The following is a 127,525-nucleotide window of genomic DNA, read 5'->3' as shown; positions in this document are numbered from 1 at the left end:
GGCCCAGGGCCGGAGCCGAGCGGCCTCCTCCTCCTGGACGCCTGTCCGCGCCACCCCCCAGCTAGGGCAGAGAAGCTTCTGGCAGGAGAGGGGCAAGCATCAGTGACCAGCACAGGGTGTGAAAAACTCCCTCGTCCTCGGGAGCCATTGGCACAGCTGTGGCAGGGCTAACATCTGGTGCGTGGCCGCCGGGTGACCTCCTGGATCCAGGGAGGAGCTGGTGCTTGAATAACTCCAGGGCCCGAGACGGGAGAGAGGCCGCTGCCGACCTTCCCCCCTCCCCGTGCCCGGGCCGGGCGGCAGCGACGGCCCGAGTGGAGGGTAGAATTCAGGGACAGACGCTCCCCGGGCCCCAGCTCGAGCTGGGCCTCCCGCGGCCGCAGAAGTGCGGCGCCGGCCTGCTTTTCTGAACAGTCCTTCCCGCGGGCTCCCTGTCATCCCCGGCCTCGGCCCTCCGTCCCGCCTCCCACCGCCACAGCGCTGACGAGCCACCGAGAAGCAGAGCCCAGGGAAGAGGTGCCAACGAAGTGCCACGAGGGGGAGGGACAGTGCGGGGCCGTCGGCTCTGAAAAGGGTCTTCTAGAAACAGGGCCGCAGGGTGTGCATCTTCCAGGGATGCAGGGACCCAGGAGCCTGAGGGACGAGGGCCTGGCGGCGCGGGGAGCCGCGCACAGCTCTCCAGCCTACGGCGGGGGAGGAGAAACAATCGGGTTTCTTTTGCCCACAACTCCCCAGGGCGCCAGAAAACTAGTGGGCAGCAGCCTAGGAGTCCTGGAGAGGACGGGACAGCCCGCGGAGGTGTGGCCGTGACCGCCCGCGCCTCAGGGCCCTTTCCTTCCCTGCGGGGCCCCCGGTTCTGTCCTCCGGGCGAGAGCGGTGCTGGGAGGGAGACTGGGGGGCTTTCTGCTTCCCTCCGGCTCTTCAGAAACCCCAAGTCCTCACTGTGCGGTGGGAGAGGGGGAGGGGACGGGGGGGGGGGAGGGCTGGAGGGCACGGGGCGGTGGGGACATCAGGCCTGCTCGCCGGGAGGGTATCTGAGGCCAGCGAGACCCAGAGGCAGAGATGCCTGCGAACTCTGGATTCCAGCCGGAGCAGGCGGCCATCAGACCCCAGGCTCCCGACCCCACCTCCTGAGGCCCCCGCAGGAAGCCTGGCACCTTTCCTGGTGCCGGCTGTGCCACTTGCCACCAAGTCTGCACCCAGGAGAGCCCGCAGCCCGTGGGGACTGGATGCGACTCACTCCTTGCTTGCTAATCACTCCCTTCTTCTCTGCCTCGCGTCTCACACAGCCTTCCCTCCCCTGGGGAAAAGCGTGCCCATCTGACACCTCGCCTGCCTGCTCCCGGTGACGCATTCACCTGTCCTTGCCGCTGCCCCTGCTCTGTGCAATCCCCACACGGCACTCCCCAGCCTGCGGCCTCCTGCTGCAACCTCCGCCAGGATGACTGTGTGCCCATCCGTCACTCTGGTAAGTGTCCCTCATGGTGAGCCTCAGGCACCTGGCAGGCAAGCTGTGTCCAGCAGCCGTCCTGTAACCTCTCTGCCCACCTCCACACAGAGGGGCACAGACCCGTAGCCTGGAGGCGTCGGACAAGGGAGCATCAGAGCGCAGTGGCCAAGCTCTTCCTTCTCAGGCCACCACTCAGCCTTTCCGTGACCAGTGGCACCTCCCCCAAAGGGAGCCGAGAACAGGGTGACTTCTGGTTTTGTCTCTTCTTTGACTAGAGGCCCAAAGAAGAGTCTGGACAGAGTAAGCAATGGGAGGTCCCAAGACTGTCCAGGATGCCTGGGACCTGACATCACAGAGCCTGTCTGATGGGGAAAATGACCCCCTCCTGCAGTGCAGCCAGGGCTCCCAGGGGGCACAGTGTAGAGGCCAGACTTCTAGAGTGGACTCTGGTACTAGCACCAAGCCAGACCCTGGACACTCACAGGCCCACTCTGGGCTTCTGGGTCTTCTGTAAAATGAGACAGTCCAGCTGTTTGCTCCCCCAGACCACTTCTATGTTTTCTGAGCCATGGTGAGGAAAAAAAAAAGATCACACCTAAAAGCTGAAGCAGGCTGAAAAGCCAACATTACTTGCCTGTGGGTTTCACGATATGTAACAGCTCCTTTCTTCCTTTTCTTTTTTTTTTCTTTTCTTTTTTTTTTTTTTTTTAAGGCTAAATACAGAAACGGCTTCCCAGGCCTGTGAGCTGGGTAATCACACAGAACCCCACGCTTAGAAGGGCCCTGTGTTGAGTTTAATGCTCTGCTGTGGCTGCCTTAAAAGTCTTGATAATTTTTGCACAAGGGCCCCCACACCTTCATTTTGCACTGGGTCCTGCAGATGTGAAGCTGGTGCCGGCCACAGGTACTTAGGATGTTGGTCAAGGAGAAGCAGCATGGACATGTCTGCAGTGTTTTGCTCTATAGAATTTTGGCATCTGGAATACAGAAATGTTGAACATTTCCTCATTTTCAGTGCCTGGGGAAGGGGGAGAAGGTGAGCCAATTATGGAAGCACTTGGAGAAAGTTAAATTGTTCAAGGGGACTGGGAGTTCTGTATGCACAGTTACTGTTCTTGGAGTCCAGCACATCCAGGGCTCTGCAGATTGATTCAGACATCTCCTGCAGGGAAATACTACTGCTGTTGCCTAATATCCATTCTCTGCTGCTTCTGTAGTACTAGGGTTATTAGCTGGCCATGGCCCCAAAACAACTTTTCCCAGGTTCCTATGCAGCTAGATGTGTCCTTGTGATTAATTGCTGGCCAGTGGGATGTACCTGGAAGTGTCTGCCACCACCCCACTGGTGTGTGCCCTTTCTTCTGAGTTGTATTTTTGATCTATAACATAGCAGAAGAGTTTTAAGCCTTTAGACTAGGATCTGATGGAGTCAGAAAAACATATGCTATTAGTTGTTATCATTTCACAGTAGAAATTTATTTAAGAGTGAATTGACACATAGGTACCCTTTAATGTTTAGTTCTTCAAACAGGAAGATGAGGCTAGCATCCCATCTCTAAAGGGGATGCTGGTGAGGGGAACAGGTAATAAGTAAAATCTCAGGCATGGGCAATGAAGAAGAACTGAGCAGGTGGGGGATGGGGGATGGTGAGTGACAGGGGTGCCATTTTAAGGGTAGCATGAAAGGGTCCAAGGAGGTGATGTTTGAGCAGAGAGCTTGGTGAAGACAGGAAGGACCCGTTGCAGATAGCTGGGGGAAGAACATTCAGGGAAGAGGGATACAGTCAAATTGTTTTGCCAAAAGTGGGGATCTCTTAGACAATTCAGACTTTTATTTCCAACTATCTGTTGTCATCTCCATCTGGATGTCCCAAGAGCAGCTCAAACCTAATGTGTTTAAAATTTCTCTTCTGCTCCAAACCAGTTCCTCTTCCTCTATTTCTGTTACTGCCACTCTCTTCATATAATAATGACCTAAACTGAAACATTGGAGTTGTGTGCACCAAATTACCAAGTTATGACCAGTTTTCTTCTACAAATGCTCTCCAGTCTTTTCTGCCACCTCTGCAGTCCAGGCCCTGGATTACTGCAGCAGCCTTCTCACAGGTCTCCGTGCCTGCAGCTGCTCCAGCTTCTGTCCATCTTCAGGACTGTGGTCGGTCATCTTCCTTAAGTACTGCTTTGACTTCCTCTGCTCAAAAAGCTTCAGAGTCTCTACAAATAAAGTCTGCAGTCCTTAGCCCAGTAACTAAGGTCCACCTTTCCTTCTGGTCCCACCTTCTCATGCTCTTCTAAATACATCTTGGTTTGGATTCTTTGCAGTTTTCCAAAGACAGCTCTTCCTCCTCTGTCTTCATGTCTTGATTCCTGCTGCCTCTCCTCCTACTGAACTTTGATTGCCACCTCTCCCATGAAGTCTCTCCTCAGCTTCTTGCTCAGCAGAGTTTTTGTTTTTTTGTGTTTTTTTTAACATCTTTATTGGAGTATAATTGCTCTACAGTGGTGTGTTAGTTTCTGCTTTATAACAAAGTAAATCAGCTATACACATACATATATCCCCATATCCCCTCCCTCTTGCGTCTCCCTCCCACCCTCCCTATCCCACCCCTCTAGGTGGTCACAAAGCACGGAGCTGATCTCCCTGTGCTATGCGGCTGCTTCCCACTAGCTATCTATTTTACATTTGGCTGTCTATTTTACATTTATATATAAGTCCGCGCCACTCTCTCACTTTGTCCCAGCTTACCCTTCCCCCTCCCCGTGTCCTCAAGTCCATTCTCTACGTCTCAGCAGAGCTTTCTATCCTTTAACCTATAAAATCCTATTTGCATCACTTTTCTTTCTGGACCTTTTCAACTGTAAAAGGAATACAGCATTGAGAAAAGAGTTGAAAATGGAAAAACAATCCATATTCCTATTTCAACAAGTGAGTTCACATTTGATAGTTTTTCTAGTCCTTGGCAATCTTCATGCATATTTTTACATAACTGTTATCACAGTAGACATACAACTTTGATTTGTTTTTACTTCCACCCAACATTTCCCCCATCTTTCCACAGTCTTTTCAAAGTTGTAGGAGTTTTTAAAAGAGGTCAAAATAAGTCTATAAGTGTCTCATTCAAGGATGTATCTCACAGAGTTGATGTACTATAATTTATTAGACCATCTATCACTGAACACTTGATGGGTTTTGTTATAGTCTAGCTATGATAGACTAGAAGGTATTTGAGAGAAAAAAGGATATCTTAAGCCTTCTCTATATTCCTAGCACCTAGCAAACACTTCAATCAATATTTATTGGATGGATGGATACATAAATGAACAAATGCACATAATAAACATCCTTAGACATAATGTTTTTCCTGATGAATATTTTCCTAGCCAAGGAGTATTAAAAGAGCATTAATATTTTATATAAAATATTAATATAAAAATTAACATTTTGGTGGGCTTTTCACATTGTGGCAGATTATATTTTTCAAAAATGCCCACATCAATATATGTCCCATCCTACGTGCTGTGATGTGGGACATCCCTCCATTGAGAGGTGGGGTCTATGTTCTCTCCCTTTGAAACTGGTCAATTCTTTGTAGCTGTCTTGATCAACAGAATGCAGTGGAAAAAACATGGTACTTTCAAGCCCAGGTTATAAAAGGTAATATGCTCTGTCTCCACCTCCCCCTCTTTCTCAAGATACTTGTCCTTGGAATTCAGCCACTATATTATGAGGAAGCCCAGGCCACATGTGGAGGCCAAATGTGGGCCTTCTGCCCACATTCCCAGTTAGGTCCCCAGTCAATAGCCAGCATCAACCACTAGACATGGGAATGAACAGCCTTAAATTTATTCAGCCGTTCAGCCCCACACGTTGTGGAGCAGAGAGAGGTCATCCCCACTGTACCCAACCTGAATTCCTGACCCATGGAGAGAGATACTAAATGATTATTGTTTTGGGGGCAACCTGTGCAGCAGGAGTGACTGAAACACACACGTAGTCAGTCCCATGTTGTGTTCCGAAAGGGCTGTACCAATTTGCACTGCCATCAGCAGTGGAGGACTATGGCAGATTCACCACAACCTCATGAGCCCTGGAGTGTGGCCTCTTTGTGGGCATTTACCCCAAAGTCTTAAAATCTCATCTCTGCTTCTCAACTGTAAGCTCCTTGAGGGGATACATCACTGCATTTTTGTTCACAGTTCTTAGCTGGCACTTGGTAAATGCTTATGCATTTGTACATTTGTTAAAAGTGTGCATAACTAGGGTATACATTGTCCTGGCCAGGAAGCACAGACTCTGACCGCCTAGTAGATTGAAGCTATCTTGGTTTCCTCATCAGAGAAAGCAGATTTCAGAGAAGCAGCTCGGAAAACACATCCTCTAGTCCGATTATACAGAAACTTGGAGGAAACTGTACGGTGTGTTAGGGAACAGGATAATGGTATCCTATAACTGGATCAGAGTGTTCCTAGCCCTCATACCTTGCATCCACCCCCAATACAGCTCCAGCTTTGAGAGATTGCAAAATGCCTCCAATTTTGCATTCTACTGAGAAACTACTGGCAGATATGTATCTAGATGGGGTTTCTCCCCCAGCCATGTACACACTCTTTACTATTGAATCAATTTTCATACAGCCCAACAAAGAGGAATGCATGGAAATGTAGAGCGGGCCCTCTGGCCTTTCCTTCTACAAGTTTAGATCCACTGCCTGTTGCCAGTTCCTTGCTTCTTTTCTTCTCTGCCACGCTTCCACTCACCGGCCAGAGAACTCTCCATGGTCTTCAGCATGGAAAGCACACTCGTCGAAAATTACAGTCCAAAAAAAGAAAAGGATTGCTTTTCAAGTGAATTCTGTCTGCTTAACCCAATTATTAATTTAACAAATATTTACTGAACACCTAACATGCACCTGCTCTCAAGGACCTTAAGGAAGCCGCAGTCTAACAGAAGCTCCATCATTTATAGGAGTTCTGTTCATCTGAGAGGCCTGCAGTTTTCCTTGGGTATTTGTTGTAGCATGGCCCTATTATTATACCTGCCAGGATAGGGTCAGGAGGGCAAGCCAGCCTGGGGGTGGTTGAGTGGAGAGGGGTATGTGTGGTGAAATAGAGTTGTGGTAGGAGAAAGTAGCAACTTACTCAGAGAGATACAGTAGTTTAAATGAAAGATCATTTCTCTGGCTACACAGAAAAAATATCTGTGTTTTATTTAAGAGACACTGTATTCTAGGATATGGACTTTGCCTCCAGGTTCTATCCAAGGCACTTGGTCTAAGTGGAGTCTAACCACCGCTTTAAGGTAGTTAACTCCAGGAATTTTCAAGATGGCATTAAAAAAACTTTAAAGAATGCATGCAGAACATTTAACTGGAAGCAGAGCATTGTACTGAATTTATTCTTAAGGGTGGTTAGCTAACTTGAGATGGAAGCCATATAACACCTTTTCAAACCACCAGGTTTTGGGGCTGATGACTTTAGTTCAGACTTCATTCTGTCAAGTCTCACTTTCACGAGTTAGCAGGACTACTCTTCTCCTCACGCTGTCCAGTGGATGATACCCTTCCCATTAGGAACAAAAGGGGCCTTTCTTTGGAGTTGGAGCTCAGTAAGCTAATGCCTGTATTCTGGGCCAAAACTATCACAGAGTTGCCTGATTCCAGTCTACGTACCATGTGTTTGAGGAAGAATCATGCCTGGCTGCGGCTCCTGAAAAAACAAGTTTTGCCCCCAACAGAGCCGATCACCACCTTCTGACTTTCCTCCTATGGGATGCAATTCATGAAAGCAGTCTGATTCAGGATTGTTATTTTTTTTCCTTCTAGTTTAGAAATGGGAAAGGAAGGAGACAGTGTTTTCTTGGTAGACCAGCAAGCCCAGCCTTCAAGATACAAGGGTGGTACTGTCTCTGATTGGGAAATGGCCAGGTCTGGGGTGGGGGAAGGAAAGAGGGAGCAAGAGGCAGATACAGCTGGGCTAGGACAGTTGGGGTGGGTGTGTGTCAAGGCATGAAGATCTGTATACGTCTCAGCATGATCCAGGAACGACAGAGTTGCTTTACAATGCTAAAAAGGGCCATTTCCTAGTTTTATCCTAATGTTATTCTGAAAGACTTTTTAAAGCCATTTTTTCCTTACCCAAAAGCACTGTCATCCATTATTTTCATTCAGCTTCTCAATGATCTCTGAGGTATGAATAGTATCTTTCTTATGCCCAGAAATCACAGTGTAAAAAGTTAATTGCCCTGCCCCAATAGTGACAGAGCTCAGTCCTCCAAAGTCTCAGCCCATTCAGGCCAGTGGCTCGTCTAGCTAGACTGACTGTGGAATGTTCGTTTTGGGGGCATGAAAGGATTTAGTTATAGTTTACATTTCATCCACAGCAGTGCCTGAGATTGTTTGCATGTGACTTTGCTAGGGAATATCTTTGGGGTCACTGTTGTCCTAGGTGGACAGAATTCTGGGCACCCATGAGGCTGTTCTTCATACCCATCGTGCTCTATTGGACTCTTCTCCCTAACCCTGACTGAGGTGCCACCCTCTGTAGAATCCATAACCTGTCCCCCAGGTCAGTGCAGCTCATTCAGTGTGGAAATGGAATTACGGATGACCACTCAGCGGTCAAATTAGAGATGTGGCTCAGAGCTAATGCCTAACAATCCAGCAGGCTCAGCACAAAGCCACTGGCATACACAATGAGATGTGGCAATGTCACTGGGGCCTAAGAAGCACAGGTGCTGATGTGCAAACCCCTCTCACTCTAAGTGGGCAGATTACCACCCCTCCCACCCCTGCAAGGATCCTTCCCCAAGGCCTTCTTGCCAGAGATTCCAGCCCTCTGTTGCTTATCCTCAGGTATTGTTGGCCCTACCTACAAGCAGGGGAGTGCTGTCACTGAAGCCACCTGGACGGAAGGGTGGGCCAGCTAGCCTCTCCTGGCCCCTCACAGTGGACCCTGCAAGATCTGGGACAATGTGCTGCTGCTAAGTTTAACGGCCTCACCTCAGGTCACTAAGGAAGACCCCCAAGAGTACCGGGAATTGGTTGTGTATTTTCCTAATGCCTACACATTTTAGGCAATGTCCCTGCTGCAGCTCTTCAGGCCTGGGAATGTTTCCTCCTCCTTAGGCCTAGACACAAAAGGAAAGTCAGTGCGCCCGGCTGCTCAAAAGGTGTCCTTTGACAAGAACTCAAGCCTTTCCCAAAAGGTAGCTTTAGCCATCATCAAAGTCTTCCTGAACAGTAGCACAGCTCAGAGTAGTAAAAAACTCATGTCTTTCATGAAGATGAGACAAGCTATGAGTACCCATCCTTAGAGACTAAAAGTCACTTCTGAATTCATTCATATGGCGGCTGAGTGCCAAAAAAGGGGCACAGATCTAATCACCCTGGGGGAGAAATGACTGCCAGCTGCAGTGGTCAGGATCAGCTCCAAAAAATAGCGGGTTTAATTAGAGCAAAGTCTCAAGGGAAGGGTAGACTGTAGAGGGGGAGGGGACATCCCCAGGGAGTGATCAGGATGGGCAGGAGATACATGCAGACAGCCCAGCAAGGAGCAGCCTACAATGGCTGAAGCCAAGGATCCAGGTGGATAAGGCTAGCTTGGGGCCAGATTATGAAGGGTTTTAAATGTCAGGCCAAGGAATTTATCAGGAGAATGAAATGATCAAACAAGTGTTTTAGGAAGATGAATTTCAAGAGTGTGTGCAGGATGAATTGGAAAATCTGGAAGCATGGCAACAATTAGGAAGCTGTGAGATTAATTAGGCTGTTGTAGTCCTGTGTGAGTTGATAAGGGTGTAAATGAGCATAGTGGCAGTAGAAATGGAAAGGGACAGCTGCAAGAGACATTGTTAAGAAAGAATGGATGAGATTGCTGCCTGATTGGATTGGGGACCCAGGGAGCTCAAGGAGTCAAGATGACAGCAGTTTTGAGTGTGGGCGACTGGTAGTACAATGAACAGAAAAAGGGATGTTAGAGAGGGAGCTGTTTCAGCAGATGTGAATTCAGTTCCACACATGGAGAATGTGCATGATATCCAAGTGGAAATGTCTGACAGGTCACAGGAAATTTAACACTAGAGCTCAGGAGAGACAGTATGGTTGGTGATGAACTTGGGAATCAAATGCAGAGGTGATAAATGAAGCCACAGAATGAATGAGATCTCTAAGGAAAAGCATAAGCCGTGAGACAGAGGACCAAAGCATGACCTTTGAGGAATGCCCGCATTCAAAGGATTTATAATCACAAAGCTGAGTTTAGAAGTGCCACCTACATGCTGCATGTCTTCACCACTAAATATCAGTTTAAAGTGTGTATCTGAGAAAGTCAAGCAACACAGCATTTTTATGTTACAGTAGGAACCAAATTACAAACATGCCTCTAAACAAATCTGGCTGAAGAAAAGGCTGATATTCATAGAGAAAAAAAGAATAAGTGATACAGTGAACATCATCTAGAAGATTAGTGGATTTGATCCTACAAGGATGAGTCAAGCAAAGAAAATAAAAACTTGTGAGAAATATTTACTAATTTTAACACAAGGACCAAAAAAGTTACCATGTTTGCAGTGCACTGTCTTCCTGAAGTATGAATTCAAATTCATCAAAGTATTTTTAATAAAAGCTATAGTAAGTATAGGCTGGCTCAAACATTTGTGAAGACAAGTTAATAAATGAAAGCTACCCAGAGTATAGTAACCCACACCACCCTTAGTATGCAAACAAAATATCTTTTCTTTTTAATGTGTACCCCTAGTCTTTTTACGTGAAATATTTACTGTATATTGCATTTCTGACACACAAACTTTTTTAAATATAAGAAATGACACATCAGTTTTTATTCTTTGTAATTGTGAAGTAGACACACCAACTTCTGAAACAGGAGACTTCGATTTTTACATGTTCTTATATTTAACATGTCTAATTGGTATTTTATCATAACAAACAAATTTAACATACATCAAAAGCAGTTAAAAGATAGAAACTTCCTTTCCTTTGGACATCTGACTTTTAAAAAACAGGAACAAGATTTACAAATTATACAAAATGAGCTGCATATGTAATATTGACACGGAGTTATTGAGAAAATACTAGTTTTAGTTGTTTCCAGGTAAAGCAGTCTCTAGTAACATGTCAACCCAAAAAATACATGCAATTGCTAACTAGCCTTAGATATACTACATATACATGTAAGAAAATAAAGATGGAGAGTTAAGCAAAACTTACAAACTTGGTTATTTCATACTTTCCAGATATTTTGAACATATCTAAAAAATTTAAACAGATAAGATATCATATGATTTTAAAGGGAACTCAATACAATATTATGGAACAGTGAAACTGAGTTATTAAAACCAAGGCAGTTGTTTTCTTGATGTCTTCAGCCTCTTAACTAAGACCTAAATAGTTTAATTCTATCAGCTAAATTTAACCCAAGAGTTGACTTTTTATAGTTGTTTATTTCTTAGTTTACAGTCTTTTATTCCTATAAAGTCTTTGAAACCGGTGTGATTTTACACTTATGGCGCATCGCAATTTGGACTAGGCGTGTTTCAAGTGCTTAACAGCCTCAGATAGTTGCTGTATTGAACAGCACAGGTTTAGAGAGACATATAAAGAAATGCACGTGCCTAAGTGATTTCAAACCATGGTCGGTGATATGAAGCAAAGGTGAAAGGTACCAAGAGAGAAAACAGTCAGGGGATCTGTGGGAGGTGGGAATGGAAGGAGTTGGGGGAGGGAGAGCTTCTTTGGGAAAGCAACATTTAGGCAGAGCCTAGAAGGGTGCTGAGGAGGGTTGGCTAGAGTGGGGCTGGAGTGTCTCAGGCAGCGGGAGTGCACGGAGGCCCTGGGATGAGAGCTGAGAGAGGGCCAGTGTGGCTGGGGCATGGAAGGAGAGGGGCAAGGCAAGACTGGAGTGGAGGCAGGGGCAAGGGGGGCAGAGGGAAGATCAGGCAGCATCTTTCAAACCATGTTCAAGACTGTGAACTTCATCAAGAGTTGACTTTTTAAACATTAATACTGTCAAACCTCTTCCAATAATATTTTTTAAATGCACATGAACTATTACTTAAAAGTTTATCTCATTTCTTTAAATATGGGCCTTGGGCTAATTTGTTGAACACTGGGGTAATATAAACACTAAAAAAAATAAGCAATTTGCTTTTTTTAAAAAATTATTTATACTAAATAACTCAACTGAAAAAACAATTTTTGTGGGGAGGAATCAGGCAGATGATTCTTATTTGGGGTGTTACAGTGAAGAAGGACTCAATTAAGGGGGAGCTGCACTGTTTTGGCCAACAAAAATCTGAAGGATTGCAGTTTTTTTCTGAAATGATAAAGTAATGTTTCTTGGTGTAGAAGATATAGGGCATACTTTTACAAAGAAGTTTCATAATAGCTAATTTTTTGTTAAATCTAAAGTCTGTAACATACACATATGTATCTTATTTCAGAAGAGGCAGTGACTCAGAGATACTTAGATTCAACTTCTGATTCAGTCAAATGAAGTCCAAAAGTTTGGGATTAAATGACCCACTACTCGCCAAAAATCCACAAAATATTCACACCGGATAGACCAAGATTAACTCTCCTATAAAGAGAAAAAAAAAAGTTTTAGTGGAATTGACTGCCCAGCATTTAAGGTCTTTTTTCAAATAACTAAAATAGGAGTCTTTACAAGGGATACATGTTTAATTAACATTTAGTGCTTTTCTGAAATAAGTTATGTTACACATGGTTTATCAGGTGAATTCCAGAAACAGTACTTTCTTAACTGTGCTTAAAACCCAAATTTAGAATAAATGGACTTATGAAGTGTTGAAAATTAATTTTTCAGTGGACCTCAAGAATTATTACAACAGATAGAGTTAAACAGGACAATTTTAGCAAGTAGGATTTAAGTAAGTGTCAATTAAATTTTTAAAAATTGAGGAGTTAGAGATGCTAGGCCTCTTAGAGAATTTTACCTGTTCAAAAAAGGTCATTTCATCAACTATATTTTCCCATTTCTCCATACCCTCACCAACACTGCAAATGATAAATTTCAATTTGATAGAAAAAATGTTTTAATTCTGGCTTGATTGTATATGAGACTAAGCATCTTTTCATGTTCATTAACCATCTGCATGACACTCTTCTATGAAAGTCTCTCGTGTCTTTGACCATTTCCTATATTTTTCTTTTCTAATTAACATATATGCTCCTTATACATGATGGATATCAACTTGGCTTTGCTCTAAATGTTGAAATTATAAGTCTTTGTCTCAGTTTGTCATTTAGTTTTAAACTTTATTTATGGTGTCTTTTACTAAACAGGACACAAATTACTGTGCAGTCAATTCTGTCTAGATTTTTTTCCCTTTTGGATGTAAAACTTTCATCTCATTCCACTACCACACAAATATGTGGCATTGAACTGATAATGGATTTGTATTAAACTGCTGTGTTATGGGCATGATTCCAAATGGTCTATATTTGAGCCACTTGCTTATTTCCTTTAAGCAAAGGAAATTTCCTTCCTTTAAGGTATAGGAGAGCAGTTTTTAACATTTGATTGTTCCAAAATGTATTAAAAAGATTAATCATATTTTAAGTTAATTTCAAAGACTTTTCCCTTGGTTAAAAAAAAAAAAATCCCAAATAAATAAAACACAGATTAGTTTTAGTCTAAAATGTTTCATTTTCCACATGTAAGTTCCTCATTCAGAGAAGATAAGCACTTTAAATATTATACCAATTCTTTTGGGCCTCTGTGTAAATTACTGCCCAACTAAGATGTTACAGAAAACCCAAATGAACTTTTTGGCCAATCCAATACTTTTAAAGATTTTACATTTTTATGTACATGACAAACTATATATGGTACTCAACACAAGCTTCATGTTATCATGACAAATCACTTATGTATCAATTTAGATTTTTAGAGAAAAGATAAATTTTCAATTAAAACCAAAAATTCATTATTTATTTAAATACTTCTAAGTTAATTCCTCACTTCAAAATAGTCTTCCAGAAACACTGTTAAGAATTACAAAACAATATATTTATAGCACGTTCCATCTTTCTAATACATGTATATCTTTCTAAATACTGCTAGAAAATTTAGGAAAAAAGTCTGTATTTACTGACATAGAAGAATATCCAAGATATACCATAAGATTAAAAGGCAGGTCACAGAGTAATATGTTTGGGTACAATATATTTTTAAACAAAATGAAAACTAAAAAAAAATCAACTTTCCCCAGAAAGGAGTCTGAAAATGTACACCTGAAACTGTTAACACAACGGATACCTCGAGGGAGAGTTGATCAGAAGAGAGAGTTGATCAGAGGGGAGTTTTCAATGTCTAGTTTATACACTGCTATATTGTTTAAATATTTCTATACTGAGCATGCATTATTTTTGTAATTAAAAAATAAAGAAAAAAGAGCCATGGTAGCATAAATATTCTTTAACTCAGTATATCCAACACATTATTTCAACATGTCATCAATATACAAAATTATTAGAGATATTTTACTTTTTCTTTTTTGGTACTAGGTCTTCAAATTCTAGTCTATGTAGTTTACACTGACAGCCCATCTCAATTTGGACTAATCATGTTTCAAATGCTCAATGCCACATGTGGCTGGCGGCTGCTTTATTGGACAGTGGAGTTCCAGAACCTGTATAAAACAGGGCACCTATAAAACTGAAAAGAAGCATGCATACCAAACTGGAACAGACCCCTGATGTTTTCTACTCAGCCCTTCCCTTTACATTTTTTTAACCTCAAGTTACACAGTGCAGGCAGAGATGGACCCAGAACCCAGATTTTCAGACTTCCAGTCCTTGCATTACCAGATTTACCCAGCATTAGCTGAGGTCCATTTACTTCAAATATTATTTGAAGGACTAAAATTTCAAATCACCTAAATAACAAGACAGCAATTTTGAGTTTATTGTAACAGTATGTGAGCTTCATTACTAAGTATTTAGAATAAACAAAGTAAACAATTTCAACTGACCATTTTTCCATCCCAATTAACAATATTATGGAACTGGTGCTGACTTAGTCTCTCTGAAAGTGTAAACATTTTGCAGAAGGCTTTGTGTCTGAAGTGGGATAGCTTGAATAAATAGGACTCCAGTTTTGTTTTTGTTTTTAAATTTTAAAGTGGCAAGAGCCTGATATATCAGGGTTGTTCCTCTGGGGGACACAGCTGTAAAGCCAATGATGTGGTCAAATTGCCTTTTTATCAATGGGGAAATGGAGGTTCCAAGGAATTACTGTAATGGACTTGCTCAAGATGGCAGAGCTGGTTAGTGACAGGGCTGAGCTAGTACTAGAAGCCATATCTCTTACTGTTCAGTCCACAAATCTTCAGTATATGATGCTGCCTTCTGCAGAATCTGAACATAAGGAAAACAGTATATAAGTTAAGTACTTGTATTTTTAAAGCATAAGTACTTACCCAAGCATTCCTGACTCTTTGGTCTTTATGATATAGAGGAACATTAATAATGTATGAAACATATTATTTCGGCCCTGGAACAAAGACAAAAAAATACAGCAAGTTTTAAACCTAACGAAACCAAACCATTCAGCCTGATAGGTAAATGCGATCCTATCAATTTATATTCTACTAACTCGGAATTCCATGTAATTCAGCCTTTCATTCATTCATTAAACAAAGTGCCCACTTTGTGCTAGGAAGTGGGAATACTGTGGTGAATAAAACAGAGAGGATCCATGTAATTGAGGAGCTTAAGGTCTAGTAGGAAAGGCAGACAGGAAACTCAGAATTACAATAAAGTGTGATGAATGTTATGAGAAAGAAGAAGGTGTAGGGTGCCATGGGAACATATGCATTAAACCCAGAGTGGTGAGGCAAGCAATGCCTCCCTGAGAGAGAAATTTTTAAGTTGAGACCTGAAAGATGAGCAGAAATAAACACATTGGGAAGTTCCCATACACGGGGAGCAGCATTTATGAAGGTCTGGATGGGAGTTATTCTGAAGCTGGTACCCCTGTATCCTACACACAAAAAATACTCTATCCCCCAAATTAACAGCATAAACAACAGTGTTGGAATTAAAAAACCTTTAATCACACTTCAAAATACATTATGATATATGTTAACAGTGTAAGTAACATATTAAATGTAAATTTATTTTGTCTACAAGGGACTATGAGGCAGCATTTTGCCAGCACTAAAATCAAACTATTATATGTAATTTCTGGTCTGTGAAATAGCTCCTGATTTCGATTTTCAATTTACTGATTAACTTATACCTGCTTATTCTGATTTAGTGTTTTTACTAAAAAATCTTAGGATATATGATTTTTAAAGACAAGTGTTTCTTTAAAAAAAAAAAAGGATTTGCATGGAACTTGAATGGCCCAAAATATTTACACTTACAAAGTTGAAATATTAAACTTAAAAAAAAAAAATTCTCTCCTGGGTATCTGATGAAGTGAAGGATACAATTTATGATTATAGTCTATGTAAAATTTCTTAGTATAGATGCTGGTAACAAAAATAACTGCAAAGGTCATCAACAGAACTGATGTTTGTAATCAAAGGTAAAATACCTGGATAGAAGTGTAAACTGGTACAATCATCTTTTTGATAACATATTTTAACAGCCTTGAAAATATTCTATAACCTAGAATTCCATTTTTGGACTTCAGGCTAAAAAACTACCCAAAATGCAGACAGCTATACGCATAAAGGTATTTATGATAATGAAGACTTAGAAACATCCAAAATATCTAACTGTAGGGGAGTGGTTAAATAAATTATGTTATAATTTTATTGTGAAGTTTTAAAATAGCCATTAAAAAGTGTTTTAACGAAGATTCTTAAAGGCATGGAAAATTATAACATTAATTTTAAAAAGGATATAAAACTACATAAATAATATGATTTCAACCCATAAATAAGTACAGAAAAAGACCAAAATGAAATTTACCAAAAAAATTATACCAAATGTTAACAAGAGCTTCCTGTAAATAATGGAATAATGAACTTTTCTTCCTTTTCTGCATAATTCTCCAAATTAAGCACATATTACTTTTAGAGTTTTAAAAAAAGGGATACAAAACTAGCACTTTTTCCCTAATTTAAAAAGTTTACCTATTCCATAAACAAGAGAATCTAATTTTAAAAATATTAACAAAGCAAGTCATCCATGACATTAGTAATAGCAACTGCTACATTTAGAAGTACCTTTGGAAGACTGTAGAAATGACGCTGGTAGATTAGCTCATAATGGGGAGGGTTGATAGCACTCTGATAAATGCAAAAAACATTCTCATTTGTCACGTCTGTAAAGGAAATATGCTACATTAAAAAAACAAAACAAAACCACTAGATGTATTTCATGTGAAAAGCTCAATTCATCCTCTTAGGAGAGGTTGTTTATACCTGGTTTATTTGGTGTCTGAACAAAGTGCTGAGAAGTAAATGTTTTTCCATCAGGGTATTTAGGATGTGGAGGTAGTCTGGAATCAAGGTAGGTGCAAAGCACATGCATGATGATCTGAAGACGAGGAAACAATTTTTCAAAGTCAGCATGAAAATCGATCAAGTATGTATGTGGTACTTTTAAAACATGTTTATAATGACTCCAATTTTTAAGTTTTCTCCAAAGAAAGAATTAGCAAAAATGTTTTCAAGTGGTTATATCTGTAAGATGAAATCTATGAAATGAAAAGATTAGAGCAAGACATTCCTAGTTTTCTGTTAAGGGGATCATTCACACCCATATAGGTAATTAACAGCAAAATCAAAATAAAATACACATACATTCAATTCTGAATTTGAGTATCAGCATTTAAACTTCATTTTCACACATAACAGTCACTATAAAAAACAGAACAAACATAATTTTGAAAAACTCTTAAATGCTCAAAAACTTTATACTCTGATTTCATAAATCTAATTCTAGGAATCTTTCTTAAAATCATAATCCTAAATAAGAAAGAAACATGCATTATGTTACTCCTGGCAGTATTATTTAAGACAGAAAAACAAAAATCCCTCCCTCACTACATGTTTTCCAAACTTTTAGGTCCAATATAGGAGAACAGTTAAATGACAGTGTGTAATAGTGCAAATAACACTGAAAAGTGAAAAAAAGCAGGAGACATAATTTTACATATGGGATTATTATATCTGTGTCGATAAAAACATTAAAAATAGCACAATATAAGTAAAGAAAAAAAAAGAAGAAAATAAACCAAAATATTAACAGTGGTTGGGTTAAGATGCTGGTACAAAAATTTTGTATTTCTACTTAGTTTCTAAGTGCTTTTTATTTATTTTATTTTCATTTTTATTTATTTATTCATTTATTTATTTATTTTATTTTTTGGCTTCACTGTGTGGCTTGCAGGATTTTAGTTCCCTGACTGGGGATTGAACCCGGGCCCACGGCAGTGACAGCCAGTGCTGAGTCCCACCCACTGGACTGCCAGGGAATTCCCTCTAAGTTCTTTTCAATATTCATTTTTATAATGGAAAAATAAACCCAATAACAAAAATGTCAAACTGAAAAAACTGGGGACTTACAGCAGAATCAGTGGGCAGGTCTGTATCCCACTTGCGGCCTTTGAAGTCTCCACCTCTGTTCCATCGAAATGAGCTCATACAGCCTCCTTGGGAAAGTTCTGTAGCAACAAAGGTAAAATAAAATAAGCTAAGAATATACAAGAAGGAAAAAAAAAGGCTAAGGGGGGGCTTCCCTGGTGGCGCAGTGGTTGAGAGTCCACCTGCCGATGCAGGGGACACGGGTTCGTGCCCCGGTCCTGTGCTCTGCAACGGGAGAGGCCACAACAGTGAGAGGCCCGCGTACCGCAAAAAAAAAAAAAAAAAAAAAGGCTAAGGGGTTACAGTAAGGAAAGTATAACATCTAAAAACCTGATCAAAACATGCAGACAAAGAAATACAAGATATAAAAGATTAAATAGCACCATGGGGACTTCCCTGGTGGTACAGTGGTTAAGAATCAACCTGCCAATGCAGGGGACACAGGTTTGAGCCCTGGTCCAGGAAAATCCCACATGCTTTGGAGCAACTAAGCCCGTGCGCCACAACTACTGAGCCTGTGCTCTAGAGCCCACGAGCTACAACTACTGAGCCTGCGTGCCACAACTACTGAAGTCCTTTTGCCTAGACCCCGTGCTCCGCAACAAGAGAAGCCACTGCAATGAGAAGCCCGTGCACTACAACGAAGAGTAGCCCCCACTCGCCACAACTAAAGAAAGCCCACGCGCAGCAAAGAAGACCCAATGCAGCCATAAATAAATAAGTAAGTAAGTACGTAAGTAAGTCATGATAAATGTTTATTCCTAAGTAAGTCATGATAAATGTTTATTCCTAAACCTCAGTCCAAACCTAGACTAGAGAAGGGGCAACATTACATTTTCAAATTAAGATTTATGATAAATCTAGAGTGAAATACTATTTCTAAAACTTGTTTTAGTGATGAGAACATTTTACAGAGTTTATCCAAATAAATGTAGGGAGGCATAAAGAGAGTATGTGGGAGTACCAGGGAGGCTAAATTTCCTGAGTCTCAAGTCAGTCTCCTCAGAAGATCATATTTCCCCCAAATAATCAGAATATAACAGAAATATAAAGAAGCAACATATTACATATGACTTATAAAAATCGAAAGAAATAGGATCGGCATGCTGAAATTATAAAGAATGTCATTGTGGCATCCATTCTTGGTAGCTTAAGAATAGAAAATGAGTGAAATATTCATGTGAGCCCATTTAGCTCATATTTAAGTTTCCCTATTTAGAACAAAGTAATTAATGTATTCAAGGCTAACTACATTATTTTGACCATTTTTAAGCATACAGAATATAAAACTCAAAAGTTGTTCAAGTATAAGCCTTAATAAAACCATTATTAAATACATATTTATAAAATAAGATCATACTTCAGTGATACTTATAATTAAAAAAATTTTTTCCCATGTTACCTGTATAAAATTTCAAACTAGTGAAAAAGCTCTCATTTTTTCCCTCTTCAAATCAATAATTACCTTTGATCCTTTCAAACAAGTATTCCTGATTTGGCGTGAGGTCTAGATACTGCACGATTGTATTTAGAGTTGGAATGAGTGGAGCTTTGACCAGAGCAGCCTGCTTCAAGCTAGTAATACTAGCTTCTGTTAAAATTAAAACACACAGAAAACAGATTATTCCTCATGTGGATCTTTGAAAAAACTTCAAATGCTCTTCCTTCAATAGATGTTGAAAGAATAAAGGAAAGCAACGATAGTTTATCTTAACAAGCTGCATTATCTACTTTACCTACAAAATATTTGATCATTTCTGGCAAGGTGGCCAGATTTAAACAAACACATGCATACTCCAAAAACAGCCAAATCCATTTTGCCAGATCTATAAACAACTAATACACAGAAGATTTTTGTGGGGTATATATAAAAAGACACATGAGAGCTTTCAAAATCAGGTTGAATTAAAAGTTGCCCATTATGCCAGTGACAAGTGAACACTTTATGAGTGATTTCTCTCATCACTTCATGAAAGACAACTATCCAAAGAAATGAATAAACCAACAAAAAGTTTCAAAATGTACAACCATACTAGTAATACCCAATGTTGGGAAAAAGGCTTTCTTATATGTGACATTATTGCTAGAATATAAATTGGTATAAGCTTTTTGAAGGAATAAACCAACAAAAAGTTTCAAAATGTACAACCATACTAGTAATACCCAATGTTGGGAAAAAGGCTTTCTTATATGTGACATTATTGCTAGAATATAAATTGGTATAAGCTTTTAGAAGGGTTATGTATATTAAAAGCCTTAATATATTTATACCTATTGAACTTACAACTTCACTCCTAAGAAATTATCCTAAGGAAATAATTATAAATGTACACAAATATTTAGGTAAAAGGACATTTACTTACAGCATTATTAATAACATCAAAGGGAAAATCTTCTAAATTTTAAATAATAAAGATCAGTTAAATACAATATATTACATACATAAAAAAGAAATACAAACTAGCCATAAAAATAGAACTGGAGAATATTTAACAAAGTAGAAAAAGTGGAGGGAAAAAAGCAGGTAACAAAACAGTATGACCCCAATTTAATTAAAAATATATACATACATATGTACTATTTGCTCAACTCCTAAGTATACACTTTTCATATTTTAATGTTGTTAAATTATGGTATAACTTACCATTGATATATATAGTATCATAGTATTTTTCTCCAAAAGGAATAAGTGATTGTGATTTAAAACTGATTGATTGTGGTTATCTACTGAAGCGCAATCATGGGTAATATTCTTTGTGTATTTCTGTACTTTCCAAATTTTCTACAATGAACATATGCATGTTGCTTTCATAGTGATAAAACAATGTTATTCTTTTTTAAAAAGCACATCACACTGGTAAAAATGTTGTGAAAGGTAACATATTTTTATAGCTTATAAAAAAGCTCAAAAAGGATAAGCATAGGTTCAAATAACATTACCAAGAAAGTAACCCTCTGACTTTGGAGTCAGAAAGCTCTGGCCTCAAATCACTGCTCTGTGACACTGGGCAAGTTACTTAACCTCTCTGAGTCTTAGTAGCCTGATCCATAAAATGTGGCACTAAAAGCTAGCTTTCAAGGTTAATGTGAGTGTTGTATACATTATATACAAAATATACAGATACTCAACACGTGGGTACTTTAGTGATGCACAACACTATACTTATTCCAGAGAATAAAGACTGATTAAAAAGATACCCAAAAGCAAGTGGAAAGTGTTAATGTGCAATCCAAAGCCCTTACATATTTCAAAGAGAAAGAAATTTATTCTCTAGAAAGCTGATTGACTAAAATATTCCTTATTTATTTTGAAACCTAATTATTTAACACTAAATAAGTTATAGTATATATATACTTTAGGCAAATTATATTACACAAAACCTTAACAATTTTATTTTTAGCAGATAAGAAAAATGTATTTTTCTTATATTGAAAATAGGGGACTTTAAATTAGCACTGTACACATTTTTTATGCTTTGTACAATTTTAAATTAATATCTAATAAGAGACTTGTATCTTGAATATATAAAGAACACCTACAACTCAATAATAAAGAGACAAGTAACCCAATTTAAAAATAGGTAAAGGGGAAAAAAAACTGGGTAAAGGATCTGAAAAGATATTTTGCTTATGAAGATATATGAATGGACCAGCACACGAAAAGATGCTCAACATCATTAGCCATCAGGGAAATGCAAACTAAAAACACAATGTGATACCATTTCATATCCATTAGGATAACTGAAAAAGACACATAATAACAAGTATTGGCAAGGATGTGAGAAACTGGAGCCCTTATACACTGTAGGTGGGGATGTAAAATGGTGCAGCTGCTTTAGAAAACAGTCTGGCAATTCCTCAAAAGGTTAAACATGGATTTACCATATGGCTTAGCAATTCCACTTCTAGGTAATACCCAAGAGAAATTAAAATATATTCACACAAACATTTGTATGTATGTGTTCAGAGCAGCATTATTCATAATAACCAAAAAAGTGAAAACAACCCAAATGTCAATCAAATGATGAACAGGTAAACAAAATGTGGTAGATCCAAACAATGGGATATTATTTGGCAATAAAAAGAAATGAAGTACTGATAAACACTACAACATGGATGAACCCTGAAAACATTGTTAAGTGAGAGAAGCCAGTCACAAAGGACAACATATTGTATGATCCCATTTAGATGAAATATCCAAAACAGGCCTATATAATGAGACAGAAAGTAGGCTGGTAGTTGCCTAGGGCTGGAGGATGGGTGGTGGTTGGAAACGGGTCTATGGGGTTTCCTTTTGGGGTGATGAACTATTCAAACTTGACTGTGGGGATGGTTTGCACAACCCAAACCTTTGAATTGTAGACTTTAAATGGGTGAACTGCATATATCTCAATAAAACTGTTATATTTTTAAAAAAGTGATATTATAGACATTTAGTTTTTTTCTTCACCTCAAGATAACAAAAGGTGGTGTTAAATAGCCCATTACAAGAAGAAATTTTCCACTTGGCAGATTCACTGAAGGAACTCAAATGCTGGGCTCTATTTTCACATACCTCCTATTTGCAGCTCTGGACAACCCATTCGCCTCATTTGTGTGCTGACAGACTCAATCTCTTGTACAAGTGGCACTAATATTGTCTCATTGATCCACTAGGAAGAAATGAGGTAATGATTTTACACACGCAATTTTAAAGCATTTCTCAAATAATTATTTTCATGAAACTATTTTTGCTGTCTTGTACTTGAATATTAACAGAGTATAGTGAAAGAGAATGGAAGTAGCAGCTACCTGAAGTCTAGAGAGAGATAAGTAAATATGCTAACAGAGCATAACTTGACTAAGATTTATTCTTAAATCACATATGCCTATTTTTTAAAGATATAAAACTTTCAGCTACATGTTAAGTTTTTCTTAAATTCTTCTTTCTAGGATCATTATACTTAGCTAAAAGGATCATCTTCAGTTTACATTTCTAGGGTAATTATTCACACATTTACACATGTAGCATTTATACTGGTTTGTGGTTAGTAGAATAGTTTTTAAAACTAAACGTAACTTAGATTAACATAACATAACATAGATTAGCTCTCAGCAGGCTCACTCAATCCCCTAACCATGTGGAAAACAGATTTTACTGTATTTGAAACTAGTTTGTGAATATTCACTTTAGGACTAGGAATTTCAAATTCCACTTTGCATGGCTGATATCAAACTCATTCTGGGATGTGAAAAGACTGCCCAAGGAAATACCCCATCTAGTTTTTGTGTTATGTGTTTTGTGTTTGTTCACAGCAACTTCAACCGCTTTTTCTGTTTCCACACTTCTGTTTAACCATAAAGTAGAAGGATGAAAACAAGCTTCAGATCAAATACAAGTCTATACAATTCATTATAAAATTTTTGAATTAAAAAGCCTCTGAAAATGAAGTGTTTTTATAATCTATTTAGCAAGAAAATTTGATATACTGGCAAGACCTGAACTGAATTCATGTGAAGCTATTATTAGACTTTATCCTACCTAGCGTGACAGTTCTTATGCTCTGCTGCAGAAACATTAATGTGGTTGATTACTGAGTACTAACAAGACCCTGCTAGTGTATTACAAAATATATGGTATATGCATATACTGCTTTTTAAAGAAAAACTACAAAAAACCCTAAATTTCAGAACATTGTAGCCTAAGGAATTCAGATAAAGGACTGTGTTTGTATTTCTTCTAAGCTAATACTTCTGACCAAGACTTTATAAATATATTAACATTTTTAGATAAGCCTATGAGTGGAAATAAAAGAAAGTACAGTTCTAGGACATCATTTCACTTGTTCATTCTTCCAACATTTATTAAGTGTATCCTACTTGCCAGCCACTCCTAGGCGGCAACAAAATTATCTACTAGCTCGAGGAGAGAGATCTAGGCCTCATTCCCAGAAAACCTGATTGAGTAGTTCTAGGGCTGGCTCTGGAATTCTTATTCAAAAAAGCCAATCAGGCTTCTGGTTCAAGAAAGTAGGCTACTACTTTCAGCACTCCTTCTTGATACCCTATTTAAATTATAGTAAAAGAATAAAAAAGGGGCTTCCCTGGTGGCACAGTGGTTGAGAGTCTGCCTGCTGATGCAGGGGACAAGGGTTCATGCCCCAGTCTGGGAAGATCCCACATGCCGTGGAGCGGCTGGGCCCGTGAGCCATGGCCGCTGAGCCTGCGTGTCTGGAGCCTGTGCTTCACAACGGGAGAGGCCACAACAGTGAGAGGCCCGTGTACCGCAAAAAAAAAAAAAGAATAAAAAAGAACAAGTGATTTCAACACATTTCTAGAAGCTATACAGTGGGTGGATGAGTGTTGAAGAATCAAACAGTGGAAGAAGCGGCAGCCTCTACAGAATCTAAGTGGAGGGGCTTCCCGCAGTGGAGGAGGGGCCAATTCGCCCCCCTGGAATCGGGACAAATGGGTATTACAGAGAACAACAGAAAGAGGCAGGGTTGAAACCAGGGAACTAACTCACTCTGTATATGCAAGAGCTGGCCTTGCCAACCTCTAGGCCAAAGATTAGAAGGTTCTTTAGAAAAATCGAAGAAATTGATATACTCTGAAGTAGCTTCAAGCATATGTTATGTTCTCTAACTCTGAAGTTTTCTGACATTAAGGACCTCATTTTTGCTCCCCTCACATTTCTAGACACATAACAGACTCTGACAGGAAAGCTCTTTGAAAAGTAAAATTGAGATGTTGGGAAAGGGAAAATCTTAGCAACTAAATACACTGTTCCTTTATCCACTCAAAATACACTGATTTGCTAAATACAGAGGGAAAAAAAATCCCCAAGAATACGGACACTATATGGTAAACGTCATGTTTATTCTTATATATGTGCCACACATATTGTACTTTTAATAATACTTAATTCTGATATTCTAATAATTCACACCTCTAACTGATATTCTAACAACATACTTTGTACATTAAGAGGCACTAATATTGTCCAAAGAGTAATGTCAGAACTTACATTTCTGAACTTGGCTGTCCATGAATCCATATGATCAAGAAGTTGTCTATTCATAGTCACTCTTGCCCAGACCTATTAAAAATGTTTAAAATGAACAATCAAATAAAATGCCAGTTATCAATCATTCCTTCCCCCACCCTCAGAAATATTTGGAATACCTTGGAAAAAACTTCATGAATATCAATACTGATCTAATTAATATGCAGTAGTTACTATTCATGCACACATATATATTTAAAATTCCTTACATTGATATGTTTGAAGAACATTCTTCTTGCTTTTAAGAACAAAATTTAAATCCTTTATTTGCTTTTAAACTGAAGAAGTTACAGAATATCAAATGTTCTAATCTAAATGTATTTCAAGAGCAAGAGTCTTGTATATGCTAATAAGTATAAGTAGATACCTGAGATACCTTTTCAATATAAATGAATGCAGAAAAATGTTTTAGGCAGGAAAGTAATGTTAACTATGTGTCATAAAGAGTAAAACGTACATAATTCAGTTTTGGGTACACAAACTTAAGGAGTCTTTCTACCGTTTAATGTGTGCCAGATTTATGTTTCTAGCCAGTAGAAGTGGAGGTTACAGAAAACAAAGTTCCAGAAGAAGAAAAGACTTTCTACCAATCTGTAAATCATAAATATCAAGTCATTTTTATTTTCCATTTACCTCCTCTGCAGCTTGTTTAGAACTGAGATCAGCTTCATCTTTGTTAGCACATGGGGCCTGAGACCTACAGGCAAGCTGATACTGAAACTTCTTTAAAGTTTGTGCATAATCCCCCATAAAACGACTGTGGTTCCAGAAAGTAGGACTGGTGGAAGGCGAAGTAGAATCTGGGCTTCCTACAATGATTAATTTAAAGATTATCAGTGTGTTGTAGTAATTTTGATATCTGGAGCTGGTATATGAACTCTGGGTATCCAGGAACCTAGGCAATGGCAATCAAAGACAAAGCCTCGGGCTTCCCTGGTGGTGCAGCGGTTGAGAGTCCGCCTACCGATGCAGGGTACACGGGTTCGTGTCCCAGTCCGAGAAGATCCCACATGCCGTGGAGCAGCTGGGCCCGTGAGCCATGGCCGCTGAGCCTGCGTGTCTGGAGCCTGTGCTCCGCAACGGGAGAGACCACAACAGTGAGAGGCCCGTGTACCGCAAAAAAAAAAAAAAAAAAAAAAAAAGACAAAGCCTCCTCTCCTCCCTGCTCCCAACGTTCTCTCTTCTTCAGAGAAATGGAAAATTAAAAAGAACATTTTCTGAGCAGTATCACTTTAAGAGCCATATGCTCTCTAAGTGGCTGAAAGTGTCTGTTTATTTTTGTTGTAAAATTAAGCCTGTTTCATTCTCTAAGACTTTCAAATGATTCAGAGAGAAACAAAAGACAAATTTCTTCAGGAAATAAATAGGCTAAGGAGTTCTTGCTTGAATTTTTGGAAGCTCTTTCTGAATGGGATAATTACAGCCTCTTATTAATAAACTAGTCTTTTGGCTAGCAGCTAAACTCACTCTTCCCTGTACTACACTGTGTTCTATTTATAGTCTGTAGTAATTCCTGCCTTGTATTAAGAGACCATCTGCTGATTACACTTTTAAATTTATAAATTTACTTTTAGGAAATGTAAATACTCAAATTTAGGGACTTAATACTACAGAAGAATCTACCACAGTACTTATCACACTTTAAGGTCTGTTTCTTTTTCCAAATAAAATTTGAGCTCTTTGAGGGCAGGGAGTATTTTTTTCCCGAGCATCTAGCCCAGTACCTGAATAAAGAGCGAATTTTCAACGACAACTATATGATACTTATGAAGAATTAATTTTTTCAGAGTTTACCTGATATCAAAAGTATCAATTAATATTTCATACCCTCACACAAAAGTCACAAATACAAACTAGTTTTTTTTATCTTAGCAGAATTTTTAAAAGGAATGACTGTAAAATAATAAAACTGGTTTTCTAGTGATGTTTACAGGCACAAAAGACAAGAAATCATGAAAGGGATATGCGGCAGTATTTCAAGTCACAGCATCAAAACCTTGAAGGTTAGCCAGTCTTGTGCTAGTAGCACTGGTGAAAGTAGTTTCATGCTGGCATGAAAATAAATAATTACATATAATAAATACCACACTTGGGGTAAAAAAATTTCAAGTAGGACTTCTGGTAACACTGACTTAGAGGAATGAATTAATGTCAAGGAAAAAAGTTTTAAACAAGCACAAATGATTTAATAGGGAATAAAAAAGGAAGGTAAGAGACATGGTCATGATAGAGCACAAAGTTTATCCTATTTTGATTAATTATTTTGACTATTAACTTTGAAAATGATAATCAAGCTTTCTGAGAGAAAACTTGAACTAAAATTTCAATAAAGTGTGGCTTTAGATGACAAAAGAAGTTTTATACAGATGACAGAAATATGTTTTTATATCTGTTGTACATTAGCCAAAGTACAAGGAAAATATATATAGCAAGTGACACAATAGGGCTTCTCTGTAATCACCACCACCACCAAAACAGCACAAAACCTGTAGCTGGAGAACCAAAAAGACCAAAGAATCAAAGCACAAAGAGATTTGGAAGTCTGGCAACATAATAAATCAGGTAACCTGAAACATCTCCATATATATATATGCTTATCAAATAAAATATATAATTTAAATGAATAATGGAGCTTGCAATAATGTAAGAGGAAGAGTCAGCAGCTAAAAATGAAGAGGAAATTGAAAGTCAGAGTGGCCAGTGGCCTGCATGTGAGCTGATGCCGTGGCTGCTCTGGAGCATTTTGTAGGCTTTGGGAAACCTATCAGCTTGGATTTCAGTGCCTGGGAACTGGAAATGTGGATACAGGTCCAGGAGAGGTAGACAGCTGGACTGAGACCTTCTTCCTGTCTCTATTCCCTGCACCCTGCATAGAGCCAGGAACCTCAAAGGGCCACATTCTCAGTGGATAAGGAAAAAACATCTGTCCACCGACACCAGGAAATAACAAGGAAGCTTGTCTCTCTTAGGCTGTTTAAAAAGAAACCCCCAGAGATTTAAAAATTACAGATCTATCTTCACATGGGTTTATAGTGCCCGTTTACACTCCCTGTGAGGTCCAGGAACCTCTAAGCCCCCAAATTACTTAAGTTAGTTCAAGGTCAATGATGTTCCTTAGGCACCTGGTAGAGGCAAATATAAAACTGCTAGCAGGAAACAACGCTTCCATCCAGCCTGCCTAGGACAGAAAAAGCACAGATAAAACTCTTCTGAAGATGAGCTTACCAAAAACAAACAAAAATTACATAAATCACAGGGAAACATGTCTCCAAGCAAATGAGTCAACAAGAAAAAAATGTTAGCATGTAATCTCCAAGAACTTTAGATAACTGAACTACTTGACAGAGACTTTTAAAAAGCATGTTTAAAGTGATTGAGATAGGAAAAAGAATTGAAAATATAAGAACAAAACAAGATACTCTAAATCAGGCATATCTGAAAGAGAACCAAATGAAACTCTGAAAACTGAAAAAAGAAAAAAAGACAAAGAGCTCAATGAGTTAAACAGCAGTTCAGACACCACTGAAGAAAGAACTATCAGTCCAAACTGGCTAAAACAAACTGTGGGGGGGCTTCCCTGGTGGCGCAGTGATTGGGAGTCCGCCTGCCAATGCAGGGGACACGGGTTCGTGCCCCGGTCCAGGAGGATCCCACGTGCTGTGGAGCGGCTGGGCCCGTGAGCCATGGCTGCTGGGCCTGTGCGTCCGGAGCCTGTGCTCCGCAACGGGAGAGGCCACAACAGTGAGAGGCCCATGTACCGAAAAAAAATAAAAATAAAAAAAAATTAAAAAATTAATAGGGTACAGATCAAAATCTCTAGCCAGAGTACAATTAACTTAGGAAAAAACAGATAACAAAGCCTTTCATTTCACATACTTGGAAATTAAAAGCAACACCAATCACCAATAATACTTCCAAACAATATTTCTAAATAACTCCTATATGTCAACGAAGAAATAAAAATGCAAGTCAGAAAATACCTGGATATGACAAAAATATGTAGAGGGTACATAGGGTTCTTTGTATTCCACTCTATAATTTTCGGTATCCTTGAAATATTTCAAAATTTAAAAAGAAAAAAAAGCATGTATCAACAAATAACAAGATAATATTGATTTGTTTCTTTGACATTTGTGGCACTTTCAGGCAAAATTAAATTAAAAATCAATAGAGAGATTTCAAGTGACACAAAGAGCCATGGTCCAATAATTGGCTTCCTCACTGTGGCCATGCTTTAGCACCTAATGTGCTTTCTGTGAAAGTTCCTGAGGGGGAAAAATCATTACTCGGCTCAATAGCCTAACTTGGTTTCAATAATAGACTTTGTAATAATCAAATCCACCCCAAATAGATTAAGATTTGCTAACACTGCTTCCCAAGGCAAACTAGAGACAAGTTAAAAAATGTTCCAAAAACAACAGCACTTCTGGAGTAAATCCATGCTCTCTCCAGCCTCCCTGCCACACCAACCTTCCCAAGGACTACCTGAAAGGAGACAACTATCACTTCACGAAGCTCTGCTGTGGACCGCATCAAAAACAGTTTTATGACCTCAACTTTTAAACAAATTATAACTTACATTATACGAAAAAGCTTTCAATAGTAATGTAGACAAAAGGTTCAAGATTTCTGTTAACTCAGGTATATTTTACATCTTAAATTTTGGTGAACTTAATTCTTCTAACTGAACAAAATACAAAACCAAAATGTATTTCTCTCCTAAGCTACACAAGGTGTATTACTAAAGGACTTAAACATTTATGTATGGGATCAAAGTAAAGGTTGAAGATAATGTAAAATGACACAAAAATACGTACATTAGATCTAAATAAAATATATATGTACCCAGCTTAACTCTATGCTGTTTCTCTTCTTCACTTCTAAGAAAAGTATCCAAGGTTCGTAGGTCTGTCATGTAGTCTTCTTTGTCAGTAGGAGAGTTGTAGACGGTGGGTGAAGAACGGTAGCGAGATCTCAATCCACTGTTCTCCACTGGTCCAACAGTGGTAGGGTATGGAGAAGATGGAGAGGGACTATAGCTGGCCAACTATACAAAATAAAAGAACTTTATTTTATTTTTCTTTAACTGAAATTTCTTTGGTTTTTGACTTTCAAAGAGCACACACCAATTAGAATGGCCAAAATCCAGAGCACTGACAACACCAAATGCTGGCGAGGATGTAGAGTAACAGGAACTTGGATTCATTGCTGGTGAGAATGCAAAACAGTCACTTTGGAAGACAGTTTGGCAGTTTCTTACAAAACTAAACGTACTATTACCATAACAAACATCCTCCTCCTTGGCATTTACCCCCCAAAGCTGAAAATTTATGTCCATACAAAGACCTGCACACAGATGTTTATAAGAAACTTTATCCGTAACTGTCAAAACTTGGAAGCAACCAAGATGTCCTTCAGTAGGTCAGTGGATAAACTGTGGTACATCCAGATGATGGAATGTTATTCAGCACTAAAGGAAATGAGCTAGCAAGCCATGAAAAGACGTGGAGGAAACTTAAATGCATATTACTAAGTGAAAGAAGCCAATCTGAAAAGGCTACATATTGTATGATTGTGGAAAAGGTTGGGGTAGGGGGAGGATGTATAAGCAGAGCACAAAGGATTTTTAGGGCAATGAAATTACTCTGTATGAAACCATAATGGTGGATACATGTCATTTGTTTGTCCAGACACATAGACTGTACACCACCAAGAGTGAATGCTAATGTAAACTACGGATGCTGGGTGATAATGATGTGTCAGCGCAGGCTCTTCTATTCATACAACTCTGCAGCAAGATGTTGATAGCGGGGGAAGCTGTGCCTGTGCCGGGGGCAGGGGTACACAGAAAATCTCTTTTCTATTCCTCTCAATTCTGCTGTGAACGTGAAACTGTTCTAAAAATAGTCTATTTTCCAAAAAAGTAATATATGTATATTTTATTTTTTTGCGGTATGCGGGCCTCTCACTGCCGTGGTCTCTCCCGTTGCGGAGCACAGGCTCCGGACGCGCAGGCCCAGCGGCCATGGCTCACGGGCCCAGCCGCTCTGCGGCACGTGGGATCTTCCCGGACCAGGGGCACGAACCCGTGTCCCCTGCATCGGCAGGCGGACTCTCAACCACTGTGCCACCAGGGAAGCCCTATATGTATATTTTAAAAAATGAAAAGCATGAAGAAAATAAGCCATACTTGTAACTCTACCACCTAGAGATACTATAATCCTTTTTCACATTTCATGTATTTTCAACTCTTTAAATGTACATATATGTTAATATATTTTTGTTTTTATATAATTGAGATAATACCCTTTAGCATTATATTGTTTTTTTAAAGTTAACAAGAATTTTTCTATAAAAATCCTTTGTAAGTATTCTTACTAGCTATATAATACTTCGTAATACAAATCTATCATAATTTATTTTTACATTCTTATATTCTAGACATTTGGATTGTCTAAAATTTTTGGTTACTGTGAATAATGTTATGATCAGCATCTTTGTGCATAAATCTTAGCTGAATTTCTGATGACTTCCTTTAGGAGATCCCTAGAACTGAAATGACTTGACCAAAGCATATGAACATTTTTAATACACATTTCCATTCTATTAAATGAAAATGTTGTACTAAGTTATACTCCTATCAGAAGAGAATAGATAGGAATACCTATTTTGGTATGTGTCCATCAGCATTACTATTTAAAAATATTTACGATATATAAAATTTTTTTAAAATGTATATTTAATTTGCATTTTCCTTATTAAGTTAAACACCTTAAAAATACAATTACTTGTCAGTAGTATTACCTATTAACTACTTACTCCAGTACATTGACAATTTTTTTTCTACTGGGGTTTCATGATCAATTTATATTAGTTTGTAATAAATTAAGGATTAACAAATTTTATAATATTTAATGCTGTTTACAAATAAAAATGTTAATCCTCTTCCACATTGATTTTTCTTTTATTTCAATTAACATGTTAAATCCTTATATATATTGTGACTGTATTTGGGTTACTGTTTCATTAACTGGTTTTATCTTGCTCAAGGGGCACAATATTTTATGATTCATTTACATTACCTTATTTCATCCTCTCACTAAGTGGTAAATATTATTACTGTATTAATTTTAGGTATAAGAGGTTAGGTAACTTCTCAAGATCATACCAGGACACCATTCCAGTTTTCTGACTCTATTCTGTTCGAAGGCAGTGATTTCCACCATTCTGTCTTCCAGGTCACTTATCCATTCTTCTGCCTCAGTTATTCTATTATTCCTTCTAGTGTATTTTTCATTTCAGTTATTGTATTGTTCATCTGTTTGTTCTTTAGTTCTTCTAGGTCTTTGTTAAACATTTCCTGCATCTTAATCTTTGCCTCCATTCTTTTTCCAAGATCCTGGATCATCTTCACTATCATTATTCTGAATTCTTTTTCTGGAGGGTTGCCTGTTTCCACTTCATTTAGTTGTTTTTCTGGGGTTTTATCTGGGACATAATCCTCTGCTTTTTCATTTTGTCTAACTTTCTGTGATTGTGGTTTTCGTTCTGCAGGCTGAAAGACTGTAGCTCTTGCTTCTGCTGTCTGCCCTCTGGTGGATGAGGCTATCTAAGAGGGACTGGGTCTTTCTCTGGTGGGCAGGGCCATGCTCAATAAAACTTGTCTGCTGATGGGTGGGGCTGTGTTCCCTCCCTGTTAGCTGTTTGGCCCAAGGTGACCCAGCACTGGAGCCTGCAGGATATATGGTGGGGCGGCCTCCAGGAGGGCTCACGCCAATGAGTACTTCCCAGAACTGCTGCTGCCAGTGCCCCTGTCCCCACTGTAAGCCTCAGCCACCCCCCACCTCTGCAGGAGACCCTCCAACACTAGTGGGTAGGTGGGTTCAGTCTCCTGCCAAAATTATTATTAGGTAACCAGTAGTATGGAATTTCATTACAAAGAAATATTATGTAAAAGGGTGAGGGTAGACAGTGTGTTGATTTCATTTCCAGATATTTCTCATTTAACTATAGAGATATTAGTCTAACTAGTGTCAGCATCTGAATATGTTACCATCCCAGGAATTCCCTGGCGGTCCAGTGGTTAGGACTCCATGCTTCCACTGCAGGGAACACGGGTTCAATCCCTGGTCAGGGAAGTAAGATCCTGCAAGCCACGTGGTGTGGCCAAAAAAAGGACTTGAAAATGTGACCATCCCTCTTTTAACGCCTATTTTATAGCCTTATGCATCAGGCAGGAGTCACAATTTCAAATTTGTCAATTTTGTTTCTATCAAGCCTAAAAATTAAAACTAAAGTCCACTTTACTGTGGGAGATGGTATGAAGGTTTCTAATCATCCTATGGAGAGTATTCATACTCAAGAGTCAAGTTACATGACAATCCCAGTTTCTAGCTTAGAAGATACTCCAGTATGATGAAAAGCATTAATATTCTATAAGGATATATAAAAGTTTCACATAAAGAAGCAAAGAAAGGGGGAAAACATGAGTAAAGGAAACTAAAGTAGAAAATCATCATAATTTCAACTTGTTTTAAAGACTGCAGAAAGATCCTAGATGGTGAACCTCAGTTCGTTATCTTTTCAAAAGCTAAATCTTCTCTTTTGTTTTAAGATGTGATATAAAGAACTTCTAACTGCTGTCAGGAAATCTGGCTTCTATTCTTAGCTCTTAAATGGGCAATTTGGGCAAGTCAATTATCCACTGGTCCTGGGTTTCTTCATTGATAAAAGAAGGAGTTTCGACTCACCAGATGATTTTCAATTCAAACCTCCCAATTCTAAAATGGTAATGCGATTGGCCAAGAGAAAAGAGTCATTACCTTGTTATAACCACTGATGGGTGAGTAGGTCACTCCAGGGCTATAAGAACCACTGCCACCTGATGACAGACCTTGTAGCTGAGGGCTGTATCCAGTTATACAGCTGGTGGTGAACTTGGGGCTGGTACTGGGTGAGCGAGATGGGCTATAACTTAATACACTCTGACCCTGAATTGAAGGAGAAGGTGGAGAGGGAGGGATTTGGGGTGCTGCCAGATCACGTGGAGGAGTAGTCTGTACAACTAGAAGGAACAAACAAATAATTATGTGTAAGTATAAATAAAATTTCTATGAAAACAGATTTAATGAACTGAATCTTTTCCTTCAGGAAAAGGGCAAGTAAGAGTGACCTGGTTGTTAAATTACATAAAGTATTACTACCAAAGGACACAAATGGTTGTTTACCATTTCCACAGAGTTCAAAATAAGAAAGTGGCTTTAATGTAGCAAAAGTTAGTCATTTAATTTTAACAGTAATTAAACAATGGAACAAACTTCCATGAGACTGTGAATGTTACTCAATTTATATAAATAGGAAAGATAATCATTGATCTTAAGACCATTTATTGTAGAACTGTTTAATACAGTTGAACCAGATGGCCTTAGAAGTCCCTTCTAGCTGAGTCTATGAGAAGAGAAAATTAAATTGAGAAAGATTTATTGCCAACCTTTCACCCACCTTTGCAAAAGATATGAAACACTTACCAGCTGTTTTCAACCCTAAAAGTGTTTGCTGTCCAGGGCTAACAACCAGACTTGTTGGTGCCACAGTGTACTTGAAATATCTCCAAAAATCAAATAAAGCATTTAGGCTGAAGAGAAATCCAAGGGCAAGCTCTGGAAGAGAACAATTTATTTATTTTTTAAAAGGGGGGTGGAACATTTAAAGGGGGGAAACAAAACCATGCATACTTTAGCAGATTAACAACAAAATTGAAAACTATCTTCTTATTCCTAAGAGTTACCACTTCACTTAATGAATGTCTATTATGTGTAGGGCATTTACCAGTGAGTTTCAAAATATTATCACTAATCCTTACAAGCTTTTACAGTAAACATTTTCACCTTTGTTTTAGAGATCAACCACCAGTTGTAAAGAAGTCAAGTGACTTTTGCAGTAGCTCACAGCTAGTTATTGAAGCCATGATTCTAACTCAGGTATGCAGATTCCAAAACTCTTGCTCTTCCACTTGCCACACCACTTCCCTATCAGACTTTAGCTTAATGTATGTATTAGACTTTGGAATTTACTTCAATGGCCATAAGGACCCTTTATACCCAAGGACTACTGAAGAGCAGACAGAGAGGAAGGATGAGGAAACTGAGGAAGCCATCAATGGAGTAGAAATCGGGTTGATCTTGAAAGGTGAAAAAGTAGAGAAGTAGGGAAGGCAATTCAGGGAGACAAATACAAACACAAATCTTACCAGCTCCAAACTTTATTTTTCATGATTATCCGGAATCGTATTATTAATTTGATTGTCTCTTCTACTAGAATATTCCTTGTTCCCTTCCTGGTGTATTCCCAGTTTTGGGAACACAGGAGGCACTCAAATATTTGTTGAATAAAGGAATGAATACTAAGCTGAATTAAACTGGAACACAGTTTTTCACTGGGAGTAACTACATTGCAGTGAAAATTAATTACTTACCTATATACCAGAGGGGCCAGTATCTCACATTATAATATAAACTATACATTCTTCCAGTCCTGAAAAAATTAAAAAGGCTTTTTAATAGTAACAAAACAAAACAAAACCACACCAAAAATCAAAACAAACACAAAACCCGTGGAACCAACCATTGGCCTCTTAAATTTTCACTTTTCCCTCCCTTTTTGGCTAATTAACTTACATTTCAGTATATATCATTCCAGCCATAGATACATTTAGGAGTCCCCAGGCTAAAACCACTTTCCTAGCTTCTGTTTCTTTTCTCATCTTGATGGTTCTGTCAATAAGGGAAGCACTAGGGTTTGGCTCCCCTTGCATCTGTTCAAAATCAAAAAGCAGAATTAATTAAAATAAACTACTTCTCCATTTAAGAAATCAAACTTGTTATAAGGTAACTAAAAGTTGCATCTACTTTTCCTCATCTTCAAATGTCTTTCCTAACTTTTTCTAATTTTAATATTAGTATATGAAAAGGGAACCCTAAATTACAGCTTCATTGGCACCACACTGTAATCAACAGAGAACTGGCTGTTTCCTTCAGAGAATAATTTAACACTTCCAATAAAGAAAAATATCTTATTTTGTAATTTAAGGGTTAGTGGTTATGTTTCCAATTACGCCCTGTTGTGTTTTTGGAATATGTCACAAGGACTAGGCCAAGGGCTATAAGAAATTCAAAATACCAAGTTTTGGGAGAAAGTATTCCAAATAAGATATGTCATTACTCTCCTCCCACATGCTCGTGCGTAAGTCATTAACTGCCTATGACCTTTATTTAACAACTCTGCACACGACCGACACACGCCAGAGATCTCTGATTCGTGTTGCTGATAAAACACAGGGATTTAAGTTTGAGAAGGGCGAGTACTCATGGTGTGAAGGAGATACGGGTGAGTTGGGGAGAGTGCGCAGTTTTGGTCCACATTAGGATTTATTTCCTCTGTTTTCCTAGGCCTCATCTCTTGCAGACAAGTGTTAAGACTTGTTCCAGATATATGGAGTCGTCTCCCACAGAGTAAGAGCAGTACCCTTCCCGCCACCCTGCCCCCGAGTCAACACTACCCAATACGGAGAGCTTCCCTCCCTGGCTCTCGCAGCACAAACTTTACGGCTTCTTTCCTCCCTTCCACCACGGGTAGTGGAAGGTCTGGCCACACTCCCCTTTGGCTGAACCCTCGGCAGGTCCACACGCACGTTAACTCCCACGGCCCGCGTGGACTCAAGAGTCCAAACACCACAAAGATAATTCCGAAAACGCACCGCGTTCTTCGCCCGGAAACGGCTGGCTCGCGCCACTCTCCACTGCACATGCGCGAAGCCAAGTATTAACGCGAAAGCGACCGGCTTGTGGAGCTACAGTTACAGGAAGTACGAGACTCTCTCTTCTCGCGAGAAGAGGGGAGTGGGGGAGGGACAGGGGCTAGGAGCGTTACCAGGGAAACAGCCGTTGGATTTGTGGCGCCAGCTCAGGTGAGGGGAGAAAGCTGAGCCGGAAAAATTCAGACCAGTTTCTGAGCCCGCAGTAAAAAGTAATAACTATAAGAAGCTGAATTTCTATATATTAATATAACTTTAGCTTCCTTAGGGCGCTTATGGACGCATTTTTTTTTGTTTTCGGTACGCGGGCCTCTCCCGTTGCGGAGCACAGGCTCGGGACGCGCAGGCTCAGCGGCCATGGCTCACGGGCCCAGCCGCTCCCATGTGGTATCTTCCCGGACCGGGGCACGAACCCGCGTACCCTGCATCGGCAGGCGGACTCTCAACTACTGCGCCACCAGGGAAGCCCTATGGGCACATTTTAAAGCAGATTTTATTAAGCAGGGTGGCCAAGTGTAGGATACAGTGTACTTGATGATGGGTCCAGACACCATCAGCAATGACAAAGCATTTCTCATACCTCTGTGTTTAAAAAAAAAAAAAAAAAATTAAGTGTTCTGACCCGATGTAAATTCTAAAATATCCGTGTAACGAGGGTGCAGCAGTAACAAGAAAAACCAAATTGTTTTGTTAAAGTTGTTAGTGGTTTTGAGGGTTTTTTTCCTAAAAAAAACCACTCTTTACTTTTCCTGCATATTCTTTGGAAGAATTTCTAATCCTGAGGAAAAGGTTCATCAGGGAGTTCAGTTTGCTTTTTTTTTAAACATCTTTATTGGGGTATAATTGCTTTACAATGGTGTGTTAGTTTCTGCTTTATAACAAAGTGAATCAGCTATACATATACATGTTCCCATATGTCTTCCCTCTTGCGTCTCCCTCCCTCCCACCCTCCCTATCCCACCCCTCCAGGCTGTCACAAAGCACCGAGCCGATATCCCTGTGCCATGCGGCTGCTTCCCACTAGCTATCTACCTTACTACGTTTGTTAGTGTGTATATGTCCATGACTCTCTCTCACCCTGTCACAGCTCACCCTTCCCCCTCCCCATATCCTCAAGTCCGTTCTCCAGTAGGTCTGCGTCTTTATTCCTGTCTTACAGTTTGCTTTTATCTAACAAATACAAACGCCCACAATGTGCCGCTGAGCCGCGCGAGGATGTGAAAATAAAATCTTCCCTGGTTACCACTTGGAGGAGCTTAACCCGGGGGAGGCCGGTAGGTTCTCTAGAAAGGCAGGTGAGGTGGGGCGCAGTGAGCCCCGAGGAGTCGCGGCGGGCCCAGCCCTGGATCCCCGCGAGCTTCCTGGAGGAGGCGAGGCGACGAGGGCCTAAAGCAGACCGGCATGGTCCAGGATGCGTGCGCAGGGTCTAGAGACTTGCTCGTGGGGATGCAAAGTGTGCCTCTAATAAAAACATCATGCCGTGTCATAATAAGCTAACGGATTGTTACATCTTGTACGTCCCAGTGACCAAAATTTTTTCCTAAAATGCTCCTAAGGTCCAATAGAAGAAAATGAAGTTTCCTCGTGGTATTGCATGTTAATGAAAATCTGGTATGCTGTGCTCTTAAAGATCTAACCAATTTTTTTGAAGTGGAGTTTTATATTTTTTAGATTGCCTTAGCAGCAATGGTGTTTTGCTCTAGTTTTAGATATAGAGATGAACTAACTTGAAAATTGTGCAAATGTACAGTCAAAATTAGAATACGAGTTTCGTCCCCAACCCATGTCTGACTCTTTCATAAGAAGAAATTGTGCATGTTTGATGTAATTCACAACAGGTACATCTATGTTTTCCCTCTTAATGTAATCTATGAATTACTGTGCATTTATTCAAGGCTTAAAAAGGAACACGACTACTACCTAAATTAGATGTATTGTTGGCATTATGTATTAGTTTGCTAGTGTTGCCATGGCAAAATACCACAGACTGCGTGGCTTAAACCACAGAAATTAATTTTTTCACAGTTGTAGAGGTGGAAAATCTGAGATCAAGGTGCCAGCAGGATTGGTTTCTCCTGAGCCTTGTGTCCTTTGGCTTGCAGATGGCCCCTTTCTCTCTGTGTCCTCACATGGCCTTTTTTTCCTGTGCTTGCACATCCCTTATGTCTCTTCCTTTTCTCATAAGAACAAGAGTCATTTTGGATTAGGTCCCCATCCTTATGACTTCATTTAACCTTAATTACCTCTTTAAAGTCCCTATCTCCAGTTATAGCCAAATTGGGGCTTGGGGCTTCAACATAGGCATTTTGGGGAACACAATTCAGTCAATAATACATTAGGACTCTGTATGTTAATTTACAATGATATGATATATATCAAAGAGACTGAAAAAAATGAATGGATACCTCAGAGACTTAGATTTTAAAGACATTAAAGTACTTCCCTGGTGGTCCCTGGTGGTCTGCGCTTCCAATGCAGGGGGCATGGGTTCGATCCCTGGTCGGGCAAGTTCTGCATGCCATGTGGTACAGCCAAAAAAAAAAAAAAAAGACATTAAAATACTGTATTTAAAGAAAATACTGTATATACAAGTTTCAGGACAAAAAAAAAGAAAAAGATTATGGCAGAATGCACCGTATTGAGATATGGGGCATATACCTTAAACTTTCATAGAAGTGATTTAGACAGATCTTCCAAAAACTTAGTAATCCAAGAAATGTTTGTCAGTTCCTGTCATAGTTACTGAAGAATATGTCATAATAGGTTGCCAAGGAAGTTGTCGTACACATGGAGTGAAGTACTTCCCAGTCTTCTTCATCCCTTTGAGGGGAATATGTTCAAGAAGCCATCATGGGAGACCTTTTTTCTTTATTTTGGGAGGTGGATCCTCCCCCCATACCTACAAGTTTTACCATTCCAAATCAAGATTATGAATGCCAGAAGGGTGACTCTTGTGAGACAATAGGGAACTTCCTGCTTTGGTATTTTGTCATTATATTGGTCTTCTCCCAACCATTATATTGGTTCTTCTCTCGGGCTTCTGTCTGGGTAGGATATCCTTTTTCATTTTAAATAATATATTTACTGTATACTAGGGGATTTTCCATAAAATAAATTTATTTTACATTGGTGAAACTACTTTTTAAAAGTTTGTCTTCTAGTTTTAAAAATAATGCAGTATCATTCTAGAGAACCCAAGAATATAGAAAAGGATGAAGAAGAAAATTTAAACTACTGTAATCCTATTTCCTAGATATAACCACTGTTAACATTTTGGAGTATGTTCTTCTAGTTTTTTTCTTTTTCTGCATCACAGTATATCTCTCTTCATCTGTCTGTCTTTGATCTTAGATGGTTGGCATTATATTTTATATATTTTTATAACCTGCTTTTTTAAACTTAATATTATATTGTAATCATTCCTCAAATTATATTTACATAGCAGCACTCTTAACGACTACATAATTTTGTCTTATGGTTGCACCGTAACAAATCTGCAATTTTGAGATATTTAGGTTGTTCTCAGTTTGTCCAAATGCTAAGTAATACTGGGATAAACTTCCCTACTGGTTAATGACCTCCAAATTCCTTTTGTAGCTGTGTAATTCTAATCAAAGATACAGAATTTGTCATATATATAGGATACATGTTGTAGGATTTTGGGTTTTTAGAATGAGGCATTACATTCTCCACATAGAAAAAGATACAGAACTAAACTAAACAGAGCTAAAGTCACCACTCTAGACCACCTGCTGGGGAAAAAATGCCATCCTAAGGAGTGAGATAGCCCACTTAATCAGGGCTGTGATGCTCCCACATATTAGGAGTAACTGAGGTCTTATAAATTGCTGATGTGGAATCCTTGCTGACCATTAATACCAGGCTGATGATTAATAAAACCACCACTGGGTTTCCCTGGTGGCGCAGTGGTTGAGAGTCCGCATGCTGATGCAGGGGACACGGGTTCGTGCCCTGGTCAGGGAAGATCCCACATGCCGCGGAGCGGCTGGGCCTGTGAGCCATGGCCGCTGAGCCTGCGCTTCCCGAGCCTGTGCTCCGCAACGGAAGAGGCTGCAACAGTGAGAGGCCCGCGTACCGCAAAAAAAAACTCAAAAAATAAAACCACCACCATTTAGCATTACAGCCAGAGCACTAGGCTGGCAATGGTCAGCTAGGCTGAATGCTGTTATTAACTCTAGATGGAGAGGAGGAGGTTTGTTATGTCTATGCCAGCTGGATTCCATTGTAATAATCAAAGACTCTTCCCCTCATCACCTCCTCCCCCTAAAAAGAAGTTTCATCTAAAGTCTAAATGCTTAAGATAGATACTTTGCCAAAAGAATATTTAGAATAGTGATAGCTTATACATGTCTTAGACTCCCTAGCTAAGTACATTGAATTTGTCTAGCCTGGCAAGAAAAGCTACTTTAGAAAATTAACAAAAAATTGAAATTGATTCTTGGCAATTTCATCATGAAGACCCCCTTGAGAGGTCTAAGTTCTTTCTCTGCTCCCTTGCTTGCATCAGCTTTTGGAGTCATAGAGCCCTGAGCTTCAAGGACCTCAAGAGAGCTTATGGTCCAGCCTCCTGCTTGTAGGCAAGTAAGATATCAGTATCTATCCTTTGTATTTTTATTGATAAAGCCCAAAGAAATTAAGTGACTTGTCCAATGACACATGAGTGGTTATGACAGAGAGGAGAATAGACCCAGGTTTCCTGTCATATCATTTGTTTGTTTCATAGCATAGTTGAAATGTTGAATTATATCTATTCAGTGCTGATTAAAACCTTAATTATCTTAGAGGTTTTGTCTTTCACTTTGTACCCTTATGGCAACTATAATCCACTCAACTGCTTCTTCTAAAGGGTCCCAGATTTGAAATCTGAGAACCACATGAGAGCTAGTCAAAAAGGATGGAATTTTTCCTTCACTTTGAACTTCATTTTCTCTGCTAAATTATGAACATTTATTTACAAACCTTGAAGTAATGGTAAAAGCGTGATGGAAATGTGGTGGTAATTATCCTCAAACATGAAGCACACTGATTTCCTCTGGATTTGCCACTATCTAAGATGCATGTACCCTTTTGCTCTCAGAGATTATATATACTATATTTAGTTTATATATATTTTTAGTGTTTATTCAGACAGCTAGTGCTGGAATTTTTCCAAACAAAACCAGTCCAGGCTCTTCTTTTTGCATATGTTAAGTGGCTTGGTAAAATCACAATGGAAGAAAGGCAGAGCCATAGCCCAGATCTCACCACTGTCCTACCCTACACTTCAGGGCAGGCACTTCTGCTGTTTTCACTCAGCTGAGTCACACACAAAGACACTTAATAAAATGCTTTTGGTAACCACAGTTCATATGATTCCACTTAGCTTGATGTAAAATCTTTCTTTTGATTCTGTGATTACATTTTGATTTGACATCAAGTCAAATATGGAAGCTTTCCATGAAAAAGATATAAACCTAATAAGTGTTTTAAAACACTTTCCCCCCTGAATTACAAAAGTACCCATTATAGAAAATGTGGACATTATAGGAAAGTAGAAAAAATGAAATAAAAACCACTCCAGATTATATAGAAATAATCAACTACTGTTAACTTTTTAAGATTCATAAACTTCTAATATTTTAATAATCATCTCTATACATTTTAAATTTAAAATAAGGCCACCCAAAAACATTTTTAAAAAACAGGTATCTTAAAAGAGGATTTCACTGAAAGCTTTCAGAGAATGATTTCAGTAACCCAAAAAGCAAAGAGGTACCTCGTTAGAGAAACTTGCCTGCCATTGTGGAGATCAGGTATTAAGAAAGGAGTGGACCAAAGATCTTAGATTGCAGTTATGAATAACCAAGTGTGGTACTTTTCAACCCAGAGGCAGTATGACTTTCTACATAAATTCATTTTTTCCCTAATTGTAGACAATTTGAAGAATTAGAAGGAAAACAAATCAGTTTCAACACTCAAAGCCACTATTGCTAACACTTGCGTACATCCCTTAGTCTTTTTTCTTTTCATATTTTTAGCTAACTTGTGATCATACGGCATATATAAATTTGCATCTTGATTTTTAACTTAATATTATAACATTTATTTCCTCATGTTAGAACATACTTTTATTATAATTTTTACAACTATATATTGTATGATTACATCATAATTTATTTAACTATTGCCTCCTTTTTTAAAAATTTATTTTTGGATGCATTGTGTCTTCGTTGCTGCTTGTAGGCTTTCTCTAGTTGCGGTGAGTGGGGGCTACTCTTTGTTGCGGTGCGTGGGCTTCTCATCGCAGTGGCTTCTCTTGTTGTGGAGCACAGACTCTAGGCATGAAAGCTTCAGTAGTTGTGGCACGTGGGCTCAGTAGTTGTGGCTTGGGGGCTCTAGGGCGCAGGCTCAATAGTTGTGGCACGTAGGCTTTGTTGCTCCACAGCATGTGGGATCTTCCCAGACCAGGGATCGAACCCTTGTCCTCTGTATTGGCAGGCGGATTCTTAACCACTGCGCCACCTGGGAAGTCTGAGCCTACTTTTGAATTTTGTATTTATATTACCCTAATTACATTGGGATAAATATTTCTGTACATAAATCTTTCTCTCTTTTGGAGTTTATTTCCCAGTGATAGATTCCCAGAATTATTATGTGCCAAAAGTGTTATGAGTATTTCTAACATACTTGATATATTTTGAAAGAGTTGCTTTGTATGCGTATCTTTTAGCAAAACCATTTTCAGCATCAAAAAGTGGGACACGTGAAAAATGGGACAAATATATTTATGGAATATTGGGGCAGAATATTTGAAATTAGAACTATTCAAAGAAATCAATTTCTTCTAGTTGCCATATTCACAGGTAATATATTATGGTTGCATTGTGGAGGAAAGTTTCGGAAGGATTTAGGAGATATAAGTCTATGAATTCATATAAAGATCTTAAAGAATTATCATAACATGACCTGATAAAATGTCCTTTAAAAAGTAATTTAAAACTGGGACTTCCCTGGCGGTCCAGTGGTTAAGACTCCGTGCTTCCACTGCAGGGGGCGTGGGTTTGATCCCTGGTCGGGGAATTAAGATCCCACAAGCTGTACATTATGGCCAAAAATATTAAAAAAAGTAATTTAAAACTAATCCTAGTACTATCATATCTGTTTTTAAATGACATTTAAACGATATTTCTCTATAAAATCAGTGAGTATAAGAAAACTTTGTAACTAATAGCTTCTCATCAGTATTATTTTCTCTCAATCTTTGTTCCATTTTGCTGGGTTCAAAACATTTTGGTAGATCCTGCTATCAAAGCATGGTCTTCTTAATGGGCAGCAGAAGTAGGATCACAATAATAGGAACTCAGTAAGTATTTATTGAACTGCACTGTTTAAAATTAGACATTGTCAAAGGGCCCAAGGCAATAGTGTTTCTTAACAAGTAAATACGAGGGAAAAACAACCAACTGAGATCACTATTACTAATCGATATTTCTGAAACAGATGTCTGAGAAGAAAGAGAATGAAGACAATGGAACAAGCAGTTCGCTAAGTAAAGGTGAGAGCCAGTGCATATTTGATATTGGACTATGATGAGAGAAATATGTGTTGTGTGTGGAAAGCGAACAACACAGGTAAATAGCGAAGAGTGTTATAGAGCCTCCCCAGACCTGTGGTGGCCCACTGGATGAACACCTTGCTTTGGTGCAGAAGGACTGCTTAGCTACTTCAGCAAAGCTGCTAGAGGCTATAAATTACTGGTAGGTAGAGTTCAAGCTGTCTTTTCATTCCTCAGCATTCTCCCGTCACACAGCTTGCCTTTCACACACATTTATTGCTAGTGTTACCACAGAACTATGAGCTATATATGACATCTTTTTCAATAACCTATAAATAGTGGTGTGCTGATAAATGTCTAACAACTGGCTCTCCAAAAATGTGTGTATATATCATTTAAATACATACATACATGATATACATAAAGGATGTATATCAGACAATTTACAAATAATAAAACATATAATACACTTTATGGTAAATTCCATATAGGCCACTGATTCTCACAAAATACTTTCTTTGATTATAGCCTTAGCCAACCTATAGCTGCAATAGATGAACGAGTGTAGTTCTAATATGCATGTTATTGATACTTTCATTTAAGTTAAGGAGTAAGATGAAAGAAACAGAAAGATGTACGTTGGAACTGAACTTGGTTGTTAATGATGTGTATGACATCTTTGTTGAGCTGGATAATAGTTTTAGAATACTCTGGAAGAATATTTCCTCATTTTTGGGTGCTATTCACAATATAGCGGCTATAGGCATGACACCTTTAAATGTAATCTATGTCAGTAACATGTTCTCCATTACTTTAAGTCTAGACAATCAAGAAAACCATAAGTGAAGACCTGATTCTTAGTGCTTGTTGATTTTTATTCCCACCAAAACTAATTTCACGTTACCAACATGATGTCACTGAACATAGGAGTTAGGAAGAGATGCACAGTAGCACATCATTGCATAGTATTTCTGATATCCAGAGACAACAGACATAAATAGTAGCTTCAAGAGCAAACCTCACAATAAAATCTAGTAAAATAATTTAGGAAGTGATGAGTTTTGAGTATTTATTACATTTATTTGTAACAAATTGATTTAGTGGTAAGTTTATACAATTTAATTTTTACCAATAACTGTGTTTAACAGCCATCTTGCAAAATTCCTGAAAGTTTATCAGTTCTTGTGAACTGGCTGGTGTGAGCCAACTCCAGCACACTAGTGTATAAAGAGAAGATCCTTTTTAGTTTTCTGCTACCCAAATCATATTCATATACACGCTTGCATCTTTAAGCCGTCAAGGCAAAGGTAAAAAGGTCCTTCTCTGGAAAAGTTTGGAGACCTTTCCCTTGATATTATATCAAGGGTCCATGAAACTTCAAAAGTAATATGTCAAGCATCTATCTGACCCTTTTGGTTTTTAGGAGTTTTGGTATGGTACTGGAAAATGAAGTCAGCTGCCAACACTTGCAAATGAGTGGGGAAAAGTGGTGGCTTGGCAAATGGCAGCAAAGAGTGAGCCCACGCGATAGGCTTCCTTTTTAGGTAAGATGAGATTATAGTAACCAGCAATGTGCCTAACTTGTTGATTTGTTTCATTGTTGTTAGCAAGCAAAGATACTTCCTATAAGCGGCAAAACAAAGATGGTGCCAGGGATTCTTTGCAAATGATGACAAAACCAAAGCAGAACCAACTTCCTCTTGTAACTGACTCAGAAGTGGCTTTGGTCAATGCATATCTTGAACAAAGACGAGCGAGGCACCATTCTGAATTCAGCCGGGTGAATCAGACACAACCTGACAGTGATACTACTGAGTGTGAGAGTGAAGTATCTAACTCGGGAGCCTCCTCTTGGAAGGAGAGTGAAAGTGAACACCACCAATCACCAGCCAGTATTAAGAAGAGAAAAATAGCTCAGAGGCAAAGGAATGTGGGAGGTTGCCAAATCAGGGAAAGGCCCTGCCTCCACTGCAAAGCCATGAGAACCAATGAATGGCTGACCCGCCATTTCCTTAAAAAACGCTAACAACCCCAATGCAGGGAGGTATTCAAGAATGAAATTCTGGACCTGGTATTAACATAAAATTCAGTAAATTTTGAATTTTATCTAGTCCTTACCTTACTTGAAGCCAAATGAAAGAGATGAATGAAACACAAAAAATGACCAGAGCTCTAGGTGAGGAGGCTTTTACAATAAAGTCTCTCTACTAACAACAAAAACATTCTTGGAATGCAAGAGATAAAATTTCAGATAGGGCTTCCCTGGTGGCGCAGTGGTTGAGAGTCCGCCTGCCAATGCAGGGGATACGGTTCGTGCCTCGGTCTGGGAGGATCCCACGTGCCGCGGAGCTGCTGGGCCTGTGAGCCATGGCCGCTGGGCCTGCGCGTCCGGAGCCTGTGCTCTGCAGCGGGAGAGGCTGCGGCAGTGAGAGGCCCGCGTACCGCAAAAAAAAAAAAAAAAAAAAAAATTTCAGGTAATTCTTTGTCCAAAAACAGACCAGTGAATTTGTTTATGGCACCATTGGAGTATCAAAGATATGTATCCACTGTGGTTTTTTTATTCAAAAGAGCACAAGACAGATACTTTATGCCTTGAGTGTATGTATTTTGTTTATATCTGTAATACAAGTAAGGAACCTCTTTGAAAATATATTTATGTTTAGAAACTATTTAAATTTATTCATATGTTTTGATTGTCTGATTGACTGAATGAATTAGGTAATGTTGGTTGGAATAGAATTGGCTCATATTCTCCAGATCCATATTTAGAGGTGACTCTACCTGAGCTGTATTGTTTTTTTTTTTTTTTTGGCTGCGAGGCTGTGGGATCTTAGTTCTGCCATCAGGGATTGAACCCAGGCCCTCGGCAGTGAGAGCGTGGAGTCCTAACCACTGGACCGCCAGGGAATTCCCTACCTAAGCTGTATTGATGCACATGTGTCAGCTTGGGGCTGGTGAGGAGGAGCTGGAATGAGACCGGATTCCTAGAGTAGACCAGAAGGACAGCTGGGCCATGGGCTGTCCGTGGTTATTGTCCAAAGGGCATGAGAAGTATTAAAGAAAAAATTATTCTGACATGTGTTAAAATGATAAGGAAGACTTTATTCAAGACTATTTATAATAGGGGTCCAGTCTATTGCAACTGGGGAGAGAAATCAAGCTCAACTCCAAATACAGCAAGTTCAAGTGGGGATTTATAACCAAGGAGCAGGGTAAGGGTGTCAGTGGATGGAAAATTACTAAGAGGAGCCATCAAGGGTAGGGGGATTTCTACTAAATTGACCTGGCATGCTTCTTGCTAAAGGCAGACCAAGGGCTTATACAGCAAAGGTAGAGGATGAGGAACTTGATCAGATGTCAAGGGTGCTCAGCTATCAAGGGTGGGGGACTGTCACTAAACTTACTTAGCAGAATTCTTGCTAAAACTGGACTGGGCAGCCAAAGACAGGATGGGCACCAAGGTTGAGATCTGGATGAGAAGAGGGCTCAGAGGAGCCTAACTCAAATTTGTCAAAGAAAGAGTCTTTATTGAAAGTTAGCCGCAATCCAGACATAGTTGGGGCTGAGTTTTCCAGTTAGGCGGGGACCCCAGTGGTGGGGAATTCAAGCAGGCCTAGTAGATGGGTGGCTATTCTGGAGGATGGCAGAACCCCAAGTGGGATATCAAACAAGACCCAGATCCCAGAGAAGAGGGCTGACAAGGACAAGATAAGCAGCAGGGGCTCTGTGCTGGAGTTCAAAGAAGGGTTTAAGTGTTAGGGACGAATTTGGATACTACATTAATAAAGACTGCAGCTTAATACTAAGAACTGAGCCTTTTATGGGGTATTGGGAGAAATACTACAGAGCTATGACTGTGGGCTTGGGAGTTACTCCTGATAATTTCAAGTTCCTTAACTAACGGCAACAAAGAGACCCGGGAGGCAATGTGGAAGTCCCAGCCATTGGAACTAGGCCGCTAGAATCCAGGACATGGGGTGACATTTCTGAGCTTATTTGTGGAGACTGTCTTATTCAGATTTCCTCAGGATTGGAACAGGTCTGAGGCTGCAAGTGAAAAGAGGACAACTTCAGGTTTCGACTTCAAGCATCAACCTTTTCCACAAAGACTTCCTTTACTTCTTGATTTTACCCTCCTCCACTTTGTCCCCTCAGGCAGAACTCACTGTGCCCTCCCTTATGCTCCAATGTACCTTGAAAAGTTCTCTATCTCAGCACCCTTAACATTTTAATGCATGTATTTGTGTATATATATATATATATATCTATCTCCACCCTTAGAGTCCATGACTTATCTGTATCTCTGTGACCCAGCACAGGGCCAGAAAACATGGCAGATAAATAATGCAGTTGAATCAATATGCAGAGGGGTTCATGAATGCAAAAGGGAGGAGCTGAGGAAAGCAGAGGCAGAGAAAGCAGGGCAGGGGCCAATATCTAAAATTTAGTGAATGATTCTGATACTTCTAACTTTATATGATCAAGGTGCTTGTTATCTTGTTTATTTAAATAGCACCAAAACAAAACCCAAATACCAAAAGCCAAAAACACAAACTCAAAATATAGTAGTAAGTTGCAGGGGCAGGATTTAGACCCAAGTCATCTGACTTCAGAGTTTGGGCTCTTAATTACTGTAATCTTAGCCATTATTCTCTGAAGATGGAAAAATCCTGATTTCAAGGTAAGTCAGTTGCCACCTCCCACACAGCCATAAGTGATATCCAAGCTGATATAATCTCATCAGGAAGAGGAGGACAATGACTGTATTCTAGATAACAGAGTACGATGGGTCCATGCCCCAAATGTGTTGCTTGTGGATCTAAAATATAAGCAATGAACTGTTATCCGAAAAGTCATGTATGTCAAAGACTACTACTTTTCATGGTCTCATCTATGGGGCTAGCACAGGTCAGAGTTGGGGGGTGGGAGATAGCTGTCCACTGGAAGAAGGAATCATGGATGAGTTAAACCAGGGGCTATAAATATGAAGGGATTAATTAGGGTAATTTGTAAGTACGTTAATCGAAAAACAGACCAAACACAGCTGGGAGGACAGCCAAAGCCAAAGAAAGAAATACACTGAATCAGAGGAATAAGGCAAGGGCATTGTAAGATGAGGAGCAAAAGCATGGCCAGGCTCATTGGAACTGAATGAATGAGCAAGGTACAGAACACGTGAAGTGGAAGATAGTTCGTGAAACTAGGGCTGCAAACATCAGTTGTGTCTTGGTGTTCATTGTATTCAGAGCCTGTGTGAGCTGTCAAGGTGGGGCCCCTGGGCTTCATAACAGTCCCTTCTTCAGTCTGTCCTTGCTGAATGGGAAAAACTTGGGCACCTGTGGTTTTTATGGTAGAAGGTTGTAACCTGTTTGGGTAGCTTGCTTGTGGGGAGGCATGGAATTCTTGGGCTTGCTTCCTATCTGTGGTCCATCCATGCAACTAAATGGTCAGAACTGACCTGTGTAGCAATGTCCACCTACATCAAGCCTCACAACTCTTGTCAGGAACTGTGAGGGTGGGAACTATGGGATGCAGGGAAGTTTTTTTTTTTTTAAAACAATATATTCTTTTCTCTTTAAAATTTATTTAATTTATTTATTTTTGGCTGTGTTGGGTCTTCATTGCTGCACGGGCTTTGTCTAGTTGCGGCGAGTGGGGGCTACTCTGTGTTGTGGTGTGCGGGTGTCTCATTGCAGTGGCTTCTCTTGTTGCAGAGCATGGGCTCTAGGCGCGCGGGCCTCAGTAGTTGTGGCTCATGGGCTCTAGAGCGCAGGCTCAGTAGTTGTGGCACACGGGCTTAGTTGCTCTGCGGCATGTGGGAGCTTCCTTGACCAGGGCTCGAACCTGTGTCCCCTGCGTTGGCAGGTGGATTCTTAACCACTGCACCACCAGGGAAGCCCAGGGAAGTTTTTAACTGAGATGGATGTGGCAAAAAATGAGAGTATACACATAGGTGTTTGGAGAGGGGTTGGGGAATAGGGGAACTGGAAACTATAGCTACACGGTAGATAGTCTCAAACTCTGAACCTCTGCCCTCCAAGATTGGGTGGTGTGGTTTTGGTGGAAGGAGAGGCAAGCCAGTAGCAATAACAGCAACAATAATAATACTGATAATAGATGACATTTAGAGAGTGCTTGCTATATGCCAGACACCAAAGTAAGCATTTTATAAGGATTAATTTACCCTTTACAAGCTTGCATCCAATTTTATGGATGATGAAACTGAGGCTCAGGGAAATTAAATGATATACCCAAGGTCATAGAGCTGGTGAGTTGGGGAGTTGGGTCTTGGGTTTTGTCTGATCACAAAGATTTTGTTTTTACCGTGATGATAACACATTATCCATGTTCTTAATGAACAGTGATTAGATAAGAACTTGAGAGACCAGACCCCAAATACCAAACCGAGTCCAGAGGCTAGAGAAGGACTGTTCATGGAGAATGGAGCCAAGGGTCAGAAGCTGAGCAGAGATGGGAGCAGTTAAGTAAAGCAGGGGAGGGCTGACACTGTTCAGTGGAGAGGCCTTATAGCATCATCTTACCTCATTTGCAGTGAGTAAGGCTGGACAACTATCAGTAGATCAGGCAGAAACTCAGGGTGGGCTTTTGAAAAAAGAAGGGAAATGGAAACTTAGCTGAAAGGGTTGGTGAAGGTAAGAATGAGCTTTGTACTGAATGTTGAGGAATAGGAGGCAGTAGTGACTAGAGCAGTGAGGTTGATGGCCAAAGTTTTGAGAGAATTGGGGGAGGACACTATCAAGAAAACCACATAGCTACAGCTCCTTCCACTGTTACTGACCCTCCTGCCTAGGGCCCCCAAAAGGGTCCTCCTTCCTGGTGTCATTGGAGCCAACAGAATGAGACTGAGTTTGGTTCAAAAGGAAAGGAAAGCTTTATTCTTTGATCAAAGAATGGGGAGGTGTGACCTCTCGCTCTAGAGTCCACACTCTTCCCAACAGGCTCTGGGCAGGGCTGCTGTATAGGGATCTTGTCAGCAGGGAGGGAGGGAGAGATCTTGCAGGGTGGGCACAGCTGCTCTGCTCAAGGCTCCAGATTGCAGTGCTGGGCGCAGTGCCTCTGCACACGGCCTGCCGCCGCCGCCATCTTGAATTGCAGTGCCGTTTGCAGAGCTGCTGCACACGGCCCACTGAGCTGAGGTGTCCAAGCGGCCATTTTGCACTAGCAGCTCTGGGCTGCAGTGCCGCGTGCGAGGCCTCTGAGCGCAGTACGCCATGAGCAACTGAAACTAGGTGAAGCACAAAGGAAAAGAAAAAAAAAGGTTAGACTTTATTACCCAGATTCTATTTTTATTTCCTGGGAATTTTTAATGGGCTTTGCTGGTGACACCACCACCATCCCTTTCTCTCACAAAAGAATACTATCTCCCAACAGATTCCAGGGTAGTGTTTTCAAAACAGTGACCCATTAATAGACTGTGCAATCAATTTAGTGGGTGACTAGCATTTAGTAACAAATGAATAGAAAATAACAGTGTTGCACATAATAAAGGTAAGTATTGTTTTTGTTTTAGTGTGTGTGTACTGAGTTGCAATCAATGCAAAATGTGTTTCTTACTACGGTAGGATAGAAAATAGGAGCCACCGCTCTGGAGGAGTTTTCTTTGTCGATTTTCTGTTTTCGCCAGCTATTCCACCACGTTAGTGAAGGCAGGTGTCACTCTATGCATTCGTGATTGTTGTATGCTAGTAATTAGTAAATCGTCACTCAGAGACTAAAGGATGGACCAACTGTCTAGATTTGTGAAAAGCTTGAATTAAATTATACAACTTTAAAAGAACTTTAGATTTATTATTTTCAAATAGAGTAAGTGAAAGCAAGCTAACCAACTGTTGCCTGGTACACAGGGGTGGGTTTTGCCTTGGTGAATAAACAAGAGTAATTTGTAATTGACATTTCAAAGAAGACTTAGAAACAGGCCAGCCTTTGTTTAAATCATAATTACCCTGTTTGTATGTAAAAGGATACTTCTAAAGCTTTTCAAAACAACTGGTTCTTTTAAGTAGATAATTATTCCCTTTCCAATCTTGTTTACACTATTCAGAACTGCAGTGAATTCTTTTTTTTTTTTCCATAGATAGTACAAAGGTTAACTTCAGCCAGCCCTTCCTCAAATTATCACAAATTCCCAATTAGTGAATTCTAAACAGGGTTTCCCTGTAACAATATACCAAAGACTTGTATGATGTGTTCTTTATTGCTTTGAATAACATCTGACAAGTTTCCAAGTACCAGGCCACCTGGATATTCTCTATCTGTCAGGAACATATGGCCACAGAGGTGCATTGGAGGGTAAGAGGAAATACAAATCAGGCACAAACATGCAGGGGTAGTGAAGGAGACAAAAGGGAGAAAATGTCCCTCCTCTTTTTTTTAGTATCTAATACCAACTGAAGTGTACATTTATAGGCACTTTTTACTGTAAAGAAGAGTTGCACTTTAAATTTCACAAAGCTACAGATGGAAATAGAAAACCGAACTTTTTTGTATGAGACTGCAAGTTATTAGAGAGGCCCAGAGAAGCTGACAAAAAAAAGACGTATTCCAAAAAAAAAATTATACTTGTCCTCTTTTGCATAACATTTCTCACTGCAGATCTCTACTCAGTGAACAAAAGGAAGTGCATGAAATACTTAAAAACAAAAACAAAAATGTTATAATCTCAGACAGTACTGTTTTCTAGTTCTTATCTTTTATCTTCTGAGCTTGGCCTCTATCACAGGCAGACCCTCAAGCTGCCTGATTACAGGGGCCTGTAGTCTATAATTGTCTTTGTTTATTAGGGCTGTCTGTCACTATGAAGTTTCATGTGTTCAAAATCTTGCTTTAGCAGTGAGAATATCAGGCAGGGAGCCAACTCTGCTACTAATTAGTGTAAACCAAAAGAGGGAAGCAGGGAGATAAAAACCAGGTCCCAGTGGAAGGGTCTGCAGCCAGGGTTAGTAAAAGTGACGTGGCAGGTCAGAGAGTTGAATGAGACAAAAGCGCTTGGAGAAATGCAACTTAGGGCCAGAGTCTTTTTGTCTCTTTTCTTTGATTGCACCCCTTCAGATGCAGCAAGCGTCTGTGGTAGCCTCCATCAATTGTTTTCCTTCTGTTCCAGCTCCCCATTTTGTTCCACTGTTCTCCTTCCCTTATAGGAATTAGGTCCCAGTCAGTCTAAGGCAACCAGGGTGGTGCCATTCCCCTTGTCAGTGAGTGGTTCATGCATGGGCATGTAATCTAATTCTGGAAAGGGAAGTTTGCTGGTGGGGGCATTCTGAGAAAAGTCTCTTCAGTCTTAAAAAAGACCTGCACTGGGACGAAATTGTCCCTTTTCATTTGGCGGGTGATGTTGATGACTTCAACTGTGACAGGTACCTGTGTCCATAGAACATTAGTCTAAACATATCAAAGTGAAAATATGGAAACGTCTGGGTCCTGAGCTGCTAAATTAAGAAATTCTGGAATCATCCTACTTTTGGACTTTTTGTTAGGCAAGAAAATTTCCCTTATTAATCATTTTAAGTTGGCTTTTCTTTTACTTGCAGCCGTTATGGAGTCTTAATCATCTTTTATCCTCTATAATTTCTAGAGCAGCTCCTTTTGCCTATTATAAGGTGCTCAGACGTTAAATAAATACTAAGTAAGTACATGTACTCCTTTGATGGAGCCTGTGGTGGTGATGGTGAGAGCTGTTAATAGCTGAGAAAAGGTCTTTATAAATGTCGTGGACTTTTTGGGTTGACTGCCTCATCTCTTTTCTTTTCTAGGAGCCTCTTTTTTTCCCTGATTCTCATGCATGTTGTTACAGTGTGATCCCGCCTGTTTCCATCCCTTCACCCTGTCCAGTCATTGATTTCAGTAAGACTTTCTTCCAATCAAAGTTCCTTCCTGAGAATTTGGAATTGGGACCAGGAAAGAGATCAGTCTCCTGAGGTGACTGGACTTAGAGCAGAGTAGGTTTTCACGTTTCCCTTCATATAGATTTGGAAACCAGGGAAAGCAAGTTGTAACAAGAACAAAAGAATGAAGCAAAGAAGGGCAGAGAGATGCAATGGAAAGTTCTGATGGTTTTCAAGTCCCTCGTTCCAGTTAATTCCTAAGGCCAATCTGTTTACCCTCTCATAGGCGTCATGACACTTCACTCGCTGGCTCTTATAGTAAGTTCCCCTTTTTGCTTATGCTAACTCAAGTGAATATCTATTACTGGAAACCAAAAGAATCCTTAAAACAGTGGTGTGCTGGTAAATGTTTAACAATCGGCTCTGATTGTTAAAAGCCCTGATTTTGTAGCACTTGCTGATTTCTGTGATATAAATACTCCCACTGTTGCTTATTTCACATTAACAAAGTGACATCACTGAACGTTGAGTTGGGAAGAAATGAGCATAGTGGCTCTGGTGAGCTGGTCTGTGACAGCTCCAGCACTGCCTAAAGAATACAACACACAGGGCTTCCCTGGTGGCGCAGTGGTTGAGAGTCCGCCTGCCGATGCAGAGGACACGGGTTCGTGCCCCAGTCCGGGAAGATCCCACATGCCACGAAGTGGCTGGGCCCATGAGCCATGGCCACTGAGTCTGCGTGTCCCGAGCCTGTGCTCCGCAACGGGAGAGGCCACAACAGTGAGAGGCCCGTGTACCACACACACACACACAAAAAGAATACAACACACAGCATGCTTTTCAGAAAATCTGTGTTAAGTGGGAGGTTCAAGGATATACACTGATGGCTGCTAAGCTGGGAATTCTGGTATTAAAATCTTTTAATTAATTTTAAATGTGCAGAGTCTTGGGACTCAGGGAATAGAGGAAGTAGGATTAAGTTCTTAAATATTGAAAAAAACTTTAAAAAGTATTATAGTGATTTGGGTGTATTGGGACTAGGTGGGAGGTAGGGAGCTTGGACTGAGGAAGGGAAAGAGGCTGGGAGTGTAGCTGGAAAGATGGGGAAGAAGGTGGCCTTTGTGAGGGCAGGGTCCAGGCCTTGACAAAAAGGAGAATATCACCTTCTGCAGGTGAAGACAGGCATTCTAGGGGTGAGAAGCCAAGGCTACCTGGTACCCCAGGCCACCACACCAACAAAGGACTAAATTAGGTCATTTGGCTATCATCTGTAAAATCTCCTGACCTGATTTGCTTTTGTCTGAAGTTCCTTTAAAGAGGGAAAAGCCTTTTATTACACAATTAAAGATAAGAAGGTATAAAATGTATATGCAGGGTTGGAGTAATACATTTATTGCGAATGAGGTCAAATAATCAATCAGTAGGTCTGGCATCATATCCTTCCCTCCTTTTGAAGAGGGGAAGTTGGGAGGGGTGGAGAAAGATGGTATCAGGACTTTAAGAAGCCCCTTCCAAGCCTTGCCACCTTCCCACACTTGATTCCTCTGCCTGAAACACCAGTCACCAAACCTTCAAATGTTGGACTCTTCAAATGTTGAACCACTCCTCAATTTTAAGACCAATCTCAAAGATCACCCCTCTAACATTTTCTGTGGATCTCCCAGGAAAGTTGGGTTCCCACAGTTGAGACCCCTGTTGTAGCCCATCATATCTTGCTATCATGAACCCCCAATCTTTCCTCTCTTAGGTTTGATGTTCAAAAACTGGATTTTTGGACATTATGCATTGACACTCCTAAACCCCAGAACTTGGATTTTTGTACTTGAGCTCATGAATGAGCATTTCAGATGACTGTATTGTTTAGTTTCAATGGCATCAATATCTTTGTTCACTGGTGTTTGTACATCTATTTGAATAGTTAGTCCTTGACATTTATGCATGGAAAAATGAATGTGTCGATGTTAGTGATAAGAAGAATGGATTTTATAGATTTAGTTCACTTGAGACAAAGCTGGAAATCATTAGACATGCTGGATGGGGTGCATTTTAGGATCAATTACATATTTGGACTTAAGCCTGTTGACTCTGCTCATTTGTAGAAAAAAAAAGATCAAAATTAAAGAACACATATAAAATGCTGGAAAATATATTCCTGAAGAATATATCTGAAAGGTGATGTGAACTAATTCCTTATATAAAAATTAATTCCAGATGGAACAAAATTGAAAGATAAAACAAGGAAACCATAAAAGTACTAGAAAAATGCACTAGTAGAAAGTATCCTAATCTCAAGTAGGGAAGACTTTTCCAAGCACAGTACAAATAAAATCCAGAAACCTGGGCACTAGTGGAAGAGTGTACACTGTTAGAACCTTCAAGAGAAGGATTTAGCAATTCAAATCCAAAAACTTACAGATATGACCCTCTCACCTACTATTCTACTTCTAGGAATTTATTCTAAGGAGATCATCATGGATATACACAAAGATTTACCTAGTATTTATATTGTTTCAAATGATGAAAAATTAGAAAAATCCTAGTGTCTTCTAATTGTCAACTGGTTAAACAGAACAAATCCACACCAACCAAAGATAAGGGGAACATTGGGACTTCCCTGGTGGTCCATCGGTTAAGACTCTAGGTTTCCAATGCAGGGGGCGAGGGTTTGATCCCTGGTCGGGGAACTAAGATCCCACATGCCATGCAGTGCGGCCAAAAAAAAAAAATTAATATACACTATTCAACAACTTGCCTTTTTTGCTTATAAATATACTTTGACATCATTCAATGTAAGTTCATAAAGACCTATATCATATCTTTTTAATGGTTGCATAGTATTCCATTGTATAGCTCTATCATAATTTGTTGAATGAGTTTCTTATCAATGAGCATTTATTGGTAACCTAAGTATATGTACGGACACGGAAAGGTGTCCAAATTATATATATATATATATTTATTTATTTATTTATTTTTTTTTTGCGGTATGCGGGCCTCTCACTGTTGTGGCCTCTCCCGTTGTGGAGCACAGGCTCCGGACGTGCAGGCTCAGCAGCCATGGCCCACGGGCCCAGCCGCTCCGCGGCATGTGGGATCTTCCCGGACCGGGGCACGAACCCGTGTCCCCTGCATCGGCAGGCGGACTCTCAACCACTGCGCCACCAGGGAAGCCCTATATATATATATAGAATGTATATATATTTCTTTTCCTTTCCAGCTCTAAAAATGTATGACTGTGTGTAGATCCACTTTTAATTTAGAGTTGCATGGTTTGGCTCTGAATTATAAACTATATTATAATTATACTTTTAATGTATACATGTTAATTGCATCTCTCCATCTACTGTAAATTGTAAGCTCTTTGGAATGAGGGGTTATCTTCACTTCTGTGTTTTCCAAAACGCCTATAAAAACGTTTGGCACTCACTTGGGAAAACAATTTAGCAGATCCTAAAAAAGTTAAACATAAGAGTTACCCTCTGCCCCAGCAATCCACTCTTTTACTTACTTAATTCATTAAATTTTGAATATGATTCAAAATTTCTGTCTCTTTTACGTCAACTATAGTTTTTTTCTTTTTACCTTTTGGCCCCCTTTGCCCAAGTAATAATTTTTTTTAGCAAATCAGGAGGTTTTTTATTCTTCGAAAAAAAGTTTCTTGACATTTAAAAAAAAATCTTGATGAAGATCTTGAAAGGAAATTTCTAATTGCAAGTAATGTCAGTGTCATCTTTTTAAAATTTTTGATTCTGTAAACTTTATATACAAATGAAGCAACCGCTAAATTCTACAGCTTTAAAAATTACATACCTATTACCATCGTTTGACAATTTCATCAAGAGAATATAGATGAGAGCTTAGCCAAAAAATTAAAAACACATCTTTTTGGATTTGGATTTTCTCAGGGGAAATAGCCCACAACACTGCATGTTTTGTTTGAGCATATATGGCATCTCCCCTGAGCCTGGTCTTCTCCACATATGATAGGAATAAGTGTGGAAAAGTAAATGTAGCAAGTATTTGTTTTAGTGAAACCTTTAGAACTTATGTCTGAGGCTAGATTGGACACTAAGCCCAGGGACTTATAAAGGCCAAGCCTGCGCTCTGACGTTTCAACCCTTGATATTCCTTATGAATTGAGAAAAATAATGATTTCGCCTTTGTGTGTGTGCAAATTTATGTGTTTTTTTCTCATTTTTTAATTGAAGTATAATTGATTTACAATATTGTGTTTGTTTCATATGTACAGCATAGTGATTCAGTATTTTTGCAGATTATACTCCATTATAAGTTATTACAACATAATGGGTATAATTGCCTGTGCTATACAGTATATCCTTGTTGCTTACTAAATATATGTTTAAGTTAAAAAGTAAGTTCGACAGTATGTATAGTCTGTCTAAAATTTTGGAAAAGAAAAAAATAAGCTGATTAATATATACACAGAAAAAAAATTTCTGATAAGATGTATATACCCAACTGGTAATAATCATCAGAGATACAGATTGGGACAGGGCAGGGGGCAACATGAGAGGTATTCATATTTTTGCTATAATTTTCAGCAATATTTGAATGTTTTTACTATGAGAATATTATTTTAGAAGCAGAAAAATATGTTAAAAGTATACAAAGGCAATATAGGAGTGTTCCTTATAATATGCTTTGAAATAGTGAAAAATTGGATGTCATATACAAGGGATTGGTTAAATAAATTATAATATATCCATATCATGGAATATAATTTAGCTCTCGCCCAAATATAGTATCATCTCACACTTACAAAAGTAACCAATAATAACAGTATGTTTTTATATAGCTCAAACTGTTAATTATCTCTAGGGATACCTTAACTTTCTGAGTTATTTCTGTAATGTGTCAATTCTTAATGAGCAACATGAATTATTTTTGCAATTGGAATAAAGGACTATTATTTAATGCATATTGAAATTAGGAATTTTATAATATATTTTAGCTCTTAAGAATTAACTACCCCACCCTGTTATATCAGGTAAATCTATTGTTTAACTTTTATGCATTAGACTTTTGTATACATTTCCAGGAATGTATAATGTATTTTAGTTGAAGACTATTTATTTAGATATCACTTTTTTTTCTCTAGATCAGTGCTATCCAATAGAAATTTAATGCAAGCCACATGTGTCATTTTAAATTATCTAATAACTACATTTAAAAAAGTAAAAGGAAACAGGTGCAATTAATTTTAATAATATAATTTATTAACCCAATATATCTAAAATACTATCATTTTGACGTGTAATGAATATAAAAATTATTAATGACATGTTTTACATTCTAATTTTCATACTAAGTCTTTGAAATCTAGTGTGTATTTTTATACTTGCAGTATATCTCAATTTGGATGCTAAATTTCAACAGTTAAAATGTCCTACCAAAACATTACATTGTTTTTAAAGGAAGAATATTTTACACTGCTTCAGTTTTTAAATTTGAGTTAAAATTAATTTTAAAAATTCAATTCCCCAGTCACACTAGTCATATTTCAAGTGGTCAATAGCCGCATGTGGCTGGTGGCTACATTCTTGAAACAGTGCAGATATAGAACATTTCCATCACTGCAGAAAGTTCTGTTGGACAGTGCTAGTCTAGACATTGAGCTCTTGACTGATAAAATCTTATTCATCTTTGGAGTCCTACAACTTAACAGTGCCTGTCACATAGTAGGTATTCCATAAATGAGGGATCCATTCATGGAAGCTGAGCTGGGGTGATCATAAATGGGAACCTGATGCAGACAGAGAAGGATGAGAAGACAGATCTTCACAATATGGTGTTGGGTGGTTATCTTCCAGCTGAGGAAGGACAAATAGTTATTGTACTGGAGTTTTTTTGAGCTTGGTGTTGCAAACAGCAAATGATCTATGAATTCTATTTGTTCTTCCCAACTGACTTAATAGAAACAAGAATTTGTGTAATGGACTTTTAGACCTAAGCAAGCATAGAGGCTGTCTTTGGAAGAAGGCCAGGGCCCAGTGTAAACTGGGTCCCACTGGATTAACACGGTGATTGCTGGTGGCAGGTGAGGGCAGCAGAGAACCACCAGGGTCGTGAGCTTTGAGGAGCCCCGAGGTATGGGTAGGTGGGAAAATGAAGTATTAAGGTGAACCCAAATCAGGAACTCACAGACCAAAAGGAAAGCCAAGGCTACAAAGCACAGCATCAGGAAGGATGCCAAACCCAGTTGGGACCAAGGTATAAGGAAAGATGCCAGGACCTGTGGTTTCCCATCCCACCTTAGAGGGAGGTTTGGTCTTTTCTTTCTTTATTTTTATGTAAATTATAAGCAAATTGAAGAAAATTAAAGTTACTGTTAACCACACAGAAGTGTATAGCCAAATCACTCGTTTGAATTTTTGGTGTATTTCCTTCCTATTCATTATTTTGAATGCATGTTTTGCTTTGTAAGTGGATTCAAAAAAAAAAACCACCTTAATATTCTGTAAACAACATATTCTTCGTATTCTTATACATCATTAAAAATTATTTATTTATTTATTTATTTATGGCTGTGTTGGGTCTACATTGCTGTGGGTGGGCTTTCTTTAGTTGCAGCAAGCAGGGGCTACTCTTTGTTGCTGTGCGTGGGCTTCTCATTGCAGTGGCTTCTCTTGTCATGGACCATGGGCTCTAGGCGCGTGGGCTTAAGTAGTTGTGGCACGTGGGCTTAGTAGTTGTGGCACACGGCCTCAGCAGTTGTGGCTCGTGGGCTCTAGAGCACAGGCTCAGTAGCTGTGATGCATGGGCTTAGTTGCTCCTCAGCATGTAGGATCTTCCCGGACCAGGGCTTGAACCTGTGTCCCCTGCATTGGCAGGTGGATTCTTAACCACTGCGCCACCAGGGAAGTCCCAAGAGCACTTTTCTAAAGACAGCTATCATCTTTCTCTTTCTGAATTACAGATTCCCCAGGGATAGGTTGATAAAGAGGTGTTTGGTCTAAAATGGTCTCTTCCTAGAACTGAGTGGAAATACCTTGGATGACTGGACAGCCAAGAGTATTGGAGCAGTGACCCAGGGTCTGAGGATGCCTGCTCTACCCCTGATCACTCCTGGGGATTTGTGTAAGTCACTTCCCCTTTTGGGGCCTCATTTCCTCATCTGCAAAGCAAGGGGTCTTCAGTGGTTTCTTTCCATCTGGAGATTTCTCAGTGAGTCTCAAAAACAGATTTTATTGCAGTTGATGGATAGGTTCATGATGTGGATTGTGGTGATGGTTTCATGGGTATATACATATGTCAAAGCTTTTCAGATGGCATATTTTAAGTATATGCAGTTTATTGTATGTCATGTATATCTCGATATAGCTATCTAAAAGAACATTTTATCCAGCTTTCAGAATGATGAGGCAGTAGAAAGGATGATACTCTTTTCTGATAAGCATCTGTTTATATTGTCAGTAGCAGAGAGAAACAAGTGATTTCTGGAGTTTTCCCTACAGCTTCCTACTAAGGCTTGTGCTTTCTCCTCCTCCAACTTCTTCTATTCATTAAAAAAAATTACTGATTTCATCCATTCCAGGAAATGTTCATTTTGTTCATCTCAGGCATCATCCTTGAGTCCTCACTCATTTTTGGAATGCCCGAGGTTCAGGAGCAAGGGGTCTAAGCTTCAGTTGGATCCCCAATGTGGCTCTAGGCTCATCCCCACTATCTTTTTCAGGAAGAGAAGAGAGCTGTCATGTCCCTAACACTTACAGTGAACTCAACTCGTTGGGTAGTAACTCTCAGCAAAAATTCCTCTTTGAAAGCATATTGTAAGGGAGATAAAACAAATTCCTACAGTGGAACTTCACACACTGTGACAATTGGGTGAGGAAATGCTCAGAGGCTGCTGTGGAGGTGGCTATCTGCCCCTCCTTTCCAACCCACTGGTATATACCCTTTTCCTGACTTCTCCTATGCCCAGTCAGGTACCAGTCACTTACCAGGGACTCTGATTCTTCCACTGAAATGCCTCTTGGAGCCCTTCTCATGCATTCCCAGCCACCATCCAGCCCAGATGCATCGTTTAAAAATCTGGATTTCTCCAGGAAGCTCCTTGCTTGGCTTCCTGCTTAAAGCATCGGTTGTGCATGATTCACCATTCTCAAGACTGCAGTCACTTACCAGCTCAGAAACCTTCTGAGGCTCTACATTTGCTCCTTTCATCAGGTGTAAAGTCTTCTGCTTGAACTGTGAGGCCCTCTATCACCTTCTCGTATCTTCTTTTCATATTCTACCTTCTCCACCATGCCCAGGGTCAGGTCTGCCCCAGTGGGGCGAATTTCCTCCCAACTCTATCGTGTACCATTTTCCCCCAGTTCTCTACCTTTCTCATGTTTCCAAACCACCAGAAATCTACACTCTCCTCAGCAAATCCTATCTGCCTGTCTTTTCCGAGAAGCTTTTACTGATTCTGCAAGTACCTTAATTTCTTTCTTTCTTTTTTCTAAAAAATTATTTTATTTATTTATTTTTGGCTGTGTTGGGTCTTTGTGCACAGGCCCTCTCCAGAAGTATGTTAATTTCAATTCATATGACTACTGTCTACTTGATAGGTGCTGGGGACATGAGGATGAATTATGGTCTCTGCCTCTTGGTTTCTTTCTTCTCCCCAACACCCAAGAGAATGAAAAAACCAGAAACACCCGTAAAGTAGGTACTTGAAAATTCTAACCCAGGGATTTAGAGCGTGTGCAGATAAAGAATTTGACACTGAGTGAAACGGAGCAGGACCCTTTGGTCTTTGTCCCCCCGGTCCTCTGCCTGCCTTTTGTCTGTGGAAAAACTTTAGCCAAAAAATAAGTTTAATCAGAGAAGTGAGAACATGCAGGAACAAAGGAAAATAGTCAAAGGAGACCAAATAATAGTAGTTTAGTCATTAAGCATAGTCAAGGACCTTTAGTTCTTTCTCAAGGGCTATAGATAATATCCTGAGCCCTATCCTGTGAGCTGTCTTATAGATACTGAAACCCCCGCCAGGTGGAAGAAGTTAACTACGTGATGACCAGGCTGTAGCCATGACATAAGCTGCCACGATTCCAAGAATTGGCCTCAAGGAAATGGGAACAAACAGACCCTGGAACTGAAGACCAACTATACTTGAAACAATCAAGATGATGCTGGTCAGACCACCTCATGACCAATTTCAAGATGACGGTCAGAGCTGACTGTGCTGTTTCTGCATGCAGACCCCTCTCTCTGCCTATAAAATCTCTTGCCCCCTGATTGTCGGAGTAGGCCTTTGGACAGATGTCTGCCCTTCCCTCACTCCCCCAACAGTTGTAGGCATCCAAAATAAAGCAAACTTTCCTTTCCATAAACCTGGCCTCTTTATTGGCTTTTGAGCAGCGAGCAGCTGGACCCCACTTTCGGTTACAAGAGGACAGATGAAAATTTCCTTGTGTCTGTTGGTTGATACTTGCTAGGCTGAATATAGTGTGTGTGAAGACTAAAATATAATAAAAATATGAATCCTAAAAATAGAATGGTGTATCTTCTCCTTTTGCAATGAAGAGCAGAGTCAGATCAATGTAGATGTATGTTTATAGACAAGGAAAGGTTGCCTTTGTTTAAAAAAACCTTTGTTTAAAAATCAGAATATATGTTATGGTCTAATCTTTGTTTAAGAAAAAGCTCTAAAACATTGAAAGAAGTTTGGAAAGATATACTCCAAATGGTTTTCTTTGGGTGGAGGAATTATTGGTGATTAAATAAAACACTTCCTTTTGATCCAAACTTTCTGTAACAAGCAATTTCATTGTCATAATTAGAAAGATATTTTCATTTTGGGAAAAAGCACAGAAACAGGGACATCAATTTGGTACAAATGCAGATGGATCACTTTAGAAACAGTTCAAAATTGAATACTAAAAGGCCTTCTGTGGGCTTCCCTGGTGGCACAGTGGTTGAGAGTCCGCCTGCCGATGCAGGGGACACGGGTTCGTGTCCCGGTCCGCGAAGATCCCACGTGCCGTGGAGCGGCTGGGCCCATGAGCCATGGCCGCTGAGCCTGTGTCTGGAGCCTGTGCTCCGTAACGGGAGAGGCCACAACAGTGAGAGGCCCGGGTATCGCAAAAAAAAAAAAAAAGGCCTTCTGTTTTGTTTTAATATAGTGTGAGGACTGGAACAGGTCATATCTACAGGGAGATACAGCAGATATGGACTAAGTGATTGCAGTGTTTCAGGGTAAACATTACAAAAATAAACAAATGAGGCAACTAATGGAATGTGATAGACAGGATGCCTGAGTAATTACTATAAATGCTGTGCCCCTTTTCTGTCAGAGACCCAGGAAAGACTTTAACCTCTAGGTCTATTAATCTGGCTTCTGTCACTGGTCAGAGTTAGTGGCACTTTATGTTCTAAATCATAAATGCATGATTTGCCCTTGGTATGCTCTAGCAATTTTGTTCTCTTTCCATCAGTTTGTTATCTCATTGAAAGAATGTAAAATGTATGGATTGGTGATATCACACAGGTGGGTGTCTACAGTCTTGAGAATTTGACATGAAGGTGGGAATTTTACCATGTGGGAATTTACTTGAGTTCTTAGACTGCCAACAGGTCAGCCTCAGGCGTGGTCCCTATAAATAAAGTTCAGGAGTGACACTGAATTCTGGACTCTTGGAAGATCCTTGACTATGCGATTGATCCTGTTTTTTGGTGTCCTTTTGGGGGCATATCTACTGTGGAGAAACATCTGTGGGGTAAGTTATGCTTTCTGGTGCCTATTTGAATTTTGCTTACCTGATTCACAGAATATCTCACTGGATTGTTGCAGAATAATGAGTGTAAGCGTTCAGCATTTTCAGAGTTCTTTTAGATTTGGAGAGGGGGTAGTGGAAATAATAGGAATGAGTGATAAAAAAAGAGATGAATGAATTTAAAGGAAAAAAAAAAGTGAAAACAGAGCACATGCACCCAATTTGTCTCTGTCCTTAATCTTTTTCCCCTCTGATGATCAGAATGTGGGGATGACAGACATCAGTGAAAATAAAGCTGTTTGGTCATTTGTCTCTGTGTCATCTCAGTAAGTGCTGGGTTACTCTCCCATCCACCTCCCTACCTTTCCGGACTTCATCCTCCATGTCACCTTAAGTCCTCCCATCTTCAGATCTAGTGTCTAGGCAGTGGGACCTCATGAAGTGGGAGGACCAGAGCTGCAGACTTCAGCCCAAATCCAACTCTCATGGCTTTGTAGGATCCATCTTTGCTCCAAAGTACTTTGGTTTCAAGATTCTATGAAGAGCTTTAGACAGCATTTCTTGAAGAGTATTCCAGGGAACTAATGAAGTGGCCAAATAAATTTGGCCCAAAAAAGTGGATGAGCAAATAAATTTGGGAATCAGAGAGTTAAACAAACTATAGAATTTCTAGGAACTTTTACTAAATTAGTGTATATTGTAAACCTATAAGAGGGGATCTGGGTTGCTGCAACTATCCTTTTTTTGATCCTCAAACTCCTCCCCACATTTATTTATTTATTTATTTATTTATTTATTTATTTATGCTGAACAACTCAAAGGGCTGTTATTTCTTAGAACACACACCAGGAAATATTAGCCCGATGTATTACTTTTCCTAGTTCCTTCCCATTTTAAAGGAGGACTCCTGGGAGTCTATACATTAACCAAAAGGAATGAGACTCAAATGGAAGATTTTTCAGACCATCTATGGCCAATGGATACTGGGAGGCAGAAGAGACTTGAAGAGCTCACATTCTATCACTTATATATTCCACTGGAGTTCACTGGAAATTGGGTGATACTTGATTTCAGAGGGTCTGGGTTCTGGTCCCTTATTATGGCTCTTTGTACCAATCCCTTCCCCACTGCATAAATGGGCAGGGTGGTGATTCAGGAAGTCAGCCTACTCAAAGAAAGGGAGAGAGGAAAAACCTCTGTCACCAAGAAAGGGCTATAAGAAATCCAGCTCTACTACTGAACTTTTTTTAAAGGATATTTGTTTGCTTGTTTTGCAACTTCTCTTTGCTGCCAAGGACTCCTTGATATCCTTTATTACTCATTGTGTGTGTGCGTGTGTGTGTGTGTGTAGAGAGAGAGACACATACACACACACACCATGATTTGTCTGGGTTTCAATTGTCCCTAGCAATACCCCAAGTTTGGGCCACATGAATGGGGTTTGGAGATGGAACTCTGATACATTTCAGTTAACAACAAAAACACCCTAGGTCTACCCAGATGTAAATCTGATTCCTCTTTTGAGCACTTATAATCACCAAATTAATTATTCTACCTTTTAAAAACTTATTTCTGAAAAACAGGAACAGACAAGTTTTAAAAGCCGATGCTTTATGAGCAGCAGGTGTTACTTGATAATCATTAGCTAAAGGAAAGGTAACTTTACTGGCAAAGTTCCTGCTAGGATTAGGTACAGCTCTTAATTATTATTTAGATAACATTTCCTTGGGGGAAGTAAAGCCATTCTATCAACTCCTCATTCTGGGGATGTGGGTCAGTATACTATTTATTAATTTCTTGATTGTCAAAGAGATTACTGACTGCTGCATTAACCTCTTATGTGCGGAGACTAACAGGAGCAGAAAGCAACAGGAAACAGTGTCTAGGTTTTGTTTTTAAGGTCATGTCTGTGGGTAATATTTTTTAGAGACCAAGTTCTTGAGATCACATCAAGGAATGAAGAACAAATAAAAACTCTGGTGGAATTGGAGGCTGAAGAACATCTTCAGGTATCTGTCCTGGAGGGGGCTTCTGTTTCCCAGAGTGAATACTCCACAGTTAGACATGATGACTAAGATCTCTTACTTTGGATTGTATCTTGTCTTCTCTGATGAGAAGTATGGAATGCTCACTCATGGAGCTGGGATCCAGAACTCCTGGGCTGTAGTCCCAACTGTATGACATTGGACAAGTCATCTACCTTCTGCATCTCAGAGAAGGTAAGTGACTTGCCCAATGTCATACTGACTTCTCTCCCATTCAGTATAATGAGGATAAATATACCATTCTTCTATCTCACAGATGTTTTGTAAGAACAAAAAGAGAAATCAAATGTGAAAGTTATTTTGAAAAATTATTGAATAGCTTTAATGCATTATTTCCCTCCTAAATAATTTATAGTATTAGTATTCTGTTATGAAATGATTTGGATCACCTGAATGTCAACTGTTAAAAAAACTGCCATAGTTTTAAATAATCTTTACCTTCTTCCAGTTTTAATATTTAACCATATGGGGGGAAAACCATATAACACATATGCTGATGCTTGGACATTTAAAAACACTTCTTGCAACATCATAGCAATTCCACAACGATTCTAGTCTTGGAGGCTTGAGGTAAAATAGATAACGAATTGATTTCTTGAAATCTATCCACGCTGAGCTGTCCATTTCCCTGGAATGACCCAGTCATTGCCTTGGCCTTTTATCCCTTTCAGCTTGATTTCTGGAAATCACCCACCATCCCAGGAGAGACAGTCCATGTCTGAGTTCCCTTTGTCAGCATCCAGGCAGTCGAAGTTTCCTTAAAGTCCGAGGGAATTGCTTATTCCATTGTGATTGAAGACGTTCAAGTAATTATCCCACAGCCCACTCTTCCAGAGGCTTGCTGGTCCATATGAACTGAAGGTCCATCCTTTTTTATCTTGGGGTACCCTCTGCCAGGGAAGGGACCTGTGGGTACCACTAGGGCCTTCCTGAAGTCTGGACTACCCCTGCAGTGGGTAGGAAGGTTCTATCCCTCTCTTTTTTGCATTTGGTACAAGTGGATATGGTAATAAAAAAATGTAATGGAAAGGGCAAAAAAGAGTCTCTGGTATGAAATACAAAGGGCAAACTGAAGAGTGTGAGTCAAAGTAGGCAAATATAAGTTGTTACTCATTTACTTTTTAATTGGAGGTTACCTCTGACCCTGGGTTCCCAGAAAGGGAGAATGAGCCATAACACAGCCACAGGACTGACTGTCATCCTGTATTTGCAGCATCTGTCTGGCCCGAAGTCTCATTAATGCCCCATCCCCTTTCAGGATGCTGCCAGAATAAGGGAAAGGCATGACCCCAAAGCCTATAGGACAGAAAGAAGAATGCTTGGGATTGGGGCCTGAATGTCACCACTTCCCTCACAACTGTAGATTCAAATGTATTGCTATAAACTAATCGTAGGTGTGACTGATTTATCTTAGGTTCTCTTGGACAAGGAGAATGAAGAAATGTTAGAGAAGAGAACAGAATGTTAACTTCAACTTTGAACTTTGAGGCTTATCTATACCTTGGAAGAGGTAGGTGTTTCAAAATGAACATCAGAGAAATGGGCCATGCTTTCCTCTGATAACAAGGCCTATACTTCCACTTGGTGATTTAATGGAAATTATTCTCATATTATTTCCTAACTTCTCCAAATTTCCCTAGGATTTCACAGCCAGTATCAGTGTCACTGCCTTAAGTTAGGACCTGAAGCCCACCTGCCCATCCCAGCAGCCACTGCATTATTTAGAAGTGTCCAGGAGTGGCTTAAGTGAGCACAAGACAGCCTCTAATGCTCACACTCTCTCCTCGAGGTCCCCTGGCTGATTTCTGACCTGTACCACCCACAAGCCATCTGAGAGCTGTACTTTATGGCTACCACTGATGATGGAATCAGGGGAAACTTGATACCACTGACTTCCAGCCAACGGTGGAGTCTCCCAACCTGCCAAATTCTCCTAGACCTCATGGCAGCAAAGTCTTGTGCAATTTCTCTGCTATCTTTCCTGAGTTTTGTTGGTGTGAAGAATGCCCCTTCCTTCACCTGAATCACCTGGACAGTGCTACATCTGCCTCTTTGTGACACATAGCTTTTCTTGGGGGGTACAGGTGTCTGCTTGCACTAACTGATTTGGGAGGGTGGGGGAGGGGATGAGGAGATGGGGGTTGGGGGTTAAGGAGAGAGGTGGAGGAGCAGGAAAGAGCCAGAGAGGAGATTGTCTGGTAGGTGCTGATTCCCTAAATCAGCAATTCTAAAATGCAGAGAACTTAGAAAACAATTTTCCCCCTGCATTTATTTGGTGGCAAACCCTGACCTGAACTAAACTCATTTAGGGGCAAAATCTGACCTGAACTGACTTGCTACTCACTTATTTTACTGCCAGAAATATTAATGTGCTTGAGTATGGAGCACTGCCACATGTGTAAAATGTATTTTTCTTTTTAAAATTGCACACACACACACACACACACACACAAATCTTAATTTGAAATATGTATGGTCCCTAAAGGGTTTCAGAGTACGGACTGTGGACCAGTACAGAGAGTGAGGGAGAAAAGGGAGTAGCCGAAACAGAATGCGCTCCCTCCTTTGCCTGGCCTCACAAATTGCTGTCCACGTCCTACGGAGACCAAATGCTGGCAACAGCTGGAGGAAACGTTTTCATGCCGATCACTCTCCAGACATGCCCAGACATGTCTCAATCCCAGTAATGGACACAGTTTGGGTGCCCCAGCTGTACAGGATTGCAATCAGCCCTGCAAATAGGAGCCGAAGTGGCTTGTGGCAGAAGTGCCTCTGAGGCAGGCACCCCGATGCCCCGGCCTGAACCAACCCGGCTGCGTTTTGCAGCGTCTGCTTCTAAATCCACCTTTCTTTTTTTGGTGCCACTACCATTTGTGTTCCTCTGCTAGCGAGGGGAAGATGCTTTCTGGCTGGGGAAGTTCCACCTCAGAGCTGGCTTGAGGCAAGCCACAGGGAAACCAAAGCAGTGCTATTTTGTTTGAAGCACAAAACTGGAAAGAGCCGGCTTCGCTGCCACAAAATGGCTTCCCTTTTCCCAGCCCCTACGGATGCCCAGTGACTCATCATCTCTTAGCTTTGATTCCAGCGTCCCCAGTCCCACAGCATCTGCCGCGTGGCCCTCTCCATTCCCTGAGGGAATGGAAATGGAGGAGAGAGAAAAGTCACTAATGGATGCACCAGATTATTCATTTGCAAATGTGTATTTCTTCATCTTAAACATTTCAGATTTCCTGAGAAATGGATAACCTCGTTGCTGAGCACCCTGGTCTATGAGCAAAATGAACATTGTCTATTCTTTCAAAAACCGACCCATGAACGAGCTCAAGGTACACAGGTGCAGTGATGATTTTTTCCTCTCGATGCTTCTAGAATCCCAGTCTTCAGGCGGGCCGTCAGTACAGTCTCTGCCTGCAGAGCTGTGTTTTTTTTTTTTTTTCCTCTCCTCCTAACCAGTCCTTGCTGGTTTTGACTATCCCCCTCCCTGCTTCCCCCACCTCCCTTTCTTCTTCTTTTTATTGCGCGAGCTGACGCAGGCCTGCAGGAGTGAATTAATGTTCTCCTCTTGATAGATTTGCTCTCAGGGAAACAGGCGTATGCACCAATAGGAACAGAGGAAGGGGGAGGTGGTTCGGGCCCCTGGGTGAGCTGGGAAGGGGGAGGTATTCTGTAATTAATCAAGGTAGCCGTGCTGTGCCTTGTTTTTCTTTTACTCGTTTCTTTCGTTTTTGTTTTTTAAAAAAAAAAGAAAAAGAGATAAAAGTTCCAGGTACTTGCTGGAGCCTCATTTAAAACCAAAACAGTTCTTGTGGTGTGCAGAATGATGGGCAACCAAATGGCAAAGGCAAATGCCCTGAAACGCAGGCAGTTTTTACTTGCTAGCCGGAAAAAGGTTATGGTTTTACTTCAACCTGTACACGCTGACAACAGTTAGTGCTGATAATTTCAAGCTTTTTCACCTTGCCTTGCAAAAGAGTGAAAAGTATTTCCCCAGATTTCCTAGAAAGAGTTTGTTAAGGGTAGGGGGGAAGATAATGTCACAACTCCCTGCTAAATTTGGAAACGTTATGGCTGAGGACCAACGGACTCACTGGGACAGATGGATTTCTCCAGAGCGGTTCTCCGGAAGCAGGCCTGGAAGGAGTGGTTTGCCTACTTTATGACACCGCGGCACATTTGCTCATACTTACTACCTTCTTTTCTTTTGATTTCCTTTTCCCTGTTTCTCCTACAGTTGGGTCAGGAAACCCCAGATTCTCCTCCCCCTTGGATTTTCCTGGACTTTCCTTCTCCCCGGTGTCTCGGTGGTTCGTGGTTGAGAATGTTATTTGTTTTCCAAAGTTCCCTATGTGAGCTCTTTGGAGGAAAAAGCATGAAACACTTTAAACTAAAACTCTCAAAACGCTTGAAAAGTAATTTTTAGCAGGGATTTACATTTCTCATTTACCTTATCTGTGATGTTTAGAATGCTGCAGGAAGATAGAAGTTGATGGTGCAAAAATAATCTTTTCCTCCCCATTTACTGATTCAATTGGCAAAGCCACTGTTCCAAATAAAACTGAGTCCCTCAGATCATAAAATTTAAACTCTGGAAAGGACTTCCAGACCCTACCATCCTGTTTTTATGAAGGACTCAAAAGATTACCACAAGCATTTTTATTACAAAAATAACACAATCGTTGCAAAAAATGGAGAACAGAGAAACAAAAAATGAAAAACATCCCTATTTTACTAATTTCACAACTATGGGATTGATAGCTATTAACATTTTGTTGTATATCTTTCTATTTTTTCCTTTCTTTTCCCCCTCCCTTTTTCTCCTATGTTTGTGTGTGTACATATATATACATACACATGAGCTAGCCTTTTAAGAAATAAAAATGGTATCATACTATTTGGTAATCTATTTTTAAAAATTTATGGCATATGATGAACATATTTTCATGTCATCACGTTACCTGCAATGATTTTTTACAAATATCAAATGATGCCCTTCTTGTTAGCCTGTATTTAAGTTTATATTAAAGGAAAGGGACAAAAAAACCCTACGTTAAATGAAAAGTTAATTGACAGCATCACTGTCTACACCTCCTCCTTCTCAACCACATCAAGTACAGAAAGAGGAACAGACAAGGGGTGTGTGGTGGTGGAGCCATTCACATTTCCACGCTTGTTTTGCAGTTCAGCACAGGAGGAGACAAGCTGGCTATCTGGCTAGAGGCTGGGATCCATGCCGGTGAGTAGGTTACACAAGTTACTGCACTGTGAACTGCAAATAAGGTCATTTTGCTCCAAATTCCCCATTTATTTTGTCTTTCTGGGGTCAGGCCCCACCTAACCTCACAGCAATCCCTGTGGTCCTATGGCTGACGCTCTCATCCCAAGTCCTTCTCTTGTCACACAGTCAGGAAACAGACCCATTCAAACATAATTTGGTATTGCTCCACCCAGCACCCTGCCATGTACCTCCGTACTCCCCCAACCTGCTGGCCACTGCGTGCTCTGTTAAAAGATAGTGAGAGCTATGGGCTTCCTTGGTGGCGCAGTCATTAAGAATCCACCTGCTAGTTCAGGGACACGGGTTCAATCCCTGGCCTGGGAAGATCCCACATGCCGTGGAGCAACTAAGCCCGCGCACCACAACTACTGAGCGTGTGCTCTAGAGCCCGCAAGGCACAACTACTGAGCCTGCGTACCACAACTACTAAAGCCCGCGTGTCTGGAGCCCGTGCTCTGCAACAAGAGAAGCCACTGCAATAAGAAGCCCGTGCACTGCAATAAGAAGCCCGTGCACTGCAACGAAGAGTAGCCCCTGCTCGCCGCAACTAGAGAAAGCCCATGCACAGCAACGAAGACTCAATGCAGGCAAAAATAATAAATGAAATAAATAAAAAAAAAAAGATAGTGAGCTAAAAGAGATTAAGAGGGTGGCAAGTAAGGACACCAAGAGTCAGATTCAGCATAAGAACAGATTAGAGAACATTGCTTTGCTGCCTGGAGCTCCTAGGGCTGTGGCACAATGTATTAGAGATCTATAAAATCACAAAAGGAGCTTAGATAGAGAATATAAATGGGCTAGAAGAGTTTACTTTGACCTACAGATACAAAGTGGAACGAACTCATTGAAGGTTTTTGGGTTGTTCTGAAAAATTTCCAAATCTCACTTAAAGTTAGGGTGTAGCGATATGTCTCTTCCACATGTTCATTGGAATTAGAGTCAGGACACCGTGCTGGGTGTGACCTAGTCTGGTATTTCTTAAGTAATTCAAAAATGACATGCTATAAATCACAATGTTAATTCATGAGCAAAGGAAATCAATCCACATCAGATCATTCAAGCATGTGCAGCCACGTGCATACCGGCTGATACATTTTTCCCTTCAATTAAAATGCAGTTACCTTTAGGGTATTATGAAATGGATATTTAACAGTTGAATAATAATGCCTTAGGATGGCTGAGCACAGGAAATGAATAAATTTTAATCCAGCAGAAACCTCAACTCTACTGCAATTGATCACAAGTAGAAATGTAATTCCCCAAATGGAATTTAACTGGTTCTCTGGGTCTTTAGAGAAGTCTCTGCATAATTAAGTAATCTGATGTTGGTCGTGAGTACTTTTGAGAAGGTATAGCCTGTGTGGTGATTAAGGAAACTGAAAAGATTTCTTTGGTTCATAGATCCCCCTGAGCCACAAACACAGTTGCCCACCATTGCAAAATGCCTCACTAAAATTAATTGGAAGAATTCTGCTTTTGAGAGATAATGGATAAGTGATACCTGATTTTTATTTAATATAAGTAAATTATTCTGATTGGAAATAAAAGTATCGACACTGGCATATTAAACACGTTAATAGGAGATTGGGCTGTAGTCCTGGAAGACTCTCACTGACCAGCAGTGTTAGTTTATGTTTGGAAAAAACACATTGCCTTAATATTCTCTCCTCTGTTCCCTGGTGAAAGGGGAGTGTGAGATTGACATATATGTTGTCTCTGCTCAGAATGCCTCTGATTATGGAAATGACCCATCCATCACTTTGATTGGATATGATGGACATCTTCCTGCTGCTCTGATGGCTAAGTGTTCTCTCAAACCAAAGGAAGCCAGGACTTTTTCTTTTCAACAAGAATTTAAGGAGATGTGTAGGAACTTCAAAACAAAACAAAAGTGATTTTCTGTTCTTGATTTACCCTAAATGGAATGCCTCATCTCTCAGTAGTGGCCCTGAATTGAGGCATATAGTGATGTTTACAATCATTTCATTTTCCAACACATGATATCTTTCCATATTGCCTTGGTCAGAGCCCATTTCAGCTGTTAGGCTGGGCTATTAGAGTTCAGTGTTCACTGTGAGTCACCTAGGAGATTTGTTCCAATTATCCCTGTGTTTTGATGGTAGGATTGATAGAAAAGAGGAGGCGGATGTTACCTGCTGACAATTAGATTGCTGTAGGATTTAGGTAGGCAGTACAATGCATCTGGCATTTTACTTACAATCTGTAGAAGAAATCCTCTGTTATATCACAAAAACAAGTTATGCAGTTTTTTTTTCTTTAAAAATCTCATTACAGAACACCATTATGGCAACTGTGACCCCATGTATATTCAGAATGAATCAGAGCTTCAAGTTTATTTTTGAAGAGAGCAGACTACGATAGCATTTTTCAACGCGTGTTCAGAAGGAACTTGTAGAAATAGTAGTACTCATCTCATGAGATACCCTATGAATAAAGGGTTCCACAGTCAAGTTTGGGAAATACTGCCCACTGTATCCCTCTCTTGGAGCTTCATAAAAAACATTAAAACATTTAAAAAAAACCTTTAGAAATTCTGAAGTAAATTAGCCAATTTAACCCTGTTATTTTCCCAAAATATTCTATCACAGGACCCTCGGGCTCTCCCCACTATTTTTTTGTTTTTTGTTGTTATTGTATTAACACTTGAGGGGACTGTGGTTCTACGGAACATGGTTTGGCAGGTATTCATTGGAGGAGATGGGGGCTTATTTACTTCTTGCCTCGGTGAGACGGCCGAGAAGCTCCAAGCAGAACCCTGTGTGAGGACTACTGGTCAAGTCTGTGGGCAAGGGAAATGAGTGCAATTCCAAAAGGGCCTTCCCATGAGGGAGTGGGAGAAATTAACAAAATTCTAAAGGAAACTTCTCATTGGACTGAATGACCATCTTTTTTTTTTTTTCTGTATTTTCTTTCCGTTGGATTTTAAAGAATCGTATGTGGCAGAAGACCCGGTTCAAGGTATCTGGAAGCCTCAGTGTTGGTGTTGATCCTAACCGGAACTGGGATGTGGGTTTTGGAGGTGAGCATGGGGACTTTCCCCCAGGGATAGTCAGGTGTTGTCTGGCCAGATAGCTATTTGCATGGCTTTGCAGTGCTGTCAGCCTGCTAAGCCCATTCAGGATTGAAGCTATTTAAAAACCTATTTGAAAAACACTTCACTAAATTCCCTTCACAGGCACACAGTGCTGTCACTGAGCTCTGAGGAGCATTTAATATATTTTGTCTCACATCTTGGATTTCCCATAAGCTGTATCCCGGCTCAGCTTCTGAGCTTCCAGAGCAGGACTTTGTGTGGTGGCGGGAAGCGCCGGGAAGCCCTGAACCAACCACTAGAGGGGGTTGGGATCTAGTCACAGGAGAAGCATTACATCATCTATGGATGCTTCGAGAAAGAAAACTAAAATGAAGTATGAATAAGATTAAGAAATTGATTTTCAGAATAGATTCAAAGAGAAAATACTTGCTTCCTGCTCTGCCTTTGTTGACTTACAGCTCTAATTTTTTGGGGTCCAGTGCCAGGCTGGTTGGGGGGCTCCTTTTTGCTTTCAGGCACCGGTTAAAACCCCTTATGTTTCTCTAATCACAGAGTTAAAATGTATTTGGTTTTTCCTCATTAGGTATGATAGCAGTAACATTAGAAACTGTCTTTTCCACTGTAGTGTTCCTAACACCTAGCATAGTGTCTGGCACATAGAAGGCAATCACTAAAGACTTGAAAGACAGATGAATTAATGAGAATCATTGAACCAAGAAAGGATACACTGACAGGATATGGATGAGTGGCAACTTCATTCATCGCTTTTACAAATTCTTTTTTTTTTTAGTGTAGGAAAGAAAAAAATCAAAGCATCAGATCCAAAATACTGAACAATGTCCAGCAATTCAAAGTCAAAATTTTTCCTGGCTTGTTGTTCTTATTAAATAATCTCCAAATGAGGTGATAGGTTGTATATATACTTTGTCCATATCATTTAGAGACTCTGTGGAGTCCCAGCCTCTACCTGTCCCTTCAGAGTTTCTCTAGCATTCAGAGCCCTGGCCAGGCCACAGTGGGCCCACTTCAGTGGTCATGAGTAACTCCAGTAGCTGAGAAAATGAGGCCAAAGGTAGCCTTTTTGTCAAAAGTAATTGTGACTTCCTCACCACAGAAAGGGTATCAGAGGTTCCTTGCATTTGTGGCTTTGTGACTTAGAAGTACAGATACATAGACTCTTCTACTCTTGGGCTCTAAGAATTGGAAGAAATCCCAGAAAATGAGCTTGCTGAACTCCCACCCAATGCAGGAATTCCATCTATAATATTAAATCTAGCTTTTCTTCCAACAACTCCCACAGAGAGGAGATGATTTAATTTGATAGTTCTTTCTGCCATATAGAGGAGCCATGTTTTTAAAGAAGAGAGATGTGTCCAGAATCTCTCTTCTGGACCTAACCAGGAGTTAGGTCTCCTGACTGTGTGTTTAGGTAGTAATTCAATCTAACACAATGACAATCTTGCTCTGATTTCCAGAGGAGGAACTGAAGTGATGCATGGTAACTGCCTCCGTACACTGTCTCCTTAAAGCTCACTGTTCTCACTTGGCATCTTCTGCATCCCATCACAACCTGGAGCCAGCAACAACCCTTGCTCTGACTCATACCATAGACCCAGTGCCAACTCTGAAGTTGAAGTGAAATCCATAGTGGACTTTATCAAGAGTCCTGGAAAAGTCACGGCCTTCATTACCTTCCACAGCTATTCCCAGCTGCTGATGTTCCCCTATGGGTATATATGTGCCGAGTCACATAAATTTGATGAGCTCGTAAGTTTCTGAAACTTCATTTCAGATACAAACATCCATGGTGTGGACAAATAAGTTTCAGTCATAAAGATAGGTATTGAGATGGGGGTATACTTGTGACAGGTTACAAACATGAATGAGACATAATATGTCCAACCACTGAGAAGATTGTGACACAGGCAAAGGTTTGAAAGACTTGCCTAAATTAAATTTCCTTGGGAAATAGAGTTCATGAAATTATTGTTGCCTTTATCTAGGTGAGCAGGAGCCTGATTCGACTATAAATTCCCAGGATGTGTTTTCTGTTGCTTAGGAAATAATCACTTGGATTTGGACCTGAAGCTCTTGGATCTGTAGTCAGTTGCTCTATGCTAAGCAATGCTGCCTCTCAGCTCTTTGCCTTATACCTTCCTGGTGTCTTTGGCTCTGTGATCCGTCATCATGCTGCACTGGTGTATGCTGGGCATAAAACGCTTCCCTAAGGTGTCACTTGATACCCTCCATCGTCTTTCCTGTTTCAGGAATGAGCAAACTGGTGGCAGCCTTAAGTCAGATGGTGACATCTCAGGGGGCTGCTTATAATTGAGCAAGTGCTACCCCAGCTGAAGAGAATGTGCAAATATTTCCAGTTTGGCTTTTAGGCTTGGTTTTTGAAACCCATATATTAGAGATAAACCCTGAGATGGGACCTTTTGGTCAGTTTACTTTCAAGTAGATTGTTGTCAGCAGCTAGCAGAAATGGAATAGATTATTCAAATTCAGGTGTATCTTTCATCTTATCAGTTGCATTTTAGCCCCTGTAAGGCAGTTTTCAGGGTTTTGATGGTGAATCAAGGGAGAGAGAATGTCAGAGTTGAATATCAAAGGTACTTTTAGTAGCTCTAGATAACCTTACATTACCTAAACCTGGTGCTTAAATCTCTACCATATAGTCATCCAGCCTATGATTGGATAGCTCCCTGCCTCCAAGGGAGCCTTTTCCATGTTGGGGCAGATTTGATAGTTTGAGCTCAAGCCTTCTGCTTATGGTTTTCACATACCAGCCCTGGTTTATCGTCTTGCTCCAGAGAGTAAGTTTATTTCCCTTTGAGAGACAAATTCATTAATTACTTGAAGATAGTAACCTGTTTCTCCTAGGCTTTTCCTTATCCTTGCTAAGTACCCCCGTCCCTTCAAGCCCTCAGAATATGTCCCCAACTTCCCTCACCCTTCTGGTTGCTATTTTACAAATATGCTTTGATTTGTCTGTGTTCTTCAAGGGCAGCTTCCAGTAGTGAATGTAAAACTCGCGTTGTGGGGTTAACAAGCATAGCGCAGAGCATGACCGTAACTGCCCTCATCCAGCTTATGCAGTTGAGGGTCACATTAGTTTTTTGGCAGTGGCGTCGTGCCGTTGACTCATGTTGGGCTCATTGACAGCCGAAACCCCCAGGCTCTCTGAGTATTCTGCTGAGCCAGGTTTCCCCCATCTGGTAATTGTACAGTTGTTTTCCTGGACCCAAGTTCAAGACCTTACATTTATCCCTAGCAAGGACAGTAAAGCCTCAATCAGTCAAAATTGGAACCCTCAAATAATGGAAAATACTTTGGTGAGCTCTACTTCTTGGAAAAAGAGACAATCATAGGGAAATAAGCCAATGTAGGGATCTAGTTTAAAAAAGAAAACCAACTTCCTGGATACATCCTTGAGTCAGTACACATTCTCTTTAGCCCCTTACTCCCACCCTATTTCCATCCACACTCCTGAACAAGGAGAGCTAGTGGCAAAATAATGACCCTGGTGTATTTATTGCAAGAACCTGAAAGATCAAGTAAACAACGAGGGTCTGTTGTATTTTCAGAGCCAACAGAAGTGAACTTGTGCTTACTTCCCAGTGAAAATGGTTGAAACAAAAAGGGTGTTGTGCTTAATTAACCAGTGTCGAGTTCATCAGACTGTCCCATTCTACATTCTGCAACTGGGCATCTGTTCTTCCAAGAGACAAGCACTATCTATCCACCTTTCCTTGGTTCTCTCACTCTAAAATGAAGTGGCCCAAAAGGCTGCCCAGTCTCTGACAAGCCTGCACAGCACCAAGTACAAAATGGGACCTGTCTGCTCAGTCATCTGTTAGTATCTAACGTGTTTTTACAAATGACCCACTAAGATAGCAGGCACCATGTGATTTGGGGTCAAAGCCTCTAAATGCTCTGACATGAAACGAGTAGCCCTTAAAAATGCAGGGAACCCAAACTTACACAGTTTTCTTCAGCGAGGCTAGATCTCCTCCATGATATACTTACTGTGTGGTATTTAGAGCAAAGAACTTCCTAAATATTTGAGTTGTGTGTTTTCTGCTCTGCTTGTCCTGATCCTTAATGGCTCACTCTCATTATGTGGAATTTCTTTGCCTGAAAATGGGCATTTATCAAGACTCTGACCTAAGTTACCACTTTTATTAATTACCCATTTCTTGACTAAGAGAGGCTCACACCCTAAGTAAACCCATGGACTGTATGTGGGGACAGAATGGGTGCAACTCTTAAGAGGACCCAGAGGTTTCAGTGGATAGACCCTGTTGCAGCCATTTGTCCATGCAGAGCTTGGGGAAACAAAGAGGAGGACAAGTGAGGAGTAATGGCAATGGCAGGTATAAAGCTTGGGAGCCTGCTGTCAGACTTCCCGATGCTCCTCTCTCCCATAGTAAATCGAGATAAGAACAAGAAATGACTGCAGCGCTGTTGGAAATCCTAATGCACCCACATGCAGATTCTTAGTCCTCCAAAGGAATCCCCTCACTTTGTTATGGACAAAGCCAGAAACTCAGGACCCCACAGTTGAATGCCCAGGAGTTCCCTAGTGCTCCCATGCCCATGGATCCTTTGGAAACAAATGACTTTTGTAGGCACCCACTGTGCCTAAAACACACGCTTTTATTGAGCATATATTATGTGCTAATCATTGTATATGATTATATACCTGTCTCCAAGTACTGGAGACATAATGAACCCACAGAGAACTCACTGTTTAATATGGGTGATGAATGGGAAGAAAAACTTTAGTATGATATGTGCAATAGTAGGCTATACATGGTACAAAAGTATTAGAAAGTTGGGGGGATTTGATTTCATCTAGGAAGAGGGCAGGATTTTGAAGGCTAGAGAAGGGGAAGAGGAATGGGACAATCTGGCTCATTAACAGCACATGCAAAGGCACAGCTGTGTGAAACTGCATGATGGGCTCTGTGAACTACAAGAAGGAATGAAAGTGGTAGCAAGAGTTGGGGGAGTTCAAGTTTTTGTGTGCCATATTAAAGAATTTAGGTTTTAACCCAAAGGATTCTGGAAGCCATTGGAGCGTCTTCAGCAGGGCAGCGAGTGCACTGAGGCATTGTGTTTTAGATAAAACACATTAGCAGCAACATGGAGGATGTGGTGATGATGGACTAGAAGTAGGAACATCCCACAAGAAGAGCAGGAAGAGTTCAGAGGAGAGATGATGGCTCACACTACAGCAGTGCCAGTGAGGAATGAAGGGCGACATTTACAAGGTAAAATCAAAAGTTTTTTATCGTTTATCCGAAGTGGAGAGTTTCTCACTGATGGTCATTGAATGGTGCCATTAACTGAGGGAGACATCCAGGAAGGTGAAGGAAGAGTGGGGTTGGAAAGATGAGTTCAGCTCTAGACATACTGAGGTTGAGATAAGTGTGGTGTTTTCAAGTGGAGATGTCCTGTAGGCTTTGGGCTGTATACCCCTGGGATTCTGCAGAGAGAGAGATTTAAGGGTAGTTGACACAGGGAAGGTGGTTGGAACAGGAGAGCAAGGAGGTCATCTGAAGTGGGAAAAGCCCTGGACAGAGGAGGGGAGTAAGATGTTAAGCAGCAGAAGTGGTTAGCAATGATGGAGAGCATGGCAGCAGGGCTGGGCAGAGAGGCCAAAAACCTTGCATTTCAGAAACCAGGGAAGGAGCAATTGTTGGGAAGGAGGCAGTGGTTAACAATGACAAAAAGGTCACAAAAAGGTCAAATGTGAAAAGGACAGAACATTTACCATTGGGTTTTCATTACTAGCTTATGGTGACCATAACCAGAGCAGTTTCAGAAGAGTGAGGGCTACTGGAGGAGTACGTGGGATGGGAGAAGGGGAGGCCCAGTGAGTAGACTACTTTTCAGAGGAGTATGGATGAGAAGGGAAGGAGAGAGAGGAATGGAGGGTTTTGTTTTTGAGATAAGAGATTTGTTTATTGACTGTGGGAAAGGGAATAATAGAGAGGGAGAGGTGGAAGATATAGGAGAGAGAAGAAATGACCAAGGCAGTGCTGTTCCAAAGAGGAGGAGAATAGGGGCAAGAAAGGGATAAGCAGAGGTGGGCAGATCAGGGTTGAACAAGAGAAGAGTGTGCCGACATGCTGGGGACACTGACATAGCTCTGTCTGTAAAAGGGTGATGGTGGGAATCTGAGGGAGAGCACACTTGTTAGTAATGGTTTTCTTTTCTTTTTTTTTTTTAAAGCATACTTGATTTTTTAAAAAAATTTATTTTATTTTTGGTTGCGTTGGGTCTTCGTTGCTGCATGTGGGCTTTCTCTAGTTGTGGTGAGCGGGTGCTACTCTTCCTTGCAGTGCGCGGGCTTCTCATTGCAGAGCCTTCTCTTGTTGTGGAACACAGGCTCTAGGACGCACAGCCTTCAGTAGTTGTGGCACGTGGGCTCAGTAGTTGTGGTGCATGGGCTTAGTTGCTCCACGGCATGTGGGATCTTCCCGGACCAGGGATAAAACCTGGGTCCCCTGCGTTGGCAGGTGGATTCCTAACCACTGTGCCACCAGGGAGGTCCCAGTCATGGTTTTCTTAATGGGAGTCTTGGAGAGCAGAGGAGTAATAGTTTACTCACCATATCTAGAACACTTAATGGAAATCCCAAAACTACGGATTTGGTAATATTTCAGAGCATGAAAGTTTCTCTTTTTTTCCAGATTATGGTTTTCTTTCTTTCTCTCTTTCTTTTTTGCTATTATGATGTATTTTTAAAACTTCATAGAAAAAAGAGTCCAATAATGATTATACTTTATTATCAGTTTCAATTTCATTAATGTTTTGTCATTGAACACAAATATATTTATCTAGTTGTAATCAATGTCTGCGTTTAGCTTTTTTTCATGTAACATCATTTCCCATATAGTTCTTTAAAAATTTTATTTTATTTATTTATTTTGTGTGTGGTACGTGGGCCTCTCACTGTTGTGGCCTCTCCCTTTGCGGAGCACAGGCTCCAGACGCGCAGGCTCAGCGGCCATGGCTCACGGGCCCAGCCGCTCCGCGGCATGTGGGATCTTCCTGGACCGGGGCACGAACCCGTGTCCCCTGCATCAGCAGGAGGACTCTCAACCACTGCACCACCAGGGAAGCTCAAAAATTTATTTTATTGAAGTATAATCGATTTACAATGTTGTATTAACTTCTACTGTATAACAAAGTGATTCAGTTATACATATATATTCTTTTTCATATTCTTTTCCATTATGGTTTATCACAGGATATTGAATATAGTTCCCTGTGCTATACAGTAGTACCTGTTGTTTATCCATTCTCTATATAATAGTTTGCATCTGCTGATCCCAAACTCCCAATCCATCCCTCTCCCATCCCCCTTGGCAACCACAAGTCTGTTCTCTATGTCTGTGAGTGTGTTTCTGTTTCATAGATAAGTTCATTTGTGTCATATTTTAGATTCCACATATAAGTGCTATCATATGGTATATCTTTCTGACTTCATTTGGTATATAATCTCTAGGTCCATCCATGTTGCTGCAAATTACATTATTTCATTCTTTTTTTATAGCTGAGTAGTATTCCATTGTACATTTCCTACATAGTTTTATGTTATTTCCGCTCTAGGTATTTGTTATTCAATTATACTGCTATATCCCAGTTATTGGGCCTTTGGATTGTTTCAACTTTTTGCTAAATAGTGCTACTATGAACATATTGGCACAAACTTCTTTTTCTTTTAGGCGATTCCCAAGTCAAATGTAATGAACAGCTTTGGAGCTCTATCTACATATTTTTTAGGCTATTCTCTGGGAAGACTGATCTTACAGTTGCCCAGACCTTTTTAACTGTGTTCCATGTGGGATTGTCCTCCCCTTTGGTGGGGGAACCTCCAGGGAGGAGGGCCCCTGAGTGGTGGCAGTGGGGTAGAAGGCCGTTATGGCCACTTGAGGCTGAGGAATGCATGTTTTCTCTGGTTGGCCACCTCTGAGTGGAGGCTGGAGTTCAGAATGTCAGCAGAATGGCATAATTTGCCCCTGAGACACATACATGGGGTCTCAGCCATTTTATTACAAGGAATCTAGTTTTCCACCTTCCTTTTCTGAGGTATTTACAAGTACTGTAGACCTTGAAAGGCCTACATTTAGTATGCTTTTTTTGGTAAAGTCACAGATGTTGAAGATACTTCCATTAAGCAAATGTCAGACAAGTATAGGGTTTGCTGTCTGATCTTTTGTAATGTGACCATTAATGGTTAATCAAGTTCTTGCTGCATCTCTGTCCAGAGCTGACTCTGTTATCCTTGATTCTGGCCTCATTCCAGCTTGGACAAGCACTGCCTCTAAGAACGAGTCCCAGTTAAGTACTTTTTGCCTCTTGCCCCTGATTGGTATGCAGCTCTGGGCTGAATACCTGCTTCACTCCACCCAAGACATGGCTGTACGTCTGTGGTGGGTGAGACATTTTCTGGAAAGTTTCTCATCTGGAAAGGTCTATAAGGAGCTGCATCACAACAGGTGTTTGGTCCAGAAGTTGTTACTTGAGTCTTTCTCAGGGGGAAATAAAACACAGACCTTGGGGAGAGAGGTCTGGGTTTGAGTTATAGTTCTATCACTTTGGAACCAAGTAACCTTGGGCAGGTCACTCAAGCCCGGTCACTCAAACCAGGTTCCCTTGGTTTTTTCATCTATGAAATGGGTTGTTGAGAAGCTCTAAAGATAGAATGTAGAATAAAAGAGTTCACTAACTCGAAGGCACTATATAAATGTTGCTTGTTAGCTTCCTGGTGAACTACTCTCCTCCAGATACCTCTGATCCTTAATGTGGTCCAACTTTTCTGATGGGATCTTAGTCATTTATTGATAATGATGGTTATAATCACAACTGACATTTACTGAATGCCTATTCTACATACATTATCCCATCTCCTTCACTTAATCTCTATCTCTCTGAGATTTCCTCATCTGTAAAATGGGACTAATACTAATATCTACTTGTGACACAGGTGAGGATTAAATAAACCAATTTAGCATAACGTCTAACACATTTAATAAGCACTCAACAATTGATCGAATCATGAACATTATATTATCCTATTTAATTCTCACTGCCCTATGAAGTAAATAGTAGTATTATCCTTATTTGACAGAAGAAGCGTTTGGGATTCAGATAAGTGACTGTCTTAGGTCACCCAAATAATGATTTGCAGAATCAGGATTCAATCTGAAGCCAGTCCACTGTGGACCTCTTAGTGGGATCATCTGTGTCATGTGACCACACCAAAGGTATAAGTTAGTAATTTTGCTACCCAGGAAAATTCAGTTCAAGTCAGCAGCCATTTGGTGTTTGTTATTTACCAGGTGCTACTACTGCTGCTGTGGGTGAAGGCAAAGACACCAGACACACGAGTTCATAGTGTTAATTCCCAATATTAACCACTAGTCCTACTTTTCCCTGGTATAACCTCCCTGGTCTTCCCCTTTGCTCGGCACCATTCTTAGGGATTAGGTGACTCCATTTGACCTCTACCTGCCCTCCCTCGGATGGGCCTCAGAGCCGACCTATTGCTTAGCTCTTCTGAGTCATGATTGTCAGAAGTCTTTGTAGGCTAATGCTACCTTCCTTTATCATTTGTCACGTAAGTGGCCACATATTACACAGGTGCACATTGTTGGTTTTACTCACACATATAGGTGCTGGGCATATTATTTGTTATCAGAACAAAGCCTGTTCCATCCTTATACTGAAAGTCCCCTGAGAGCAGGGACCAAATCTCTTCCTCTATTTGTAATCCCTTCTCTCCCACCAGAGGAAACAATGTTTACACCTAGCACCCAACTGAAGAAGGAAGTGGTGTAGCCTCCCTAAGCTGTAGAAGATGCCAGTAGGAGAGCAGGCAGGATTCCAAATGGGTGGGTGAAGCCAGAGGCTCCTAAGAACACCAAAGGAAAGCTAAGTATAGTGTCCATTTGAGTAACACCTTTTGCTTTTCAAATTAATCTTGTATTTTTTCATAAGCACGGCCCTCTACTAAGCTATCCCTGTTCTCAAGGTCCATGCAGATAGGGGCCTGACTTATTTTTGATAGTGGTGGAACTTAATATAGAGGTTACATAGCTGTGAGAGGCCAGTGGGAATAGTATAACCAGATTTTATTCTCATTTGCCCTTCAGACCAAGCCAGTGGAGGAAGCATTGACTGGTCTTATGACTCTGGAATCAAATAATCATTTGAATTTGAACTGGGAGACACAGATCGATATGAGTTCCTTCTGCTGGCCAATCAGATCTTACCCACAGTGAAAGAGACCTGGTTTGGCTTGAAGACAGTCATGGAGCATGTGTGAGACCACCCCTATTAAGGCTCTTGGGAATAAACACCATTAAAAGCTCTTTGGTTTGAAGCAAAGTTGGGCTGTGATTATTTATTTATTTTTTAAAATAAATTTATTATTTATGTATTTGTTTATTTTGTCTGCATTGGGTCTTCGGTGCTGTGCGTGGGCTTTCTCTAGCTGCAGTGAGTGGGGGCTGCTCTTTGTTGTGGTGCGTGGGCTTCTCATTGCAGTGGCTTCTCTTGTTGCGGAGCACGGGCTCTAGGCTCACGGGCTTCAGTAGTTGTGGCACGCAGGCTCAGTAGTTGTGGCTCACAGGCTCTAGAGCACAGGCTCAGTAGTTGTGTTGCATGGGCTTAGTTGCTCCGCAGCATGTGGGATCTTCCCGGACCAGGGCTCAAACCTGTGTCCCCTGCATTGGCAGGCGGATTCTTAACCACTGCACCACCAGGGAAGCTCCTGCATTGTGATTATTCCTTTTTCTTTTCTTTTTTTTTTTTAAAGATTTGTAATTTTTTCCCTTAAACTTATTTATTTTATTTTTATTTTTGGCTGCATTGGGTTTTCGTTGCTGCGCGTGGGCTTTCTCAAGTTGCGGCGAGCAGGGGCTACTCTTCATTGCGGTGCACGGGCTTCTCATTGAGGTGGCTTCTCTTGTCGTGGAGCACGGGCTCTAGGTGCGCAGGCTTCAGTAGTTGTGGCTCACGGACTCTAGAGCGCAGCATCAGTAGTTGTGACGCACAGACTTAGTTGCTCTGCAGCATGTGAGACCTTCCCGGACCAGGGCTCGAACCCATGTCCCCTGCATTGGCAGGTGGCTTCTTAACCACTGAGCCACCAGGGAAGCCCCTGATTATTCCTTTTTCTAATCCTGATATAGGAGCATTATATCTTTGATTTATGTTGCCCTTAAACACAGCAACATTGAGCTGTACCCCTTTATCTTTTTAATCCCATTTTAAGCAAAGTGCTACCAACATCCTTTAAAAATTAAAAACAAAATTGTCGTGAAATATACATACCATAAAACGATTTTAACCACTTTGAGTGTACAATTCAGTGACACTAAGTACATTCACAGTGTTGTGCAGTCATCACCATCCATCTCCAGAAATTTTCCACCGTCCCAAACTGAAACTCTGTACCCCTTAAGCAATAAGTCCCTGTTCTCCTTCTTTCTAGCCCATGGTAATTCTGTGCTCTTTCTGTCTCTATGAATTTGCCTGTTCTAGGTACCATATATAAATGGAATCATATAGTATTTGTCCTTTTGTGACTGGCTTATTTCACTTAGCAAATGTTTTCGAGATTCACCCATGTTGTGACATGTGTCAGTTGGTTCATCTTAATAGAGTAGCATCTTAGAGCTAGAAGGGGACTTTCGTGTTTATTTATTCAGTAAATACTAATTAAGCAACTGCATTGTGCTAAGTATCATGCTAGGTGCTGTATCCTCTGGTTGCATGTTACCTTCTGCTTTTCTGTTTCTGGTATGCTGCATCAGAAAAACTAGTGGAGACGCAAACCCATGACGCTCCTTCCTCCAGGCTGCCCCATCAAGTCTGGGTCTCAGATTCCATACAATTTCTCTTTAGACATTGGCTTCCATTAGAGATTTATATTTTCTTCATGTTGATGGCTTTCCCTGGGAGAAAAGGGTGGGAAGTGAATTTCAGCTTGCCTAGAATTCTGGGTACTTGATTCTTTAGTTCACATTTCTTGCAGATTCAGGTCTCAGCTTCTCTTTTTACTAATTTCAAAGCTGAAATCTATCATAGTGAAGTACAGCCCAGCCTTTGTGATAGACCAAGGTGGGCCTAGGAGTTCACTTCCAGTGTTGGAAGGACAAAAGAGCCCCGACAGAGGCCCCCAGCTCCACAACTCCTGACAAAGACTCTTCTTGACCAAACCTTGGACAGGCTTCCCTGAACTTTCTTTTCTACTAGCCTTGTCCTTGGGCCCTAAGTCAGTCTTAGCAAAGAATCCTGCTAAGTAATCCCCCAATCCTTGACATCTGATTGAGTTCCTCATCCTCCATCATTGATGTCTAAGTCCTTGGCCTGCCTTTAGCAATAATTTGTTAGGTCAGTTAAGCAAGAATTCCCCCTACCCTGATGTCTCCTCTTAACAGTTTTCCATCCACTGATCCCCTTGCTCTGCTATCTTTACGTATTTGAAGTTGAACACAATTACTCTCTCCTATTGTATCTTGAATAAAGTATTCCTTACAGTTGTAACAAGTGTCAGAATAACATCTCTTTAACACTCTCAACCATGACCCTTGGTTGAATCTACTCCCCTTGAGAAAGTGCAGAAAGTATGTAGATGGTGGGGGACAGTAGGGTGGGAGAGGCTTGTGGGATTTGGGGCACCTAGGACAGACTGAAAGGCCCCAGAGTCCTTGAAGAAGTCATGGAGATCATGAGTGTCTTCAATTTGTTCTGCTGTGACTTGGTGGAAAGGACACCAGACTCAGAATCTAGTAAATGCAAGAAAGTCTTATTATTAATAATACCATTAAACCTTACCTTTAGCTCAGATTTCAAGGAAAACTGATAATTTATTCAAACACATTCCTCCTATACCACTTACCTCATATATTTCTGCCTTTTTAGTGGAGTCATAAGAATTAGGTGTCAGATTCATAACAGAAGCCACAAACTTTCATCATGATCTGCTGTCACCAGAGAAGGGCTTGTCAAGTGTGTTAAGTGTGTGGTCTTGGAGTTGGCTTGGGGTTTCTTTGATAGTCTTTATTTATTTATTTTTACTCTAGAGGTAACTTCATCTCAGGTTTATAATCTGGCCTCCTCTATCAGTATAAATTCTATCCAGCACTATGGGACTTGCGTATTTACTCAAAAGACACTATTTAAATACCAAGTGATGAGCATTATAGCACCCTTAGCACAGACTTTTCCAGCCTGAGGAGCAAGTTCCTGACCTTGTAAATCAAGAGGCTTGGCTTTTATCACTCAAAAGGAATGAAAGAGGCATCTGATGTACTGTCAGAGTTTCAAGGGTGCTTGGGAGTCATATTAGCATTTTTGAGGACATGAGACTGCCTCAGACTCCTTATAAATACAGCTTGACTCAGCCACTCTATGACTGACACCCTTGGGACATGAAGTGGATACTGTTCTTTGGGGACCTTATTGGGTCCAGCATCTGTGGCCAAGAAAAGTTTTTTGGGTAAGTTCCTTTTGGACTTACTATTACTTGGTTAGTTCAGAGATATGGGAACCAAATGGATTTGGAAATGAATGGCTGATTATACCTCAAGTGGTACAGTGCCGGACTCCTGTCCCAGCTTTGCCCCTGTGTCATCCTGGGTCAATTACTTCTCTCTCAGGCTCAGCTTTATCTGTGATATCAGGACTAGGTGGTCTCCACAGTCCCTCCCCAGCTCCCTAATTCCTGCCAATACTTTTCCTTCCTAGTTCTTATTTGTAAGGTCAGTTTCAGGCATTTCTATTTTCTTACTCCTATATTATGAATTACTAAGAATTACCAGAAATTGTTTCAATTTCTGCCATGCTTAAGGGAAAACTTGGGTCATAGGCTTTTTGGCTTCACTTCTCTGTTATTGGTTAAGGTTTGGTGGAGCTTTCTCATCAGCATTTGGCATATGGAGATTTGATAGGTCTTGCCTAGCCGAAACTATGAAAAGTGACATGCAAGGATACACCTGTACATTCTGTGCGTGTGTGTGCATGTGTATGCACACACATGCACACGTGCTCCACACAGAATTCCTTGAGGTTTGCAAAGGAGAGGACATTTGGGAGGTAGGAGAGGTGAAAGGATGGTATGGTACCCTACTAGAAGATTGGGGGGGATGGAGTCAAGGTGGCAGTGTGGGAAGACATGGAGTACATTTCTCCCCACAACTAGGGCACCTGCCAGACACTGGTGGGGGACCTTGATGCCCAAGAAGACAGGAGGAACCCCCAAGCGAATGGCTGGGGGTTGGGCCGAAGCTCCTGCAGTGGGAGCTCCAAGTCTGAACCACTGGACTAACAGAGAACCTCAGATCCCAGGGAATATTCATTGGAGTGAGGTCTTCCAGAGGTCCTCATGTCGGCATCAAGACCCAGCTCTACCCAACAGCCTACAAACTCCAGTGTTGGAAACCTGAGGCCAAACAGCCAGTAAGACAGGAACACAATCCCACTCAACAACAACAACAAAAGAGACAGCAAAAGAATAAGCCACAGATGAAGGAGCAAGGTAAAATCCTACAAGACCAAATAAATGAAGAGGAAATTGGCACTCTACCTGAAAAAGAATTCATAGTAATGATAGTAAGGATGATCCAGAATCTCGGAAATAGAATGGAGGCATGGATTGAGAAAATACAAGAAATGTTTAACAAAGACCTAGAAGAACAAACAAACAGAGATGAACAACACAGTAACTGAAATGAAAAATACACTAGAAGGAATCAATAACAGAATAACTGAGGCAGAAGAACAAATAAGTGAGCTGAAAGACAAAATGGTGGAAATAACTGCTGAGGAGCAGAATAAAGAAAAAAGAATGAAAAGAATTGAAGACAATCTCAGAGACCTCTGGGACAACACTAAATGCACCAACATTCAAATTATAGGGGTCCCAGAAGAAGAAGAAAAAAGGGTCTGAGAAAATATTTGAAGAGATTAAAGTGAAAAACTTCCCTAAAATGGGAAAGGAGATAGTCACCCAAGTCCAGGAAGTAAAGAGAGTCCCATACAGGATAAACCCTAGGAGAAACACACCAAGACACATATTAATCAAACTAACAAAAATTAAATTCGAAGAAAAAATATTAAAAGCAGCAAGGGAAAAGCAAAAAATAACATACAAAGGGATCCCCATAAGGTTATCAGCTGATTTTTCAGCAGAAACTCTGCAGGCCAGAATAGATTGACAAGATATACTTAAAGTGATGAAAGAGAAAAACCTACAACCAAGATTACTCTACCCAGCAAGGACCTCATTCAGATTTGATGGAGAAATCAAAAGCTTTTGAGACAAGCAAAACCTAAGAGAATTCAGCACTACCAAACCAGCTTTACAACAAATGCTAAAGAAACTTCTCTAGGCAGGAAACACAAGAGAAGAAAAAGACCCACAAAAACAATCCCAAAACAATTAAGAAAATGGTAATAGGAACATACATATCGATAATAACCTTGAATGTAAATGGATTAAATGCCACAACCAAAAGACACAGACTGGCTGAATGGATACAAAAACAAGACCCATATATATGCTGTCTACAAGAGACCCACTTTAGACCTAGGGATACATACAGACTGAAAGTGAAGGGATGGAAAAAGATACTCCATGCAAATGGAAATCAAAAGAAAGCTGGAGTAACAATACTTGTATCAGATTAAATAGACCTTAAAATAAAGACCTTACCAGAGGTAAGGAAGGACACTATAAAATGTTCAAGGGATCAATCCAAGAAGAAGATGTAACAATTGTAAATGTTTATGCACCCAACATAGGAGTACCTCAATACATAAGGCAAATGCTAACAACCATGAAAGTGGAAATCGACAGTAACCCAATAATAGTAGGGGACTTTAACACCCCACTTACACCAATGGACAGATCATCCAAACAGAAAATAAATAAGGAAACACAAGCTTTAAATGACACAATAGACCAGATAGATTTAATTGATATTTATAGAATATTCCACCTGAAAGTGGCAGAATACACTTTCTTCTCAAGTGCACATGGAACATTCTCCAGGATAGATCACATCTTGGGTCACAAATCAAGCCTCGGAAAATTTAAGAAAATTGAAATCGTATCAAGCATCTTTTCTGACAACAATGCTATGAGACTGGAAATCAATTACAGGAAGAAAACTGAAAAGAACACAAATACATGGAGGCTAAACAGTGCACTACTAAATAACCAAGAGATCACTGAAGAAATCAAAGAAGAAATTAAAAAATACGTAGAAACAAATGACAATGAAAGCACAATGACCCAAAACCTATGGGACGCAGCAAAAGCAGTTCTAAGAGGGAAGTTTATAGCAATTCAATCTCACCTCAGGAAACAAGAAAAATCTCAAATAAACAATCCAACCCTACACCTAAAGCAAGTAGAGAAAGAAGAACAAAGAAAACCCTAAGTCAGTGAAGGAAAGAAATAAAGATCAGAGCAGAAATAAATGAAAAAGAAATGAAGGAAACAATAACAAAGATGAATAAAACTAAAAGCTCGTTCTTTGAGAAGATAAACAAAATTGATAAACCCTTAGCCAGACTCGTCAGGAAAAAAAGGGAGAGGATGCAAATCAATAAAATTAGAAATGAAAAAGGAGAAATCACAACTGACACCACAGAAACACAAAGGATTATAAGAGACTACTACAAACAACTATATGCCAGTAAAATGGACAACCAAGAAGAAATGGACAAATTCTTGGAAAGGTACAATTTTCCAAGACTGAACCAGGAAGAATTAGGAAATATAAACAGACCTATCACAAGTAATGAAATTGAAACTGTAATTAAAAATCTTCCAACAAACCAAAGTCCGGGACCAGATGGCTTCACAGGCAAATTCTACCAAACATTTAGAGAAGAGCTAACACTGATCCTTCTCAAACTCTTCCAAAAAATTGCAGAGGGAGGAGCACTCCCAAATTCATTCTATGAAGTCACCATCACCCTGATACCAAAGCCAGAAAAAGATATCACAAAAAAAGAAAATTATAGACCGATATCACTGATGAACATAGATGCAAAAATCCTGAACAAAATACTAGCAAACAGAATCCAACAACATATTAAAAGAATCATACACCATGATCAAGTGGGATTTATCCCAGGGATGCAAGGATTCTTCAGTATATGCAAATCAATCAATGTGATACACCATATTAACAAATTAAGGAATAAAAACCATATGATCATCTCAATAGATGCAGAAAAAGCTTTCGACAAAATTCAACACCCATTAATGATAAAAACTCTCCAGAAAATGGGCATAGAGGGAACCTACCTCAACATGATAAAGGCCATATACGACAAACCCACAGCAAACATCACACTCAATGGTGAAAAACTGAAAGCATTTCCACTCAGATCAGGAACAAGACAAGGATGTACACTCTCGCCACTATTATTCAACATAGTTTTGGAGGTCCTAGCCACGGCAATCAGAGAAGAGAAAGAAATAAAAGGAATGCAAATTGGAAAAGAAGAAGTAAAACTGTCAGTGTTTTCAGATGACATGATACTATATATAGAGAATCCTAAAGATGCCACCAGAAAACTACTAGAACTAATCAATGAATTTGGTAAGCTTGCAGGATATAAAATTAATACACAGAAATCTCTGGCATTCCTATACACTTACAACAAAAAATCAGAATGAGAAATTGAGGAAGCAATCCCATTTACCATCACAACAAAAGAATAAAATGCCTAGGAATAAACCTACCTAAGGAGGTGAAAGACTTGTACTCAGAAAACTATAAAACACTGATGAAAGAAATCAAAGATGACATAAACAGATGGAGAAATATACCATGTTCTTAGATTGGAAGAATCAATATTGTGAAAATGATTATACTACCCAAAGCAATCTACAGATTCAAACGCAATCCCTATTGAGCTACCAATGACATTCTTCACAGAATTAGAACAAAAAATTTTACAACTCATGTGGAAACACAAAAGACCCCAAATAGCCAAAGCAATCTTGAGAAAGAAAAATGGAGCTGGAGGAATCAGGCTCCCCAACTTCAAACTATACTACAAAGCTACAGTAATCGAGACAGTATGGTACTGGCACAAAAACAGAAATATAGATCAATGGAACAGGATAGAAAGCCCAGAGGTAGACCCATGCACATATGGTCACCTAATTTACAACAAAGGAGGCAAGAACATACAATGGAGAAAAGACAGCCTCTTCAATAAATGGTGCTGGGAAAACTGGACAACTAAATGTAAAAGAATGAAATCAGAATACTACCTAACACCATACACAAAAATAAACTCCAAATGGAATAAAGACCTAAATGTAAGACCAGACACTATAAAACACTTAGAGCAAAACATAGGAAAAATACTCTTTGACATAAACCACGGCAAGATCTTTTTTGACCCTCCTCCTAGAGTAATGAAAATAAAAACAAAAATAAATGGGACCTAATGAAACTTAAAAGCTTTTTCACAACAAAGGAAACCATAAACAAGATGAAAAGACATCCCTCAGAATGGGAGAAAATACCTGCAAGTGAAACAACGGACAAAGGATTAATCTCCAAAATATACAAACAGCTCATGGTGCTCAATATTAAAAAAAAATAATCCAGTAAAAAAATGGGCAGAAGAACTAAGTAGACAATTCATCAAAGAAGACATACAGATGGCCAAGAGGTACATGAAAAGATGCTCAACATCACTAATTATTAGAGAAATACAAATCAAAACTACAATGAGATATGACCTCACACTGGTCAGAATGGCCATTATCAAAAAATCTAGAAACAATAAATGCTGGATTGGGTGTGGTGAAAAAGGAACCCTCCTGCCCTGTTGGTGGGAATGTAAATTGATGCAACCACTATGGAGAACAGTATGGAGGTTCCTTAAAAAACTAAAAATAGAACTATCATATGATCCAGCAATCCCACTACTGGGCATCTACCCTGAGAAAACCATAATTCAAAAAGAGAAGAGACATGTACCACAATGTTCATTGCAGCACTATTTACAATAGCCAGGACATGGAAGCAACCTAAATGCCCATCAACAGATGAATGGATAAAGAAGATGTGGCACATATATACAATGGAATATTACTCAGCCATAAACAGAAATGAAATTGACTTATTTGTAGTGAGGTGGATGGACCTGGAGTCCGTCACACAGAGTGAAGTAAGTCAGAAAGAGAAAAACAAATACCGTATGCTAACACACATATATATATATATGGAATCTAAAAAAAAAAAATGGTACTGATGAACCTATGGGCAGGGCAGGAGTAAAGATGTAGACATAGAGAATTGACTTGAGGACATGGAGCGGGAGGGTGAAGCTGGGGCAAAGTGAGTAGCAGCGACATATATACACTACCAAATGTAAAATAGCTAGCTAGTGAGAAGCTGCTGCATAGCACAGGGAGATCAGCTCGGTGCTTTTTGACCACCTAGAGGGGTGGGATAGGGAGGGTGGGAGGGAGACGCAAGAGGGAGGGGATATGGGGATACATGTATGCATATGGCTGATTCACTCTGTTGTATAGCAGAAACTAACACAGTATTGTGGAGCAATTATACTCCAATAAAGATCTATTTAAAAAAAAAAAAAAAGGTTAAGAATCCTGGCCAAGGCCACTTAGCTGGTAAGCAGGGGAGTTGGAGCAAAACCCATATGCTTTTGTTATAACACAAGTTAATCTCCAGATAGAATCCTGTATCTCACTGATCTGTCTATATCTGTTAGTTTACTCTCCATTATACTATCTGGCTAAAGGGACTTTGGAATTGTTTATTGAGATAATTACTTATATGTGATTGAGTAATTTTTTTTTTTTTTGCGGTACGCGGGCCTCTCACTGTTGTGGCCTCACCTGTTGCGGAGCACAGGCTCCGGACACGCAGGCCCAGCAGCCATGGCTGACGGGCCCAGCCGCTCCGCGGCATGTGGGATCTTCCCGGACTGGGGCACGAACCCGCGTCCCCTGCATCAGCAGGCGGACTCTCAACCACTGCACCACCAGGGAAGCCCTGATTGAGTAATTTTTATAACGATGACTTCCGTTCACACCTGGTCTCTACTGCCAAATAGCTCAGAGGGTTTAGGCATAGCAGGTGGTCAGGGAAGGAGATTTTTCCACAGGCAGCTCAGCAGTAAGTGTGTAATAACTACGCTTGCTGCCATGTGGGCTGATGCGTAGAGCTCTCAGGCTCTCGCTGCTCCTATTCACATGACTGAAAAATCTTTCTTTCTCAGGATAGAGACTTCTCTTAGAATGCAGCGGACGCCTGGGTTGAGGTTTCTTGGCTGAGCTCTGGAGTGCTCACCATAGGCGCTTGCACAGAAAGGGCTGTGTGCCTGAGGAAATTGCAGATGGTTTTAACCAATAGTGTCATCCTTACCCCCAAATCTGTTCTTGCCTCGTAGTAGGGAACCCAGCAAAGGTGGAGGCCACCATGGCCTCAGCAGCTCCCATGGGATGCACGGCCTGGGCAGCCAGCTTGGTGAACATTTAGAGCAAGGGGAAGCTGGCCTCTGAGCATTCAAGTGGTTGGGAAGCCAGGATGCAGGTTGGCTTGGAGGGGGAACAGTGCTGATGGAGATGAAGATGATGGTTTCTCCCCCCACCACACCCCCAGGTCTCTGTTCATTCCATCTAACTCACCTACCTCCCCAGTCTCTCTCACTCTGCTGGTGTCTTCTGTCCTGGGATTCACTCATCTTAAGGATAGGATGGTGACCAGGATGCCTAAAGGTGCACAGCAAGCATAGAACAGGAAGTAGTTGCAGAACTTGTAACATCAGCAGTAACTGGTTGGCATTTAAGTGTTCTGTGAAATCATCTCTTGTGGTGGCTTCTAAGCCTGGCTGGGGATGCAGGTGAGAAAGGCACAAAGAACAGGCCACTTGGCTGCCCACATGGTAGAAGGGGGAGAGATAGAAGCTCAGCACCAAGGTGACTGTTGACTGTCCAGAACATGGGACACATGTGAGGGTGACTGAGAGTGGATCACTAGCCATTGCACGGTAGCAGCTGGCCAGCCCTGGGTATTGGAGAGTACCAGAGTTAAGAAGAGCTGTAGGAGCACATACCTGTGTGGAGTAGGAGGGGGGGTGAACATGGCAACCTGCAAACCACAACATGTCCCCCTTCCCAGGCCAATCTTCCATCTTCAGAAAGAGCTTAAGGTCTGTGAGAAGATTTCCAGATGGTGGAGATAGGTTGTGTTCCGCCACCCACACTTTCAGGAAGGTATTTTCCAAATAGAGACAAGGACAGTGAGGGCAAGAGAGAGGCTGCCCTTCACCTGGCACCCACTTATGTTCTCTCTGTTTCTAGATATTGATGGGCTTATGTTCATGAGAATAACATAAGATTCTCCCCACGCCCTGCCAGCTTTTAGCACCATCTGAAGTCTGTCGCCAAGGTTGTCTGCTCTGGTTGGGGAAAACCTCGTGGGTGATGGGAACTGGTCCTAAAGCCTGGGTGGCAGATTGGCTAGGCAGGTAAAGAAAAGGGCTGGACATCCAGGCAGAGGGAACAGCATGTGCAAAGGCATAGAAGGGCAAAGTATATGGTGAATTCGGAATTTCAGTGAGGCTGGAGCCAAGAATGTGTAGGAGGGAGAGGTGGAGGAGAGACAGATGGGGAAAGGCTCCATTCTGCACCAGCCTTTCCGCCCTGTCTCTCTGCATGCTGCAGATGTGTCTTTATCCTTTGGAGCTGGGTTAATTAGGACATGATGAAATGCACTGTGGTTTTAATCATCATCTGGGCCAGTTAGATTCACTGTGTTCCCTTATCATGAACAGTGCCCAGGAGTATGAAAGTTCTGTTGTGAAGTTATCACTTTGGAAGAATTAAAACACATGCTGTGGATGAATGTGTAACATGATTTTCATACTCTTAAGAGCTCCTTATTCTTATGTTTCTCTTTTTTTTCCTCTTCCTGTTCCTTCTCTCTCCTCTTTCTCTTTGTGATTACTCAAGTCAGTGCTGTATTTTACCAATGCCTCATTTTGCTAACAGAGATGTCAATGCACAGGTACTTTCCAGAACACCCATTTTTAAGACGCCTCTTTTTCTGGGGTATTGAGGGTGAGTTGTGACAGAGCATGAGTTCTGCAGATGGGTCCTGGTACTCAGCCAGGAGGAAGGATTTCTCTTCTGTTTTCAACCTGTTTCTTTTGCAAGGCTGCTTTCCTGTGTCAGGGAAATAGTGGTTTGATTCCCCCATCTTTGCAGGGCTGCAGTCCAACACCTAGCAAGCCTGTTGGGTTCAGGCTGAGATCCGCCAGCCAGTGGCTTCTCCACCATGGCCTCAGCAGCTCCCATGGGATGCAGTTGGCTGCCCACCTCCGAGAACCCTGTGGAGACCGGATGAGCTGGGAGAAAGTGAAGCCTCATCAATGGCGTTTCCTCCAGACTTGCCATCTGCAACAGAAGCGACTCTGCAGTGGACCTTGCCTCCTTGATGCTAGCCTAGACCCCACGGAGATCCCCCAGAAGCTCCCAGAACAAAGTTAAACTCTGAGAGTCCATCCGGATTGAGCCAGTTTTCTGATGAGGAGATGCTGATCTGCCACATGTGGCTGCACATTTAGCTCCCTGTGACAGAACCATTTTCTCTGTCAACAGGTCCTTCAGCCCACAGCCCTCTCCAGCAGCTTTTCCTGCATTCATTTGTGTCAAAGGGATGACGCATGTGACAGCGTTGAGTGTGGATTCATTCGGGCCGTCACCTAGCAACGGCCTAATGGCTCCCCTGGCTTTCTGAGCCGGCCCAGAGCACAAAGGCAGCTTTTCAGGCTCGGCCTTCTCCCACCCACACGCAGGACTTCAGGGACCTCTACCCCTGCTGCTGCTGCGGGAGCTAAATGGTGTGTAGGAAACAAGTGCGGGACAAATAACAAAGGGGGACTCGGGACTGGCCCCTATCAGGGCCCCATAGGGAGGATGAATCCCGAGTTCAGCCCCAGCACCATGCATTTGTATAGGGTTCTGGAGCTGGAAGGGCCTGGGAGAGCACCCAGCCTCTCCCCTCTTTGCTAAGAGGAAAAATAACTAACCCTCCAAGGATGGAAGGTCTATTCTCTTTTCTAGCTCTTTCCAGCATGGACATTCAGCCAGAGTTTCAGTCCTAGACCCTGACAGTGAAGAAGTGCTTCTTTATGTCTTGAGTTAGCTTTGCGTGTAACTCAGGAACATTCCTTTCTGCAAAATATATATGTTTTTCATTATAAAGTAATATGACCACATTACAGAAAACAGATACGAGGGGAAAAAAGTAAGTCATCCATAATCCCATGACCCGAACATAAGCACTGTCAGCATTTGCTATATTTCCGTTGTCTGTTTTTCTTCCAATGCATCTGCTTTTTCCATACTTGCAATCATGGCATACATACAATTTTGTGTCCTGCTCTTTCACTTAATATTTCCCTTAAAGTTATACCATAAGCACTTTTTCATATTTGCCACGTAGTCTTATTTTTAATGGCTATACATTATAACCAAAGACTAGACCATTTCCTCTTATTTGGCCCAGTTATGTCTGGGATAGTAGGCCTGAGGTTTATTTGCCAGCTGAAAGCTCACCATTATCTTTTACTTCTTTTTCCTTTCTCCAGGGACCAAGTTTTCAGGATTAATGTCAGAAATGGAGATGAGATCAGCAAACTAAGTCAGCTAGTGAATTCAGACAACTTTAAGGTACCTAGTTCTCCTTCTCTTGGGTATCAATTAACTTTAGTGGGAGAAGACTCTTGCAGCACTGGCATTGTTATTCCTGAAGAGTTTCTGTGTATAATCCTGTATTAGTCAACATGCCTTTATACAATTGAGAGGGTTGGTGGGGGAGAAGTGCTGTAGATCGCAGCAGTGCTGTCCAGGGAGATGAGAGGCCTCAGCAATGGGCTCCATCTTTCTATCTGCATTGACTTATTACTTCTTGGGCTTTGCCAGGTATTGCCCGCTGGGGAGGCCTGACCAGATAAAATTATGAAATGGCAAAGTTTTCCCTTGTGCAGAATCTAACCCCTCAGGGATCACCAAAGCTTTTGGCAGTTGTTCTAGAAGAATGAGCTCATTGTGCCTTTTACCTGAACTATCCTTTAACCTGGTTTTACTTCTGTTCTCTTCAGCTCAACTTCTGGAAATCTCCCTCTACCTTTGCTTGTCCTGTGGATGTCGTGTTCCCTTCTGTCAGTCTGCAGCCAGTCAAATCCTTCCTGAAGTCCCAGGACTTAGAGTACTTGGTGACTGTTGAAGACCTGCAGGTGGATAGGCCAAGGTCCCTCACTGGTCTCGCATAGGACCAAGCAGCCAGAGTGGACTTGAGACATTTTCAAGTTCTGGTCTTATTCTTCTCCATTTAAAAGATGAAGACATTGAAGTATATGGAAGTAAAGTACAGTGACTTGTTAGAGGAACATGTTGTACTAGAAAGAGCATACATGGGTTAGGAAACCAGCCAGATCTGGATCCAAATCCTGATTTTGCTAACTGCTAGCTGTGTGACTTTGGACAAGCTGTTAACCTCTTGAGACTCTGTTTCTTCATCAGTAAAACGGTAATAGTTATACCTACTTCATACAATTTATTGAGAAGTTTAAGTGGCTCAATGTACATAAAATGTCTAACAGTGCCAGGTATGTCATAGATGCCCCACAAGTATTAAGTCCCTCTCCCTTTTCTTATTTTAAGTCAGGAGGGAAGAACAGAGTGTATGGTGGGTAGAAGGTGGGGCCCCGGTGGGGAGGTGCTGAAGACCAGTCATAAAAAGCATCCTTTGGGAATTCCCCAGTGGTCCAGTGGTTAGGACCCCACACTTCCACTGCAGGGGACATGGGTTCGATCCCTGGTCGGGGAACTAAGATCCCGTGTGCTGTGCGGTGCGGCCAAAAAAAAGCATCCTTTGAGAAAGGGAGAATGTTACCAGCAGCCCCCAGCAGAGGGAACATCACTGCCTAAGCCAGACACCAGCCTCATGAGCTGTATTTGAACAGCAGGGCAGTGTCTGGCTCATGTTCTCTCCTTCACTGAGGTGGGTTGTGGACTAATTGGTGATTTGGCCCAGGAGTTTCCTGATGGTGTGAGCAGCTGTGAGCTTATTAATCATCCTCACATGTCACAGACATCTGCCAGGAACCTTCAAAGTATGAGTGGTTGTAAGAATTTCTTTGTTTCTGAATGGTTTCCCAAGCTGGGTATTTCAGAGGCACTGGATACCAGATGCAGACTGATGGCTAGAGAATTTGTGGTATAGAATAACCAAATAGCACATATGTTGCTTCCAGGAAGTAAGTAGGTTTTGAATGAGGTGATGTACATTGGGCTCCAAGAAGTAAGATTATATAGATATGTGGAAGAAATCAGACCTCCTTTTACACCTTGACATTTGTGCTTCTTGATATGTGTGCCATCTTGGCCACCACATGTCCCAAGATACGGTGGAAACAGCATGAAGCTCCATCCCCAAAGGATCACTTTGTAATGTTGCCGTGTCTGTTTTAGGCCCTTTTAGATAATGAAGATGAGGAAATGCAATACAATGAAGGTCAAGAACGGAGCAGTAATAACTTCAACTATGGAACCTATCATTCCCTGGAAGCTGTAAGTATTTCAGAGCAGGTTAAGATCAAGGTCATTGGCTACTCTTCAATTCTTTTCTTTTATTTTTTTAATTTTAGAATTTTAAAAATCTTTTTATACAGCAGGTTCTTATTAGTTATCCATTTTTCAATTCTTTTCTAATTCTTTGTTTGTTTATCTCCCACCAACACCTAAGAGCATAGTGAAACACAAACTGAACATTTTCTCCCACGTGCATCGTTCTTTTCTTAAGCAACCCCTCAAAGAAAACCATGAAATAATTGCAATCATTTCCAGTCCTTGTAATTCAACCTTCTTATACCCCACCAGAATCCCTGTACTTTATTCACTCAGATTAAAGTGTTTCTTATCCCAGGCAAATAGACAAGTGATTATTTCCAAGGTTAACCAAATATTTCCACTCATTTATCATGACTACTTATAACGTATATTTATTCCATAATGCGCTTTGGTGCTGTGTTTAGTTAGAAATCACTTATATAGATGACTGACTTTCAAGGTAAGCCAACCCTTCAAATGAGAAATTTAGAGCAGAATAATTTAATATGATATTGGAATTTGAGGAACCAAGAAGGACTGGAATGGAACTGAATCACATAGCATACGGTTTTCTTAGGTCCTCAATGTCTTCTTCCTTAGTCTGGAAACTCTCTACTAACTCAGGAAGACACCCCAAATCTAAATTGGTATTCTTCCTATAGCTGAATATATGTTGTTCTTTATATCCAAAGATAGAGTTCTTGGCATGCTTTTCATGAGGCATATCCTTTGAATTATTTTTCTTCTAGATGAGGTTTTTTTCAAAGCTTGACCAAATATTTCCCCTTCTTTCCCAGGATTGTCAGTAGCTTTGTTTAATGTGTACACTTCCAGCCGCACTGCCCCTTGATCCCTCTTGTGACCAATGACATACAGCTGCAAAACACCTGGATAAAGTTAGGAGTTCAGTCCAGGGCCATGGACCAAAGCAGAGCTAAGGGCCCACACAGGGATCAAACCCACGATGTTAGCCTCATTAACATGGAGCACTCCCTAGCTGAGCTAACCAGTAGCAAATGTCACCCCAGATTCTGGAAACTCCATCCCCTCACCTGCCTGCTGCAGGAGCCTCACTTTCCCATCCACTCACTTTTGTTCTCTGGCTTTAGGTATCATTGTCATCTGGCTTACAGCCATCTATCGTTCCCTGCAAGGCCTTTTGCTGTGGGCTGGTGTACCATCTCCCTTCTGACTTGTTCATATTCAGTTCTTTTTAAAAACAGCTTTTAAGAGCTCATATTCCACAATCACTTGGGCCTTCTTAGGTCTCTAAAGGGAATTTCATGTTTGTCTCTGCCAGGGTTTCTAGTTTCAGATCCTTTGTGTGTATTGTTGTGGTGTGCTGTTATTGTTGTTAGTTTTGTGGGTAAGTTTTCCCCTGATGTTGGCAGTGTGAATTTGCACCCCTCATCTGGACACAGCTTAGTGTTTTTTTTTTTTTTTTTTTTTTTTTTTTTTTTTTTTTTTTTTTTTTTTTTTTTTTTTTTTTTTTTTTTTGCGGTACACGGGCCTCTCACTGTTGTGGCCTCTCCCGTTGCGGAGCACAGGCTCCGGATGTGCAGGCCCAGCGGCCATGGCTCACGGGCCCAGCCGCTCCGCGGCATGTGGGATCTTCCCGGACCGGGGCACGAACCCGTGTCCCCTGCATCGGCAGGCAGACTCTCAACCACTGCGCCACCAGGGAAGCCCACAGCTTAGTGTTTTAACTTTTCCTGGGTGACTCTCTTTCCTCTCACGACTCAGGGCAGGCATCTGACGTTCTAGGGTCAGTGGGTAGAGTTTCCAGGCCCTTTGCATGGCCAGAATTACCAATTCCTAGCTCTCAAGTTCCAGCTCCTTGCCCCATGCAGGGTCCATTGCCCTCTACTCCTATTCCTGGTTGCTATAAACTCTCGGTGCCTAAAGTGGATATCTGGTTCTGGGGCTTCATCTTCTGCCCTTTACTGTGTTACCTTGTTCCCTCTAAATTTCTGGCATCCACAATTTTTCCTTTTTTTTTGGCTTTTAAATTTGGCTGGGACTCATTTTCATTGTATTTTATCTGGCTTGTATTTTATTTGGGAGGTAGTTTCTTGCTTCTGCTCAATCTGCCATAATGGCTGCAAGTCTGATAAATCCTTTAAGCTTGATTTTATTCTATATTGATTACACATTTTCATTCTTGGTAAAGCTCCTTCTTTCAATTTTAAGGTCTAAACAGAAATTTGTTTATTTCCTTATTTCAACCCTCAAAAGGTTTGAACAACTAAGATGGATGAACTCCATTTAAATCAAACTTTTTTTTTTTTACTGAAAGCAAATGGAGGCATTTGTAGCCGTGATTTATACAGCTCTTCACGTGCCCTCTCAAAGCCTTTGAAGAATCATTTCCAAAGTGGGGTGCTTGTATGGCAGGGTGTAAGCAAGATGGTCCACTGGGATGGAGAAATAAACTATTGCAGCTTCTATTTATATTTCTACATATATTTGTATTTATTATTATTTTAAAAATATATTTATTTATTTATTTTTGGCTGTATTGGGTCTTTGTTGCTGCACGTGGGCTTTCTCTAGTTGTGGCGAGAGGGGGCTACTCTTCGTTGTGGTGCACGGGCTTCTCATTGCGGTGGCTTCTTTTGCTGTGGAGCACGGGCTCTAGGTGCGTGGGCTTCAGTAGTTGCAGCACATGGGTTCAGCAGTTGTGGCTTGCGGGCTCTAGAGCACAGGCTCAGTAGTTGTGGCACACGGGCTTAGTTGCTCCGTGGCATGTGGGATCTTCCCAGACCAGGGCTCGAACCCGTGTCCCCTGCATTGGCAGGCAGATTCTTAACCACTGCGCCACCATGGAAGTCCTGTATTTATTGTTAATGCAACAATTTTTTAAAACATCTTTATTGGAGTATAATTGCTTTACAGTTGTGTATTAGTTTCTGCTTTATAACAAAGTGAATCAATTATACGTATACATATATCCCCATATCTCTTCCCTTTTGCGTCTCCCTCCCTCCCACCCTCCCTATCCCACCCCTCCAGGCGGTCACAAAGCACCCAGCCGATCTCCCTGTGCTTTGTGGCTGCTTCCCACTAGCTATCTATTTTACGTTTGGTAGTGTATATATGTCCATGCCACTCTCTCACTTTGTCCCAGCTTACCCTTCCCCCTCCCCGTATCCTCAAGTCCATTCTCTAGTAGGTCTGTGTCTTTATTCCAGGCAGATTCTCAACCACTGCGCCACCAGGGAAGCCCAACTGAATTTTTTTTTTAACTGATGGAGAAAGGGATAAAAAAGTTTGGAGAGCAATGCTTTTTAAGAACCTTGGCTAAATGGGACCCTTGCTGATTATTGAGCCTAGTATACTGCAAAGGGCCACACTGTTGGAGCAGTATCTGCACAAGTCTCTCTACTCTAGTTTAATGGGCTATAATTTTGTGGACAAATAAAATGTGTTTTTCTCTAGAAAACTGTAGAAACGGATTCTTAGGCAGTTGCTTAAGAATAAGCATTCCATGCCGATAATATTGACAACCCCCAGGTTAGGGGACTGTAAAAAATCATTAAGATCAACAAGATTAAGTTCACATATACCCACCCAGAGCTGAACAAAATTTTTAAATGCTCCTGTGTTTACCTTTTCACAGTTCAGATTTACCATGAGAAAGACAGCATTGCCAGAGATTTTCCTGACTTGGCAAGCAGGGTGAAGATTGGGCATTTATTTGAAAACCGGTCAGTGTATGTAATGAAGGTGAGGCCCCATGCACTTTGAAGGGCCCGACTAGACTCAGGTTCCTGTTCCTTGTGTCCAAGATACAGCCCTCACACCTCTGAAAGAGGTAGCTTTATAGGACCTCCTTGACTTTAGGGAGGAGGGTGAGGTGAGGAGACATCTACCCGGATTCGAATTTGGTCTGACAGAGGGTCCCCTGCTTCTGCCTAATGTGGGAGGAGTTAGTAGGAGCATATCGCATTCCAAGTTTTGGCTGAAAAGCAGAATCAGGAAGAGGTGGGAGGCTGTTAGTGTTCCAGAAAGCTCTCAGATTGGCCACAGTCTTTTCCCTCCATTCCCATCTTCTGTAAATATTAAGACAAATTGGGATGGGCCTACAAATTCTATTCTGCTTATTTTCCTTATTGGAAAAGCAATCTAGGAAGCTGATTTTAGGGTTGATGTAGTTTTAAGCCCAGTCTATGATCCTTGGCTGCATAAAGCCTAATTTCCAGATATTTCTAACAGATTTCAGGTCTATATTGGCAAAAGAAGTAGAGAATTTATGGCAGTGACATAAATTACATAAATAATCCAGCCAAATGAATAAAAAGGAATTTGGAGATACAAACCATGGAACAAGTGATGGTGCCTAGAATTTGTCAAACCCTTGAATCCATACAGGCCCTGAGGAGCCCAGGTTTATAGCAATGGTGAAATTACCAGTGGGAGAAGACCTGCCATTGAGCTGGTTGCTGTAAAATTATCTACATGAATTTAGATTATTTGCCAACTGCTGGAGACCCTTGCTTCATTAGCACCAAGCTCTGACCCAAGGGGGCCCCACACTAAAAAGCAGCAGCCAGAATTCATTTCATGCTGTTTACAAAGAGCTTTAGTGAACCCTCCCGTTCCTCATTTTAAAACTGATTTCATTTATTGCCTCAAGTAGAACAGGCTGGTTCATGCACTTTTGTGTCTCTCTGTTGGGCTACCATTTGAGGTCTTTCAAGAGGCATAATAGTATCTCTAATCACACGGGCATTGTAATTCACAGTAGCAATTGTTTCCCCTTCCTATTTGCTTCCAACCTTGGAGTGGCTCAAGCTGCCTGGAGCTGCGGTGCTGCAACTGGGCCCTGCCAGCCAACAAATTAAGCTCTCTGGTCACGAAGAAGCCCGATAAAGGGATGGTGCCCTCAGACATTTGGTCTCTGAATGATCTTAAATTGATTAAATGAATAGGGGCGAGCTGGGAAGAGGAGAGGAGAGGTGAGCGGAGACGCAGGCGGGCAGGAGGGTCATTTTCTGGCCTCTTTTTCCTTCCACAGTTCAGCACTGTAGAAGGCAGGCGGCAGCTGACCATTTGGCTGAATTCAGGTATCCATTCCCAGGAGTGGATCTCACAGGCCACGGTGATCTGGACCACAAGGAAGGTCATGTTGCCTTGTATTACCCCAGAATTCTGTTGGGCCCGGATTGCCCTGCAGCGTCCCACACAGCTAGACCCTGGAGATGAGATAGAAAGGCACTATGCACAGACATGATAGGCTGGGGGGTGCCTTTTCTGATTGGAGAAGCAAAAGATCAGAGCCCCATAGTCAGGCCACTGTGGCTAAATGACAAAGTGAATTCATAGCAGCAAGCAAGCTAATGAGCTGCAGAGGTGGCCCTAAAACCCTGACCCGTAGTCAGTCCCGCAGGAAGGGAGCAGGGTCTTCTCAGTAGCAAAGCTCAGGTAAGCTTTACCTTTAGTCCCTTTCAGGCCACCCAGACCCTCAGGGACCTCATGCTATCTCCATGTCCCTCTGGAAAGTCTATTTTAAGCCAGCACCAGTGGAGGGGTGGTGCAAGTGGAGGATCCATCTTCCCTACCCCTAGCACGGGGAGGGGGCGTGCTCAGATTCCTAATAACTATTATGATGTGCGGCTCTCCCCTCCCCTGTTCCCGCCCCCTGGAAGGAATGAATAAACAAGGCAGCCCAGGACTCACTGAGGTTGATGTCATCAGGCAACCATGTTTCCCCGGGTTTTGAAGTGCTCCATGGGCTTTGCAGAGCACTGCACCTATGAGGGTGGCAGGGAGGCTGCAGAGGGTGGATGCTGTTCTAGGAGTTGGGCATCTTGGGAAGATAAACAGGCTTAGACCTAGCAACCCAGCCTGCAGGGCACAGCTGACAAGCTCGTTGTCTCTGCTTAGACTGTATCTGATTATGGGAAGGATCCAGCCATCACCTCCATCTTGGAGAAAATGGATATTTTCTTGTTGACTGTGGCCAATCCTGATGGATATGTATACACACAAACTCAAGTGAGTAATACTGACAGAATAGGCTGGGTTTGGAGTTAAGACTTTTTTGTTGAATTCCTTGCTTTGCAACTAAATAGTTGTATGACCTTAGAGAAAACTTCCACAAAATGTGCATGTTAGGAGCTTCCTTGGGGTCTCATTTTCCCGTCATTCTCTGAGCTAAGAGTCACCAGGGAATATTTTTTTCTTAGAGTGAATAGTCTAATGAACTCCCTATTATGGATCTTGAACAATTATCAACACTTTACCAATCTTCTTTTCATTTCTTTCCCTCCCACACATTTTTCCTGATGTATTTTAAAGCAAATCCCAGACATAAGGTTACTTCATTCAAAACTTCTTTAGTAGTCATCTCTAGCTGATGATAATTAAAACAACGAACAATATACCACTATCAACTGTAAAAAATTAATGGAAGTTCTTTAATATCATCTGATATCCCTAATTATCTTTAAACTGTCTTTTGAGACAGTTTGTTGAAATCAGGATCCAAATAAGGTCTGTACCTGCATTTGGTTGTTACGGCTCTGCAGGCTTTTTTATTCTACAGTGGTACCACCCCCGCCCCCCCCACATATCTTTTAAAATGTCATTCATTTGTTGGAGAAACCAGGTAAATTGTCCTGTAGGATGTGTCACATTCTGAATTTGCCTGATGGCTTCTTTGTTCTATGCCATTTAATTTATTCTCTCATCTCCTGTATTTCCTATTCACTTGTGGTCAGATCTAGATGCTTGGTTGGAGTCAGGTTAATCTTTTAGGCAAGGATAAAATAGTTGCCGTGCACTTCCGGTCACATCAGTGATCACTGAGGCCCATAATGTCCATTTGCCCCACTTTTACTGAAGCCCAAAGTTATTCCGTGGACTCAGATGGTGTCAGCCTGGGTCCCATCAGGGCATTTTGGCGAGGTCCTTTTCTCCGGGCCAGAAGGGCTAAGCCTCCTCTCTCTGGGGCATGAGAGACTCCGCAGTTAGTGAGGGCTGAAGCTCCGATGATCCTCCAGATCTCTGGAGTTGCCTCCAGAGCTGTAGGCAGCTTGTCCCATCCATGGTGCCATCTCCATCATAGTCCCCCAAAGAAAACCTTCACCTCTCCTGTGCCCTGACCCATCTCTGAATGTTGTTCCTTCCTTGGTGAATTTTTCCGAACCGATTATGGAGGAAGACACGGTCTCTAAATCCTGGAAGCTCCTGCGTTGGTACTGATCCAAATAGAAATTGGAATGTTAGTTTTGCAGGTAGGTGGGGGAGACAGTTTTTAAATCCTGCTACCCCTGGGTAGTCTGGTCCACAGGCCTCTGAGCTGGCAGTGAGGGAGCTGGTTTCCAGGCTAGTTCCATTGCTGGTTCATTGAGAAACTTGGGTAAGTCCCTTATTCTCTCTATGTATCATTTTACTATTATTATTTGTAATTTTGAAAGGGAATGGAGGAACAATTCCTGTCCTCCTGAGAGAATGCTACTATTTTAAAAACGATTCTATCTTATATATATAAATTCATGGGCCTGCTTTGTATCCTGGCCATCCCAGCTTCTGGGCAGTACCGGATGGGTGGAAGGGCTGTTGGTGGCAACTCAGAAGAGAGCAATTAGCACTGTTACCCCAACAGGCAAGATCACATTGTGAGGATTAAACTACAGCAGTTTACCCTTAGATGTGTAAATATGAACCTCAGCCCTTTGATGTCATGGAAAGAGAATGAGAATTAGGAGTCCTGGGTTCTGAGTTCCAGTTATTTAAAAATCATCCCCACAATAGTGCCAACTATGTGCCAGGTACCTTCCCGTGTATAATCTTATTTATTCTTCTGACTTGGAGACTGAGTTTTCTTGTCTGAAATGAAACAATTGAAGCTCAGAGACAATCTCAAGAGCATATGGTTGATAAGAATTAGGACCTAAACTCACTTTTCAATTTCAAAGCCCGAGAGTTCTCTTTCACTATTCAGCTGTACTGATGTTTTGTTTTTAGTGTAATGTTTTAATGTAATGGTTTTAATTCTCTTACTTGCATAGAAATACCACAAAAACCACTGGGGGAAAAATAATGTGACTGTGGGAAAGGAGCTGATACAAATGTGGGAATTGAGGGCGTCAAAGTTAAGTTACAACAGGGGTGGTTTCACACATACACCAGATACCTTAGGGGCCTATATTGTGGGTAATACAGAAGGCAGTAATTCTAAATACCTGTCAAATAATCAAGAGATTTTAGCCACAACAATAGATTATTTTTGGCAGCACTTGGCCATTAAGATCTGAACCAAGAGAATGAGTTGACACCAGAATAAATGGAGTCATTTTCATTATTAATTGGTATTCATATTAATTATCTAGAATGCTTATTAATTGACAACTCACCGTCAAGTATGATATTAATTATTTATGACAACTGTTGGTGATACAATACAAGGTCAGCTCTCTCCATTTAGAGGAGTCCTACCAGTTTTCCTGCCCATGTGTGGCAGATCCAGCACCCCACTGCCACACCCTCCCTGCAATTTACACACACTATGGACCAGATTCTCAGGGAGAAGCTAGTAATGGCCTGCCTATGCCTTCTCCCCCTCCTCTGGGTAGAGTACCCTGCATTTTTGTTTCCTTAGCCTATGGGTTAAGGTTTCTGCTTCGGCCACCCCTCCCACAGGAGAGGGAGCCAGTGACAACCCTTGTTCCGAAGTATACCATGGAGCCCACGCCAGTTCAGAAGTGGAGGTGAAACTGGTGGTAGATTTCATCCAGGAACGTGGGAATTTCACATGCTTCATCGACCTGCACAGCTATGCACAGCTGCTGATGTATCCATGTGGGTACATGGTCGAAAAGGCCCCGGATGCTGATGAGCTGGTAAGCGGGGCTGCATCCAGCCCTGGGCGTGCTTTTCCCCTGGGTGCTGCAAAGTCCAGGAGCAGGGCTTATTTCAAGAAGCCCCAGTATTCTCTCTCTGTTCTTTGCAGTGTGCCATCAGGCCTACTGGGAATAGGAAGAAGATGATGCCTCTTACTTCTGAGTTTGCTGTGAGTTCCAAGAACCAAACCCAACCCTGTCTTTCCTTCTCACTTGTTCTTCCGACCAAAACGTATTGCAGACCCACTGCTTGCCAAGAACTGTGGGTAGCATTGTGGTGGGCAAGGGGGAGGTGCTCCTCACTTGGTGTAAGGTAGAGTCTAAGTAGGGTGTAGGCCACAGCCTAGGGGTGCTCTGGGTCACATGCAATGACTCACCCCAGGATGTGAGCAGGCACTTAGGGTGAACTGACTGGAGTAGGGCTGGCATCCACAGAGTGACTGCAGGCCTATCTCTCCACGCTGGTCTGCTTGAGTGTGCCCCTCTGCCCGGGGCCACAGCTAGCTCACACGCCTCCCAGCAGATGCAGCCCCACCCAGGGCTGGCCAGGTGTGGACTAGATTCTGCTCTCGAGGTGCTCTGTGTAGGGCACATCCATATATGGTGTCCCTGTCTCCACCTCCACTCTGGGAGCACCTAACTCTTAGAAGGTTTTCTCTTGAACATACTTGCCCTTCCCTCATGTTCATGAACATAACATTCCCTTCCCTCAGGATAGGTGAAGATGGTGGTGCCTTTATTAGATTTCTAGTGGGCTGGTGAGCAGCCTTCCAGATCTATGAAGAGCTTGAATACAGTTCCTCCAATTTGTGTTTATAATATACATGCTTCAGAATGCTTACCTGGTCTTCTTCCACCTCTCTCCTTACCACCTGCCCCAAACTGGAAGTAAAGAACTGAGGATAAGAGAAGGAGTTGGAGGAACCATACCATTTCCCTCACTTCATAGTTAGGCCTTTGCTCTGGTTGGTTGGGAAAGAAGGAGACCAGGAGGGAACATTGAGGGTGGGGTCGGGAATTTTTCAAACCACTGCAGTACAGAACAGCTGAGGAATGTCTGGCTTCGGGATCCATTCTTTCTCACTCTGATGATTTCCCCACTCCTAGGATGAGGTGGCAAGGTGTGTAGCCAAAGCTCTGGCTTCCCTGTCGGACACTGTGTACCAAGTGTGTCCTACCTGCACCACTGTCTGTAAGTACTCACTGAGTTTATTGGTTATAAGGAAATGCTTTGAGAGGATACTTGAAAAGGAGCGGGAGAAGAGCTGCAAGTCAGCCTTCCTATGTTGTAGTCTTTTTTTGTTGTTAGTGATAGGCTGAATTTATGTCAAGTCTGTGTGATGGTAGCTGTCACGTGCGGCCATCTTCATCAAACTGAGGTGGTGGTACGGTGGGTAGAGGGGAACCCCTCACCTTCCTGTCCAAAATGAACACGTGTTGAGCATAACAGGCTTAGGTGAGGGGTTCCCGCGACAATCATTAGCATTGAGCTGAAAAAACAAAAACTCTACCAAGACTTCAGACCTGAAGATGGTCTTGAGGCCCATCACCTACAGCTCAACCCCAATTGGAGGAAATACCCTTGTTTTGGTTTCTCACTGAAGTGTTTCATCTGAGCATTTCACTCTATTCCTGCTGAGATCCTTCCAGTTCCCTTATTCTGTGAGTCTGATCTTTAAATTTTTTTTTTTATTTGTTTGTTTTGTTTTTGCGGTACGCGGGCCTCTCACTGTTGTGGCCTCTCCCGTTGCGGAGCACGGTCTCCGGATGCGCAGGCTCAGCGGCCATGGCTTACGGGCCCAGCCGCTCCGTGGCATGTGGGATCTTCCCGGACCGGGGCACGAACCCGTGTCCCCTGCAGGCGGACTTTCAACCACTGCGCCACCGGGGAAGCCGTGATCTTTAAATTTTTAGATCAAATTGAAGGATATGATTATTCTCCAAGGCCCTAGCTATAAATGGGAAACAGAAACAAAAAATGTGGGGAGCAAAGCTCCTTTCAAGCAAGTGCCCTTCTTTTCCCCTCCTGTGCCTCTTCTGTAAATAGTCTTCCAACAGTTGGTCCACCCTCAAAGCCCCTGCAAACTTGTTGGTAATTCTTTCCTTTTCCATACTGTAACTTGCCGTCCCGTCCTACCTACCTCGCCCTCAACTAGCTGTTCCCCTCAGTCTTCCTCTTCTGCGAAGATTCTCCAACCTACCTCTTGGGTCCTCCTCTGTACTCTGATCTCAGCGCTCTTGTCTGTGTTTCACATGCCACCAAGCTGCATAAAGCACTCAGCACGATGCTGGTGGTTGTGTTGCTAATTGCAGCAACAATCCAGTAATTACACATAGTTTATTATTACTAGTGTTTTTGAATGGGAACTCCTCAGAGAACAAGCACATCAGGAGAGGTTCTCCACCCTCTAATTAGTCAGAACTGAGTCCTACACCAAAGAGAGCTAAAGGAACTTGGCAGGAGCCTTCTGAGGAGGTCCTCTCAAAAGATCTTTGCGGGTCACCAGGGTCCTGGCTTTTGGGTCAGATGCCAGTTTAAAGAATGGCCTTTTCCTCACATGTCAAAAACATTTTTCTCCCCAGCATAAGCTGTGCCAAAATTAAGAGATACTCATCAGATTCCTCCAGCAGAAGAGGAGAAAGGCTCTCCTGAGCATTGTCCAGGATACATAATATTTCCTACCTCTTTCAAGAGCCCATCTTCTGTATTTTTTATAGGCTTTGTCTGCCCTCCTTTCTTCCCCAAAATGAAATCAATTTTTGTATAAAAGCACTCTAACTCCCTGGGTTATTGTATGTGTTATATAAGTAGTTGACATTTGTCCCTTCAAGTGCTGAACTTTTCCTTAGATTAATCATTTTAGATGAAAATAATTCTAAAATGGGTTTTCACACTTCCCTGCCTTCTTAAACAGAGTACATAGAAGAGATTTAAGCTCTGTTCTTCATGACTGAGTGGCCTTCTGAATGTCAGTTGTTGCATCTTGAAGGCCTTCTGTGCTGTACTGGACTGTTCAATCCTTTTGCTGAACAGCGCAGCCTGTTTTGCTTCTTTAACTCTTGTGTCTGCTTTTTAGAGTTTTCATGTCTCCTTCCTCAGGCCACCTTCCTCTAGCAACCCTTTCCCCTCCTCTTCACTGATTCTAATCTAGTAAGGGCTTGGAAACAAGTTCATTGGGCTCGTTTAGCTCATGGATAGATTGTGAGTATTAAGGATGTTCATGACAGCATTGTTTATAGTCACAAAAGACTGGTAAGCAACTAAATGTTCATCAGTAGAGTGCTGGATAAAAACACGTTTGGTGCATTACTACAGTGAAACACTATGCAGCCCTTAAATGAGTGAGGTGGATCTGTATGTGCTAATAGGGAATAATCTTCAAATGTTAATTGAAAAATACAGTGTATACAACAGTGTTATTAGTATGTTCCCATATGTGTTTTTTCTTTTTTTTGTAAATTTATTTATTATTTATTTATGGCTGCGTTTGGGTCTTTGTTGCTGCGCCTGGGCTTTCTCTAGTTGCGGTGAGAGGGGGCTACTCTTTGTTGCAGTGCGTGGGCTTCTCATTGCGGTGGCTTCTCTTGTTGCGGAGCATGGGCTGTATGCATGTGGGCTCAGTAGTTGTGGCGCAGGGGCTTAGTTGCTCCATGGCATGTAGGATCTTCCCGGACCAGGGCTCGAACCCATGTCCCCTGCATTGGCAGGTGGATTCTTAACCACTGTGCCACCAGGGAAGTCCCCCATATATGTTTTTTTTTTTTTTTTTAAAAAAAGAGTAGGTAGACTTCGCAGGGACCCAAGTAAAGTGAAGTTCATGAACCTGATCACTTTGCTCAGCAGAGGTCTTCTCGGCGCCTTCCTGAATTTAAAATCTGTTCTGAAATACTTGAGCTTGCCATGTAAATAACTTCTAGAAACTTCTGGTGCCATTGCCTGTTTTTTTTATTCATCATTTTTCTTAGTGTAGAGAAAGGCTGTGGGAATTACATAAGAATTTCAGAGAGTATAGGAGAGCCTGTTCCATTACCTCTGGGAGCATGTAATTGTAGCAGAAGCAGCATCTCTAGAAAATCACAAATGGTATCATGAGAAACAATCTTTAGGAACAATAGAAAAACAAAGGGACCCATATTTTCATTTAATAGACATATATATTATATAATAAACGGACCCCAAGTCAGTTGAAGAAAGCATGGGCTTTGTCATCAGATGGATTGGGTTTGAATTCCAGCCTTGCCATTTTCCATCTATATTTTCTTAGATAAATTATTCATTCTGAACCTGGATTTTCTCATCTGAAAAACAAGGACAGTAATACCTACCTCATTGGCCTCTTAAAGATGAAATGAGATCATAAGTGTATACTTTACAGTATGATGACTGGCTCATGGTAGATGTTCAACAAATGATAGCTGCTATTACATTGTTATTTTAGTATTCAGTATCATCTACACTTTGCACTTTTAGCCAGTTTCTTCTCTAGTAGAGTTTTGACTGGAAGAAGCAGGAAAACAGGCCTCTTGCCTTTCGGCAAAGAGAAGTCCCAAGGGCTGTGCTTCTTTCTCTCTGTGTATCAGTTATCTCTTGAGATGTAAAAAACTATCCTAAAATTTAACAGCTTAAAACAATAAACACTAATTTTCTTACACAGTTTCTGTGGGTCAGGAACTCAGGAGCTTCTTATCTGGGTGGCTCTGGCTCAGGGACTCTCAGGACGTTGCAGTTAAGGTGTCTTCCAGGGCTACAGTCATCTAGAGGCTTGATGGGGCTGGAGGATCTTCTTCTCAGATGGCTCACTCAGATGCCTGGCAAGTGAGGGCTAATTACTGGCACTGAGTTCTTCAGCACATAGACCTCTTTATAGGGCTTCTTGAGTGTCCTTACAACACGACAGCTGGCTCCCCAGAGCCAGTGATCCAAGAGAGAGCAAGGCTGAAGCCATGATATTTATCACCTAGCTTTGAAGGGCACACACTTTCATTTCTGCAGTCTCCTGAAAAACAGGTCAAGTTGGCCCTGTCCAGTGTAGGAGGGCACAACACAAGGATGGGAATACCAGGAGACAAGGATCATCGTGGCTATCTTGGAGGCTGCCTACCACACTCTGTAAAGATTTGCTTCCAGTGACCTGAAGGAGTCTACACAGTGAGTTGGTGACAAGATGGAAATGAGGATTTAAAATCTCTTGGATTGAAACTAGTGAAGACCCTCATGGTGCAGGACAGTCTGAGACATAGGGATCAGGCCAGTGTTTATGTTGTAGGCCTGATGACTTTCAGAAATAACTGTAGATCCCTAAGGAACCACAGGTGGGCAGAGCTCCAGGCCCCTTCCCATCTAACCCTGAAAGGAACTAGGCTTCAAAGGTGTTTTCTCTTTTGACTTAACAGATCCAGCTAGTGGCAGCAGTGTTGACTGGGCATATGATAATGGCATCAAGTATGCATTCACTTTTGAGTTGAGAGATATTGGGCACTATGGCTTCTTCCTGCCAGCCAACCAGATCATCCCCACTGCAGAGGAGACCTGGCTGGGGCTGAAGACCATCATGGAGCATGTGTGGGACAACCTCTCCTAGAAGAGAGCCTGCTCTGTCTACATTTATTTATCCACATGTATACACACACACACTGAGGCCACTATTAAAGGGAGCTTATTCCTTCACATGTGAGTCAGAGCCCTCTGGCTTTGTAGAGAACACAGGTCAGCCCCTCTGCAGCCCCCTTCCTTGAAGTTTGTGCATTCTGGTGGTGTGCTTAGAGAAGCACTTCTGCCACCCTGCTGTATTTTGGTCCTGCTGTTTCACTGAGCCCTTTGTATGCCTTTCCTTCCACATAGCTGAGTGGGCAGGCCGCACTTGGGTTCAACCCTTCCTGGGTGGCCTGTCTCTACCTCATTTTTAGAATAAAAGGACATGTGAAATGGTTCTGTAGCCTCATCCAATCTAGCCACGCCCATGATCTTGCTCTGGTGGAGGCCCCAAGGGAAGTGCTGTGGGAGATAATGTTTGTCTTTTAGATTGGTCTCGGAAGATGATGCATAACTTCCTTCAATATATCTCACCTTTCTTGAACATATTTTTCTTTGAAAAATAAATCCCGAAGGGTCATCAATATAGGTCATCCCCCTTTTCTGTTTTTGTTTATTTATTCTTAGTCTGAATACAAGGTAGAGGATCACGTCTCATCACTGGGCCAAAAATTCCCAGATACTACAGTTCTGATCACATTCTTCTCTTTATCATTCAGTGTAACTGGGATCCCAGAAGGGGATCTGTGTCTTTATAGGTACTGCTCACTCAGAAACCCTGGATGAAGTGGTGATCTAATAGCAGGATTGCTAAATTATCCCTATCTGTCCTAATGGGCTTCCCTCTACTTTGCCTTTTGAACTTACTTCAGAGATCTTTCTCTTACCCTGTTGGTCCTAAATCACTCCGCCGGTCTGGGTAATCTCCCTGCCCGGCACATTACAATTTGTTCTCTGGTGTACCTTGTGTTTCCTTCTCCTGGTTTTTGTTTTTGGTCTTTAAAGTTGCCTTTTTCTATTTTGCATCCTGGACCATGAGTACCAAGGTGGAGCAAGGATTCATCAGTCAGGCTCCTCTTGCTACATTCCTCCTTAGCATGTACCATCTGCCTTTTTTCTTTATTCTTTTTTTTAAAAATTTGCCTTTTTCGAACATGTCTGTAAATCTTATCCTTCTGCCTAGGATTTGTGCAGCATCTGGTGTGTGCTCATAAGCCAATAAATATTCAATATGAGTCTCCTGATCATCCTCTATTCTTCGCCTTCACCTGAATGGAACCAAGCCATGGTTTTGAATATGCAGCTCTTTATAATGTCAAAAGTCAGTTTTAATCCCTGTCCATATCACATGACATGTAGGAAGGCCTTCTCCATCAGGACGAGGGGCCTCCAGGGTAATGTTACCTTGGTGATTTCGCTCTGGTCCTAGGTCTAGTTCTTAGTTTTTCAGCTCAGAGGCTTGATATTCTCTGTATCCATTTTGATTAGACTTGGGGATGCTGACTCATGCCTACAGAGCTCAGATGAGGCAGATGATAAAATCAGAATACGAATTTATTAATTTACATCATGGCATGTAACTGTTTAGTGGATTGGATCCTCACGTCGGCCTGAACAGTACATTCTCTCCCTGTAGGCAAAGATACATGGGAAGCCAAATTGTAATCAGAAGGTTGTTTAGTGAGCGGGGCGTCAGAGCAAGGAAAGTTAATTACAGTCTATGATTAGAATTTTTAATGGTATCCAGCTCTAATAGCATGATACATCCAATTCTATAACCAGAACACACCTGCCAGCCAGCTGGTCGCTTGTGCTGGCTAGTCAGGGCTGCCTCAGACCAGACAATGCCTCAGTAGACCTGACAATGCTTGCCTCTGTGACTCGCCTGTAACCTGGCTCTATTTGTGGAACCCCCCTGCTCACCCCCAAGATTGAGATTGTCCTTTAGATTCCTTAAGAGAAAGATTTATTAGCAAGGCATTAAAAAGCCATAAAAGAATACCTGTGACTATAATAAAATTAAGAGCTATTAATTAAAAGACACCATGAAGAGAGAAAAGTTGCAAACTAGGAGAAGATAGTCACAACATTCATAATACACTCAGCAGATGAAGGAGATGCAAAGAACTCCTACAGATCAGTAAGAAAAGAACAAATAATCAGATAGAAAAATGGACAAAAGATATGAGCAAGCATTTCACTTAAGAGGTAACAAGTATTTTGATAAAAACAGGAAGAGATGATTACTGATGGAAGACGTACAAATCAAGACCAAAATGAAATGCCATTTTATACTTATTCAATTTACATAAGTCAAAAAGTTGGGGAGGGTGAAGCTGGGGCGAAGTGAGAGTAGCATCAACGTACATACACTATCGAATGTAAAGTAGTTGGCTGGTGGGAAGCAGCAGCAAAGCATGGGGAGATCAGCTAGGTGCTTTGCAATGACCTAGAGGGGTGGGATAGGGAGGATGGGAGGGAGCCTCAAGAGGGAGGGGATATGGGGACATGTGTACGCATATGGCTGATTCGCTTTGTTGTGCAACAGAAACTAACACAGTGTTGTGAAGTAATTATACTCCAATAAAGATCTATTTAAAAAAAAAGTTGGAGAGGAGGTAGATAATAGGATCTTTTATACATTATTGGTTGGTGTGTGAATTAGTAAAATCACTTTGGAAAATAGTTGGGCATTATCTTCTAAAGTTCATACTTTATGATCCACCTATTCCACCCCAGGCATAAACCCAAGAAATTCTTGTAGTATACAACAGGAGACATAAATGAGAATGTTCACAGCAACACTGTTCATAATAGCAAAAACCTGAAAACAACTTAAAAGTCCACCAGTGGGAGAATGGGTGAATAAGCATGGTATTTTCACATAATGAAATATTATACTACAGCCAAAACAAAATTTAGGGTGATTTCCTTTCTAGAAAGTTCCAAATAACTGGGAAAAAATATATATATATGTAATTTATATATACACATACACTTATAAGGAAGGCATAAAATTTGATAAAACTGTGTAAAAAAGGGAAGCAATAGTGAAATAAGTCAGAGAAAGACAAATACTGTATGTTATCACTTATATGTGGAATCTGAAAGATAAAACAAACTAGTGAATATAACAAAAAAGGACAGACTCAGATATAGAGAACAAACCAGTGGTTAACAGTGGGGAGAGGGAAGAAGGAAGGGACAAGATAGGGGTAGGGAATTAAGAATTACAATCTACTATGTATAAAATAAATGAGCTATGAGGATATATTGTGCAGCACAGGGAATATAGCCAATATTTTATAATATAAATGGAGTATAATCTTTAAAAATTATGAATCACTTTGTTGTACACCTAAAACATATAATATTGTTAATCAGCTATAACTCAGTAAAAAGGGTTGGGTGAAGGGAAGCAAGGTATAGTAGGCATGCTCAGACCCCTTTTCCCAGTCAAGTGCACTCATCCCCAGCTGCTAGGAGTGTTGGCTATCAACAGCTCAAGGCCCCATCCTTCTCTGGAGAATTGTCCTTAGCCAAATGAGGCCTGCCTTACCTAGGAAGCCATGCACCTGCTTTCTCTTTATCACCTTCCCACATGTCAGCCAATGACTGCCTGACTCGGGGTATAAACAGCTAGTCTTTTACTTCAAGGTAGATTCAATGCTGTGGTTCAGTGTATGCTTGAGAGCTCGGAATCCAGCCTCCAGCAGATTCCGCATCCTTGCTTAGCTTTTTTCCCCCTGTCCCTCCCTGCTTCCCAAACTCCTCTTCTCCTGAGAACTCCCTCAGTAAATCACCTAAGCAAGAATCCCATCTCAGGCTCTACTTCTAGGGAAATGAAGAACCTGGGATTCTGAATGATGATTACCTTAGATGGGGAGAGGCTCGGAGATGAGATAAGGGTCAAGGCCCTATGGTGAAATGAAGGACCTTAGCTTTTGTTTTAGGTTATGTTTCTTTTTTTTTTTTAGGGAAAAAACCTAATTCAACAGCTAAATAAATAACCAAAGAAGTCGTGCCATTAACCAAGGATTATACTTAATCTATTTCTATGGACCTGAAATCCCATTTTTAAAAATGTTAACAAAGATATAGATTTTTTTACAAAAAGGTTTTACCATTCAACATGCATTTATTGAGAGTCTAATGTCTGCCAGGGGCAGTTTTAGGTGCTGGCAATGCAATGACAAACAAGGAGACAAAATCCTTTCTTGCATGGAATTTCATTGTAGTTGGAGACACAGGAAGTTCTCAAGTAAACAATTAAATTAAAAATTTTAATTTGGGTAATGAGAGCTGCTATAAATAAAAGAAAACTGGCTGCTGTCAGGAAAGTGATGGGTGGTGGTGGGGCCTCTAGATTGGAAATGTTAGAGAAGATGGCATCTGGCTTGTATTGTAAAAGTCTTCTTACCTCTCTTTTTTGGTTTCTTTTTATACTCCCCAAAACCACGTGGAAAATGTGGGCTAAATGTTATTATCCACATTTTACAGGTGGAAAATCTCAAGAGCAATAGGTTTCTTGCCCAAGACAAATAATATCTCCTGTCCTCTAAGTGAAGACCCCACTGAAAAAGAGAAGATCTAAGTCATAAACATTCATGGACACAACTTAAATTTCTGAAACACATTTCAGTTTGAAAGGCTCTTATACCACATCAAACCAGTCTCCATGGAATTTTCTACTATTAAGGACACTAAATAGGATGGAAAGGGATAATCCATTGATAATGGAAAAATGTATTTTAGATTCTCTTTTTCGAAGTACTGGGGAGGGGGCTTGCTGAGCCATTTCCAGGTCTTACACCCAGTCCTGTTGGGGACAAAAAGAAGACCTTCTGTGAAGTAACTGGTAGGGTGAGGGATACTGTCCATGGCTGTGGATGGGATTAGCTGTCATCCATGTGCTGCCTACTTGAAACCAGAGCCACTCATTGAACTGCAGCCACCTGGGGACTGAAAGGCAGACCACATCCACTTCTGTCTGGGTTACACGTGGTGAGGGGCAGCCGAATAGCCCAACTCAGCCATGTGACCTTGGGCCATGATGTAACCTCTGGGAGCCCTAGTTTCCTTATCTTTAAGATGAGAATAGTGACTATATTTACAATAGCTTATCAAGAGAATTCAGTAAGCTAATGTATTAAAGTCCTCAGCACCTTACCTGGAAGTAGAAGTACTCAGTATGTGTTAGCTTGAATTATTATTCTCACCAAGTGGTGAAAATTCATTTATGAATGAGGACATCGGCATTTTCCCTTATTAGAAGCCTTATCTTATTTTGGCCGTGCTGCGTAGCATGTGGGATCTTAGTTCCCTAACCAGGGATCAAACCCACGCCCCCTGCATTACAAGCACAGAGTCTTAGCCACTGGACCGCCAAGGAAGTCCCATAGAAGCCTTATTTTCTTTAGACTTATCTTGAGACTTAAAGATCTCAACAGTTCATAGAAAAGCACTAGTTGGATGTTGTCATTTTGAGTATCATTTGGGTTTTGAAATATTGGGGTTCTTTGGGAGCTTTCCTATGTTAAACAAATATTGATGCCCTTTTACTGGATTAATCAAAGGAACCTGGCCTGAAACCTTCAAAGGTCCAGCTTCCAAGCACAGCTATGTCAAGTGTATAGGGTCACCATTGATTTCTACAGGTGCTGGGAAGGCTCTGACTGCTATAAGTCTATTTTGGGTGAAGTTGAGGGTATGTTCCAGTTTTGGAAGGTCCTGTGTAGATTGCACTTCTTTTATGTCACTATCTTAAGAACAGCTATGAAGAATCTTTAAAAAAAATTTTTTTATATCTTTATTGGAGTATAATCGCTTTACAATGTTGTGTTAGTTTATGCAGTACAACAAAGTGAATCAGCTATAAGTATATATATATCGCCATATCTCCTGCCTCTTGAGCCTCCTCCCACCCTCCCTATCCCACCCCTCTAGGTTGTCACAAAGCATCAAGCTGATCTCCTTGTGCTCTGCAGCAGCTTCCCACTAGCTAACTATTTTACATTTGGTAGTGTATATATGTCAATGCTACTACTCTCTCACTTTGTCCCAGCTTCCCCTTCCCCCCACCCCGAGTCCTCAAGTCTGTTTTCTATGTCTGCGTCTTTATTCCTGCCCTGCCACTAGGTTCATCGGTACCAGATTTTAGATTCCATATATGTGTGTTAGCATATGGTATTTGTTTTTCTCCTTCTGACTTATTTCACTCTGTATGACAGACTCTAAGTCCATCTACCTCATCACAAATAACTCAATTTCATTCCTTTTTATGGCTGAGTAATATTCCATTATATATATGTGCCACATCTTCTTTATCCATTCATCTGTTGATGGACATTTAGGTTGCTTCCATGTCCTGGCTATTGTAAGTAGTGCCGCAATGAACACTGTGGTACGTGTATCTTTTTGAATTATGGTTTTCTCAGGGTATATGCCCAGTAATGGGATTGCTGGGTAATATGGTAGTTCTATTTTTAGTTTTTTAAGGAACCTCCATACTGTTCTCCCTAGTGGCTGTATCAATTTACATTCCCACCAACAGTGCAAGAGAGTTCCCTTTTCTCCACACCCCCTCCAGCATTTATTTTTTGTAGATTTTTTGATGATGGTCATTTGAAGAATCATTTTTATCATTATTACCATCGTCTTTATCTTTCTATTTGATGAGTTCTGGAATTTTGCCAAACTAGACAGCTTGTAAAATAAATTCCCCCTACTATTTGTATTGAGCCTTAAATCATGAACACCAGCTGTTTCTTGTATTTGAAGTAAAGCTCCAGGTGTACTGGGGGCATCCAGAGAGCATAGGCAGTTTTTTCCTCAGAATATATGGGTACCACGGTGCAGCTGGGCAATTTGCTCCTTTAATGCAGAAAGAGAATCTCATAGTTTTTGTATTTCCTACAAAGCTGAGCTCAGCAGCTAGTAAATATTTGTCGATTGATTTGCTGTAGGGCAGCAAGTTAACAATCGCATAAACCATACTCTCAACAAGTTAGGGCAGCAGAAAAAGAGTACCTTTTCCAACAAGTATTATCAGTGGAATTCTGGAAAATAGATAGGAATGTATGTCCCTAAGTTCTAAGAGAAACAGAGCATAAATTAAACCTTCAGAGATAAGGAAGACTTGATATTGTTTAAGTTGCTTGCATTTTTGTAATGATTTATAGTTTTAAAATGCTTTTATAGATATTGGATAATTAAATTATCACAACCACCTGGGGATATGTGCAGGATGGGTATTATTATCTCTATTTACTGATGAGGAGTCAAAGAATTAAAGAGGTGAAGTAACATGTCCAAACATAGACAGATGGAAATGGCGAAGAAGATTCTCAAGGCCAGCTCTAGAGATTGTTGCTGAGAAAGCAATTTGAATGCTTTTAAAATACACAGAGTTCCTCCAGTTCCTTTGGTCTCACAGCCCTGTATTATCTGCCTGACCCCTGAAACCTTTGAGTTTCCAGGTTTGCAGTGATGAGAGGGAATTTAGGGAAGAAACAGGAGCCAGGCCTCCCTCTCTGGCTGCCATTGCTGGCTGATGATGACCACAATTGAGGGACATTGTGTGGTTCCCATGGGTCTGCCCCCTGTGCCTGCACCCAACATTGTCATCAAGAGACAACATTTTAGTTATTAAGAAACATCTGAAATGGACCAAAGACACTATACCCATCCATTAGGGACTTCATGCCCTTAGAGATTAGATAACCTATAGAACCACCTACTCCCATCTTTAAGTTTAGCCTCTTGAAACCTTGATGACAAAATGCCCACTGCTCTCAACAAGGAGGTAGACATATTCTGTTTGAGTATTTAAACAACTTGGCCTAACCTTAGAAAGTCATTAACCCAGATTTTGGGCTTATAATTCCCTCAAGGGCAGAGCCAAGGTTTTATTTATTTTGGGTCTGCAATACCTAAGCACAAATTGGTGACACCTGCAGCAGAGTCAGCTGCTCTACTTAGCTAACTGGCTGAGGCAGTCTCCCTTCCTCAGCTCTGAGTACCTTGCTATAGTATTGTTCTTTTCTGATGGATGTAAGAAGCACAGAGGTCAGGGAAAGCAAAGAACTGCTCTCATTTCAGCAAATCTGTATTAGAAAACTCAGAGACGGTTAGGCCCAGTGGGAGAGGAAGGACGACCTATCTCATCATTGTGAAGTGGTATTTCTAAATACTTCTAGAGGCAGCTGGTGGTTGAACAGGTATTAACTTGTTAAGGAGGCATGTCAAAGAAGAAGTCCCCAGATCTCCCTCTCTCCCTCCTGCCCCAGGGCCATCAATAGGATAAATATCTTACAGGCATGTTTCTTTATGTCCTCCAGGCTCTGTAGTGCCTGGCAGCAGGTCTAGGAGCCTTCCCTTTACTCAGGAAAACAAATGAGGGACTCATGTAGCCAGAAAGATATTTGTTCAAGCTGGAAAGTGGACAAATTGCTAGGCTGGAGAAGGCCTGATGATGAATAGCACTGGCCCTGGAAGAGGGTGTTTCCCTCCTACTCTTTGCCAGGGTTGCAGAGTGGTGGAGGGATATAGGTGCCAGCTCTGTGGCCTCAGAGGCCAATGGTATCATAACCTTTAGAAATTAAACCAAAAGATTGAGAGGAGGCAGTCCAGAGATGATTTCCCTTACTCCCAATAGAAGGAGAAATAATAACACATTGATCAATTTTTCCCTGAGTTGCCCAAGCTTGATGGAATGTTTGCTCTAGTAATATCAGGATTTTACTTTTTATTTCTCTGACACTTGGATCCAAATTTGTGGACCCGTCCTCAACTATTACCATCATCAATATTTGAGCAATGTAAGGTTCAGAGTAAAGTTGTTGCTTAGGATTTAATGGCCCTGTGTTCTAAATCTGTTTTTTTTAACACCCTGAAGTGTCTGTCAAATTTCTCAACATCTCAACACCCAAGGTATTTCTGTGGTCCCGGGAACCGTAAGGCCTCACTCTATTGCAAAACCATCTTCCAGAGTCAGGCTGCCTTCTCCCTTCATATATGATAAATTCCTGAACATGTATGTATATGAAATTTTAGCAGTAGACACAGATTATAATTAGAGTATTCCCAGTGAGCCCAAACCTTTCTACTCAAAGTCAAATGACAGCATCAGGCAATACCAGGGAGCTTGTCAGAAACAGAATCTCTGGCTCCAATCCAGACCTACTGAATCAGAATCTGCATTGAACATGATTCTCAAGTAATTCACATGCCCAGCAAACTTTGGGAAGCACTGAGCTAAAAATATATCTACTAATTACACCTCACCTCATCATCTTTTAGACAGGTGTTCTCCACCCTGGCTATAAGTCAGAATCACCTGGGGGCTTTTGCAAACTACTGATGCTTAGGTTCCATCCCAGACCAATTAAAATAGAATCGGTGGACATTGATTTGTAAAGATCTGCTCAGGTGATACTAATGGACAACCAAGGCTGAGGACACTTTTTTTGTGTCTGTGCCAGGCGACTTGCGGGATCTTAGCTCCCTGACAAGGGATTGAACCCAGGCCCACAGCAGTGAAAGCACCGAGTCCCAACCACTGGACTGCCAGGGAATTCCCCCTGAGGACCCTGTTTTGAACCCAATTTCCAGTCATTTTCACAGTGTTTTATACATGGATAAATTCTCCATGGATCTCTATGTTTCTGCACATCCAGATTATCTTTTCAAGGCTGTTAGAACAATAAATAGCTTTGGAAGACAGAGATAATGTTCCCTGTGAAGGAAAGATTTGTTTACTGTTCAGTATAATAAAATAATCATCGTATTCAAACTGCAGAAAAATAAAGACAGAGAAAATCTTGAAAGTGAGCAGGGGGGAAATTACTACTTATAGAGAAACAAGCATAAGAATTACAGTGGACTTCTTGTCAGAAACTGTGAAAGCAAGAAGAGAGTGGAAGGAAATATTTAAAGTTTTGAAGAAAAAAACACAAACCTAGAATTCCTACTCAGTGAGATTATCCCTTGAGACTGAAGGAGACTCAAATAGGCAAAACAGTCTTGAGAGAGAAGAACATAGCTGGAGGTATCATGCTCCCTGATACCAAACTATAGTACAGAGATATAGTAATCAAAACAATATGGTACTGGCAAAAACAGATACGCAGATCAATGGAACAGAATTGAGAGTTCAGAAATAAACCTATATGTATAAGGACAATTTATGACAAAGGAGCAAAGAACATACAAAGGAAAAAGGATGGTCTCTTCAATAAATAGTGTTGGGAAAACTGGATAGCCACATGCAGCAAAATGAAACTAGACCACTATCTTACACCATACACAAAAATTGACTCAAAATGGATTAAAGCCTTGAATGTAAGACCGAAAACCACAAAATTTCTAGAAGAAAACATAGGTGGTAACCTCATTGACATCTAGTGACATCTTAGTGATGTTTTGTGGATCTGACTCCAAAGGCAAGGGAAACAAAAGCAAAAATAAACAAATGGGACTATATCAAACTAAAAAGCTTCTATATAGTGTAGGAAACCATCATCAAAATGAAAAGGCAATCTATTGAATGGGAGAAGATATTTGCAAATTATATATCTGATAAGGGGCTAATATCCAAAATATATAAAGAACTCATATAATTTGACAAAAAACAAACAACTTTGGTTAAAAAATTGGCAGAGGACCTGAATAGACATTTTCCCAAAGAAGACATACAGATGGCCAACAGGCACATGAATACATGTTCAACATTACTAATTATTAGGGAAATGCAAATCAAAACCACAATGAGAGATCACCTCCCACCTGTTAGAATGACTATTACCAAAAAGACAAGAAACAACAATGTTGCAGAAGATGTGGAGAAAAGGGATTCCTCATACACAGTTGGTGGGACTGTAAATTGGTGCAGCCACCATGGAAAACAATATGGAGGGTTCTCAAAAAATTAAGGCTAGGACTACCATTTGACCCAGCTATTTCACTTCTGGGTATTTATCCAAAGAACATGAAAACATTAATTCAAAAAGATGTACACACCCCTATGTTCATTACAACATTATTTACAAGAGCCAAGATATGGAAACAACCTAAGTGTCCACTGATGGATGAATGGGTAAAGAAGATGTGGTGTATATACCAAATGGAATACACTCAGGCATAAAAAAGAATGAAATCCTACCATTTGCAACAACATAGATGGATCATGAAGGTATTATGAAATAAGTGAATTAACTCAGTCAGAGAAAGATAAATACTGTATTATTTCACTCATATTGAATCTAAAAAAACAAAACAAATGAACAAACAAAAAAACCTGAAAACAAACTCATAGATACAGAGGTCAAATTAGTGGTTACCAGAGGGGAAGGGGGTTGAGAGGTGGGTGAAATAGAGGGTAGGGGGTCAACTGTATGGTGATGAATGGTAACTAGACTTGTGATAATCATTTTGTAGTGTATACAGATGTTGAATTATGATGCTGTACACCTGAAACTTACATAATAAAATATAATAATAAATAAATATCAACGTTAAAAAGGAGTGAAGAAGAAATCCTTTCCCAGACAAACAAAATCTGAGGGAATTCGGATTTTGAATTTTGCAAGAAATATTAAAAAAAGTTTTTCAGGGAGTAGAAAAATGACATAGGTCAAAAATTTGTATCTACATAAAGAAAGGAAAGGGGAAGGAATAAATGAAGGTAAAATAAAATATTTTATTTTTCTTATTCTTAATTGATCTAGAAGATAACTGTTTAAAAATGGTAACAATGAGATTACAGTTTATGGATAAGTGAAATATACTGTATTTCAGCAGTGTTATAAGGGGTAAGAGGAAGAAACTGGGAATGTTCTAAAGCAATGGTCCCCAACCTTTTTGGCACCAGGGACCGGTTTCATGGAAGACAATGTTTTCATGGACTGGGGTGGTGGGGGGATGGTTTGGGGATGATTCAAGCACATTACATTTATTATGCACTTTATTTCTATTATTATTACCTTGTAATACATAACGAAATAATTATACAACTCACCATAATGCTGACAGGAGGCGGAGCTCAGGTGGTAAGGCGAGCGATGGGGAGC

The 127,525-nt window shown here is 40.9% G+C and overlaps 4 protein-coding genes across 5 annotated transcripts; 3 read left to right on the top strand and 1 right to left on the bottom strand.

The window, feature by feature from the left end:
* Positions 1-10,261: 10,261 nt before the first annotated feature.
* On the bottom strand, positions 10,262-36,918 carry TMEM209 (transmembrane protein 209). Of its 2 annotated transcripts, none has more exons than XM_032643073.1 (15): positions 36,827-36,918; positions 35,748-35,884; positions 35,546-35,604; positions 34,599-34,730; positions 33,894-34,135; positions 29,917-30,118; positions 25,705-25,880; positions 25,033-25,104; positions 22,582-22,678; positions 19,492-19,617; positions 18,009-18,106; positions 16,863-16,977; positions 16,665-16,762; positions 14,907-14,980; positions 10,262-12,043 (listed from the first exon to the last, which is right to left on the bottom strand). In XM_032643073.1, exons 2-15 carry the CDS (start codon positions 35,882-35,884, stop codon positions 11,989-11,991), a joined length of 1,683 nt encoding a protein of 560 aa, XP_032498964.1. In that variant the 5' UTR covers positions 36,827-36,918; the 3' UTR covers positions 10,262-11,988. The 2 variants fall into 2 exon arrangements, with proteins under 2 accessions (XP_032498964.1, XP_032498965.1); XM_032643074.1 differs by having other exon boundaries at positions 10,272-12,043; positions 36,629-36,858.
* Positions 36,919-36,986: 68 nt separating this feature from the next.
* Positions 36,987-85,733, top strand: CPA2 (carboxypeptidase A2). The gene is given in 17 exon segments (XM_032642561.1): positions 36,987-37,036; positions 44,384-44,438; positions 64,851-64,968; positions 64,970-65,004; positions 66,929-67,010; positions 67,718-67,846; positions 70,272-70,314; positions 70,317-70,372; positions 72,225-72,323; positions 74,046-74,083; positions 74,085-74,111; positions 74,113-74,139; positions 75,267-75,362; positions 76,945-77,143; positions 77,672-77,678; positions 79,154-79,231; positions 85,546-85,733. Coding segments are annotated over 15 exon segments (1,134 nt in total). The 5' UTR covers positions 36,987-37,036; positions 44,384-44,438; positions 64,851-64,938.
* SSMEM1 (serine rich single-pass membrane protein 1) lies at positions 39,734-46,464 on the top strand. The gene is made up of 3 exons (XM_032643075.1): positions 39,734-39,931; positions 44,384-44,438; positions 46,046-46,464. Exons 1-3 carry the CDS (start codon positions 39,734-39,736, stop codon positions 46,462-46,464), a joined length of 672 nt encoding a protein of 223 aa, XP_032498966.1.
* A 3,097-nt stretch (positions 85,734-88,830) lies between the features above and the next one.
* Positions 88,831-115,506, top strand: CPA4 (carboxypeptidase A4). The gene is made up of 11 exons (XM_032642560.1): positions 88,831-88,898; positions 99,056-99,137; positions 99,569-99,703; positions 100,941-101,039; positions 104,703-104,804; positions 106,096-106,200; positions 106,965-107,074; positions 108,225-108,316; positions 109,725-109,924; positions 111,032-111,116; positions 115,319-115,506. The coding sequence occupies exons 1-11, from the start codon at positions 88,831-88,833 to the stop codon at positions 115,504-115,506; spliced, it is 1,266 nt and encodes a 421-aa protein (XP_032498451.1).
* Positions 115,507-127,525: the final 12,019 nt, after the last annotated feature.

The sequence above is a fragment of the Phocoena sinus genome, chromosome 9 (assembly GCF_008692025.1).
Source record: "Phocoena sinus isolate mPhoSin1 chromosome 9, mPhoSin1.pri, whole genome shotgun sequence".
Taxonomy (NCBI): domain Eukaryota; kingdom Metazoa; phylum Chordata; class Mammalia; order Artiodactyla; family Phocoenidae; genus Phocoena; species Phocoena sinus.
This window is presented reverse-complemented; position numbering and strand designations above follow the sequence as displayed.

Bases quoted from the DNA above. Each gene is read 5' to 3' on its own strand.
- TMEM209 (XM_032643073.1), bottom strand. From the start codon at position 35,884: ATGCAAGGGGAGCCAAACCCTAGTGCTTCCCTTATTGACAGAACCATC. The intron at 25,105-25,704 runs GTAAATGGAAAA...CATTTTTAATAG, and splicing joins CTAAACAAGCTGCAGAGGAG to GTCTGGGCAAGAGTGACTAT. The intron at 12,044-14,906 runs GTAAGTACTTAT...TTCTCTTTATAG, and splicing joins AAAGAGTCAGGAATGCTTGG to GAGAGTTAATCTTGGTCTAT.
- CPA4 (XM_032642560.1), top strand. From the start codon at position 88,831: ATGAAGTGGATACTGTTCTTTGGGGACCTTATTGGGTCCAGCATCTGT. The intron at 99,704-100,940 runs GTGGATAGGCCA...TGTCTGTTTTAG, and splicing joins TGACTGTTGAAGACCTGCAG to GCCCTTTTAGATAATGAAGA. The intron at 104,805-106,095 runs GTGAGGCCCCAT...TTCCTTCCACAG, and splicing joins GGTCAGTGTATGTAATGAAG to TTCAGCACTGTAGAAGGCAG.
- SSMEM1 (XM_032643075.1), top strand. From the start codon at position 39,734: ATGGGAGACCTTTTTTCTTTATTTTGGGAGGTGGATCCTCCCCCCATA. The intron at 39,932-44,383 runs GTAGGATATCCT...TTTCTGAAACAG, and splicing joins TCTCTCGGGCTTCTGTCTGG to ATGTCTGAGAAGAAAGAGAA. The intron at 44,439-46,045 runs GTGAGAGCCAGT...CATTGTTGTTAG, and splicing joins AAGCAGTTCGCTAAGTAAAG to CAAGCAAAGATACTTCCTAT.